General features: G+C 40.8%; 12 protein-coding genes across 22 annotated transcripts; 4 read left to right on the forward strand and 8 right to left on the reverse strand.

The window, feature by feature from the left end:
* The first annotated feature begins 1,562 nt into the window (after positions 1-1,562).
* On the forward strand, positions 1,563-5,174 carry dorip1 (dopamine receptor interacting protein 1). The gene is made up of 5 exons (XM_026151277.1): positions 1,563-1,922; positions 2,197-2,721; positions 2,974-3,063; positions 3,153-3,287; positions 3,684-5,174. Exons 1-5 carry the CDS (start codon positions 1,837-1,839, stop codon positions 3,865-3,867), a joined length of 1,020 nt encoding a protein of 339 aa, XP_026007062.1. The 5' UTR covers positions 1,563-1,836; the 3' UTR covers positions 3,868-5,174.
* A 69-nt stretch (positions 5,175-5,243) lies between these two features.
* On the reverse strand, positions 5,244-14,491 carry klhl28 (kelch like family member 28). 2 transcript variants are annotated; one of them, XM_026151276.1, is made up of 6 exons: positions 14,435-14,491; positions 11,484-11,744; positions 10,760-11,397; positions 10,201-10,644; positions 8,866-9,074; positions 5,244-8,753 (listed from the first exon to the last, which is right to left on the reverse strand). In XM_026151276.1, exons 2-6 carry the CDS (start codon positions 11,742-11,744, stop codon positions 8,590-8,592), a joined length of 1,716 nt encoding a protein of 571 aa, XP_026007061.1. In that variant the 5' UTR covers positions 14,435-14,491; the 3' UTR covers positions 5,244-8,589. The 2 variants fall into 2 exon arrangements, with proteins under 2 accessions (XP_026007061.1, XP_026007060.1); XM_026151275.1 differs by lacking the exon at positions 14,435-14,491 and adding an exon at positions 12,610-12,765.
* A 228-nt stretch (positions 14,492-14,719) lies between these two features.
* togaram1 (TOG array regulator of axonemal microtubules 1) lies at positions 14,720-31,926 on the forward strand. The gene is made up of 23 exons (XM_026151274.1): positions 14,720-14,783; positions 15,322-16,504; positions 19,713-19,773; positions 22,296-22,424; positions 22,591-22,854; positions 22,972-23,249; positions 23,390-23,610; positions 24,231-24,331; positions 24,433-24,597; positions 24,705-24,773; positions 25,692-25,855; positions 26,301-26,463; positions 27,998-28,225; positions 28,592-28,715; positions 28,813-28,918; positions 29,198-29,433; positions 29,544-29,702; positions 30,117-30,243; positions 30,340-30,456; positions 30,570-30,753; positions 30,873-31,092; positions 31,180-31,266; positions 31,358-31,926. Exons 2-20 carry the CDS (start codon positions 15,470-15,472, stop codon positions 30,594-30,596), a joined length of 3,774 nt encoding a protein of 1,257 aa, XP_026007059.1. The 5' UTR covers positions 14,720-14,783; positions 15,322-15,469; the 3' UTR covers positions 30,597-30,753; positions 30,873-31,092; positions 31,180-31,266; positions 31,358-31,926.
* Positions 31,927-32,805: 879 nt separating this feature from the next.
* Positions 32,806-38,690, reverse strand: ccdc28b (coiled-coil domain containing 28B). Of its 2 annotated transcripts, none has more exons than XM_026152723.1 (6): positions 38,413-38,690; positions 37,045-37,346; positions 36,568-36,737; positions 36,181-36,335; positions 34,493-34,515; positions 32,806-34,366 (listed from the first exon to the last, which is right to left on the reverse strand). In XM_026152723.1, the coding sequence occupies exons 2-6, from the start codon at positions 37,278-37,280 to the stop codon at positions 34,312-34,314; spliced, it is 639 nt and encodes a 212-aa protein (XP_026008508.1). In that variant the 5' UTR covers positions 37,281-37,346; positions 38,413-38,690; the 3' UTR covers positions 32,806-34,311. The 2 variants fall into 2 exon arrangements, with proteins under 2 accessions (XP_026008508.1, XP_026008507.1); XM_026152722.1 differs by having other exon boundaries at positions 38,397-38,690.
* Positions 38,691-40,057: 1,367 nt separating this feature from the next.
* On the reverse strand, positions 40,058-44,582 carry tmem39b (transmembrane protein 39B). 2 transcript variants are annotated; one of them, XM_026152826.1, is made up of 9 exons: positions 44,386-44,582; positions 43,609-43,806; positions 43,294-43,513; positions 43,069-43,152; positions 42,536-42,690; positions 40,987-41,320; positions 40,715-40,902; positions 40,498-40,618; positions 40,058-40,402 (listed from the first exon to the last, which is right to left on the reverse strand). In XM_026152826.1, the coding sequence occupies exons 2-9, from the start codon at positions 43,737-43,739 to the stop codon at positions 40,169-40,171; spliced, it is 1,467 nt and encodes a 488-aa protein (XP_026008611.1). In that variant the 5' UTR covers positions 43,740-43,806; positions 44,386-44,582; the 3' UTR covers positions 40,058-40,168. The 2 variants fall into 2 exon arrangements, with proteins under 2 accessions (XP_026008611.1, XP_026008610.1); XM_026152825.1 differs by having other exon boundaries at positions 43,294-43,516.
* Positions 44,583-46,828: 2,246 nt separating this feature from the next.
* LOC113011816 (KH domain-containing, RNA-binding, signal transduction-associated protein 1-like) lies at positions 46,829-51,820 on the reverse strand. Of its 3 annotated transcripts, XM_026151591.1 has the most exons (11): positions 51,446-51,820; positions 50,863-50,990; positions 50,571-50,687; positions 50,337-50,483; positions 50,099-50,223; positions 49,664-49,931; positions 49,500-49,576; positions 49,310-49,374; positions 49,024-49,200; positions 47,121-47,184; positions 46,829-47,041 (listed from the first exon to the last, which is right to left on the reverse strand). In XM_026151591.1, exons 1-9 carry the CDS (start codon positions 51,609-51,611, stop codon positions 49,091-49,093), a joined length of 1,203 nt encoding a protein of 400 aa, XP_026007376.1. In that variant the 5' UTR covers positions 51,612-51,820; the 3' UTR covers positions 46,829-47,041; positions 47,121-47,184; positions 49,024-49,090. The 3 variants fall into 3 exon arrangements, with proteins under 3 accessions (XP_026007376.1, XP_026007374.1, XP_026007375.1); XM_026151589.1 differs by having other exon boundaries at positions 47,121-49,200; XM_026151590.1 differs by having other exon boundaries at positions 46,829-47,044; positions 47,121-49,200.
* Positions 51,821-52,487: 667 nt separating this feature from the next.
* On the reverse strand, positions 52,488-61,112 carry zbtb8os (zinc finger and BTB domain containing 8 opposite strand). Of its 2 annotated transcripts, XM_026151592.1 has the most exons (7): positions 60,676-61,112; positions 56,456-56,480; positions 56,244-56,365; positions 56,040-56,122; positions 54,288-54,340; positions 54,054-54,090; positions 52,488-53,936 (listed from the first exon to the last, which is right to left on the reverse strand). In XM_026151592.1, exons 1-7 carry the CDS (start codon positions 60,755-60,757, stop codon positions 53,850-53,852), a joined length of 489 nt encoding a protein of 162 aa, XP_026007377.1. In that variant the 5' UTR covers positions 60,758-61,112; the 3' UTR covers positions 52,488-53,849. The 2 variants fall into 2 exon arrangements, with proteins under 2 accessions (XP_026007377.1, XP_026007378.1); XM_026151593.1 differs by lacking the exon at positions 56,456-56,480 and having other exon boundaries at positions 60,676-60,739.
* Positions 61,113-61,180: 68 nt separating this feature from the next.
* Positions 61,181-65,963, forward strand: LOC113011815 (histone-binding protein RBBP4). Its single transcript, XM_026151588.1, has 11 exons — positions 61,181-61,337; positions 61,754-61,901; positions 61,992-62,137; positions 62,871-63,044; positions 63,149-63,264; positions 63,394-63,554; positions 63,650-63,776; positions 63,856-63,933; positions 64,468-64,602; positions 65,146-65,256; positions 65,391-65,963. Exons 1-11 carry the CDS (start codon positions 61,322-61,324, stop codon positions 65,451-65,453), a joined length of 1,275 nt encoding a protein of 424 aa, XP_026007373.1. The 5' UTR covers positions 61,181-61,321; the 3' UTR covers positions 65,454-65,963.
* A 350-nt stretch (positions 65,964-66,313) lies between these two features.
* On the reverse strand, positions 66,314-69,343 carry LOC113011869 (syncoilin). 3 transcript variants are annotated; one of them, XM_026151672.1, is made up of 5 exons: positions 69,134-69,343; positions 67,505-67,968; positions 66,730-67,140; positions 66,536-66,660; positions 66,314-66,455 (listed from the first exon to the last, which is right to left on the reverse strand). In XM_026151672.1, exons 1-5 carry the CDS (start codon positions 69,321-69,323, stop codon positions 66,416-66,418), a joined length of 1,230 nt encoding a protein of 409 aa, XP_026007457.1. In that variant the 5' UTR covers positions 69,324-69,343; the 3' UTR covers positions 66,314-66,415. The 3 variants fall into 3 exon arrangements, with proteins under 3 accessions (XP_026007457.1, XP_026007460.1, XP_026007458.1); XM_026151675.1 differs by having other exon boundaries at positions 69,151-69,200; XM_026151673.1 differs by lacking the exon at positions 69,134-69,343 and adding an exon at positions 68,200-68,594.
* A 10-nt stretch (positions 69,344-69,353) lies between these two features.
* Positions 69,354-101,663, forward strand: LOC113011867 (uncharacterized protein KIAA1522 homolog). 3 transcript variants are annotated; one of them, XM_026151669.1, is made up of 8 exons: positions 69,354-69,583; positions 80,299-80,614; positions 94,962-95,105; positions 95,214-95,257; positions 95,361-95,496; positions 95,621-95,731; positions 96,477-100,289; positions 100,840-101,663. In XM_026151669.1, exons 2-8 carry the CDS (start codon positions 80,320-80,322, stop codon positions 100,893-100,895), a joined length of 4,599 nt encoding a protein of 1,532 aa, XP_026007454.1. In that variant the 5' UTR covers positions 69,354-69,583; positions 80,299-80,319; the 3' UTR covers positions 100,896-101,663. The 3 variants fall into 3 exon arrangements, with proteins under 3 accessions (XP_026007454.1, XP_026007455.1, XP_026007456.1); XM_026151670.1 differs by lacking the exon at positions 69,354-69,583 and adding an exon at positions 70,472-70,733; XM_026151671.1 differs by lacking the exons at positions 69,354-69,583; positions 80,299-80,614 and adding an exon at positions 93,291-93,870.
* A 1,260-nt stretch (positions 101,664-102,923) lies between these two features.
* On the reverse strand, positions 102,924-106,065 carry LOC113012776 (uncharacterized). The gene is made up of 8 exons (XM_026153100.1): positions 105,454-106,065; positions 105,262-105,374; positions 105,074-105,180; positions 104,804-104,978; positions 104,548-104,662; positions 104,394-104,473; positions 104,219-104,307; positions 102,924-103,633 (listed from the first exon to the last, which is right to left on the reverse strand). Exons 1-8 carry the CDS (start codon positions 105,967-105,969, stop codon positions 103,008-103,010), a joined length of 1,821 nt encoding a protein of 606 aa, XP_026008885.1. The 5' UTR covers positions 105,970-106,065; the 3' UTR covers positions 102,924-103,007.
* Positions 106,066-124,300: 18,235 nt separating this feature from the next.
* Positions 124,301-137,538, reverse strand: LOC113012301 (sodium-dependent lysophosphatidylcholine symporter 1-B-like). The gene is made up of 14 exons (XM_026152402.1): positions 137,135-137,538; positions 135,532-135,660; positions 134,609-134,733; positions 131,840-131,963; positions 131,657-131,735; positions 131,418-131,569; positions 131,224-131,314; positions 130,561-130,679; positions 130,353-130,436; positions 126,772-126,855; positions 126,486-126,598; positions 126,241-126,384; positions 125,899-126,075; positions 124,301-125,740 (listed from the first exon to the last, which is right to left on the reverse strand). Exons 1-14 carry the CDS (start codon positions 137,216-137,218, stop codon positions 125,686-125,688), a joined length of 1,560 nt encoding a protein of 519 aa, XP_026008187.1. The 5' UTR covers positions 137,219-137,538; the 3' UTR covers positions 124,301-125,685.
* Positions 137,539-138,772: the final 1,234 nt, after the last annotated feature.

The raw sequence follows: 138,772 nt of genomic DNA on the forward strand, positions 1-138,772 counted from the left end.
TTCCATCTTAGAGCATTTTGAATTCGCTCCAAGAGTAAGTCATATATGGGCAAATTGAAAAAGCTTTTCTTTTGAAAAGCAAAATCAGACTGACTTGAAATTGACATGGTAACATCGTGAGGTTGTATACTGTTGATCTAAAGTGGAATTACCCTGTGGAAACTGAAATCTTCCTTTTTAGAGCATTCTGAAATCACTGAAAGTTAGGTCAATTATGGACAATTTAAAAAGGCTTTTATTTTGGAAGGCATAATCAGAATGACTTGATATTGATATGGTATCACTGTGGGGCTGTATACTGTTGATCTAAGGTGGAATTACCCTGTGGAAACAAGAATTTTTCATTTTAGAGCATTTTGAATCGTTAGAAGATTAAGTCAATTATGGACAATTTCAAAGGGCCATTACTATGAAAGGCAAAATCAGACTGACTTGATATTGATATGGTATCACTGTAAAAAGACTGTGGTTGGAAAGTGTTGATATAAAGTTCAAATAGTATTTGGAAATACGACTTTTGCTTTTAAGAGCATTATTAAGTCATTGAAAGAGTAGTTCAAAAATGAAGATTCACAGGGCTTTTACTTTGAAATCCAAAATAAGATGGCCTTGATAGTGACAGGGCACAATTAGGGTACAAGGCTGTGTCATATAGATCTAACATTAGAGTTTGTAAAAAAAAAAAAAAAGCCTAAATTATATGTTATTATGTTCTTAACATATCTGTTAATTCACTCGAAGTTGGCTTTTATTTTGAAATCCGGTTTCCACATCCATTCCCGTAATACTTTGAATACACAGGGAACGTAAAACAAACTGGAGGCTGGCTTGACTGCAAGTCTCGAATTGGAGGCTGGCTTGACACCAGTTCGCAAGTGGTAATAACTACTTCCAAAAAGTTTCTTCAAAGTGAGTCGGGAAACGACGGTAACAGCGCAGACTCCGTCCACAAACCAACCCTACGGTGGAATATCAGCGTATTAACTTTCAGGAATAGAACAACGTAGTTTTTTTTTTTTAACTTTATTTATCACATTTTAGACATACAGTCAAGTAAAACAGGGATCACATAAAAGGTGACATTGTGGTAGTACAATGAAGAACAGAAAGAGTGATAAGGACAGTGAGACAAAAGTGAGTACAAAAAATAAAATAAATTAAGGGGAACATAAATAAACAAAAGTTTGCAAGAGCCAAAATCAAGTTAGCAGTTTCAATCGGTTACAGATGTTAACAGTCTTGAGAGCCTTAGTGTTTTTTGATGAGGAGATTGTCCTTATATATTGTGCAAGTTCCATTTTTAATACAAGAAGTTCAGGCTTTCTGCCGAGGACTTTGCTTTTGTGTATATGAAATTTTGCCAAAAATAAAACCAAATTTATAAAGAAGAAAGCATCATTGTCCTTGTCTTTAAAATTATAATAGCCAAAGATAACTAGAACAACGTAGTTCAACGTAGAATATTCGCTCGGCCTACCTAAATGGGCGGTGCTCGTGACAGCCAATCATATATCATCTTAAACGTGCTAGAATATATTGACCAATAGCACTTCTAGCTGTGCTCTAACGCTCACGGTGAAGTCGGGGGCGGGGGCTGTGCAAAACTGGGGTGTAATAACGTGGAGAATCAGGAGAGGGCAGCACTGTATGTACACAGAGCTTAGATTATCATTACAAAGCTAACAGCAACTGTTTATATAGGTCAGACTTGACGTCTACTACAATTTTCGATTCACAGTAAGGTGTCTTCGTTTACTAGAAGGTGCGAGACAAATACCACAACTTATATTTCTGGCTTTGAGGTCCGACGTGAGAAATGAGGAAATACGGAGAGGAATGGAGAGTAGATTCTGTGTTTTGAACGACACTGAGGACCTCAAAACACGAATTTCAAACACTGAGAACAATCAACACTTCGAAAGGTAAGCTTATATATTGTAGGTGATGGTTTGTTATCATTTGTTGGGCTCCGACTAGTCCCTGGAGGGTAACAGTGCTTTACTTGCCAATTGCGTGGTTTGTTTTTGCTATCGCAGGATTTTTGACCTACATTTGCACAGCGTCAGTTTTTCGAAATGAAACAGATCAAATCCACCGGGGCGATACATTTAACCTCGTCCTGTGTTAAAACGCATTTGTCTGAACTTTTGCTGGTTGGTTGGTGTGTGTATTTATTTATTTAATTATTTGTTTTAGGTCCAAGACGCTTTTTGAAGAAATACGTGCCTCCATAAACAACAACGACGAGGAGGACCGCTCCTTCTGGAGGCCTGTGCTCCCTTGGGGAGGCGTTTTTACCATCAAGGCAGGACGGAAAGCCATATCATGCACGCCTCTGTACGTGGAAATCCAGCTCAAAAACACCTGCACCATCGATGGCTTCCTCATGATTCTTTATGTGATTCTGCGGGACAACCAGGGCTTTCGCAGGGAGCTGGCTGTCTTCCTGGGCAAGCAGTTTGTGGAGCATTTCCTCTACCTGATGGACTCCTGTGACTACACCACGGTGAAGATGCTGTGGATCTGGGACAGAATGTCTAAAAGGCAATATCGCTCTGAGATCCACCAGGCAGCCCTGGAGATCGACCTGTTTGGCAACGAGCACCAAAACTTTACAGAGAACCTGGAAAACCTCATGTCCACCACGCAGGAGAGCCTGTGCACCAGCTGGAGCTGTCCAGCCCGCTTCCAGGATTGCCTCAAAAGTACCATCAACATCAGGTAAACTGTATTTACCTACTATTCAAGTGTTTTGTTAAGACACAGTTGCTGGCTTTTTACCCAAAATATGTTTTTTTCCCCCAGTATTTGATGTTTAAGTGCCCTTCAGCAGACCTCAGCTGTGCATTGTCTTATGCCAAAGTTGGCAGAAAGAATTGCAATCAAGTGTTGTGACGTGTTTGTGAGTGGATTGTTGTTACATTATATTTTTCACATTTCTAAGAATTTCACTCTGACCCTTTTCCCTCTCAGTCCTCCTCACGAGCTTCCTCACAGAGACCCAATTCAGTCAGCTGTGGATGAGTTCTTCTGCCCCAAGCTCCTGCTCTGCTGTGAAATTGGGTGAGACACGGCAGGATCTTCATCGTCGTCGTCTTTTTCAGCGCTGTGTTGTTGTACTTCCTTGACAATTTTTTATTTATTTTAAACAGATGTGATGGTCTAAGGGAATTCTCCCAGAGGATTTTCTGCCATGGCCCGCCACCCTTTGTTATCCTCAACATGCAGCAGTGGAAGTCAGAGGAGCTGTCGTATGTCCCTTACCATCTGGCTCTCTGTCAGCACAGGTATGAATCAGAGGTGGATATATCTACAGTAGGTTCTGCATTGCTTGTTCATTCAAACGATGTGCCAGTGTAGCCTTCATGTTGCTCAGGTGGAGCCTGGCCTCCTAATGCTTTTACATCTGCTGAGCCAGAGGCCTGTGCACAGTCATCATAGCTGAATTAATGGAACTTTATTTATGATGCAGGATGGTCATTAAAATTAAAAATGTCCGATAACTATCCTGTCTGATCAGTGATTAAATTTTAAATGTCATTTGGATCTTCTCCACTGCACTGTTGTGCTGCCTGTCTTTATTTGTTGGGATTTCTTTCATTGGAAATCAAAAGAGCAGCAAAAATATCTGGAAAAATCTACTTTCCAGTATTGAGAACAATAAATGTTTTTCTTACCTGCAGGTACACACTTGAGGGTGCCACACTGTTCAACAAGGAGGAGCATCACTACTCTGCAGCCTTCCAGATAGACGGTTGCTGGATGCACTATGACGGTCTGAGGAACGATAATCTGATCTTGTTACACAAGCCCCCAGAGCTCCTGCTGCTGTCCTCTCTGGTCTATGTCCGCACCTCTGACAAGTGAACTCATAGTTTCTCAGGTGGACATAGAGTACAGATGAGCCAAAGTCTCAGCACATGCCAGAGTGATTGCATTCATCCAGTTTTTTGTTGTTACATTACCACAATGTTGTTCTTTTCTTACTGCATTGCTATAAGTTTTAATTCCTGTCCTGGGTTAGCTTCCTCAATTCAGCTGAATGCTTGGTTAAAGCTGACAGTGCAAAATGGAAATGACATCTTTTTGGGCACGCTTGGAATCCAAGAATATAATGGACTATAATAGTCCAGGGTTGAGATTTATAAACAATCATACGAGTCAGTACTGAATTTCATATACACGTGCAGTGACCATCGGCATAAGAGATTAGTAGGTAAAACTGCTCTGTAGAAATTTCTGTTTGGAGTTGATACTGACACAAGTTTTCAGTACAAGTATAAAAAGTATTGGTTTTTGTTTTTTTTACCTCCATGGTTGATTTACAAAACTCTCCTGCCAGCCGTGCATGCAGCGATGCAGACCTCTCAGCTGTTGTGCATCTGTTTGGCAGTGCTTTTCCATAATAACCACTGGTTAGTACTTAGCACAAGCATAATGACACAGAGGGTGCAATTGAATCAAACTTGGTCATTATGCCAAAGAAAATATACAATCTGCTAATGTACACACAGTTTTTCCTGTCTTCATAGTTCCAAAGGTCTGTGTACAATTCCCAAGTCCTCTCTGGTTCCTGCACTGATCAGATCCATTTCATTCCCAACGCAGACACACCAGCGCACAAACATAAATGTAAGCCCCCTTGCTACAGGGATTCAACGCAGTACTGTAATTTAAGCTTATGTTTATGCATTTCAGTCCTTTCCTAAAATTAAACTGGTGCTTCCCCCCCCCCCACACACACTTACACTGTGGGGTGAGGAAAAACTACTAAGTCCCCGCCTACCAGGTGAACAAGTTAAGGTTTAAATTTGAGGTAAGCATTTGCCAAAACAGGTGAAAATATAAAATTATGCCAATTTAGAAGTAATCTGAAATTACACTACAAGCTGGCCTAGAAATTCATTCAGGCCACATGCATAAACCGATGAATAAAAGTCAGACAGTTCACAGCTTGTTCAGCACACAGCAGTCTCAAAATGTTACGTTAGTGTTTTGTTTGGTTCAAGTCAAAGCATTACTGTTGTCACACAGTGCCTCTCTCAAGGAAAGTTTAACATGAATCCAGTTGAGAGTTAATTCTTGGATCAAGATTTTAAGTTGTTTTTTTTCCCTGTTTGTTTATATGCTGACACTGTCTTTACAATACAAATACAGATATTTTTGAAACCTTGCCTATGGCTCCAGTTTATCATCCTTTTTCACGTGCATGCCAGGAAGAGATGCAGAAAAAGCAGGCAGTACCTTTTTAAGGCAGGCATTTATTTTAAACTGGGTACAGCTGCACCACATAAACAGACTTAAATGTATGTAAAATGTCTTCAGTCAAACATGAGAAAATGTGAAAAGCTACTGTTTTTAAACACCTAATGTTATCTTGTACTTCCAGTATTAATCCACAGGATATAAAATTCAAGATCATCACCTTACTCCAGACACACAAGGAAATGTAAAAAGAAGCAGAGTGGTCATTTTGGCTAACATTGACATCAGTTTCATAGGATTTCACCCCCCCCCCCCCCCCCCCCCCCCTCCCAGACATAAACAGAGTGGTAGGCCACTGCAGAACATGTGTTAGTCATCCATCTGCTTTCTTTGTACAAGCACTTTGGTGAGAGTGGTGGCAAAACATGACATTAATTTAGGCCATAATTTAAAGAAAAAAAAAAAAAAAAAGCATACATCTGTTCTTTTTTTTGCAGATTCACGTTTCCAGATTTTCATCAGCCTCTCTCCAACCTTAAAATAGTTAGTATACACATCAGAAATGGCAACATATGTACATAACAGTGACAAGATGAATCGTGGCAGCGGCGACGGCGCACAATTACGCCTGCGTGATTCTGTGCCGTGGCTGCAGTGCTAAAGTGACAAACACTACTACAACAGACCAAAAAAAAACAAGAATTTAGAGAACACAAACAAAACAAATTAAATACAAAATTAATAGTTGTGCCGTTTTGAAATAAAGTGTACAGACATACAAAATAAGTTGTGTGTTACTTTTCAAATAAATCAGAAATTCAAAGTACTTGACTTTGATGGGGAAAAAAAGAAACAAATCAATGTCAAACCGCGATTCTCACATGTGACACTGACCAGTTTGCACGGCAAATGTCATTTAACTTCTCATCTTACAGATTTAGTTTAGAGTAAACAAGGGCAAGGTGAAAGAACACACCTATGTAGTGTTTACGAGACTTATAAGTGCTGAACTGCAGGAAAAAAATTCATCTAAATTGAACCAAATAAACACATGCTTTGTGCAAAATGAACCAGCATGCACAACAAAAATGACAACATAGGATGACTGGTTGGTTTAGACAATGTCAAGCTACAGTCTGATGTTTCATTTGGACATCACCAGCCAACAGTGTGATCTGACAGACATGTTATGTGGGGGTTCTCTTACACCAACATTAGATGCCTTGGCCTTATTCTATTTTTTTTCTCTTCTTTTTAAAGAGACAAACAACAAAACATAATTTAACCCACGAAAGGAAACAAGTCTTATTGCAGTATCTAAATGCCATTAGCTTAAATCAAAACATATATAGAAATTACAATATGTATCAAATAGTTTGGTAAGTGCAATGCAGAGCTTGGTTAAAGTTCCCACTTATGTGCAAACATTAGTCCACAAAGCAACGCAAAAAACCCACAACCAACAACCCATGCCTTGAACATAAAACAAGTGACTTAAGACGCATCACTACCTGGCCGTCTGCTAATCGAGTGTCCCCTCTATTGCTGTGCAGTCACTCGAGCCCAGTCGCACGCTTTGAACTCTCTCCCAGGCCTGGTGACAGCAACAACATGGCCAGAGCTGGCAAGCACAGCCCTTGGTGCCTTATCATCCACCTCCATATATAACCACATGGAAGAATGCAGGGAAAATATTTAAAAATGTGGCACAAGGGAAGATGTTGCGTAGGACCGTTTCCTTTTCAAACTTTTTGCCGTTTCACACCAATCTGTGAAAATATTACTTAAAACCTAAGCTTGCAAGCAAGACCTGGCCACGTGTAGACATGTTTTTAGAGGAGGATTAACTAGCACAGAAATGTCTGACCCAATCACAAATAAAATCGTGTTCAAAGCCAAGAGAGGATACCAGCTACAGATAGTTGACAAAGCATGCTCACATCCTGCAACTGGACCAATAATGGAGAAAGTGTAACATTTAAAAAAAAAAAAAGTTTGAAGTATTTGAGAGAAAGAAAAAAAAAAGAAAAGAAATGAAATCATGCCAATCTTCTCGCCTTTGGGGACTATGCAGGTAGAAGTTTGCAGTTGTTGGCCCACAGGCTTCCCTTTTAGTAGCTTTAGGGGCCACTTGCATTTTCTCCAATTAAATTCATACGATAGCAAATAACTATCACCAGTTACACAGCAGAGGCCTAACAGAGTTTGACATTAACTGGATGAAGCAACGCAGACAAACAGCTAAATCCTGAATCCTAAATATAGCACCAGTTAGTATTGTATACAGACCAAAAAAGGTGAAAAGGCGGCCAAGGTCAGTTTCAACTATTGTGAACAGTAGCAAGTGCATGATCTGACCTTAGACCGATGCAACAGAGGAGAGAATATGAGACCCTTTTTTTTTTTTTTTTTACTTTTTTGTTTTGCGTTTTTAAATGGCTCAGAGGATGAAGCAGAGACTAGTGGTGAACACTTTAAGGAAAATTCACCTCTACAGTGGCTGTGGGAATCAAACTGTACACACATTAGTGAGCCAGTGCAGAAAAACATTTACAGGCAATGCACTAGAGGATATATTTATATCTATATATTTCATTTAGACCATTTACAAGAGAAAGGCAGCCCTTTTTTGAGAAAATATAAATATTCCAACTTTTCTATTTTTTGTCAAGCACTGATGTGGATGCAGAATTATCCTGCGTTGCTGAGCCCAAGCATCAGTTCTGCACGCAGACATGTGACAAAACAAAACAGTTCTATCTGACATGCACATACCCCCTGGACCATACACACAGACATACACACTATATGGCCAATAACCACATAGTCATCAAATGCACAAGCAAACTGCAGTGTTCTAGGAAATTTGAACACACAGCTCTGGTTGCAGCAGAAAAATTCCTAAACAAAACAAAACAAAATTTAGCACAATTAAGGACGTGAAGCACAACATAAAACTGTCTGCAAACTTGACGAAGAATTTTGTAACGTAAATAAGCAGATTCCACAATCCTCTGAGACATAGCTCGAAGTCCTCATTGTGGTCCAGCAGCAATAGAGCGTTCATCTCAGTTTTCCAGTGACAGTCATCCAAACACCATCCACCTTCCTCCGTTATCTCCAGAACCTTCCAGCTCTTCCTCATCCCTGCAGCACGGACTGCAGTCCCCCTTCTAGCCAGCCAGCTAGCCCGGTACACCCATCCACTCAGAAATGCTCTGATGTTAACGAAAATGTGCAGGCAAGCTCATCTGCACCTGGAGGATGAATGTGGGGAAGGAGGAGGAGAGCCAAAAAAATAAAATAATAAAATAATAAAAAGAGAGAGAAAGTCTTCTTTGTGTCTAAGGTAATTTATTGGGTCCTAGCTGGCTGGGCCATGGGTCAAAGGGCAGTCAGACCAAAGTTACAACGGCAGTACATCATGCCACTGGAGTCCAACCAGCTGTCTGAGATGGGATCATAACGCTGAACGGTGTTCAGGTAGGATGACCCAGAGTGACCTCCTACCACATAGAGGTAGTTGTCCACAATGGCAGAGCCCACACCTGGAAGACAACAATACCACAAACATCTCTCATTATAGGCTTTTCGTGTTATTTTCTGGATCCAACCATCACAATAGAGTCACTCATTTTGAATTTAAAACTCAAAACTCACCAGTTCTGGGTTCGTTCATTGGTCGGCACGCCGTCCACTGGTTTTGATGTGGATCGTACCGCTCGATGCTGGACAGGTGCGACACTCCGTTGTGTCCACCCACCACAAATATAAATCCAAGCATCACACCTACTCCGAAGTTGATCCTCTTATCTGCCATGGGGGCTACCATTTCCCAGGCATCCTTGCTAGGGTCATACCGCTCCACGCTGTGTACAGTAGACGCAGCACAGTTATCAAAACACAAAGGTTAAAACGCTCCAACTCACCCGCTACTTGCAATACCTAGCTTTGCTTCCAGCTGTGCCTTCACTTTGAGATATTTATGGCAATATCCACAATGACCAGTCTTTGCAGACCTAAAGGTGAGCTCACATTACACATCTGGTGTAAGAATGCCTCCTCCATCTCCTGTTCCCCTTCTACTAAAGCCTAAATGACAGTTCAGAGAACCTTTGTTCAGCTTTGAATGGGAGCTATTGCTCAGTCAAACAGAGGCACTGCTGCATTGTATTTATTTTTTCCACCACCACTGTTATAGCTGTGTGCTGAGAAATTTTGTTAAGTAATGTAAACACAATGGGGCTCTTTCTATGAATGCGAGCTTCACAATGCATAATGACTGAGCAATTTTCTTTTAATCGTACAGGGAAAAAAAGAAAACAAGTTAGATGGTCATATCAAACACGCCAATTTGAACTTGTAATGAGGGAGCGATGAATTCCTGAGAGCCACTGGAACATTGGCAAACTAAGCCATATAAGCCACGGGGGAAAGCGGGGGGGGGGGGGGGGGGGGAAAGAAGAAGAAAAATGTCCCCACAGATTCTGTCCAAACACATTTTCCTGAGGGGTTTTGGGAGTCAAGGAAACAAGCAACAAGAGCGCTGCTCTCTAGTGACCTCAGCAATACAGCAACACATTTAACAACCAATTCTGTTATGGCTATCCAGCACTTGTTAACAAGCTCCTGGTCTTTTTCTCAGCTAGACTCGATATCCTTCACTTCATTGCCACTTCTAATAAATAATTAACATAACCCTGAGAGGAAAGAACCCCCCCCAAAAACAAAAAACAAACACACAACAACAACAACATTTTAGGAATTCTTAAAGTCCTAACCTGTTTCGTTAAAGACCGTTTTAAACTAAAGATAGTAGTGGGGGGGGGGGGGGGGGGGGTACAATTTTATGTCACACGCATCTATACAAAGCATTATTTGACCGCTAAATAAATTGGAAAGTCATTTAAAATTGCCTGGTCCAAGTATTTAATGGTCACTTGGAGACAACATGCACTTAGAGCATATATACACAACTACTCTAAGTAAGATTACCTGTTCATATGTGTTGGGCCATAGCCTCCAATAGCATACACCATCCCATCTAGGACAGCGGTAGCAAAGCAGCTGCGAGACTTCGTCATGGGTGCCACAGGCTGCCACTCCTTCAGCTTCGAGACATACTTCTCCACAGACTGGAGGTAATACTGGCCGTCATAGCCTCCCAGGGCATACAGCTCTCCGGCCAGGACCACTACACCGAGAGTGCTGCGACACTCTGCCATACGCTCCACTGAAGACCACGTGTTGGTTTCGGGGTCCCAGCTTTCGACTGTGCTCTCGTGCCTCCGATAGCTAATGCCCTGCCTCATATGTGTGGCGATGCCTCCCACAACATAAACTTTGTGGTCCAGCACCGCCACTCCAAATTCATATCTGGGTACACTGAGAGGGGCCAGTCCTATCCATGAATCCGTCTGAGGGAAATACATTTCCGTGCTGAAAGACAAGGAAAAAACAAAACACTAAGACACTTTAAAAAAAAAAATTTAAGTTTAGAAAGTTGCTTTTATACAAATGCATCCAATTGTAATCTACAAGTCACTAGCATTACCTTTCCAATGTGGCAAACAGTCCAGCCTTGCCTCCTACTGCAAGCAGCACCTTTGGGACACACCTGGGTCGTGCAGACAACACAGTCTGATAGGACAGCCGGTGTTCAGGCATAAAGTGATATTTGAGGGCCTCATTGAGCAGATGCTTGCAGGCGTGGTCATCTCGTATAAGATGGTTGGCTTCATATAGGCGAGTGAGGAATTTGACGCTGAGCAGCGGAAGGCGAACACAGTGCAGCAGTTGAGCCAGATGCTGCTGTCTCTCAGTTACATCATATTTGATCCATGATTCGAGGGCATAAAATACAGTCTCCTCTGTGACTACCTTAAGGCAATCATTGGACACAATTTCATCCAACTCGGCTCTCGTCAGTTCAAAAAACTCCTCCGTTTGACAGACTTCCTCAAAGTTCTCACAGATGAACTTCGTTGCGGCCAAGCACAGGTCATGACAGCCGTAAGTCTCTGCAAAGCGGGAAATGCCTATACAGTTTCCAGCGTCCAGCTGGCTCTCTAAGAAGGAACAACACTCCTTAAGTACAAGCTTAACCTGGAGTAAGTTGGCAGCGGGTAGCAAAGATTCCACTGTCTCCTGGGAGATAAACACCGTCCCGGTATAAGCATACTCCACTATAGCCTAGAAGCAAAGACAGCACAAGTGTTACAATAAACATGCTACAGCAGTTAATCACTGTGGCTAGCAAGTGTTGGATAGAAGCATACCTGCAAGGCAGCTTCATCAATGCACTGGAACTCCACCTCAGAGGTCTCCTTTTCTGACAGGTTACACGTAAACATGGCCTTGAAATAAGGACTGATGCTGGCCAGCACTACTTTGTGGGCATGGATCTTGGCATCACCCACACGCAGCACAATGTCACATAGTTCGTGATCCTGCCGCAAGAGCTGGAGGCCTTGCAGCAGCTCCTCTGAGTGAGAACGTGTCAGACTTGCAAACATATAGGACTGGTCCTGCTGGTCCATCTGAGAGCAGCAAATCACAGATCAGTGTAATGTTTTGAGAAGAGTCATAAAGTCAGTGATGTTTTCCAAAGATGGGCCGGTCAGCTAATAGAAGTCCTGGACGTTATCCAAGTGCCATACGGCTCTGACACTACAAGCCTGAAAAGTCACACTTTCTGGCTTGGGTAACGTGACGTAATAACAGCACGCGTTAAGTAAACAGGCCTGGGCAGTATGATGCAGTCAGACATTATTTCCCCCGAACCAAGTATTGCATTAGTTGTTCTAACCAGTTTTGTTAGCAGATTACTGCGAGTTAAGCTAAATATGCATGGTCTTTATTAAGAAACAACGCAGCGTAAAGTCATCTACACGTATTAGCTAAAAACAACACACATTCTAGATTGCCCTAAAACCAGGAGGCTAAATGTGAGCACTCTGTATCCAAGCTTTGGCACAACGAGTCACAACAACACATCAGTTTGTTAACTGGGGCCTTGATTTCTGAACGCAGGACTTGGCCAGATTAAAAATCGCTAGCTACCTCTTAGCTTAAAATAAGCACACAGCTAATACGGTAGCCAGTACTGTAAAGCTCACCAGCAGCTTAGCAGTTTGCATAAACACATTTGCACGAACATCACACGCACAACGCTCATGTGTGCACTGTACTGTCAGTATATTATTTTTCCACGCCAACAAATACAGAGAGCTGATATTGCCGTTTCCCTGCGCTGCAGTCACCGCAGGTTAGCTGCTAAAAATAAACACGGTTCCTGTGGCTAGCTGTATCATTGATTGATATACAGTAACATGGCTGACAGATACAAAACGTGACGTTATAGCCAGGATTTAGATAACATTTAGCATCGTCAGAAAAGCAAACCTGTAGTTTACAGCCCGTCTGGCGTGCCGCTGTAATGACCGATTTTGCAGTGGCGACGACAGCGAAGCCCGGGCGGCTATCAAGAAAACAACCTGCAACCTAGCCACAAAGCTACAGACGAGCTCTTATTATAACCAGCTACCAGGGCAGCACACCCACTTCCGGTGATTTTCAAAATAAAACGATATTTGCCGTTATTTAATTCACTGAATGGTTAAGAACCAAATCAATGACAATGCTCGTTATTGAGTTTAACCGTATTCTACTTGGTGTTCTTTATTTTACTTATTTCCTCCTTTATTTTACTCATTACTTTTATTTTCAAAAAATTCCTCTCTGCAATTGTGCTCTCCGCTTATCCGAGAAACGTAAATTGCATTGTACTGATCGATTGCTTTATAGTTTGAAAAAGAAAATGTGTTTCACAATTCAAAAAAGAACTATTTACAAGAAATGAACACATTTTTAGTCCAATACAAACCTACCGTGTTATGTGGCAGCATTGCAGGCATATATTTTACTTGAATGTGGGAGGGGAGAGGAAAGGAAAGTGCAAAATGTAGGCACCAGGTATCATCGTGACACTACCACTCACATGATATATTGCTGCTAAGTAAGCACACATAATTTACCCTTTTGTTCTCTTGTGTTGGGAAGACAATGTATGTTTTTTTAAAGGAATCATGTGCCCTTTAGCTCAACGTTGTTACTAAAGATGACTACCAAGAAGAAGCTTACTTGGTTTTTACGAGTTTTTGAGAAATAAAATATCCTTGTATCAGACCTCTTCATGAATTGTATTGTAACTTCTGTGTGTGTGTGCAAGGGGCCAGAGAAGAGGAGGAAAGGGTGTTGGCTGCTGACTAAGTTCACAACATGATGTGTTTTTCTATGTGGAATGTTTATCTTTGCCAAAAGACAAAAAACAAACAAAAAAAGTGCCAGGACCAGTGATTGTATACACTCTCAATTCATATTTCTATTTTGGGATTTAATTAAAAAAATATTTGGAAGAATGCTGTTTTATTGCAAAGACTTGTGAGCTTAACAGCAAGTTTTTTTCTTATTAAAATGAAATATACATAAAGTCACAATTTAAAAACACTAGAAATACAGCCCAGAGCCCTGACAATTTTCCACTGATTAGTTTTTTTAAGGTACAAGATAATATCAGAAAAACTTAAAGCTACCTTATATAATAATCTATTTGTTATTATGTTATTAATAATCTGTGTAGTCTAGTTTATACCAGTGCCTCGCAATTTATCAGTTCATGATAGATTTGCATAACAATAACGTCGACTCACCAGCAGTTATAACTGACATGTTATGGGGCATAAAATAGTCCATATTTAGAATAAAGAAACTTCTATACATTTTCATTTTAGTTTAGTTTAAATTTTTGTGAATACAAAAAAAATGAAATAGTAAACATTCTTTTACACAGTGATAAATAAATACCAAGAAAAGAAAGTATACCTGTAATATGTGTGAATGTGTGTGTGCGTGTGTGTTTTAGTGTTCAACAAAGAGACCAAAAAATAACTGGATAAATAACTTAAAATGTTATTTTAGAGTTACATTTTATGCCAACATGGGTGTGTGCTATATGTAACACAATGCAGCACTTTATATTCATGCCATAACGTATTGTTTAATTTTTAAATTTTATTTACATAAATATGGACATTAAACTTTTGTCAGGAAGTTACATAACTCCAAAACGTGCTGAATATATACAGTGAAGAAAACTAGATGTAAAATACTTTGATTTTCCCGCATCACATAATCACATTTATAATCACCGTCTATTTTGAGTCTTAACCTCAGATTCCTTGTAACGTCTCAGTCTGGGCTGCAGCTCCGTGACGACGATGCCGCCTGGAGGAGCCTGGTGCTCGCGTCTCCATGGAAGCACTCAGTTAGTTTGCGACATGTATTCGCCATTTTGCAGCTTCGGTGTGTGAAGTAACGGGGTGGGAGGGGGGCTCTTCTCGAGGTGAATACCTCTGTAGCTTCCAAACATTCAACACTCCAGACGTCAGCTAAAACAGCCAGGGAAATGTCTGCACTTAGAGAACTGTAGCGTCCGCAGTATGTCATGGAAATTTGGACGACGAAATATCACATAGGGTCGCTCAGCGTTGCCGAAGAGGACCGGGAGAAAATGCAAGGTCTGTTTTCTTGCTGTTTTTCTAACTTTGCTAGCCCAGCCACACAGAGCATACAACGGCGGAAAAAAATAGCGGAGCAGCGAGTTAGCTTAGCACCATTTCAGTGGTGTTGTAGTAAGCTAAGATTCTCTGTAGCTTCGCTAATTAGGCTGCTTAGCGGTAACGTGTGATCAACGTTTAATTGTAAGTCAATTGAAGGCATTACTTTGTAGCAAATAACAGGCTAAAGCTCCAATCGACACACTTCCAAAGCCTAACTAGTTATTTAAAAAAGCAGAAATAATGTAACATACAAACGTAAAGGTTGTCGTAACCATTTTTGTGGTAACTACGTTTCCAAGAGCCACAAGTGGTTGTGTTCCTTCGCCCTTATCTACCGTATCATGGTGATCGATCTGGAGCACTAGGAGACTCTCGCTAAAAACATACACCGTTATGTTGCTCTGCCTTGCTAAATATTTTAATGCGGTGTTACAGGAACCGCTAAGCCCTTTCTTGACTGTTAATTCTCTATATTCTCTATATTTTGCATTCACAGCTTGACAAACGGGACTGTAGTTTTTCCATCATCAACCACTCAGGATGAAAGCACCAAGTAAAGAGGAGGAGCATTACTGTCCTTGCAGGATTGTGTTTGCTTCCTTGGATTCTAAAATTTGACCAAATCCACCAAAAGAGTACCAATAATGATACCTGGATTGATCACCCAGGAGCTACAGGAGCAGCTTCTGGATGTGAAGAATTACCAGAATCGCACAAATGGGGTGGAGGAGCTCAAACACATCCTCTCAGAAGTGGACATTAAGTCAGTCCCTTCTGCTGGCATTGAGGCGTTTATAAATTTTCTCCCGCGACTTCTCGACGATAGTAATTTTAAGGTGTTTTCTGGCACCTTGCAAGTTTTAAACTTGTTAATTCGGAAGCTAGATACAGCTGTAGACAAATATTTCAAACATATAGTCTTAGTCGCCCTAAAGGCTTTAGGGGATACTCGCACTGTCACCAGGAATGAATACCTGAATGTGTTTCGACAGCTGATGAAAACTATTCCACCCCAGCAAGTATTGGATCTTGTAATTGGCCACTTGAAACACAAGAATTCCAGGGTTCGGGAAGATGTCCTTAACATCATTATGGCAGCTATGCTCACTCATCCTAGGAAAGATTTCAGCATCCCCAAGCTTTGCTTTGAGGTTGCGCCATACCTGGCAGACAGCAAAAGGAGGGTCCGACATGCCGCCCTCGAGCTGTTTGCTGTTTTTGACCATTGCCTTGATGCACGGAGAAAGCCGTCTCTCATGGAAGCTGTTGACATGGTTGAACTGAATGAGGATGCAGAAGGTCTGATGGCAGCTGTACAGGCAAGACGAGCAAGGCACATACTTCCAAAACTCTCCTCGGAAGGTATAGTGGAGTACGGCTTGGTGGTGCCCAAATCGGGCCAGCGGTGCTCACCACAGTATGGTTCTGGAGCTGATTTAGACTGGGTGTTGAATGGAGGGCGGATAAGTAGTGCCAGGAGCCACAGAACAGAACCAGACTGTGACAGATTATATGGCTATGGCAGCTTAGGCTCCCTCACCGATGACCTTCCACTTCAAAGGAGGATTGTCAGCGCGGGCAAAGGAAAGAACAAACTACCCTGGGAGATGTCGAGCTTCTCGTCCACTGAGAATGACCAACAGCAATGCAGTACACCCAACGGAAAGTGCACTGAACAGGTGGAGCTCATCAACACTGGGGATAATCTCAATAATCTTTTATGATAATTATGCCATTTGGATAACTTGCAATGATTTAGCATCTGTTTTTAAATACCTGTTTGCTTTTTCTCTCTCACCATGTCAAAATAAGACATAGTTTAGAGGAATTATCTGGTTTATCGCCAGTTAATTTTCCCCAATAACAGATGATTTTGACTCATATTAATGAAGCAAATTTCAGTTTTGCACATTAGGGCATGATTGCTCATCTGTTGACTGCCTAAACAAAGGAATATTTTTAATATTTTCCATTAAACTACTGAGTATCAAAGCAGTTCATGTTGATTTCTCCCCCAATGAGCCAGTAACTGCAGTCACTACATGAAAGGAGTGGTTATTTTTGTCCTTGTTGTCTGTCTTATTTTACTCATGCTTAGCTTGCAGATAACATAAATGTTTGCATTATCAGAAACCAGTATTTTTTTAGTGAGATGAGTGATAACTAGAGGCAGCCTTCCAAAGATTTATAAGACATTTTAGAGGTGGCTTTTTCTTCAGAGACAGTTTTGAGGACAAAGCCTAAATATAGATATAGCTCTCATGATGCAGTATGTGATAAAGAGCAGCAGCAGAAAGGGTTTTGCTTCTGTGTGTCATTTTGTAAGTTTTTTTTAATACATCCTTGCACACGTCTTCTTTTAGAACTGCCTTAACACCCCCCCCCCCCCTTTTTTTTGTTTTTTTGCTCTTTGAAGAAAATAATGTTTTCCAAGACTTGGAGTATGAAAATAGACTAAGATCGGTGAATTAATTTGGCTCTTAGTTAGGGGTGGGTTTTTATAATCGATTCATCGATTAAAATCGATTCTGGCTTGGATAACGTAAAATCGATTCATTAAAATCCTGAATCGATTTTTTAATATAAATTTATTTTGTCCGAAATGCCAGAATCTCTGGTGACATCTCACAAAATTTCAAGAACCACCAAACAGTAAATGAGAGCAGGTACAGGGATTCTGCACATAGACTTAAACACACAGCGCGACCCGCGGATCAGAATCAGTTAGATGTCGCCTTTCTCACAGTCGGGGCTGAAAGCCGACAGCTCGCTGATCCGGGTCGGCGCTTTGTGTTCACGCCCTTTATGCGCTGATTCTAAAGCTGTTAGTTTGATCTCTCTCCAAACAATATTGACCGAACCAGCAGCAAAAGAAGATCCAAACGCTTCACATAAACATCGTCATGAATTCACTCTTTTACTGTTTTGCTTCCATTGCGATGCGCAGCTCTCTCCCTCCCCCCCCCCCCCCCCCCCGCCCCTCTCTCGAACAGTTTCGCTTTCTTCATTATTCGCTTGCTTGTTACGCACAAGTCTACTGTTGTTTACAGCGCTGTCGGCCGCTGTTTTTTTCCCTTTTACATTCTTCCGAAAATAAAACCTCATTTCTGCTGTTCAATACTGAACAAATTTAAACTTTTTAATATTATTCAAAATGCAAAATGCTTAGCCGTGTGTCTAATAAAACCGCTGTAACGTCAGAGGTAATGTTCATTAATTAATGGTTTTCTTTCGTTTTTGATGTACTGCAGAATATTTTTATAAAATCCCAGGCCAGGAAAACCTTCATGTTTTTCTGTGTTTTATCCTCAGCTACTTTGACACAAAGGCCTCTGCTGTGATGCTCACACCTTGGATAAAGTCTTGCGAGTGTCAGCTTCCTTTTTATAGATACAAAAATATGTAAATGTTCTGATCTGAATTATACTTCTGACTGTCAAAATTTCCCAGATTTAAATCGAATCGAATCGAATTAAATCGAATCGTGGATCGAATCGATTTGGGACCTTGTGAATCGGAATTGAATCGATTCTAGAAATCAGTGACGATACCCAGCCCTACTCTTAGTTCTTTATAACCACGGATAAATGGATAGACTCTCACTGGTACTATTCCTGTAGGAAATACAGTAGATGACTCATTTTTCCTGTATAGTGACACCATTGCTGCAAGGATGAGCGCCCAGTTTCAAGTACAAGTCTTGCAACAGTAGCTCTCAACCTGTTTGAAGGAAGGAAAGGAGAACATGTCATTTGTAACCTAACAAACTACAAGAACTTATTAAGCCATTACCAGCTTTATTTTAATAATCCCCTGGCTTTTTCTAAAATTAGTTATCAATTGACTGTGTTTTGTTCTGGGAACTAATATCCAGCTCAGAGCCTGTATTCGAGAAACCTTGCGTTTACAGCAGTGTCTGTTTCCCAGCAACCCCATTACCAGATAGCGCAGTTACTGAAGTGATCGTGAAACATAATTGGTAATAACACAGAGTTATGCTTGCAAAACATGGCCTATTGCCTGCTCCACTGTTGATTGCAATCATGCCAAGTGCTCTGCTATGAGTGCTGATCAGATTATAGGCAGCGGAACTAATTTCAGCCTCACTGTTTTATCTGAGTGGTTGAAATACAAAAAAAACACACAAAAAACAAAGCAGTCTTTATTCATCTTTCTAAGGTTGCGTTGTGACCTTAAAACTTAAATGTGAACAGTGGACATCATACACCAAATTAAACTTTAGAGTAGCAGAAAGACCGTAAGCAGGATGTTTCCAGCTGACTAAATATCTCCTGCGTCCCTTTGTTGAGTGAATGACATTACATTGAGGTCCCCGTTATAGTTAGCCTTTGGACAAGGTTCATCATTTTTGTAATTTTTTTCCCTCTCCAACCCACCACAGTGTATTTGAAATGAAGCAATCAAGTTGGCAGTGTAGACTTCATCCTTTAGGAATTACAAACATTTTTTTCCACAGTCATTTTAGCAGGATCAGAAATAACTGGACAGACTATAGTTATAAAAGGTTTAGCATGTCAGTGTCTGCTCAAAGCTTGGAACCTATGGACATCACTAAATGCTCTTCTCTGCAGGAGGAAAGCATTTAGTGATCTAGTGTGTGTCTGTGTTTTTGATGGAGTTATTTTTCAATTTCACACAAGGAAAAGCACAATGTGAAGTGGCAGAGTATGTGCGAGTCTCATAATTGGCCTAGAATTGCTAGAACTGTCAACTGTGGCTGAAAAAAGATGTGCTGAACTGTGAATGCTTCCCTGTTGAAACCCCAGAGATGATTATCAGACAGCAGCACTTGTTTTTATGACACTTGTTTTACCTTTTATACTTAATGTTTACCATTTAAAGAAATAATTGTACATTCTTTCACAGGGGTCAAATGGGGACACTCTTTCTTTGTCCAGGAAGCCAGAAACCTACATACCCAGTTTTAGTAAGTACCAAAACTTTCTTCTCTTTATATAATCTGACTGCATACCAGTCAGATTATACAGGGAGTGCAGAATTATTAGGCAAGTTGTATTTTTGAGGAATAATGTTATTATTGAACAACAACCATGTTCTCAATGAACCCAAAAAACTCATTAATATCAAAGCTGAATGTTTTTGGAAGTAGTTTTTAGTTTGTTTTTAGTTTTAGCTATTTTAGGGGGATATCTGTGTGTGCAGGTGACTATTACTGTGCATAATTATTAGGCAACTTAACAAAAAACAAATATATACCCATTTCAATTATTTATTTTTACCAGTGAAACCAATATAACATCTCCACATTCACAAATATACGTTTCTGACATTCAAAAACAAAACAAAAACAAATCAGCGACCAATATAGCCACCTTTCTTTGCAAGGACACTCAAAAGCCTGCCATCCATGGATTCTGTCAGTGTTTTGATCTGTTCACCATCAACATTGCGTGCAGCAGCAACCACAGCCTCCCAGACACTGTTCAGAGAGGTGTACTGTTTTCCCTCCTTGTAAATCTCACATTTGATGATGGACCACAGGTTCTCAATGGGGTTCAGATCAGGTGAACAAGGAGGCCATGTCATTAGTTTTTCTTCTTTTATACCCTTTCTTGCCAGCCACGCTGTGGAGTACTTGGACGCGTGTGATGGAGCATTGTCCTGCATGAAAATCGTGTTTTTCTTGAAGGATGCAGACTTCTTCCTGTACCACTGCTTGAAGAAGGTGTCTTCCAGAAACTGGCAGTAGGACTGGGAGTTGAGCTTGACTCCATCCTCAACCCGAAAAGGCCCCACAAGCTCATCTTTGATGATACCAGCCCAAACCAGTACTCCACCTCCACCTTGCTGGCGTCTGAGTGGGACTGGAGCTCTCTGCCCTTTACCAATCCAGCCACGGGCCCATCCATCTGGCCCATCAAGACTCACTCTCATTTCATCAGTCCATAAAACCTTAGAAAAACCAGTCTTGAGATATTTCTTGGCCCAGTCTTGACGTTTCAGCTTGTGTGTCTTGTTCAGTGGTGGTCGTCTTTCAGCCTTTCTTACCTTGGCCATGTCTCTGAGTATTGCACACCTTGTGCTTTTGGGCACTCCAGTGATGTTGCAGCTCTGAAATATGGCCAAACTGGTGGCAAGTGGCATCTTGGCAGCTGCACGCTTGACTTTTCTCAGTTCATGGGCAGTTATTTGGCGCCTTGGTTTTTCCACACGCTTCTTGCGACCCTGTTGACTATTTTGAATGAAACGCTCGATTGTTCGATGATCACGCTTCAGAAGCTTTGCAATGTTGAGACTGCTGCATCCCTCTGAAAGATATCTCACTATTTTTGACTTTTCTGAGCCTGTCAAGTCCTTCTTTTGACCCATTTTGCCAAAGGAAAGGACGTTGCCTAATAATTATGCACACCTGATATAGGGTGTTGATGTCATTAGACCACACCCCTTCTCATTACAGAGATGCACATCACCGAATATGCTTAATTGGTAGTAGGCTTTCCAGCCTATACAGCTTGGAGTAAGACAACATGCATGAAGAGGATGATGTGGACAAAATACTCATTTGCCTAATAATTCTGCACTCCCTGTATAAAATGAAAGCGTGTCGACATGACCAACACTTCTGCCAGATCCCAACAGAGACTGGAACAAAATGTCATGCTAATTCACTGTTGGTTAGTACGGCTATTGGTTGGTACAGCAGTCCCACAGAAAGGGGCATCGACAGCAGCTGTTCATTTAGTTTAAAAGCAGTTACTGACACTGAAAGAGAATGAAGGACCTGTGCTGTATTTTGAGCTGAAGCTTGGTTGGAACGTATCAAACTTACTTCAGCGGGTTAAAGGTAGCATGATAATTTTCAGGATGGACGCGGGCAGTAAAAATAGCAGCATCAAAGTTATTGTGGCTTGCTTTATTGTTGATTAAAGAGATTAGACTCATTTCCAATACTGCTGCACCATGTTTTTGTAAGGTAGGGACATGCTAGTGGTAATCCTAAAAAAAGGTAACAAGTTTGGACATGTGCCTGAAATATTGAAATGTAGTGACCTCTTTAACACCCAATACAAGTCAATAGTGTGTTTAGCTAAAACTTCCCACTCTTGCGTAACGTCACTGTGTAAATGTGCAGTTTCTATGGCAGCTGGTGCGGCTTACCTTTGCTCACAGGTGAGAGTGGAATCAAGCCGCAACTCTCCAGTCCAGAGTTTACCAGCTGAATGGAAAACACATTTATCAGTGATTTTTTTTTTCCATTCCCTTTTTTTAACTTGCTTTTCATGTTTGTTTGTTTTCTGAGCTGTTCAGAAACTAAAACATCTTAGCTAAAGGATCGAATTCTCAAATTTTAAAAAAAACTTTATAGGACTTTGTTGATAAACCTTTTCATAATAGGCATTATTAGGGTTTTTTATTGCTGTCATTTTAGTAACTACTTTTTAGCGTTTCTGTTTTTAGTGAAAATGTGGAAATATACTTTGTGTCTAGGTTCAACGGAGCCCCGAAAACCCCAGGCCTCCCGAAGGAGGGAGTCTCCTGCGCATCTCAGGAGAAGTGGAAGCCTCAACTTAGAACCTGATATCTTTAAAACCACAAACTTCTCTGACCCAGATGTTGGTATGGAGTTATTTCAAAAATATTTTTACATTTAAAGTTCTTTTTATTGATTTATTTTGAATAAAATTTGAGTAAAATCTTGAAAGTACACTTAAAGTGGCATTAACCATTTAGTTTCCTTATACAGTTTTTCATGGGTCTGATGAGTGAATGTAATGTCTGACAGTGGCACCCAAAGGACGTCTGCTCTCAAGGAACCCCAGCGTTGAGCGAACATTTTCCCTCCCCTCAAACCCTACTACATCCAGCTCCTTTCTTCTTCCCTCATACCCACTGGCTACGCTCCCAGGGGGCATGCTTACCCCAACCCCATCCCGCCGTCATGCAGACTCCTCCCTCTCTATGTCCAACACCTGGCCTAACAAGAAGGACAACAGCCCCCAACAGCGAGAAACCAGCCCCTGGAGAGAGACAGCGAGTGCTGCAAAAGGTAATCTAGTTGGAAAAAAGAGACTTCATTTCATATGTGTTTGTTTGTGATGCTGAAAATTTTTTTATTTATTTTTTACCTTTGTGGGGGGGTTTTCGGGTTACTATCCTGTCCCAGATGACTTCTCTAGCAGACGCTCTCCCAGACCTCTTTGTGCCTCCCTCATGAATTCTTCCACGTCATCATTCAGACGGGCACTGAGCAGTCCCAGAGGTACCTTCTCCGTCTCACCAGTAATCCCTCCAACAGAGCACATCCATTCCATTAATGGCCAGAGATCCAATGCCTCAGGAAGCCCTCTGAATCAGCAGTTAGAAAAGACCCTTAATGTGGACCCTGGTGGCCTCAGTGGTGTGGATGATCTTCAAGAAGATGATCCTCTGGACATGCAGGAGGTCAGCACAATTCTCTATTTTATATACTGGATGTTGTTTATAATCAGCCATCAAGAAGGGCCCTGCATGAACAGGCAGTTGAAGTAAAATGAAAAATCAAGCCTCTATGAGTTCCTATTAGCTTTGTAACTTGTCCACAGATGCTCAACTCCCTGCGCTCACTACGCAACAGCGCTGCCAAGAAGCGGGCCAAAGCGAGCCTTAGTAGTCCAGATCCAGACAGTCCTGACTCAGCTGTGAAGGTGGACTTGGGTCTAGACTCGCTGTCAAACACTTCTCCAGTGCTTACCAGCTCGACTAGTGAAAGTGGACTTTCTAGTCTGAGCTCAGTTGCAAACTCCAGCTTTAATGGCATGAAAAGGTAAAATATCCAGATTTTCTGCATTTGGCATGTATTGCTTATGATGTTGCCTCACATTTTCATGTAGTTTGACTGTGTTGGTCTGAAATTATGTTAATACACAAGATAAAAGTCACCTCCATATACTGCAAATACATACATAATTTAAAAAAAAAAGACAGTGGGACAGGGGTATAAAGTGGGAAGTATATTTGAAGCATCGGTTTTAACTGTTAGCCACATACTTATTCTTGGTGAACCCTTCTACTATAATCAAAATACCAACAAGGGAGCAGAATTAATTTAAAAAATGTATTTTACTTCATTTTTAAAATTTACAACGGAAAATAGAGCAAATACAACAAAAAAGCCATTAGTTATAGAGTGAAATCCAGAGACAAAAAAGTAACCGGTAAGATGTGCTTATTAAGTGATCTTTTATATTAAATGTAACAGGAAGGTGTTTGTTTATTAATAAAGATGACCTTATGTTGGGATATGGGATATGTTGCCTGTTGTGTTTAATCATGTTGACAGTTTTAAGAAGCTCTGACTTTGTAGTCTTTAGGTGTTCTCTGATGATGTGTTGAATGGTAGGCAGTTTCTCATGATCACTTCTCACTTGTCACAACTGTCACCAGCCCTGGAAACTCTGCCTCTGCAGGAATGAAACCTCACATTGCAAGAGTGCCTTCTGCAAAACCGAGGTCTTCTGTGTCCTCGGACTTCAGCAGCCTTCAAGGTAGAAAAGGAGAGAAAGGTTTTTCCCAGTTGTTGCATTGCCGTGTGTCTTTTTTATTTTATTTTATTTATTTACATTTTTGTTTTCTGTTTTTTCCCAAGTGTTGTCCCAGGGAGATGAATTCTCATCTGAGGTGGGTGTGGTTGGGCAGAGAGTTACGTACTCCAATGGCATAATCAAAACTGACGAAGAGAAAACGGTACCATCCCCTCCATTGGTCGGACCAGCTTTTCATGAATCTTTAAAAGCTCAGAAGCATCCCAAAGGTCAGCTAGCATCGATGAGAACAGAGTGCTATATTGGATATACCTTCTAATAGCATTTTGTGTGCTTAAATAATTAAATCTCATTATTTATCTCTTTTGATGTTCAGGATCCCATAGTCACAGCAGCAGTAGGAAATCACCAGGCACGGACATGTCTGAAGGAGTAGTTGGCAGAGGTAAGTATGTCTGTGAAGGTTCTCAGTCATCCAGGTCATCGTAGTCAAAGGAGCTTGCAAAAAAAGGCGTCTGGACTTCTTTAAGTTGCTTGAAGACGTTTCACCTCTCATCCGAGAAGCTTCTTCAGTTCTAAGGTCAAATGGTGGAGAGTCCCAGATATAAACCTAGTGGGAGTTTCCCCCCACAGAGGGACAAAAGGACCCCTGATGATCCTCTAATCGCCTGAGCCAAGGTGTAAAACTGGGTGTGGGCCCCAATCAGCCAGAGTATCGGGTGAGTTTAACGCCCACTCACATCCTGGGCCATCTGATCTCAGGAATTCGCATGATAAGGTGGGGCCAGGTTTCACAATGAACTCACCCGAAACTCTGGCTGATTGGGACCCACACCCAGTTTTACACCTTGGCTCAGGCGATTAGAGGATCATCAGGGGGTCCTTTTGTCCCTCTGTGGGGGGAAACTCCCACTAGGTTATATCTGGGACTCTCCACCATTTGACATTAGAACTGAAGAAGCTTCTCGGATGAGAGGTGAAACGTCTTCAAGCAACTTAAAGAAGTCCAGACGCTTTTCTTTGCAAGCTCCTTTGACTTGGCAGAGGTAAGTTTCAGATCTGTAAAGGATACAAGTTATCATTTGATTGTCCAGGCTTTTGCTGTGTTACTAAGCTGATGTAGCTCAGTGCTGCTCTTGTTTTTTTGTTTTTTTTTTGTTTTTTAAATAAAGGACTCAACAACATATCTTTTATTTCTCCCATCCGTTTTTTTTTAAACTACACATTTTCAACTAGCTATAAATTACAGCTGCTTTCTGGATGTATTTTTAAATAAAGCTTATAAATATAAATTTGCTTGTTCCTGCATGATCACAGTTAAACCGCTAAAAGATTAGTCATCTTATTCCCTCATGCTTATTAGGCATGCTTGGCACTGCAGTGTCCTCCAGCCATCCAGGAGTTCTCCTGCCACTTGAGCACTTATCGTTCAAACCCCCCACTGATCCCTCAGTGGGCATCCACAGCAACGCTGTGTCTGGCAGTCACCAAGACAGTGATATCATCCCACGTCCAGAAGAGGTTAAGGTTAGTCACACTCTGTTCAGCGGTGGATGAAGAGTGTTGCTATATATTACTGTGATGTTTAAATAGTAAATACTGATGCCATGTTTATGTTGAATATACGATATAACATATGGCATCATTTACTTTGGGATTAATAAAGTATTCTTATTCTGATAATGTCAATGTTTTTTGTGCGTGTGTGTTTTGACTCTCTGCTTAATACACCCCTAATTAATTGTCAGAAGAGAGACAAAACACATTTTAAGTTAAAATGTTAATTTCAAATTAAACAAAAACTATATATCTATATTGTGTATATAAAAAAAAAAAAAAAATGATAATATCAGAATCAACCATATGTAGTGAAAACTTGGTATTGACACAGCTCCGTAGTTCATAATCTCAAGCTTCCGGTTAGCAGAATCTGACCCTGTGTGTGCTTTTGTTTTGTTTTCTGGTTGCGCAGGAGAGGATAAAAAATGCAAGATTTGGCCGGGATAAGAACAGGCTGGATCAACAAGATGGCCCGATAAGTCAAGGGCAGTATTCAACAGATCAGATTCGCTACCGTGTCAGGAAGATGCTGTCTGATTCACCAACAGAGGAAAATGGAGCATTAGTCATTAAAGGCAAGAGAAAGTTTTTGAAACTTATAAATCTCTGCTTTTTTATTTAAAAAAAATAAAAAGCACATTTCTCACAATAAGACCTTTTTTTTATTTTTTATTTTTTTTGGCTTAACATTTATCCCTCATCATAAATGCCTTTTATTTTGTATTTAACAAATGTGATGCATTTTTGTGACAGAAGATAGATTTAATTTTAACCTTTAATTTCTTTAAAATAAATAAATGTTATGGTTAAAAAAATCCATCTTTGCAGATAGCTTTAAGTATTTTATAACTATCTCATATAGCACTTTTCTTTATTAATCTATACACGTCAGCTTTGTGTCCGCTGCACCCTTGGGCATACTGAACTCACAAAACAACATAACTGTTTTGCACAATGGCCTAAGGAGTAAACAGCATGTGTTAATGTTGATTTGCTCCACAGTCCGATCATCCCATCACATCCCCCTGTGGGATTTCAGATGACTGATGGCGCATCCCCAACAGGGCAAGGGGAGCAGAGAAGGTTAATGTGCAGCTGTTAGGGTGGAGGTATCCACCCAATGTAATGCAAAATGTGTGGCTCAACCACACAAAGCTCAGTGGAGCATGCCGGGAATTTCTTATTACCAACATAAAGAGATCTTTAAACATTGACATAAAACAACATAATTAAAGTGGACGGATGTCAGTTAAAGAGCTAAAACATCGTTGACTCATAAAGTTTGCCAGCTGTACTGTTTTACCTTAGACCTGCAGTACAGACTCGTGCAGTCTGTTTTTACAAGTGCAAAATGTCTCACTTGCCTCTCTTCCACTCTTCATTGTTTCCTGCCCACACACAGCAGAGTTTCTCCATCAAAAACTCCTGGTGGGGAAAAATTATGATGATGATAAATGAGTGTCTTCAAGTGCCCACTCACAGTTAGCTCTAATTTAAACCAGCATCTTCTGTTTTCTCACATTGGATGATGACGGATCATTGTGGAGGCCACACACGCTTGCGCGCGCACACACACAAATTTCATAGCATGTAGAAGCCCAGGCATGTGCACAACAAAGTGTTTTGTTGAAAGTGTGAGTTATCTATAGACCTGTCACAGTATGAATCACAATAATGATATTATTACTTTAATGCACAAATTGGGAAAAGAACTAAAAACAATAACATGCATGTAGCACTTTTAACTCACTAGTGCTGTTGTTGTTGTTGTTGTTGTTTTTTAAATGACATTAAGAAGTTTTCCCAGGATTCATTTTATTCTCAGTCCAGAAGAGAGCGCTCTCTCAAAGCTAGTGTACGAGGGGTACTACTTGTTCTCTCACACGAGGGACACGCTTAACTAGTTTAGATGTTTTTAATAATAAAGAAGAAAAAAAGCCTTTTGCTCAGCAGTGCTGCTTTCAACCACTAATGTAGGTGGTAAGTTTCCTGTGTGCCTGAATTACAGAAGCCTGTCACTTTAACAGATTTGTTATGTTATATTTTGCATGTGTAAAAAGTTCAAATTTTTGTGTCTGGTGATTCAAACGTTATTCTTCTCTGTTGCAGATCTGCATATGAACGGCAGCACAGTGACATCTAAAGCAGACCCTGTCTCTGATGAGTCTCTTGTCACCAGTCCTGACACTCCCCAAGGACCCCAAAGCCCAATTAAGTGCTTCACTCCACCCCACCAGCCCAGCCCCCCTACAGTTCCACCCAACCCTAAAAATGTGTCCCGTCTTAGGAGGGCACCTAGCCTGAGCAGAACCCGTCCTTCACTGTCCCACAGTTCAGGTGAGTTGATCTTAAAAACCTTTTACTACATGCTGCATAATCTTTGTTGCACACAGAAAGTTATTGTCCCTGTTTAACGACACTCAGTAACATTATAATGATACAAACCATTGCTATAACAGGCCTTTGTTTATAGAAAATGTTGGAACATTAATTAATTAAACCTCTGGGACCATCAGAGAATGGGTGAATAAGATGTTTGCTCTGGGTAATGTGCTTCAATACTTTGTTTTGACAACCTGCTGTTAATGCACCGACACACACACACACACACACACACACACACAGAGCGCTTGTTTTCAGCCTGATTGAGATGTAACATGAGACTGAATCTGTGTGTTGTGTGGTGTTTAATGGGCCATTTAGATGAGCTGTCCCCTGGCAGTTTGGGGCACAGGAAAAATCTCTCAGATCCTGCAGAGCTGTGTCCGTTTTCCAAACCCGAGCTGGCGCTGGTGCAAAGCTTCAATCTGCTGAACTCTGAAGACTGGTGAGAAATAATCAATCCATCATCCTTAAGCATCTCTTTCAATGTGGACCACAGAGTAAAATTATTACCCTTTGTGCGTTGTTATTTTCGAATGTAGGGAGAAGAAGATTGAAGGACTGACATTCCTGCGCTCTCTTGCACACTATCACTCAGATACACTTCAGGCTCGGCTTCATGATGTTTGCCTATCTCTCATTCAAGAGGTAATATCATTTTTTAATAACAATCCCACTTAATTTTCGGAATCTATGCATGGCGGTGTTTGACTCTGCTGTTCCAGTTTTGCAATTCTATTTAATTTCTCTGTGTCTTAATAGTTTTGCTTCATAATTATATATAGTCTCAGCTATAATTGCTTGGCATTTTGCTAAATTCCCATTGTAGATTTTTTTTTTTTTGGTCAAATAGATATCTTGAATATGTAATCAGTGCTCATTTACTCTTCTTATACCTTAAGCACTAATATTGTTAATCTTATTTAGGTGAAGAACCTGCGGTCGGGTGTGTCCAGGGTTGCCGTGTGTACCCTGGGTGACCTCTACACACACCTTCAGCGAGCGATGGACCAGGAGCTAGAGGGGACAGTTAAAGCTTTACTACAGAAGGCTGGGGAGAGTAATGCCTTCATTAGGCAGGATGTAGATGCAGCACTGGATTGCATGGTGCAGCACTGCACCCCTACTCGAAGCATCAATGCTTTACTTACTGGAGGACTCAGGTTAGATTACACACAGGACAGCTCTTTGTTGTTTGTTTGCTTCTTCTCTGTTTGGATCACTACATAATTTAAGCTTTGATTGCTGAATTGATTTCCTCCTCTGCTGATAGTCACCTTAATGCAGTGGTGAGGAAATGTATGGCTCAACATCTGGCTAATTTGGTTGAGAAGGTTGGTGCTGCACGTCTCCTTTCTTGGGCTAAAGATCTCACTGACAGAATTTTACCTGCCGTGGTCAAACTCGCACAAGACTCCTCACAAGAAGTTAGGTATGTAAAAACAAACAAACAAAAAAAAAACTTTCATATTAATTCATTTAATTTTTGTGTTTTAACTTCTTTACAACTTATTCATATTTGCTTGAATGGTGAGATTATATTTTTATGCATTGCCAATAAAAAGCATTCAGCAATAACAGATAACAGTGGGAGGAAAATGTCAAATTTGAGACATTTTAAAAGTCTTTAGACCATCAAAAGGATATAGTACAATCCAAATCTACTTTTGGTTTTGCTGGAATTGATTTTGTTATTGTTGACACTATTTGTTTTGGTGTCACTGTACTGTAATTACCTTGCATTTCATTAAAATATGTTTAGAAATGCTTTTCCGTTGCTTTTGGACTGCAAACCCAAAGTGCCACTTTAACAAATGAGATAATATTACACCTTCTCCCCTCAAAGGTACTTTGGCCGTCGAATGCTGCTGTCCCTGTCTTCCCACCCAGAATTTGAAAAGATCCTGGAGAAATACATCCCTACGAAAGACCTGCAGACTGTCAGAGACACCGTCTTCACTCTAAAAACAAAGGTACTGTTTCTTTCTGTTTATGTTTACAGGAAAATTGGTATTTTGGCTGGAAGTTAAATATAGGCATCTAACTCTGAGATTGTTGGGGGGGGTTAGGGTCTTGGCAAGATGCCTCAAGATACTCAGTCAGCCCGAGGCAGACATTCCCTCCCGGGCAAGCGGTACAGTCAGAGCCTCATCGCTCAACAGAGAGCCACTCAACCAGACCAACAGGTGGGTGTGGATATCAACCAATGCTCCAGAGTGGCCCATTAAGGCAAATTTATTTTTCACAAATGTGTAATACATATGGAAAACACGTGAATTGTGATGCATTTTATATACAGGGAGTCTCACAGCCATTACAGCTGTAGATCTCAGACACAGAGTTTTGCAGACAAGACTGAGTACATCAAGCAGATCTCGGATCTGCTGGCTTCAAAGGACTTCAGAGAGAGGATCAAAGGCATCGACCAGCTAGTGGCTGACTGCCAAAACAACCCAAACATGGTTATCAACAGTATATTCCCGGTTAGTAATGTATTTATTTTTTTCTCCAAATCCATTTAGTATGTCTTTATGTACATTGTGGTCTTTTCATTATAATGACAAAGTGTTTATCCTTCACTTTCTGATCTCCCTAATTCTAGGTGTTTGATGCCTTCAGAGCCAGGCTGCAGGAGTCCAACAGCAAGGTCAACTTGTATGCCCTGGAGTCTTTACAGAAAATCATCCACTTGTTAAAGGACAAGCTGTCCTAAGTGGTCAACATCCTGGTCCCAGCAATCGTGGACAATCACCTCAACTCAAAGAACAATGCTATCTGCTCTGCTGCTATTGGAGCTATTAATGCACTCATCTTAAATATAGGTACTTACTTTGAGCATTAAAATAGAGGAGAAAGTTTTGGTTAAAAAAATTGCTTTAATTTGACTTTCATTTTTTTGCCTGCTACAGACAACATACTTCTCCTTCAGCCTTTTTGCGCCAAGGCTCAGTTTTTAAGCGGGAAGGCAAAGGTGAACCTTATCGAAAAGGTTGCAGGTATGTCTGGTGTCCTAGTTTCGGCACTGTAATCAGCTTCTGCTTTGATGTATCTAAATGCAGTGTATTGCTTCTCATCTTCTATATTTAGATCTTGTGACAGAGCTCTACCCTCGTAAGCCCCAGATGGTAAAGCAGAAAGTGCTGCCCTTGCTCTGGCACCTCTTGGGCACCTCTACCCACAGCGGCACCATTCATGGCCGGGGCGGCAGCGTAAGGGGTGCTACCGCCAACCTGTGCCAAGCCCTTTATGCCCAGATGGGGCCAAGCCTGAGCAAGTGTGCCGCCTCCCAGCCTGCCAATGTCCATAAAAGTCTAAATGATATCCTGAGGACCTTGTCGTAAGGTAAAGCAGGCTCCAAACAGAACCAAATGTCGAAAGAGGGACAGCATTAAAACTGATCTTACTTGAAGATGTTTCATTATCATTTCTTATAGTGCCTGCACTTTTATATAAACACAGAGAAAGTCCTTAAGAAGTTGGAGCTCTTATTCTTATCTCAGTGAGATTCCGTCTGGTACAGAAGCATGGATGTCTGTAACATAATGGCATCAGGTCTTTCACATGTCCAACCTGTTCTCTTTGCACTTTGAAAGTAGCTCATTGTCGTTGCTTTGTTTTTGTTTTTCCATAAACTCTACATGTACTGTAGACCAGCGGTCTCCAACCTGTTTTGCACCACGGACCGGTTTATGCCTGACAATATTTTCACGGACCGGCCTTTAAGGTGTCGCGGATAAATACAACAAAATAAAACTAGTACCGGTACCGAAAAAAAGAGAATTTATTCATAACACACGTGAAAAGACCCAGGAAAACCGAGTTAACGATAAAAACGATAACAAAATAACGCTGAAAACCGATAAAAACCCTGAAAACCAAACATTTCACACCTGAGCCTCAACTCTCGCGGCCCGGTACCAAACGACTCACGGACCGGTACCGGTCCGAGGCCCGGGGGTTGGGGACCGCTGCTGTAGACAAATCAGAGACACTATTGCAGAATGTAAAATTAAAATGCACAAAAAGAAGAGGAAGAACACAGGGACCTGAAAGTTGTATATTTTTGCTGTTTCATCAGATGTGATGTGATATTTTTAAAATATCTTTATGTAGTTGGAGATTTTTGAACTGAGATTAACAAGCATAGTACAAAAATACTTTTGTACAGCTCAAATGTGTATTTGCACAGTATTAGCTTATTCTATATGTTTGCTGTATGACGGTACAGTTATAATTTATCTCTTGTGTAATGGTTTAAAAGTCATATATAATGTGCTGAGTTGGTACTATGTCTCTTTTTGCATGACCAAAATTTACTGGCAGATCAAAACTGTTGATTTATGTGTACGTGGACTTGTAGAGGAAGGTTGGTCTCGAACTCTGAGAAGGGAAAAATTTTACCTCTTCATTTGCCTGAGAAATAGTCACAGCCCAGGTCTGATATTGTCTCAGTATAGTGCCAGTCTTCAAGTAGCCTTTTAACTCATCTATTGTTAAATTATAACTGAACTTGTTTGTGAACAAGAGCAAGAAGATATATGAATAAACTGTTTTATTTCTGTAAAACCAACTTCAGCGTGCGTCATTCAAAGACTGAAAATGGGGTGGAAGGATTAACTCGCTAATCACAAACATGGATCATTTTAAAAATTGAAAGATGACTTCTGTCCATTAAACACACATTATTAATCTTAGGTAATCTAATATAGCTTTATTAATAGGCGGAGTTACTGGAAACACAAGCTTCAGGTGTTCTTTTTTAATTCCTTATGCTTCATTCATGACATTCTTAGTAAAAGCTAACCATAACTAGCCTTCTGATGACTACACTTCATTTGTAAAAAACAAAACAAATGTCTGGCTGTGAAGAATCCTTGAAAGAGGACTGATCAAAGGCTTGAAAAGAGGTAGGCTTAGCACACGATTTTGGGGGGAAAAAAACAAAAAAGGGGGGAGCGTTGCTTCAAAAATGCTCTCATGTTTAACAGTGAACACTAATATCTCTGTAATTCTATGGTCATGATTAAACATGACATCCAAAGTACACTCTTGGGTTTGTAATTTAATAAAACACAAATCATAATCACCGAACCTTTATATCAAAGTAGCTGCCATTTTGAAATAGCACTGTTTAGAAATGTATGCTAGCTGCAAAACACTACGCATGTGCGGTCCTTGTAAGACTGAACAAGCTACTGTTTGACCTTCATTTAATGGTACGTGATTTTCTAGCATTTCAGCAGCAGGGTGAACTAGCTTGTGCTTGGAGGGATGCTGCTACTGTTGTTTTAATTTTATTTTTTTTAAAGAAAAAAAGAAAACCTAAAGGTAATCCTGTCCAATACAGCAACTAAACTGCACATAATTCAAACTTGATATCAGCAATATACACAGAAAATAAACATTTAGTTTTCCACGTCCAGTGTTTTCCAATAGCAAACCTTTAGCAAAGATATAAAAATGAGGGAGTGCTTTCAGAATAAGAGCAAAACTCCCTTTAAACTTCAGAGCTAGCCACAGTGGTGCTGTCAAAAGGGCCGAATGCGTTTGCTACTTGAATGTGCAGATTCCTTACCTTTGCTTATGGATGCATACAGTTAGATGGAATATGTCACAGATTAGGCATATACATACAACAAAAGAAACAGTATAAATATTTCGAAGTCTCGTTAAATGTGCTTTTTGGCATGAAAAAAAAACAGAGCCAATGAGTTCACTCACCTGGATTGACTTCTTTCTTAAAATTATGTAACTAAAAACTAAAGCCAAGGGAAAGTTAACATACAGGATATTCTCACAGATTCCTGATCAGTTAACCATCAAGTTCCTTTTGTGTTATGAATGAGAGCGGTTCATGATTTTGACAGTGTTCAGTTAATGCTCTGCTGCTCTCGAGTCCTTGCTTTGTTCCCTCAGCTTCACTGACCAAATGGAAAAAACGAGCCCCTCCTCCCGTTGATCTTTCCATCCTGTTACTAAGGCAGCTGGATCGATTCCACGTTAGACGAGTGTGTGGTTGCCATCCCGAACACCTCATTCTGTCAGGGACCAGATGTCTTGGGCAGGTCCTGATTCTCAGCCAAGTGGAGCTTTTGTCTGAACGTGCACACATTAAGGATTCACCACAGAAGGACTGAAAACACATTCAAATCCAGCATCCGCTCCTGGACTGTCGGGGCAATTCCCATAAACAAATATGCATTTGAGCTAAGAAAAGGATACATTGAGGTGCTGAGCTCTTCAAGCTGCAGAAACAAAGGAGCAAACAGGAGAGAGGGTTATTGAAAACAAAGCCAAAAATAGAAAGTGAAGCGCTAGTACCTGGCAGTAATCTCACTGTGGGATCATGTTACATAACAGCCTGTGCATTTCAGATCAATATTTGAGTTACGCTCTCATCATCGACTGCAGTGTTTCCAGAAGCAAACGTTAAGCTTCGATACAAAGTAAAGTTGCTTCATAGCCCATCTGCTCTGAGGCCCAATTATCCACTCTGGAGAGTATTCCTGGCAGTAGTGTCTGTAAATGAGTTGAAGGGTTTTTCTCACCTCAGTCACAGAGCACTGCAGCTTCCCGCAGTGAGCATAGCGTGGGTAACTACAGTAGGAGCCACACAACAAACTAACAATAGAAACTGTCAAGACATCCTTAGATGGCACATCACTGTACGAGAGCTTTTTTTTTTCCCTTTTTAAACGAGCCAACAGTTCAGCAAAACTGAATTTCATGTGGAAAATTATAGTAACAGGATTTAAATTCATTGGTTTGTCCAAATAAAAAAAATTCACATTTTCCTTCAGTCTATAGTACCGTTTATCAAAAGGTTTTTGTTTGTTTGAGATGCCCAATTGTGGAGATATTAGCTCTACAAACCTTCCCTTTCGTCACAGCCTTCTCATGTGGGGGAAAAAAACAAACAAACAAAAAGCATCTGAATGTCTCCCTCCAGAAATCATATCGCTCAAAAAAAAAAGAAAAACACACTATAAAATGTACAGCCACCTAACATTACAGCTCAACTAAGGAGTACCCTAACCCCTTGACACCATTTTATGGAGCTTTATGGTGAGATTTGAAACCCAGTTATTATCATCAGGTTAAGTCTTTCTGTTCCCAAGCACAGCCAAACAGTTATCAACATACACATAACTAAGTTTCTTACCAAAGCACAATTGGAAATCCTAACATCCATCAGCATGTCCACAGGAAAAATAGATACTAACCAATGAAAACAGGAGCCTCTGAGGAAATATGTAAATGAAGGAGTAAGAAAGTATCTTCCCAGGTGTGCCTGGGAAAAGACAAACTTAACTCTGTGAATACTGGGAGTTAAATCACACTTCAGGATAACATAAAATAGTGCCATTCACATCCTGTGGGCGTCGGGCTCTGCCAGCTGATTGGTCTGTACACCTGACCCGATGAGGAAAAATCAAACGGGACAATGTTAGACTAGTTAGGTAACACAGATTAATGCAAGTCTATTAGCAGGAACCACAGCTGTTGCGTGGAAGACTTGTGTAATCTCCATTCACTCCAGTGGACCTTGTTTTGGGTTTTTTTTAAAGGGTAAGAAGGTAAAAAAGTAGTCTGTATGTTATCAGCACACAATGAAACTGCTTGAAGGGTTTTATGATCCAGTGAATTCTGAAACCTGGCATGACCCCGAATTAACGGCTCTGGCCAACTAGCCAACCCAGTGAGATCACATTCTGTACAGGCACAAGATGGTGCTACATGTGCTCTAAAACCTTTAAACACTTATTTCTTAAATCCAGCTCTACAGATGGTGTTAAATCTATAGCGGTTTTTCAGAGTAGAGCTCCGTGATGTAAACTAGCCTTAATACCTGTACATGTGGTGTTTCATGTCCACTTTAAAAAGCTGCTGCCACTGGGATTCATGCTTACGTTGCAGAGCAGGTGTTCCAGGTTGTGGTCGGAGGCACATTTCCTCTGGTCCTCGGAAAGCTCCTCCACATGGCTGTCAAGGCTGAAGTGCAGTCGTGCCAGCTTTTCCTGCATCTCCCGCACGTGTTCGAGCTGCTCAAAGGAGCATACTTTACCTGGAAATCAGACAGGTTAAACCAGACCTGAATCTGATGGCGCAGTGTGTCTTGTCTTGTGATTACATCAAAGTCAAAAGTATTTCCATGGCAGCAGAGGCGTAAAAAAATAGCACAGCGTGTATTTGATTTCAGCCTGATTCATGTAACACAGCCACTTTTCACTCGCCTTTATTTTCAGCCAGTAACAGAATACTCTCCTGGGGGGGGGCATCTTATCAGGTTACCTTACCAAAAGCTTGCAGTTTGCCTGAGTGGAAGTCATTGAGGAGGTTGAGTAGGCCTCCCTCCATCTCTCTCACATCTGAGACATCTGTGAGGAAGGAGTGCTGCAGGGGGGACGACTGGATTACTTTACTGGGCCCTGCTGGCTGGGGGGCCCTGGGCTTCTCCCTGTGGGGTCTGACAGGAAAAACAACAAGATAACATTGCAACTATTTATTTTTGTTAACATATGACAACATTTAAAAAACAAGCAAAACAAAAACAACACCCGGACGAACCAAATCTGTATCCTGCTGTATCATCAAATGCAGGTGAAACACAGCGTTGTCTTAGTGAGTTATTTTATTGCTGGTCTTGGAGGAAAACCTGATGCATTAAACCATTTCTTTCTTATTTTGACTGTGAAACACCATTATCCCTGAACATACACATGCTGTCTGCCCCACAAAGCGGTGCAGTCCTGGTAGGTCATTAAGACACAAACCTGGTGATCTTTGGTGGAGCAACGACCGCTGCGAACACGTCTTTGGGCTGTCCCGGTGCGCCTATGGACCTTTTATACTTGCCCCTGTTCTTGGGGGAGGGAGGCTGCGGCAGGCCGAGGGAGAAGGTGGCACTTTTGCTGGCAGGCAGGACGGAGAGCTTGCGGGGGTTGATGGGCGGTGGAGGCGGTTGGGGGAGGGACACTTTTGGGCTTCGCTTCTTGCGCTTGTCTTCCATTGTTATTTACTTAGTTCTATTAGGAGAAGCTCCCTGAGGTGCAGCCTGGCTGGTGTGCAGGAAGTCCTGAAACGACAACGGTAGGAAGTTTGAAAAGCAGCAGCCTGTGGAGGATTGTCATTGTGCCAAAATTAGTGCTGCAGCCCAGAATGCTCCCCTCTGCATGTTTAGGGAAGCTTTAACAGCATCCCCAGGTGATTACAGTAAAATCCAAAACAAACAGTTCCTCCACTATTTATAATTTGATAAGAAATATATAGGCACATATTTCCTGTATAGGATTTATTCGATAGATAATTAATGGTTTTGCTTCCTTGGTGTTTAAAAAAAAAAAAAAAGGTGAAACTGGAGACTTTGAAGATATTGAAAGTGGAATAAGGTTAGGAAAATATGTGTGAACTAAACTGGATGGCGTACATTTTTTAACTAAACCTAACTAACTAAACTAAGCCTGCGTGAGTGATGAAGAAATCAAGGAACGCACTTTAACAAGGAAATGTACTCTATTGCACCAAGAGCCTATAAAACAATACGCTATCATCCGAAATAAACATAACTTTTATACAAAAGGCTCAATGAAAGTCTGTGTTCTCCATTCTTGTGGCGCGTTATGGACTAACACTGTGCGATAAAGACATTAAAGGCCATTAGAATTTAATGCGTCAGTCAATACATGCATTCAGTCTAAATATTTTATGAATTATGATTTTTACAGAGGCGCATTAGCATTAAAAGACACGAGCTCGTGTCGGTTTTCAGCGTCGTGAAACTGTTACAGCAGTGTCCGTGTTTGTCGTTGCTTAGTTACATTTTATGGTGGTCTTGCCTTGGATTTATCGCGCTCTCTCATTACAATGAATACAATCTCTGTTGTGACAGCAGTTATCTGGTGAACACTGCGCCAGCCTCTGTTCAAAGTAGGAGCCAAAGATGGCCACTACGGTAATACACAATGGCAACTTTCTGCGCTGAAATTCTGCTTTTAGCGGGAGAATTATTCTCCCGAGTAAAGAACAATTAAGCGGACTGCGGGTCGCTGCGCCACCGGGTTCAGTTCCGTGAAAGGATACGCGTAAAGGGAACGCATCATCTGCTGATGACACAAATAAGACTTACCGAATCAATTACGCACCAGAGAGCAACGCCGACAGGGCGCCGGCTCGCATTTCTCCTCCTAGGATTTAAAAGTCCACTTCATATGAATCCTGATGTTAAAAAGAAATGTAATACAGTGGAACGATCCGTACAGCCCCGGTGTTTTTACCGATGAAAGGTAAAGAGCGTCGATGCCGCGCTTGGCTCGTGCGGAGCTCAGCTGTCGTTTTTATTCCTTCTTAAAGGGCCAGTCCACCCGGCCGTGCGCCACGGGGGGAGGAGCGACTGTTCACGCAGGTTACTGACTGGCAGGATGCTGCTGTGCACCGCCTGAGGATGGCTCTTTGTAAACATCCTACTTACTGCTCCATTAAGGCTCCGAGGGTGCTACAGAACAAGGCCACACGGGGACGCCAGTGTTCATCTTTTGCTAACACCACTGACGTGTTGCAGTGTCAGTATATGCAGGATGTAAGCAAGGAATTTCCACGCTTTTTTGACTTTCCCTGTGGCCATGGGCGTGGGGTTTTGATGGATGGGATGGGAGTTTGATCCGTTGGGGGAGGGGGGATTTTGTGCTTTTTTTTTCTCCTCAGTTTACAGATGAGAATTTTTAGCCTTTGTATGAAAAGTATTATTATTTCTTTCCCAACGGATGTTAAACACAACAAGAATTTGTGAAGATAGCTTGTCCACACACCTCACTTTCATTTTAGATGCAAACTAGCAACATGACTGAGAAAAAAAAAAGCTTATAAGTTGACCTGAAATTCAGGCAGAAGTAATGTCCTTATGCTGGACCTTTTTTCTTGTTGTCACTCCAAGCTGCCTGTGTGTGCAGAACCAGAGGAAAGGATGCAGGATGTGGTATGCGTCTGTTTGTTAACAAAAAGATTCGGTTGTTGTATGAATGCAATGCAATGTTTCTCTTACTGCTCAGTAAATTAAACTGACAATGCCACAAAATAGGGAAATGTGGGATCTTGCAACAGAAGAAGCACGATGGCATTGGGACATCTCAGCCTGAGCTCAACCAGCTGGAACATACAGGCCAAACAGTACTATGCAAAAAGCTCAAGCCACCATCATTTCTTTTTATTTTGCTCCCAAGGATTCACACTTTCCCCCAAAAAAAATTTAAAAGTGGTATTGAGCAATAATTCTCCAGTTTTTTTGGAAGTCTTTAAAAGCTTTTCTTTGGACATTAGCTGCTTCTTCACTCATTTTCAATCCAGTTCTTGTGTCTTACTATTTTCAAAGGAATGGTGTTTTGGTTTCTAAGCTACTTAGAAAAGGCCATTGTTAAGGAAGGAAAACTGCAAAATTAAACAAGAACTGGACTGAAAATCAGTGGAAACAGGTCTTATGGACCTGTGAATCAGTGTTTCTATTTTCTAAAAAGAGAAGAAACTGTAGTTTTTAAATTCTAAAATTAATGCTTGGAGTCTGGCGAACACCAAGGCATCAAACGGCAAATGAATCCTTCATTTTTAAATCAATCCCAAAAGAAAAAGCATGTAGGATGATTCCACTCCTGCATGGAGTTCCCATTATGAAGGAATCCACAGGGACGGCTATTCATCATTATTACTTGTAAAGAAATTTTGTAAGCAGCGTGGACTGAGAATAAAACAGAATCCAACAAGGTTTAAAGTAATACAAAAATATTTATTTTTATTATGGCAGGTCAGAACAAAAATGTGACACAAAAATGCCGTTTGTAGAAAAAATACAGAGATCTTAGGCTTGTTTATCTTGTTCCAAACGTGAGTGAGACGAACAATAACTTAAGTCTAACTAACTTTGTGGTCTGATGAGTTGTTTGAGTACGAGTATGCCTTTCCAAGAACTATTCTGTCTCTGAGGAGCTTGAAGAAGGCGTAGTAGTTGCTGAAGAGAATCAGGGCCAGCGATATCGTCTGATGCCACTTTTCTGAGCATATCAACGAGTAGAGCTGGTAGAATATCATGGCACCTTCGAGGATGATGAGTATGTTCAATATTCGTAAAGGCTTGTTGAAGAAGAACTAGAGTAAGAAAGAGGATCAGTATGAGCACAGCTCTGTAAAGGATCTGATACCAGTTCTGGTTCTACAAGACCTCTTCATTTAAGTATACTCACATAGAAGCGATAATGGGAAACATCTGATGGGACTGCAACATTATAGTGGCCCATGGCCTTATATACATTCTTATTATGTTTTACCAGGACTCCCTGTGGCCACATGTACTCTTCGGTCCATCTGTGTACAAAAAAAACCAGGTAAAAGTTAGCTTTAAATCTGACTAAAATTAGTCTGACTGAACATAAAATGCAATAAACTAAAAGCAGTGCATACATGTGTTGGAGGACGTTGGAGCAGAGTGAGGGATCTACTTTTTGCCAGCACCCGAGGTGGGCTGCAGCTTTGTGAAGCAGGTCACAATATCGAGGGGGCAGCAAATGCCTCATGAGGATGACTGAGGTACTGACTGACACCAAGATGAAGAGCTCACAAGACCATCGCTTATCCACATACTGGGTACTCTGAAGGCAAATATGCAGAAACTTTGAGAAAAGCTCATAAATCATATTGAATTAAAGTTGCAGTGAAGTCCAACAGTTTCCTACCTTGACAAACCACACGGGTACAAATGCCACATAGTAAGCACTGAGCATTGAGCTGACCAACACCTCCTTCATCCTCCAGTTAAAATCCATCTTCAGGTACTCCACCTCCTTGCGGATTAGGTCAGGGGATAGACAGCAGGCGTGAGTGGGCATGGCCTGGACACCATACAGCTGGCTGGTGTGCTGCTTCCATGTCTCCTTGAGCACAGTCAGATAATCCCTGCCCCGGCCAACGCCGCCAACCTCTTTGGAGCCAATGCTGGTGATGGGTGAGAGCGGAACTGCTCGTCGGAAGTCACAGCTCAGTCGGAACAAGGGAATATACATCCCAAATCTGTGGGGGTGGGAGGGGCTACAGTTAATTTCTACAGATCATAGCAAGACTACAGCTGGGGTTGTAGTAGAAGAGTAAAGAGCATAAACTGAGAGTCACAGATCTTTGTCATATTAGTTCAGAGTCCAATGATACCACATATGGTTTAATATTGCATATGACACACCATCTGCACATATTCTTGCTAGCTCATTTTCCTAGAGCCACCAATGGAAAAATATTTCCACAGGACATGTCAACATATTTAAACGCAGGACCTGCATAGTATGCTCATAATGATTCCTTAGATCAGGGGTGTCAAACTCCAGGCATTGAGGGCCGGTGTCCTGCAGGTTTTAGATCTCACCCTGAGTCAACACACCTGAATCAACTGATTAGTTCATTACCAGGCCTCTGGAGAACTTCAAGACATGTTGAGGAGGTCATTTAGCCATTTAAATCAGCTGTGGTGGATCAAGGACACATCTAAAACCTGCAGGACACCGGCCCTCGAGGCCTGAAGTTCGACACCTGCGATTTAGATGATTCCTTTCAAAAAAAATAAATAAATAAAAATAAAAACCCACAGTCATGAATCAAGATTTGACCCATAGTATACCAAAGGCTCTGTAATCAAGCACTCTGAGGTTCACCAAACAGAACTTGATCTGCCTCTTGAAATGACATGCAAACAAGCCACGCTATCAAATATGAAAGAGAATAGGAGCTACTTCACTGTAACTGGATTTCTTTATTTAAATATTAATGTGCAGCAAACCAAAGCTGTGTTTTAAGTAGGGCACCAAACAGAGCATGGAAACAAGATGTGAATGTTCACTGGCATAATGTGGTTCACACAACTTTTAAGAGAGGGCAAAAGTTGTGTATACTACAAAAGCTAGTTTTAGTCCAAATGCTTCATATCTATAAGTTAACGACATGTGAAACGTTAGAAGGAGCAAACATAGCTCAAAACAAGTTATTTGCACTGAAAATTCCTTCTGGCGTTTGTGGCCTGTTAATCAGGGGTTAATGTGGGCGGGAACAGTGGTTAAAAAGCAGATGGCTGAATCTACTAAGAGCAGTAACCTTCAGAGCCAACAGCCATGTAGGTCAGCTGATCACAGCACAAAGAAAACAAATGAAGCCACATTAAAACATAACAACTGTTCAATCAGTGTGAGAAAGACAACAAGGATTCAGTAAAATAAGGAAGCCTTGATATACTATACTTACGGGTAGCAGAGGAAGAGCAGGCTGAGGACAGAATAGGTTCTGAAGAGGTAAATGAGAGAGCGGCACAGGCTCCAACCTGTCAGCGTTAGCACTGCGAACCGCGCCATCACTAAAAAGATCGAGTGAGGGAAAGAGAGTTTCCCACTCTGTGACGCCTGAGGCAGAGGAGAAGAGAACAGTCAAATCTTTCACAGCAGGACATGATCAAAGATGTCTGAGAAACCAAGCACAGAAAAATTGAATCCATTAAAATTCTTAAATTTTTAAAAGTGTGCTTCAGGCATGTATCTGAAGATACTGTTTTACTACAAGAAGAATCTTTAAAAGGGAAAATCATTAAACTGAAGTGGAGCTGCGTGCAGACTGATTTCTTTCTTACGTCTCTGTTTCATCTGGCCTTTTCAGCTGGAAATTTCCTTATAAGTATGAAAAAAAAAAAAGAACGGGGTACAGTCTTTCTGCATGAGGTGTTTTTGAGAGCCTTGGATTAATAAAAAGTAAAGTGACACAAAAGCCAATAACTGAATTCTTACCTCTTTAACAATGGCTGCGATTAACCTCCTTGCTAGTATGATGATGGTGAACACCAGCATGTTATAATCAATAAGATGGAAGTTCTGTAAAAACATAGATTTTTGCTCCCATGAGATTTTCCACATATTCTGTATAAACTGTGCCTACTGGCCTACACAGAGGTTGATCAACAAAGCAATTGCTGAAACATTCTTTGTCAAAACACTGAACACCCAAGTGCTCACCAGTGATGTGTGTGAGGGAGGGTGAGATGCAGGGTACCACCACACAGTCTTGTAGATGTTGACATAGTGCACAAAGAGCGCAATGAGGTGGCAGAAGAAAAGATGGAGCTCGAACAGCACATTTTGATCCATGGACAACTCTGGGATCTTGCAGTGTTTCAGAGGAACCACAGTCTGGGCCGCGAGAGGAGGACTGGACATGCACGTCCCTGGGCTGTTCCTGCTGACAGATCAGATGGCACAGAAGTTCCTGAAGAGGCCACGGAGGAGGCACACACAGACAGATCGGGCGCAGTGTGTCAGAGTTTGACCTACCTAGTGCGAGATCTCACCCCTGTGACCGGGGAGCTGGTTGTGTGATTTCCATTGCCAACTGAGCCTGAATCGCTGCTTAACGGAGGTCTGCAGTACGTGGTACGATTCGCTCCTCTCCTTCCACCAGCCATTGTGGACACACCCACGGCACACCTCTTTCAATTGTTTTGGTGATATGTCCTCTCCGTGTTTTTGTACCTGTTCGTACAAATGCAGCAGGCGAGAGGATTCATATAGAATATCTGGCCAATACTAAATATTTATTGTGACTTAAACCAGTCTGTAGTATCTATCTATCATGAAAGACACACTGTACTGCCTTAAAACGAGTTAAGTTGACATTGTGAATGGCTTAAATAATAAAACGAGGCGTGCACAGAGCCCAAACAAACAGCAAGGAGACCCCTCTGCAACATGAAGATCTGACATCCAGTGAATCATAAATATGCATGACAAAGGAGTTTTCACCAGCTGCAAAAGCATCCCTCGCTCTAAAGTGCAAGTTTTTGCGGAAGCTGATATTAAAAGCTAAGCTAAATAGCTACACCATTTGCTTCACTCGCGGGTGAAATTTGTTTAGAAAACCGTGTGTGTTAGAGATACAGGGCTGCAAGGCGAACACAACGTGAAGCTACACAATGAGGCACGGACCTCAGTCTGTCCGCCAAGAGCATGCATGCCTAAATATCAAGACTGAGGCCTAGGCTAGCAGTAGCTTTGACTAGCTAGGTAGCTTCTAACCCACCAAACAGGCTAGACAAGGAAATGTACGCTTACCAGTGTCTGATGTCTGAGTCAGATGCTGCTCTGTAGCAGAGATAATGAACTAAACACAATAAATTTTTAGAATATTTATTGAAATAATGGCGTGTATGTCACTGACAGCAGCAGAAACACTCATTGTTGATGTGAAACTAGCCGTAGACAGACGGCGGAGCGGATATGTTAGCGAGCTGTGGGAGGAGAGTCATTTAAAGGGATATTCCACTCATATTTAACCAAGAAAGAAAAGAAAGGCGTTTTTATCGATTAAAATGACGATTTAACACAGGGGTATAAGACTCATTTCAGTTCATGTTTCAGATACACGGAGTCTAAAATGTTCTAATAGTCTACTCTGAAAAACATCCTCCATATATAATTGTTGCTCCTTTACTGTAAAGACATTTTCTTTTAATGTACGATAAATCTTTTTTTGTTTGTTTGTTTTTTTTTTCTTTTACATATTTCAGTAATTCTATCTTGATTTTTCCACTGAACATTTTCTGAGCTGTTTTGCACCTTTTGAAAAGCCTCTCTAATGTTTCCTTATACTTGGTAGTGTACGATCACAGGTTTCTCTATATAATTTTTACGTATTAACTATGTAAATATTATCTAACATTTCCCTACGTATTATTATATATAAATAAATTATAAAATTAATTAATAAATAATACAATTCTTATACAATATATATAGTACGCACAAACTATAATATAGATATGTATATAGAGTATAACAACTTTAGATAAATTGTATTAAAAATACAATTATTACTGTAATTAATACTCTAACCTTTAATCATAAAAAAATGTTAAGGCACAGAATATTTCCTATTTTCTACTGTCACCTACCTTAAAAACATTTTTAAGTGAATTTGTATATTACACAATTAAGAAATGGCAAGTTTTTCGTGTTTTGATGTAGTACAAAACTACTTATTTACTTTGGTGTAGGATGCCATGCTGTAGACAATGACTCTGTCAGTAAGAAGGCTGTAAAACCAATGAAAATACATCAGATTTTATGCCTTGATGTTACAGTTTTCACATTTCTCTGTGTCATTCAGTTGGCTGGACTGGAGTCTTTGGTGCTCTGGTTCTGATCCGTAATCAAGGAGGTGTTGTATGAGATGCAGTGTGGTTTATCACTGTATATTTGCACAATTTGCTGTATGTTTTTTATTTATTCAATTATTTATTAACATTTTACAGTTTTGAAATTTCTTAGTAGCTGGCCACAAGATGAATACTTTCCAGTGAACAGTTTCTCTTCTTTGTATGTTTTTCTTGACTAATAATTTACATCACAGTCCATTGTGAAAAAAATTAAATGTTAATTTTACCTTTATTGATGTACTTGTACCATTTATGGTTTAGTGTACTTTTCTTACTTTTCTTAATTTTAAAGAGCCCTCTAATTATATTAATAACCTGAACACGTCATAGACACCTCAGCTTCACTACTGGAACTTCAACATTATGCACTCCGTACTGTACAGTAATGCCACTGCTTTGCACATGTCTCAACTCTGTATATTTTTATATATTTTATTTATTGTTTACTCTATTTAATTTGTAAAATATGTGTACACACACACACGTAGAAAAATATTTAGTATACACATCCAGAAATGCATATACTATTATATATTGTACATATATTTATTAGTTTCAGATGTAGCCATTCTTGTATTTTGCTTGTTTACATTATTGTATTTTGCACAACTCTGTTGCTTGTGAAGCTCGCACACAAGAATTTCACTCACATGTGCTGTACCAATGTACCTGCACATGTGATGTGACAATAAAAGTGATTTGATTTGAACCTTTCTATAAAAGAAAAGAAACCCAGCGTTGCCGTAAAACTCACACTCACAGTGTGCGGTTCCTTCTTCAGTAGTTGTAGGGCAAAGGTTGCTGATGCAAAGTATGGGAAAACACCAGAAATGTACTCCCGTCTGCGCAGTTTTTTGCAGAGCTATGCTAAGCCATCCAGCGGGCTACACTGGACCACTTAGTTGGCCATTTCTAGCCTGCGAGCCATATCTTTAACTTCCCTGTTTCTGCACAGGATAATAAAAGTAACCTTTGTACAGATCAGTCTGCAATAACTGTAATGCATCTCTGTATAATTTTATAGCTTGCTTGGCCAAAAATCTAAATTAACAGACTACTTTTCCACAGTTACTGGTGCCCTGCCAAACAAAAACCTCATTACAACTCATGTGTAGATGGATGTTAAATTAGATCTTGCAAGAAAAATCTCAGTCTTGCACATACATGTTTAGAAAAGTGTGTCCAATATCCAAAGATTAAATTCTCATAATTAAAAAAGGGACAAAAATGAATGGCTTTCACTTTAAAAATAGTTTTATTGATTTACTTCATGAGATAATGACAAACATCCTGTCAGCTCATTAACATCAAAGAATAATAAGGCACCATCAATAGAAATCTGTCATTTTTTGTTCTTTTATTGTTAAATAAAAATGCAGTTAAAAAGAGTAAAATCTGTACAGATTCAAGAACGAGCATTCATTTAATGCCCGTACACCCATCAATGCTAAAGCAATCTTACACAAAAGTCAAGCTCTCTCTCACTCCCTGAGAGACGCCTCAGTCTCAGAGACACTGCAAGGCCTCTGCCCTTTCCAGGAACGTCAATGGACCTGCTAACGACAGAAAGGAGAACTTAATCAGACGTAACAACAAAGCCAACACTTATGTGGCAATTTCCATTCAACTGACCTTAAAAGGTCTGCCAACGCCGGAGTTCAATATATCAACTGCACCTACGCAGTTCTCAGACAACCTAAGAGGAGAAAACTAAATGAGATCTGGAACTCAGAAGTGCCAACACTCAAACACAGCAGGTAAAAACCATGCAAACTAATTTTATATTAAAAGTATCATGCAACTCAAGCATTTTTTTTCCCTTTCGTCTCCACCAATGAGTTTTACGGCTTTGAGAGTGCTACTAGTAATTTTCATTTAATCTACAATCTATAGAATTATCAAGATGGTAATAAGTATTAGGTGAAATGAATGGGCAATTCTCGTTTTGTTTCTTTTTAACATTTGAGCAAGAGTTGCATCAACACCATATTGTTTTATGCGGCTTATTTGGCCTGGAATGGACTACTAATAGCATAATTTTGTAATTAAAAATATGTTTTGGATGTTTTGGATGACTTGCATTACTTGGATGTTTTGCACAGAAAAAAAAAAAATTCTAAAATGAGTGTTGGGGTTAGTTTTACCTTCTTGTGGCGATCTTTAGGCTTTTAGAATCCTCTCCCTCTGCGATTTTTTTCTTTTATAAAAACCAGCCAGCATGACTTTGCATCAAAGTCAAGTAAGATCCCTGCAAGCTTGATTTGAAATACTGTTGAAATTCGGTTATTTCAAGCGGCTGAAGATGCACGGCTCTCTTGAGAGCTTGAAGAGATGCACTAACTAAAGGTTAAATGACAATACATGTTCAAGCACTAATATCACTTTCAAGTCAAACATGTATTTGGCAGCACATTACCTCAAGGAACGATGAGCTTTATTTAATTTCAGTTCCCCCCCCTTTTTTTAAGGTGTCATTACAAGTGGCATTTAGATAAAATTTTGAAGACAGGCGAAGAGGATAGACTTCTTGTAGAAAAAACCAAACCCAAAACAAAAAACCAAACACTGCTTTGGAATTTTAAAAATCAAAGTTGACGTGTATACATACAGCTTATTCAGCATTGTTGAAAACCACTGAGGACCATTTTCACAAACTGGAGATAATCCTTTGGTACAACAAAGGCAAAAATACCATGTTTAGGTTGATTAAAAAGAAACTAGAAACTTTATTGAAACACGCACTGCAGAAAGACATTGTTTTTTTGGGGATGTGTTTAGTTACCTATTTAGTCAAAAGGTACACAAGCATTAAGCATTTTGGAGACGGCACGACTTAAGCATACACAGTTTTCCTAAGGTTATATACAAAAAGACCGAGTTGGCTGTAGTCTTACGTACACAGTAAGTTATTAATCCTTCAAGCTTTACAAGAATTAGTCGATCAGCGATGATTTTGCAAGTAATAGAGCGACTTTTCATAAAATACCAATTGTAAAAGGGTGGCAGAAAATAAAGGCCTTTATTCTTTGTCAAATGGATTTCTACAGTTATATTTTGTTTATTTGCTCTTTGGGAGTAAAGTCACATAACTAGATTTGTAATCCAATATAAACAAATAAGACCGTTTTAATCAAAATGGTTCTATTTGAGTTTGCAACTAAATCTGTTTAAGTTATTATAAATTTACAAATGGAGTCATTATGAATAATTTCTGTCCAGTCATGAAGGACTTTTTTTTACAAAACAAATGCAGCCTATGTGAGAAAATTTTAATCGCCACAATCACAGTTTGTGCAGGAACAAAAATATTTACCATCAAATATCTAACAAAAAAACGAAACTAAAAAAGTCATTTTGTTAGTTCTGTTTATGTCACTAAGACCTTAACTACGCAACTGAAACAAACAATAGGGAGAAAAATGTTGCTCCTCTGGCACTAGGATACATCCAACAAAATGTCCTAGGTTTTAAAAATAAAAAGAGAAAAGAATGTTTTAAATAAAACCATTAACAAGGGAAACGAGAGGGAAATTACTTTTGTAAAGTCAAGTGTGAGTTACAATCGGAGACAGTTGCCACTGCAACTCTCTACCAGTAGTTGTTCAGTATCTTGGGTAAGGATGCTCTCTGTACGATCCCTTCGCCTGCCTAGATGGAGGGGCCTTGCCTCCAGCCCCGGCACCGGACCACGAGTTGTCCCAATCATCTTGAGCTACAAGAAGTCACAGAAAAGCAGAGGAAACCAAAAAAAGGATGCAAATATCAGCTAAGTCTGAAAGCAATAAAGCAAAAATAAAGATGCGTGTGATTTAAAGACTTACCATAACCGGCCTCATATGATGGATCCTGGGCTTCACCGTGTCCATAATCATAATACTCTGTATCCCTGGGGGCACATCACCAACAAGGGTTAAGAAGGTATACTTAAATTATACCTAAATTAAAAATTTTATTTAAAACAACAAAAACACACATTAAAGAGACATGTTACATAAATTAAACTTGACTTACGCAGGGGCAGAAGGCTGGCTATAATAATTATCATATCCCTCATATGCCGGCTCTGCATAAGAGTCATCATATGCAGGCTAGACAGAAAAAAAAGAGGCAACATCATGAATCTGCGCCACTCCCATTCATGCCAAAAATGCTGTCAAATAGGATTCAGCACTTACATAATCCTCATAAGCATCAGGCTTTGACCCTGTTGCTGAAGGTGGAACCTGGTGTTGCTGGTGAGACAAGGCTGCCGAGGGGAGCATCCTGGGAGCCCCTGCTGCAGGCGGTCTGGAGCGAGGAGCAGAGCCTCCTCTAGTAGGAGCAGAAGGAGGTCCACCCCGACCAGACGGAGCACCTCTTGGTGCACCACCTCGCCCCGGTGCTCCGCGTGGAGCCCCACCGCGCATCGCTCCCCGAGGAGCCCCACGTGGCATTCCTCGGCCCCTGTTAAATCAGAACCATTAACCTACTTAGCCAAACCAGATGCAAAAAACGGACTCCACGTTAGTGTTCTGCAGATACATTTTAGTTTACTGAGAAACATTTGTAATTTTAAGTTTGTGTGAATCTTAGATCTGCAACAAGCACATGTCACAGATTCCAGCGCATACCTTGGTCCTCCAGCACCAGGTGGTCCACCTCTGCCCCTTCCTAGAGGACCACCTCGCCCCCTCGAACCATCCTGGGATCCATTCAGGAACAGTGGATCCATGTATGGATCGTGCTCACCAGGTTCCTGTTCATGTGGCAACAGACAAACATGCATACCATTACTGCAGAGCAGTGAGGAATCAGTGGATCTGTTAGAAAGTTTGATTCTTGCATCAAGATGTCTCTCCGCACACATACCGGGATAAGGAACTTCTTCACCTCCTCCATGGCGTGAGCCATGCGCAGGTACGCTTCTGGTATGGGTGCCGTCACCTCGATGAACACATGCAGTTCCATGGCGAGGTGAGCATATTTAGCCTCACCCCCCTTTCTAAATTCTTCCTCCTAAAAACAATGAGCGCACAAAACTAATATAGCCAGAGGAGTGATGCAGGGCAATAAGACAGAAGCAAAGGAAACCGTTAGACAAACCTTGTTCTTGTCCCTCATGGAACCTTTACCCAGAACTGAAATCTTTGCTCCGGTGTCCTCTTGCAGCCTCTTGATTGTGCTACCCTGAGGTCCCAAAAGCTTTCCCACAAAGTTGACCTGCAACAAATTCATAATTCACGTCAGCACCTCAGAGACACCCCTCTTCCCCAAAAGGGGAAAAAAAAAACTAATTAAGTAGAGTGTGAGAAATCAGTACAATTAATAATCTGTTAGATCAGCTGATTGAATCGCCTAGGTGGTTAGGGCGCTATGTAAATGGGAAAAGACCTACCCTAGGGTACTGCTTGGTGGGAATGAGGACACGCTCCTTGAGCTTCAGATTCTTGGTCGCAAACAGGTCCAGGTATGTTTCCTTCTCAGGCTCTTTCTTGGTTTCACCTTTCTGGATCCTCTCAATCTCTGCAGGAATTAAACACGATTAAAAAGCTGACATTCATGAACAAATGCATTTCAAATAATAGACGAAAGCTATTTTTTTCAGATGATATGGGTTACGATTCCCTGCGTCATCCGAAGATGAAACGGCAGGTAAAGCTTTGCATGCATTTGGGTTATAGTTGGCAAATAGTCGCCTCGAAATCGCAGCTGTTCGTCGTTAAGTATCGGTGTTAGCTGATGAGTAAACACGATTAAAATCCCATCAGAACCGTTGAGAGCAAGTGATTTAATTACACAGCTTCAAATACACACTGGACAACGACCTGACCCACATCGCTAACAACCACGTGCTTAATGCGCCATTGTTCAGGCCTCTCGACTCGGCTAAGAAGGGACAAAAAAAACAAAAAAACAGGCCCCGACTCGAGCTAACTAGCCCGGGTTAGCCTTTATGTTAAAGCAAATAGCGACATTACCTGCAGATATGAGTTTCATTGCATGCGTGAACGATGAATCCAGGCTATCCTTTTCCGCCAGGAGCTCCGGGAGGTACTTAGTGTCTTCCATTTTGATCTTATTCTCTGCTGGGCTTGACTCTACGGCGGGCTCTATGTTGCTCTTATTAGCATTCGCTTGACTCATAACGCACGAACGAAGCTCGGCTCAGTTCGTCAAGCTTCTCCCCTTTAAAACGAAAATGCAACAAGGAAAACGGTGTAGTTAGTAAAGGGCCCACCGGCGTCTTCTCCGCTGCAAGTCGTCGCACTCTTCCTCAGCAGACAAAGGAGGGTGGATGGCGCAGCTGCATTTCAGTGAGGGGGAGGAGGGAACCCGGAAGGCGACCGTGACGTCACTGCAAGAAGCTCCAGAGCCCTGATTACCTGCTGTTACAGCACTGTGCCAAAGTCAGAGCAAACCTTGTTTTATTGTCTGTTTTTTCATTTATTTGAGGGGATTTCTTTTAAGGTACTTTACCCAAACGTTGTGCCTATTTCTTTATTTGATTTTATGGAAAATTCCAAAGAAACCACGGTTGACAGGGATAAAACAAGGAGCTTTTATCGCAAACTTGATACTTCCCAGCACGGTGTGGAGTGTGCTCTGAAAAAACTTTGAGGAAAATCGAGGACAAAAAAAAGGGTAGTATTTAAGGCTAAACAGCCATCTACAGCAGATGAATGGTATATGAAAGCAATGTCCTTAAGAAACAGCGAGGGGAATCCAGCATAGACCTGACACAGGACCTGAGAGATGCATTTTAGTTCGCAGAAGCCTCAAAGCCTGGTCTCAGTGGTAGAGTGGCCATAAGAAACCATTCTCAAGGAAGGGAAACATGGAGAAAAGGGCTGAGGCATGCCAAATTACATGAGACCTGCACAGTGGTAGCATGTTTTACTGATGATCTGATCAGAGAACAGAACAAAAAAAAAAGCATCCATCAACCAAAGAAGAGCTTTGAATGTCCTTCAAGAAGCAGGAAATTGTAGTCTGACAAAATCAACCAGCACAAAACACAAATGATCTTTGGGTTCTTTAATCTGAGTTTTAAAATTAGTATTCAGATGACAAAAATAAAGAAACTTGAAAATAAATTAGTTCAGACAGTTCTCACAAGCATACAGCAAACACCACTACACACCATTTACCCACATCTACAATAGTCTGGATTATGATATAAATTATTGTAAAATGTCAAACCAAAGTTTTGAAATTCAATACATACAAACTGTCCAGTGCATCAGTCCAGAACATCATCAAAACAGACCACACGGGTTTTCAAAGGCCAGCTCCATTTACAAACAAATAATAATATAATTTGTAATGATTTAAGCTCTCAACTATCAGCTCACACATCACACATGAATGAGTCAGTTCAGGTTGAATTTTCGGAGGTGCTTGGTGGGCACTGCAGCAAGAAGAAGCTATAATATCAATGCAGATAATGTTCTCAGTTATCTGAAGCACTACAGGATATACAACATCCCGTTTTAACACTCTATTCTGTTTTGCCTGGTATTTGTATTTAGTCAATGACCAAAACAGTTCTCTTATACATAGAATACTGCTGCCTGTACTTTCCGTTATTCATACAGGCAGATTCCTGGTATTATACCGCTTTGTCTGAGATATCTATTGAAAACAAGCTTTGGACGTGTCTTAGAAAAGCTTTGTTCAGTTACTCTCTGGAAACAAGACAAGCCCAGGCATGAATATCCTGATGTCTAATGCAGGGAAGTGTTTTGTAGAATACGCTCATCTTACATTTGATGTATGAACAGGTTTAAACAGTTCAAAAAGTAGACGCAGTGTACATTTGGAATATTTTGCTGTGTTGAACTCAGTAAGTTGTGCATATTTTTTCCAATTTGATATTCTTTGCTAAAATATGGTGATAAATGATGACCTTTTTGCACTTCTGTCCTATTTAATCGCAACACTTCTATAAAATACTTAAAACTGAGATTTTAAGTTGAAAAACAGGTGACTCAATTGTATGTCAAAGGTAAACATTTGCTTATTTATTTATTTACAATGAGATATAATGCATCAACACACCTTCAAAACCATCACACATAAGAGTAATAATCTCCTAAAATGAAAATTTGAGCTTAAATTTGGTAATTGTGACTTCAGGTGCACAGTTCAAATTCAGTGTATTCCCTCCAAATAATTGATATCCCTCACAAGTCTCATTTAAATGTAAGGCTAATTTTACAATTCTTTTTTAATAAATTTAAATAAAGAGTTGAGCTTACATGCCCCAAAAAAGACAGTACTAATCAAAAATCAGTGCGCTGAATTAAAAGGCCACTTAAACTGGTCATGTAGACTTCCCACTTTTACTGAACCATTGAGTGTGAGCTTCTTCTCGCAGTTGTATCAGATATCAATGATGGCAAATATTTCTGGTTTTTCTTTATCGTGGATTTGCATTGCTGAATATGTGATGGCTTTCACCTCAGTTCCCTAGAAGGACAACAAATGACATAAGTTACTGTAGTTGCATTGTAGTTTTGTAGCATTAGTTATTCATTTTATGTATTTCTTCTAATGAGTGTCATTTTACTTCTTTGTCTGGCTTACCTGTGGGTGCTTTTCCAGAGAAAATTCTTCGCCCCACCTTTCATAAACCAAAGAAAAATAAAGCAAAGAAAGTAAATTAAAACTTTTTTGCATGTCCTGATCAAGTTTGACCTTTGCCTTAAAAACAAATTACAAAGTTGTTCCACATTAGCTCGGGTTTGAATTGTACGTAATACTTTTTTAAAATAAATATCAAGATAACTTCAGTGTTATTGAGGAGGACCCCAAACTTACCCAATGGAGCGAATCTTGAAACGCATTCTGTCAATATGTAAAACTTTGACCTCCTGATGAACAGATATGACAAAATTGTTAGCACTTCATAAATGTAGCAACTTCATAACTGTAATGTAAATAAGGAACAGTAGCAAAATTACTTGCAGCCTATTATATTTAGAGATGGTGATTATATTAAAAAAAGAAGGGAAAAAAAGATAATATTACCAGTTGTTTTGGGTAAGTTCATCACCACATTTAAAACTAAACAATCATGATCTGATTTAAGTGCAGAGTTTCAGCTTTAATATTAAGGAGTTTAACCAAAGTACAACATTAGGAATTACAGACATTTTTATCCACAGTCTTCCATTATCAGAGGCTCAAATGTAATTGGATAAACTAAAATAAAATAAAATTGCTGCTTGTTTGTGGGTCTCTCTGCCTTCAATTTTATATTCAGTAACTGAAAAGCATGCTCAGCTGGTTACTGACGTGGCCATTGAAGAATATCCCATTTCTGTTTCCTTAAGAAACTCAATTTGCACTGTGAAACGCAGAGTCTGAGCAAGGTGTACGGCCCTGTACACTAAAAATTCATCCAGCTGTTTCTATCAGCAGCCACACCACCAGTACTAACTAGAGGCCCAGTTGAACTGGCAGTCCTACATGCTCATGCCATAACATCGCCTCAACTATGTTTGACAGATGATGTGGCATCTGTGTGATCATGAGCTGTTTCAGTCTGTCTCCTTACTTTTGTGAGCAGGCTCTTTGTTTTCTTTTATGTTCTGATCTGATGTCCTTGTTGCTGAGTGTAACCAGTGGTTTCCACCTTGCTGTAAATCCTCTGTTTCCATTCATGAAGTTGTCTTTTGATTGCAGACCTTGACAATGGCACGCCTACCTCCTCGACAGTGTTCTTCTCTATGTGTTGTGAAGTGGTTTTACTTAATCCAAGAAAGATTTCTTCAATCATCAACTTTAGTTGTCTTCTGTGGTCTTTCAAGGCTTTTGATGTTGCTGAGCTGGCCAGATGATTCATTCATTATTTTACAGAATGACCACATTGTTGATTTGACCACTTAAAGTTTTTTTCCATTTCCTTTTTAGGTTGTTTTTTTTTTTTTTTCCAGACTAAGATGGCTTCCTTCACATGCGTCGACCACTCTTTGGACCTCACATTGAGAGCTCCAGTAAAAAGCTATAAAATGCAAAAATAAACTTATATAATCAAATCCAGACCATTGTAGTCATTTTGTCTTGAAGTAATCAGGAAGAAGGCCTCAACAGACCACGAAACAGCTTGGAAGTCAATTGTCCAATTACTTTGGAGAATCTGAAAATAAGCGACTGTGTATATAATTCTTGAATAGTGATGCCGTATTTCTGCTAAACCCTTGAATTAAAACTAAAGTTGCTTTGGGGAGTGTATGGAGGCAAAATGACAAAAACAGGGTCAAAATGCTTATGGATCTGTTTCATTGGGCCTATAAAAATGTGGCTTGACATAGAATTTGGAGATGGTTAAGATAGCAATACATGTTGCTTTCTGTCCTGCTTTCATAGAAATGTATGAAGTCTATATTATTTTTCCGTGTCAAGGAAAGATTTTATACTTACCCATTTAAGTCATAATTTATATCAAAACCGATCTATTTTATAAAGGCTCAGGTCTCAAATGCTTTTGCAAACAAAAACAGATATGCAATCAATGTAAATAAGTTTAAAGTACATGTTAAGTAATACACAAGTGACCAAGATACTCACCCTGGGAATAAAGAAAAGATCTGCACTAAACTTGTATAACCAATCATCTAGGAAGTGGAAGAGAAGCGACTCCATGTCTTCACCTTTTAGGAACAAAAACATACACACAGACTTTAGCTGATCTGCTCTGCAAACAGCCAGACTGAGACAGGTAGAAAGTAGGTACAACTGGAGTCGGTTGAAATCTTGGTGACAGACTCTCACCCTCCGACTCCACTTCAACTGTATCTATCGGTTCCACCGTCTCTGTGTCCGTCATGTAGCCGAACATGCCCATGGCACACTGCTCAAAGGCTTCCTCCAAAGAGTCTCCCCAAGAGTGAATTCTTGGAAAAGAAAAAAGAAGGGGTTTTTTTTGTTAAAAACTAAGAAAAAAACAGAGGAACATGGTTTTACTATACCAAAAAGGTACTCACTGTACATCTGCTGTGTGATCCAGGTCTGAAACGATTTAAAAAAAAAAAAAAAAAAAAGAGGCGATATCATGAGTTGACTGAATTAAAGTCCTAAGAAAGTCTTGCCAGTGGCAGCAATCCTGAAATGTCTCTATTTGAGCATTTATTTTGAAGAACTTAATTAACTTTTTTTTTTAGGTAGCTCTTTAAAACTACAGAATTAGACCCATGATGGAGCCTTGAGGTACACCGCAAGTTTGTATTTGTATGTACCTTTATTTTGAACATGTTAAAATAGTATAACAACAACAGTTGTAAAAAGAGACAACAAAAGAAAAACAAGAGATTGGTGTAAAACTTGATGGGTTTGTAGCCTCAAGATTAGTTTTCTTGACATGACATGAAGAACGCATAATTGCATCTTTAAAGTAGACTGGCAACCTCCATACAACTCTGACATAGAAGAACTGGGTGGCTCACTATTGTGCACATTAGTTCTCAGGGCCCTATTTCAGGAAGCCGGTTTAGAAAACTCAGAGTGAAAAACGATACGCAGGGTTGAGTAACCCCGAACTGTCCAACTCAGAATATTCGGTTTCAGAAAGGCTGATAACAATTAGTTCAGTCAACGCGGAGTTGCTTTAACCCCAAGTTAAGCGCGCGCACGAGGATACATAAAGCCCTGATTAGTGGAGCACAGATTAAGCGAGTCACCATGGAGACGGAGGGAAAGAAGGCGCGGTCAATGTATTTTACAGCGCTTGAGGCCGAAATTCTGATGGCAGCATATGCCAATAACATGCAAATTCCGCGGAAAAAAAGTAACACAGCCTCAGCTGCAAAAGAAAGGGAGCATGTATGGCAAAACATAGCCGACAGAGTCAATGCGTGAGTGTTAATTTAAACATTGATCGAGGGATTTCCACCCATTTAACACGTTATTTTATTATATTTTATTTTATTTTTTATTTTATACATTTGATTTTGTGATGTGATGTGAGCGCAGGTGCAACCCAACAGGCCCCCAACGTTCCTGGCAGCAAGTAAAAATGAAATATAAAAATATAGTCCAAACAGGTAAGGTGTAATTGTATTATGAGCCATAGTGCTTGGTCTGTTTGTCCGATGTAAATCAATTGCAGTTAGAGGCTACATTAATTTTCTTTCTGTAAGCACTTATTGAAATTATCTGAGCACATTACAAGTACATATTTGCTTACTCTGTATGCTCAAATGTGACCCGTTATAGCCAACAGAAAAAAAGCGGAGGCCCGAAAAACAGGTGGGGGTCCTCCACCACCACCACTCACAGAGGCTGAGCAGTTGGCTTCCACATTTGTGATAATGTTGGCAGCATCACATATGATCTTCACAGTGCAGAGAACACAAATTAGCATCCATTACTATAATGAAATAATTTGTTAGTTTGAAATGCTACAGGGAACTATGTACCTGTACATTAATGCTGTGGAAAGACTTCCTGTTCACATAGTCTCCTTCATTTACTGAAGGAGCAATGATTGGAATGTGAGTGCCATCTATACAGCCAATCACGCCTGGGAACCGTGAGAATAAATGTAAAATTTAAGTAGTAGTTCAAGTATCACCACATCATGAATTAAGTTTCGTTCATCCTGATACCTGCAATTTTGTGGCATCCCTCTTTGATGAATCTTGTGGGTCTATGACCGGGGAACACCACAGACGAGTGCAGGAGACGTTTCAGTGCAACTGTAACATTCCTGACTGATGTAAGTATCGAGGCCGAAATTCTGATGTGCTGCCATCAGAATTTCGGCCTCAAGCGCTGTAAAATACATTGACCGCGCCTTCTTTCCCTCCGTCTCCATGGTGACTCGCTTAATCTGTGCTCCACACAGCAAATTCAAAAGTGTTAAATGTTTCGGTGTTAATAGTCTTCTTGCAAAAGTAGAGTTAATTTTACTCTAAGCAGAGTCACATTCTTTTAATGTAACTCTGAGGTGTAAAATGATAGTAGTTAAAATCGAGTGTTAAAAATGAGTCAAATCTGGAGGTGTTACAATGGAAACATTAACTCTTGACCTCTTAACTCTGAACTCCTACAGGGGCTATGACACCAACAGAGTAAATTCACAGACTTCTCCCCCAGCACGGCTCCAATCGAAGCTGAAGCGAAGCCGTTTCAGAACATTTTGCTCTACATATTTGAGTTGTTTGCCCTGCTTGGTAAGTCATTTTTTCAAAGATTGTTTCAATTATTATTATTAGCTTTTACTTCTGTGGCTCTTTGGAGTTGAGACAAAGCTGTGTGAAAGGCATTAGCCATGTTGCTCGCTGATAGCATAACATTCTGTTTTAGCTAGCTGAAAGGTATTGTTTGCGGGCAAATACCACAGCCTTGAAAAAAAGCTTGCATGTGAATTTTCAGTCAAACTTTTGGTCAAATACGCCTAAAACAATGTGTAGAATGTGAAATGTTGGTATAATGGTGCTGCTTGAAGCCTGAAAACGATCGCCCATTAAAAAAAAAACAAAAAAAAAAACGAGCAAACAGCAGTAGCTGACGTCCTGACTGGATTCTACGTTAGCATTTAGATCCCTCCAGAGTTTTGTGCACACGGTTTAGGTAAAAATGAAAAAGGTTGCGGTTTTACATTTAGTTCAGTATTACCTGTTGCCTGTGTCCTTGTCTTTTGGGAAAATACTTTACACAAGTAATGGCTCAAAAAGGATTCCTTTTTTTTTTTTTTTTTTTTTTTTTTTTTTTTTTTTTACTGTGCTGCAATTGTTTACTGGATTATTTGTGCCATTAATTAGTGTCAACTAATTTTTATTCAATCTCCGCACAGGATATGCTTGTGAAGATGGAATATGGGGGAGAGCAGAAGTGCGTTGAAGTTCCACAGAGGGATGAATGAAGGACATGCATATTGTATTGAAGAAATAAATGATGAGAATGCTGTTATTTGCATTTACCATGTCAGACCTTTTGATAAACAAAATTCTAATGAAAGTGAGAACATGTATACTGTTACATCTTTCAGAAAATGTTTTGAAATTGTGGTGCACAGTTCAGAATAAATGTTTTTCAAAAACCATTGCATCTTTTTAGTAAATGTTTATTTCCAAAATAAACTTCTAGAAGTTCAGAACAGTAAAATTCCCGCTTTTTAGAATGAATTAGAAGATAACTCTTACGTAGTTAAACTAAAATACTCTTTGAGAGTTAATATATAAACTCTTAACACCAAGTGTTAAATTATCAACTCCAGACAGATTTGGTGTTAAACACCAAATCAGAGTTAACGTACCAACTCTCCAAAAAGAGTTAAATTAACACTCTCTGGTGTGGACCCATATAGACACTTTAATAGTGTTGAAATCAAATCCGACAGTGTTAATTTGGACATGCTGGATTTGCTGTAATCAGGGCTTTATGTATCCTCGTGCGCGCGCTTAACTTGGGGTTAAAGCAACTCCGCGTTGACTGAACTAATTGTTATCAGCCTTTCTGAAACCGAATATTCCGAGTTGGACAGTTCGGGGTTACTCAACCCTGAGTATCATTTTTAACTCTGAGTTTTCTAAACCGGCTTCCTGAAATAGGGCCCAGGAGACATAAATAGGAAGTTGGCAAACCTGCTTTTTTGTTTATAATTGGCCACATTTGTTGGTGATCAGTTAATCAGGTGCATTTGATTAACAGCACCTACCTCCTGCTTACCTGAAAGAGTAAGGTTGTACTACATTTTTCACAGGACTGTATAGTTTCGTGAAAAATAAAATCTCTTTCACACAAATGTAAAAAAACTGGACATATTAAAGATCTTTTTTGAATTTGAATTTTGAGACAAAATTTAACACGAACAATCCTTTTAGCTCACTGAAATCAAAATTAAACTAGACTTTCTGTGACGTTGTTTTGATAAATCAAGTAATGGTAAAGGAACTATTGGCATTGGAAGTCGGAGTTTTCATTTCCCACGTGGAATTTTCAACTGGAACTCAAAGTACGATCGGGAAGAAAAATCAGGATTTGTTTTTCGCCTTGAGAACACAGTTTGTTTGTTTATTTTTCGTTCAAAAGCACCGCTCCCACACGTTTATGAACAGAGCCCAGTTATAGTCGGGGTGATTGTTGGTGGTGACATGAGGGGGCGGTCCAGCTTAAAATATTGACAACTCGGAAATTTAGACTTCCATTGAAACCAGCATCGTGGTTGGTGCTCCGAATTTAAGTATCATAACTTCGCACTTACATTCATATTTCTTGTTGATCGGCGGGTATTTGGATTTGACAGCTTCCTGTGCTTCTGTCAAGTCTAACACACGATCGTCCATTGTAGATCGAAGCTTGTTGAAAAAGGCAGACGTTTATCTAGACCATGTCCGTGTGTTCTTCTTGAATTTCCGGGCAGGCTTGACTCACCGTACTACTTCCGTGAAAGACGAAGAACACTTATTTTTTTCTTCGCTCTCTTTTTTCATTGTTACACAATGGATATATTAACAGAAATAATTAAACAAATAATAAATTGTAAAAATTACTAGCAATAGGAACCTCTAGAGAGTTTATAGAGCATATACGCGTATGTATATGTTATAGAGCTAGTCCTTGCAAAACAGGGCATTCAGCTGTCATGAAAAATGGCCAACTTATTCAAAACGGCCTAAATACTACCTATTATTAGTAGTATCGTTATCGTTTGCAAATACCGGAAGTTACTTTTTTTGGCACAGCACCGGATGTGTCGTGTAACGACTTCCTGTCGGTTTTGTCGTCGACTATGATTGGCTAGGCGCGTTCTATGGAGTTGGCGCCATTGCGAGTCGTCGTGCTGTCTTCTGAGCGCTCTCCCTAAAAATTACTTATTTTGTCATTAGTAACGGTATTATAACCACGCAATGGCTGATAAAGACGGTAAGGACGTCTACGTTTTTTAACGAGAACGTTATTTATGTGTGTGTGCTGTCGAGAGTGACAGAAAATGCGAATCAGGATGTAGCGGTGGTGGTTGGCGCGCCAGCCAGCATCACCTTTCATTGTTAGAAAGCACTCAGCTAGCTGTTAGCTGATGTTAGCATTAGCTGCTAACGCGCCGGTGAAAAGGGTTTTAAACCAGTGCAGTCAGATATACTGCCCCACTATAATAATCTTCAGAAAGACTGTATTATTTATTTATATGGGCGACAGCTGCTCTAGCATTGTGTGCTACTGTTACTTTATTGATAAAATCAGCTAAAACGCTAGGAAGGAAAAGATTTCCTCAAGTAGCTGCTGCATATGTTTGTAAATTTGACTATAACGTAGCTTTGTGTTAAATGTTACTGTTGCAGCGGCTTTTGATGACGCTGTGGAGGAAAGGGTGATCAACGAGGAGTATAAGATTTGGAAGAAGAACACCCCTTTCCTCTATGATCTGGTCATGACCCATGCTCTGGAGTGGCCAAGCCTCACTGCTCAATGGCTCCCAGATGTCACCAGGTAAATGGGAGTTGTGCAACACCTTTTCAGGCTCCAAGTCACAACAAGATACTGTAGCAGATATGTAAATATCATGCGATATGTCCACAGACCAGAGGGAAAGGACTACAGTGTGCACAGGCTGGTTCTGGGGACCCATACTTCTGATGAGCAGAATCACCTCGTAATTGCCAGCGTTCAACTGCCGAATGATGATGCGCAGTTTGATGCTTCACACTATGACAGCGAGAAAGGAGGTGAGAGCATAAAAAGTCCACTGAGAACCTATGTTACAAGAGCACCACCAGTAAGAGGTCATAGAATAACTTATAGTTTCCTAGTGTTCTCAAGGGATCTTTACATGCAAAACATGGAAATAACACTTATAAATAGACTAATTCACATGCCTAAGCTGGTTTTGGATGATATTGATTTAATCGATCTAATCCAACTTTAGCACAGTAATACTAGTACACTTCCACCAGAAAATGTTGTTAGACCTGGTGAATGCAGAGGGTTTGGAGGACATTTCAGTAGTCTTTTAATTCTGCACATTGTTAATGTAGCGCTATCCAACTCCTATATAGCTTATTGATAATTGTGTGATGATGCAGAAAGAACAACATTGTTGGCTATGGGCAACTCTGCTCACAAGAGGAAGGAAAAGGAAATAACGTATGTAACAGCATGAATCAAATTTAACCTCATTCAACGAAGCAAGGGCAATAGTGAATGTCAGCTGAACAAGTAGAATAGTAGGTTACGTACTTTTTAAATCGCTTTTTTAAAGTTCTGTAATATGTTTATTAAACATTTTATTAAGAGCAAAACTGGTTAACAGGAACATTGGGCATAAATGACACACTACGTAACTTAAGGGTTGCATTTTTTGTCTAAAAAAATACATAAAAATCCCTGGTGCATAGGTCACCCTAAAACCTGCTTCATGGAATGGAAGAGCTTCATGTATCTGTTGTCTTTTTATTTCAGAGTTTGGAGGTTTTGGATCTGTTAGTGGGAAAATAGAGATTGAGATCAAGATCAACCATGAAGGAGAAGTGAACAGAGCCCGATACATGCCTCAGAATCCTTGCATCATTGCCACCAAGACCCCCACCAGTGATGTGCTAGTCTTTGATTACACAAAGCACCCCTCCAAGCCGGGTAGGTTTGCAGAAAGAACACTTTTTCTTGCATAACTGCATATCATGTGTCGCTACATTTGAAGCTCTACAGGCTTTTTAACACTGACATTATTTCTGTTAAAGACCCTTCTGGAGAATGCACCCCAGATCTCCGTCTGAGGGGCCACCAGAAGGAGGGCTATGGCCTCTCATGGAACCCAAACCTTAGTGGCTGTCTCCTTAGTGCTTCTGATGACCACGTAAGAAACCTGTCTTGACATGCCTGCCTTATTCTTGTTAAAATGATTTTTTGTCTTCTATCACATTACAAATCATTTGTTACTTCTTTTTTTTCTTTCTTTTTTAACATTCGTCTGTGCTCTCTGCAGACTATATGCCTGTGGGATATCAGCACAGTTCCCAAAGAGGGGAAGATTGTGGATGCCAAGACTATCTTCACAGGCCACACTGCTGTGGTGGAGGACGTCTCATGGCACCTTCTCCACGAATCGCTCTTTGGATCTGTGGCAGATGACCAGAAACTCATGATGTAAGCAGCCTCAGCGATGACTCATTAAAAACAAAGTTGTTGTTCAGTTTCACATTTCTTCCTGACACTGGTGCTTTTGTCTGTTTTTGGAACAGTTGGGACACGCGGTCCAACAACACCTCCAAGCCCAGCCATGCAGTGGACGCCCACACTGCTGAGGTCAACTGCCTGTCTTTCAATCCTTACAGCGAGTTCATTCTTGCCACTGGCTCTGCAGATAAGGTGAGGTGTCTTTCTTTCAGACAGTTACAGTGAAATAGCATCTTGATGCTGTACTGAATTGGCCTCCTTTTACTTGCAGACTGTGGCTCTTTGGGACTTGAGGAACCTGAAGCTGAAGCTTCACTCGTTTGAATCCCACAAGGACGAGATCTTCCAGGTAAGAAGTGAACTTCCTCGCAATAAATCTGTAGTTGTTGTTGTGCAAACTTCGGCTTGAATGTTTCAGCTCACTAACTGCATTGTGGAGTGAGGCTATTTAGGCTGAAATAGGTCTCTGGTGAATAACTAGCTTTTGGCTACAAAAGATGAAATGCAATTGCTATTTATGGTATAATTAAGTTAACAAAAAGATAAACTGTCAGGAAGTTGTTTGCTGTTACAGTTGCATACAAAGTCAATACAATGAGGTGAACTGGTGGAAAACAGTGTTGTCTGATGCAGGAGTTAAAATTTTTCAACTTTGGGAAAAACATTTTTGAGAAAAAGGATTGTAGGACTTTGTAGTAACTTGTGAAAATATGTGATGGTGAATTGTTTAAAGCTTTTGGTTGTACACTTGCTTGTACCCTTGGAATTTAGGGTTGAATATTTAATTCTTTGTATAGATATAATATTTACAATTATATTCACCAAAGTACTGCAAGGGGGGACTTAATTGCAGAGGTTTCATATCCACATCTTTTTCCAACAGGTTCAGTGGTCTCCTCATAACGAAACCATCCTGGCCTCCAGCGGCACTGACAGGCGGCTCAACGTCTGGGACCTCAGTAAGATTGGAGAGGAGCAGTCACCAGAGGATGCTGAGGATGGCCCTCCTGAGCTGCTGGTGAGTTGTGACAATGAGCGGTGGTGATGATGCAGTTTTTCTCAACAAAATGAGCATATTTGTGGTGACGTCAGAGGCTCTATGCACCCACACTCTCCAGTAAGAGTCTTGTCCAGCAGATGGATTATAGCTCCACCAATGCATGGACTGCAGCTGGTGATGATAATCATTGTTCTGCTCAGCAGCCTGAGAAATGTCTACTGGCACACGAACTTCTCCACCTGCTGCAGTTTGTAGTTAGTGTAGTGACCCTGCAGCTTGCAGCGGCTCTGTAGAGCAGTACAAGGACTACTGTCACCAAATGCAATCCATGACAATAGAGTTGGAGTCCAGCAAGCTACATGATTTTTCTAGAGAGGCAGTGGTCACTGCCTTAACAGTGACTTGGTTGGTCTGTTAGTAAGGTACCACCACACTGGAAGAGCATGCCTAAGTCTTTGTGTAGGAAATACTGTAATCTTGCTTTCAAACATTGGCTTTGTTTTATTTTTTAAGCTAAATCTCGATCATTGTGCTAAATCTTTCTGCTTCATTTCGTTTCAGTTCATCCACGGAGGACACACAGCTAAGATCTCAGACTTCTCTTGGAACCCCAACGAGCCGTGGGTCATCTGTTCAGTATCAGAGGACAACATCATGCAAGTGTGGCAGATGGTAAAGGCTTTGTAAAGAAAACTCGATCAGTTACAACACAGCGAGGATTTGAATAGTAAAGTGCATTTATTATTATAACATAGAAGAGCAGTTACATTAAAAATCTTTTATTTTTTTGGCAATTATATCTGCAGGCTGAAAATATCTACAATGACGAGGACCCAGAAGGTGCCGCAGATTCAGAAGTCCAGGCATGAGTCCGGTCTCCACGTGTCTTCTTCTTTTGACCTGCTCATTAAAAATGGATCCGTTTACCAGCACTGGGTGAAAAAGCAGTCTTTTTAAAATACATTTTGAGCAGCAGTGTTTTGTAGAAAATAAAAGAATAAAATGCTGCCATGTCATCACGTGACATGTTTAAGAAAAGGTCTCTAATGATCAGGTTTTTAGATCTTTTTAGTTTTTCGAACTGAAATCTGACTCGTGATGAAACCACAGACATGTTTATGATCACCTAAGTGTGCATTTTGTTGGTTTTATTTCTTCCATCTTGGTTAGTTGAGCAGAAACATTTCTGTGGAAGATCCATTTTTAAATGTTATTGTACATACTGTAGGTTGATCCTTTTAATTTGCCTGGTATTTGTAGTATGAAATTCCCCCAAATTGTGTTGTCACTTGTATGTGTTTTGTTTTTCTCTCTGCATTTTCTCTGCATCTGATCTTTTGTGTACTTAAGTATATTCATATAAAATTATTTACAGTAAAGCTGTTTGCTTTGTTTTCTTGGCACAACATTTTAGATGTTAAGTTGGATGTGAGCGAGTAACAAGACGCTTGCATTAAGTAGACCGCATTTTCAAACATGTAATGGGGTGGCTGTAGCTCACCCATTACATGAGCAGGTCATCCACTGATCGGAAGGTTGGTGGTTCGATTCCTGGCTTCCCCTAGCCTACATGCCAAATATCCTTGGGCAAGATACTAACCCCAAATTGCTCTCCGATCCATCGGAGTATGAATGTGTGTGAATGTTAGCTATATGAAGCACTTAGAAAGATGTGCTTGTGCAAATGGGTGTGAATGGGTGAATGCACAAGTTGGGTAAAGTGCTTTGAGTGCTCAGATGAGTAGAAAAGCGCTATAAAAGAACCAGTCCATTTACCATAATGTCAGCGTTGTGATTTGGTCTCATGTCTTATGTCTCGGGAAATTGAAACTTATGACTCTTCCTCTGTAATGTCACTGAGTTCACAGCCCCTATAAGAAAATAAGTTTATTATTCATTTATTATCTTGACTTTTACTAAGTTAAAGCAGAAATGATTGGGATAAACCCACCTCAGAAATGTCAGCTCTGCTAAAAGGCCATCTTTAAGATCTTCCAAGCCTTTCTTCGATTTTCTCTGAACCTCAAACTCCACTTCTAGTTCTCTCAGAGTCTTTCTTAGTTTCTCCACAGTCTTCTGCATAAAATAAAAACATACTGTCATCTAGTTTTACTGAACATCTGTTCTATCCAACCTCTCTTGTACCTTATGTTGTGCAGTGCTCTCCTGCCGCTCTGTCTCCAAAAGAGTGATCCTCTGTTCCAGACATGATCTCTGCACCTCCAGCCTCTGTATCTCCTCTCTCAGAGGCTTCAGCCCGGCTCTCAGGTCCACTGCCTGCTCCCTGGTTTTTCTCAAAGCTTCCTCCCCAACCTGCCTTCTCTTCAGCAGAACCATGAGGCGAGGCTCGTACCAGCCTTCCAACATCTTCACACTGCCACTGAGCCTTCGCTGCAGTCTGATGGAGGCCTGGCGACACTGGCTGATGTCACTCATGGCCCTGGGCCTGCAAGGCTTAGTGGCCTGATCACGGAGGGAATTGAGCTGGTTCTGGTGGGCGTTTTCCAGCTGCACCAACTCCTGGGTCAGACTTTGAATTTGAGCCTTGAGTTCTTCCTATGAAGAGATGTAAAATAAGAATGAAAAGTATTACATTTGATAATGGAGGCTATTTTTATCTGTGGGTAAAAACATTCAACAAATAAAAGGATCCCATATAGCAAGAGAGTGGAAATGGAAACTACCCAGTAGCTTAGTTGGGTACATGAATTTATCTGATTGCTAATTTCTCTATAGGGTGCAAACAGTAGCTAGAACTAAAACAACAAGAACTCATACTCATGATACTCAAATAACTGAAAATCAAACCATAAACAAGCTGCAGCCATGATGACCCCAAGTTTTATATGATGTTGCTATACTAAGCAAACCTACACTACAGAAGTAAATCATCATTAAATGTAAAGCCTGTGGTTTCTACCTGAGTAACAGCAGACTGAGCCACCTCGTACTCCTGCTCGGCTAGCTTCACCTGGCTCTGGATGCAGTCTCTGGTTGTGGTGAACAGTTTCCTCTTTACCTGTTGCACATCCTCACAAACCGTAACATAATCCAGCTGAGCCAGAGCGAGAAGCTTGCGTGTTCCCTCCAGCTTCGCTCTCAGGTGCCCCACAACTTGCAGCATAGGTTCCTGCAGAACCAGAAGCTCCTGTATCAGCACATCTCTTTGCCTCTCTAGATGGGATACTCGCTGTATGCAGTACTCAAAGAGTTCACCCAAGCTCTCCATGTCCACCTGTTCTTGAGCAAATCTACCTAGTGTTTCAGAGTCTGTGCGGTTGCTCGGTGAGATATCTTCAGAAAATCTCAGTTGCACATGTGAGTCATCAGTAGATAACATGAAGTTCCCATCCTGTACTGAGCTTTGATCATCCATGAGAGAATCTAAGAAAACAAGGCGAGAGCCATTAAAAACAACACCTGGTAAGACTGTGGTTTTCAAAACACTTATTCCTTTACAGATTGTTAAGAGGAATGAACTGTAAAGGCAAACACATCAATCATTCTGATAGCTGTTAAAGTTGAGAGGCCTGTCCTAAAGCTTCACACTACAGAACCTTTCAACCTGTCAAATAATTAAAGAAACAGCTTTTATTAACATAGATGTGTACTTACGTTAACTGGCAGTCCGACTAAATGTTCAGGCAGTTACTGTATTAGCACGGTTTTCTGTTAGAAAGAGGTCTGCAGTGTCTGTCTCCAGGAAAACGGAGGCACACTTTGTGTTTATTAATAACACTGAAGGCCTGGGAGAAACTCTATCTAAGACTCCCTCATGGGCTCACAAACTGTGTCAGTGCTGGAAGCAGACTCAGTGTGCTCTGGATGTGGCAGTTAGCGCATGTCCGGACCAGCCCGGGTGCCACAGAGAGCTATATTTACCCTTCTTCACAACCTGTTTCAATGTGTGTTTAAGAAGGTAGTGACATCATGGTGGAAAGCTGAGCTGAGCAATAACTTTCCACAAGTGTACCCCAGACTACCTTACAGGCAAAGGTGTCGACATTAGCAGGACCATGCATGCTTTTCAATTAATATCTTCCTCCAGGACTCAGCTCAGCTGACCAAGTTTGCATGGTTTATGTAACAGTATTTGTTTGAGGTGTTTTGCATACTGCCTATCACACTCCTCGCAGACAAGTGGAAACAAACACACACTCAGACATGTGAATATGGATTTAATGAAGGAGGTGATCGGAAAGATGTGAACATCTTTAAGTAATAAGGTATATTTTTTATTATATAATATTATTAAAATACAAAATTTCATGCTAGTAACTTTGGATATTTTCAAGGCTATCCAAAAGGTTAAAGAAGGACAAAGAACATTTTCTTTTTGTATTATTACAGTATTACAGTGCAAAAGTCTTGAGACACCCGTCGTTTCTTTATGTTTTGCTGGGAACGTGTGCAAACATACATGCGTGTGTACAGCTCTAACGAGCTTGAAAGTCAACATTTGGTGTGACCACCTCTATTCACCACGCAAGCTTTTATCTACAGTTTCTTTAAGTAGTCTTCATGAATAAAAAAATGCAGACGTAAATACCTGAAACGTAAACTAACCGTGGGAAAATTAAGTTCCAGTTTCTCCCCAGTCTGCTCGTTATTCCTCGTTCCACCGCTAGATGTCGCCAAATCAACGGCCGCAGACCCGCGCGCTCACCTGAGTGTGCCCAGCCTCCGTCAGGTGGGACCTCGGGTCGACTGCGGCGCGACTTTTCTCGGTAGTCCCACATTTTGCTTCAGTGAAGCGTCCGCAGACAAACGACGCTGACAGCAGAGGACACGCTCTCCTGGCACCTTAAACGCGAGGGCTGAAGCCGGGCGTGCAAACACATCCAGGCTGCAGTTGTTTCCTGAAGTTGAACTTTTCACGGAAATGCTTCACCTGGAGTTTTCCTTCGGGCGCTGAAAGTTTGGAGTTGGAGAACGAGGGCGAAGCAGGGCGACGCTTCAAATGGAGAGCGGCTAAATCAGTCTTTAAAGTTTCGTTACGGTACGTCTGACACTTCTTTTTTATCTGTCCAACTTAAGCGTCAGATTAATGGCTACCTTATTGTGTTGGCATTATTTTTATTTATTTATTTATTTTTTGTTGGAATTCCTGCTGGGAAAGTCCCTCGAAACTGAGCTGTGGCGTGAATTTTAGGAGAAAGGGTTTAATATTCCTGCGTAGGGAAAAAACAAACAGATAAGGATCAATATGATTGACTGGCTTTTGAAGGCGTGAAGAAAGTAGGTTTAGAAGTGAAGCTGTTATATCAGCACGATTTTTCTTCTTCTTCCTAATGCAGGTTTTTAATTATGGGCAACATAAGTACGGTAATTTTAGCCCAGAAGTAAAGAAAAATAGTCCATACATGTCAGAACCAGGGATCTCAAGTCTGTTAAAATAAAGTTTGGTTCAAATTGCAACTCCATGGCTAGATGTTGAGTATAGACATGTATGGAAAAACAAGGTGTGGGAGAGTTGCTTCTCAGCTAAGGGATCCTATACAGAGGTAATCTAAGACCTGTAGTGCTTCTCTTAGCTATGGAGCTCGTGACAATGAAGGGTATTGTGTTGGGTCCAGTCACTGATCCAGTAGCACACTTTTTACGGCATAGTCCCCTGACACTTCTTTTAATAAATGGCAGTTAACACGCACTTGATAACCCACTGCTTGCTGATTAACCCGAGGGAGATAACACGACCACCTTAGGACTCCCTCTCCCTTTCCCCCTTTTGGCTGTCTGCTGCAGCAGCATCTGCTGGACTTTGGTCTGGAATGAGCTTCCAATAATCAAAACTTCTCTGAAAAACCAATCAGCACTTTCAGTTGTTTGGGTTGTTTTTTTTTAGCTGCAGGTTTAGCTGTTATACCTTTCTAATAGGTGAGGCTGAGACTGAGCCATTTGTTTAAAAAGGGTGTGTCACATACTGGTGCTCCTTCTTGGCCAGCCTGCCATGCTTGGGCTTGTACCCATTACAGGTGCGTTGTGTAAGCACTTTTGGATGCATGGCGGAACCCGGTAGAAACCCGTGATTTGGGGAGGGGAGCAGATGTTAAGGCAGAGATGAGATGACAAAAGGCAAGGATGTGAGGAGATGGCCGGGATGAAGATTACACTGGGAGCTAAGGGGTGTAAGTGCACTCGGATCTTGGGTAAGCAGACAGGTAGGTGCAGCTGTTCAGCTGTGTGCTGTGTGCTGACTGAGATCAGTGGAGGAAAGGGGAGAGCTGGCGGTCAAGAACGGCAACAAGAGGAGCAATCGAATGTTGCAAGAGACAAAATGCGCACGAGTGTGTGTGATCACCGAGTGACTGATTTCTGTGTGTCATGCAGGCCTGCAGAGAACGGAAACGCCTGACTGATGAGTGGAAGAAAGCAGGCCATTAATCAGAGAGATTAACTGATGATTAAGTTAATCAATGAGCTCTTATCAAGAGATGAAAAATCCAATCAGTGGCTGTTAGCCGGCCATCCAAGTCATCATGATTTACTCAATTTGGGACTGAGGCTGTTTACTTTAGTGTCTTTCTGAGGCTTCACATAAATTGTGCTCTAAGCTCTTTCAAGTGTTTTTATTCCCACACTTGCCAGTGCCAAGCAACTGTCAGACGGAGTGAGCTTTAAACTGAAAGGATATTGTTTTGACTTGGGCTGAGCGGAGACACAAAGATGCCAGGATGTATTTTTAAACCTCGCTCTCCAGCTGTGTTTGCCTTTTCTGTGAGCTGGTCACTGCTGCTGCACAGCAGTTTCTTTTTATCTGCGTCTGACCTGTCAGTCCAGAGGTCTTTAAACTCTGCAGAGACTGCAGTCCAGACTTAGACCCCCAGCAACCCCTGGAGGCAAAGCAAACGAGACTTTGTCGCAACTCGCCAACTTTCCAGACTTTTTGTTTTCTCTTTAAATCCAGCTTTTGCATTGAAAAAGGTAAGCACTGGCATTCACACCTTACCTCTAGTTAAGATTATCATTTAATAGATATCACTTTGCTGTTGCCCACCTACAGTACCTCCATTTGCAATCTGCCCTGTTTCCATAGAAGTTAAAATATTGCATAAACACAGGGAACAACAATCTGGGCCAGCGCACACAACCACACATTATAATGTTATCTCAAAATGACTTCCATGCGCCAGCCATTATCCATTTGTCTTTCATGGCGCTGTCTCCTAGAAGGCCACTGCATGGGGTGAAAAAAAGGGGAATAGATGGAGGGGGTGAGGAGGTGTGTGTGTTTGATGCTGGGGGGGGGGTGAAAGCAGGATTGGAAAGAAGAGTTCCTCTGTCGGTAATTATAAATCTCTCAGGAATGCAGCTGCTGTTCTTACCAGACAAGCTGCTGCATGGCTACAGCGCCCTTGCAGCATGCCAAGTTGCATTTCCTTCCACAGATCTGTCTCTCTTTCTCGCACACACATGCACGCATACGTGCACGGACCATCTGTAACCGCCTTTAACCTCATAGCATTTTGGTTCATTTGTGTCATTATTGCCTTGCGGCGTTATTGTGTTTATTTGTATGACAGTTTCCTGAAACCGTCCCCTTTTTGGAGCAAACAGAAGAACCACAAAGATGTCACCTTTCAGCTCAAAAGATTGCATCTATGACATGTGTCTTCATGCTCCAGGTCCTGGATTGAAAGTTCTGCTAGACATTTGGAGCCATTATGTATTCAAAAATGTTTCTATTGAGTCTAAACCGAAAGAGGAGGTCGCTTCCTTTATGGTGGGTGTATGGTGAATGGTTTCCTCGAGATTCCCTCGGCCCATAAAACGTGTCTCATTTCACCGGCTGTCCCTGGTTTCAGTTGTGAAAACCACCTTGAGATGTAGGAATTAAGTATTTCCAGTTTGTCTCTTATAGTGGCCACATCATCCATCACAGCAGCAGCGTTACTTGCACATCAAGTGTTTGCATGAATATGCTGAGTTCTAGTTCAGGCAAGGCAGCTTAAGTCTTAGCAGCACTCTTCTTTGTTTGATAATGCCCAAAGAAGACAGCCAACGCCCTGACAGATGCCTGCAGGTGCTGAACAGTAACACCAGTTTTCTCACTGCTAAACACTTGCTATTTAGCTACAGAATGGCTCTAAGTGTGAAAACTGATATTTTCTAAACTGGCTGTTACTGTAAACAACTTTCTGGTCTTTGAAAGAAGACTGGAACAGATCCAAAGCGCTCCTCCTCTCTCTAAAGGAGAATGAGCTTGTTGGTCTATTATGTTTCCTCTTCCTATGGTGACTAAACCATTTGCAGCCCGATCTTAACCTTGCTTGCTGCCAGCAAGGTTAAGATCGTGCCATGTGAAACCAACAGGTCAGGCATTAGATGTGAATGGCCTTCTGGTTAAACTGAGCCAGTCCTAGTTCAAACAAAGGTGGCTGTCTGTATCATTGCCACACCCTCTTGGCTTTGCCTTATCCCTGTGAGGCAGCAGAGTCTGCTCCATCAGCTTCCCTGTATGACTCACTGGAGTCAAAAGTTACACTTCCCCTAGCCCCCTCCTCCCCTCATCCCCCTTGCAACTACTTGTGAAATTCCTATTGCTCATATTTACGTGATAAGACTCCAGTTTAAAGGGAGTGTTGTGCGAAGTCGCTGTAATGCACAGATGGCTGTTGAAGTCAAAAAAGACAACAGTGATAGTTGTATTTGTGATACTCCACTTTGGCTCTGATCTGCTGAGGGTGTGTGCGCTTAACTTTAGTGTTTTGTTTTTTATTCCTGCCACAGCTAGCTTTCCGTCTTTTTTCTCTCCACGCTGGTTTGTCAAGGGAAGATGTTTGAAAGCTCTGTGGGGTATTATCCTTAATTTGTAACCACAGTTGCCTCAGGCAAGGCTGGTGTCATTGCTTTATGTTGCTGTAACTTAGCTGACCTGCCTGTTTAAATGTGGACACGAGACCTGGATTTGTTCTGGAATTCAATTTCCTGAGCTGGCTTTGACTGTTTAACCACAACATTGAAACCCACCTTCCTGATATCATTTAGGTCTCCCTCATGCCCACACTACAGCTCTTTATTCTAGGGGACATGGACAACTTTGGTCCTTGTGGGGTGGGGCCTTTGTGGATCAGGCTTGTTGCAGCATATCCCAAACAGACACAGAGAAGGAAGAGCATGGAAGTCGGGGTCAGTACCTTGTACTGTGTTGTTAGGCAGGTTTTTCTTTAGCTAGGACAGTGAGGGGTACAGATTTCAGAGGTGGCTGTTTATATCAATGATACACCCTCTTGTCTTTTCCTTGTCGTGATGAGGCAGTAGACAGTAAGGAGACAGTGAGGAGGACTGGACAGGCTGCAGCAAGATTTTCTTTTCAAATCAACCAGATGAGCTATTACAGTGGGAAACATTGCCATGCTGGGAGTTCTGCTGACACTGGGGAGTGCCATTGCCATGGAGTTGTGTACTTGATCTGCAGTAATGTTTGGATGGGTGGGACTGTGTAGCACCAAAGTGGTCAAAAACTACAAAATAAACAAAGAAATTCCATAAAATGCAGCAAAAACAATATACTGTTAGGAATAAAAGTAGTCTTTAATTAGTTTGATCTGTAAAATGACTGCGTATTTATTTACCTTTGAACATATGTAGACACTTGTGTATCTACTTTTTCTATTTAATTGTCTATTTATAAATTTAACTTTGTATGTACTTGGACATGAATAATGTTTTTTTTTTCTTTTATATTTCTGCTTCATTATGCAAATGAAGAATGATATTCAAAGTTTGTCATGAGGTCAGCTTTAACAACAACATTACAAAATAGTTAAAAAAAAATCAACAAATTACATGGGAAAGTAAATTTTAACCAAAGATAAACAAAAGCTAATTTAAACAAACTTATGTCCTTTTGAATAATTTCTCATATACTATTTGGTGTGTTAAATTGCATATTAGTTATGTATGTACTTCAGCCGCCACTGGTTTTAACATTGCGGCCAAATGGCGTATACTGTAGCGGTCGGTAGTCCATAATCAATAAATCGTCTTTCCAGATATGCTCAGTCTATTTGTCAAGAGTGTGTAAACTATTATCAGCTCCTGTTTACTTCATGCTGGTGTGTACACACTGCTGTCAATGTCAGTCGCTCTGTAGGTATTGACACACCACGTTGAGGTTTGCTGCGTTAGAGAAGTATCTCCTGTCCAACGCAAAGCTTGACGTCTTTTGTAAAGGATAAGTAAACAGCGTGTTGGAACACATGCCTGCTCTGGCAGGCTGGGGTTGGGTTTAAAAACCACAGCAGGTTTTGCGTGCGCACGCGCTCGTTTATGTGTGTGTGTCAGAGAGAGAGCGAGACGTGTAGAAAGGGCACACAGCTGTTTTTGTTTGTAAATCAGCTTATGTCTTGATTGTGATCTTTTCTGAATATATTATACACACACATGTGCTGTGTCACTACAAATCCTCCCAAATGCTCCGATTTTAGATTCTTTTGAGCCCTGAGTTTGTGTGTCAACTGTAACAAAGGTTTGGTGTTTAGTAATTGCTGGGGCAATAAAGCAGCTCTGTAATTAGCATTTTGATGCTTTATTTTGAAAAGTAATGGTGTGTTTAAAACTTATTTGCTAGAGAAAGAATTGTGATAGGAATTTTTAAAGTCTAAATAACCATTTAGTAAATTTCCTGATGAAAGAAAGAAAGAAACGGTTACTTTTTTTTTTTTTTTAAAGGAAACTCCACTGTGTACGTCACCAAATTAGATTTGTTTGTAAAATGAAAAATTGCAGGTTGCAATTGTGGCATGAGTCAACTCTTTGTGACCAGACTGCACAGACAGTGATCAGCTGGGTGGTCTCGTCTACATCCTAGACTTCTTAGTATTGCTCTGCTCCCTCTGAGGTGGAAGTAACACGAGAAGTTGTTGCACTCACTTCTTCTCCCATGAGAGGCGTCTTGATTATTGGCGGCTGAAGCCAATGCAGATGCATGGATGTTAGTCATGCCCTAATGACTGTAATTTGGAGCAGGAGAAACACAGGGCTTAGTGCGGGGAGAGGCCTTGTACTTTTCTCTGAAAAGGATGGATACCCTTTCTTTTTTACTAGCCTTTCACTGCAGCTCACTCCTCATGGGGCACCGGCTACACACACACACACACACACTGGCACTTTGTCATTTCAGATGTGCGGCAGTGGATAACAAGTTCAGCTTGTCCAGATTAAGATAAACTCCTTCAAAAACACCCACATTATGTATAATGTTTAGAAAAGCTTTGAAGCTCTTCAAGTATTCATCTTAAGCCTCTCAGACTGAACTGCATACTTCAGGCATGAGTTCGGGTGCAAACTTCTTTCTGGTGAGGCCAGAAACTAAATTAATTCTGTTCTTTCTTCCATATAAGCGGCATTGTTTGGACTCAAATATCTCTGCAAGGACTGGCTTCATCAAGGATGAGTGCTGCCATCCAGATACTGCAAGTTGGAAGTGACGTCACTCTTGAGTTAGCACGTTCCAGAAAAAGCTAGGAAAAACAGGATTTGTTTGGGTTCTTAGCGAGGTAAAGTCATTCAGGTAGTACTAGAAATACAGCATAATATTTTCATGGACAGAACCTGATCAGTGATCTGCATAAAAAGACACATCATCTTTTAATTCAAGATTTAAAAAACAAGCAAAGAAACAAACTAAAAAAAATCAAAAATACTGTTTACATTCAGTGCTTCCATCTTCGATTGCCAGCTTGGGGTTGGTTGGTCTGCTCCAACTTTCTGAGTGTTTGAGTTCAGTGGGCGTTCTACAAAACATTTCCGGATGGGAACTCGGAATTTCTGAGCTCCAGTGACATTTTTGTGTCCTTCAGGATAAATCAGTGGACTTGAAAAATATCACCAGGTCAGAATTTAAACTGTTCATGGAAATACTTACAAAACACCCTGAGGGGTGTTCAAACATGGCCAGGCTTTCTTTCCATTAGCTGGTTTGACAAAACCTAAAGTCCTAATCGGAGGCAACAGATATCATGACAGCGGTTATCAACCTTTTCTGTTTAGACTGGCTTTCCGCTTCTCAGGCTCCGTGCACGGTCACATAGAAAGGTGTGTTACACACGTCACATGACTCTTCTTCCACATTAAATAATCCCTATGAGTGTCACATACTCACAGTTAAAGTTAGATAAGGATAAAGTGGTGATATAAATGGGTGAAAAAACATAGATAGAAAACCACAACCGCAAAATTCCACACTGTTGCAATGAATGCATGACGTCAATGCTACAGGAAAACACTAATTTTGGGTTATAATGTACCGAGGCACAGACTGCCAAAATAAGTTATATTTTTAACCATCCATATTGTTCTGTTTATCCAGTCTGGGGTTGTGTGAGGCAGGTATCTGTCCAAGCTGTCATAGAGTGAGAGGCAGGGTACGCCCTGGACAGGTCGCTAATCTATCACAGGGCACACACACATAGAGAGAAAACTATTCACGCAGCCAATTTGGAATCGCCAATTAACCTAACCACATGCATGTCTTTGGAGTGTGGGAGGAAGCCGGAATTCCTGGAGAGGACTCAGGCAGACACGGAGAGAACATCCAAACTGCACACAGAAAGGCCCCAGACTACATCTAAACCTAGGGCTGGTATGCTAACCACTGCACCACTATGATGGCCGGTATATTTGCTATTTATAATGTTGTTTATTTCTAATGTGACAGCTGCACATTAGAACTACGAAACGGAAAACCTAATATATTTGAACATTAAAGGTTACTGTCCCACAGCCTCATAAAAGAGACATGCATATCGCTTTAGTTTGTGGCAGATCCAAGGGAAATAATTTTTTTTCTAAGTGGGAAATGCCACGATTGGGTTCTAATCTGTGCTCTAGAAGCTGCAATTCCAGCAGTGCATCTTCTACTTAGATTCAAAAGCAGCCACAGTTGATGCAAGTCTGAAGTCACATTGGAGCTAATTTCAGTCTTAGTGCAACTACAGCAGGAGCAGCATGACGCCCCCCCCCCCCCCCCTTTTTTTTTTTTTTTTTTTGTAATATAAAAGTAATGACCATGGGATGGTCAAAAGGGATTGGGATGCAGACCTTAAGACCTTGATCCACATGTTAGATGTTTTTTTTAACTTCTGGGATTACTTCCCAGTTGGTGTTTAACACTCCAAACTGGCACCAACCTTAAGATTATATTAGTTTGAGTCAGGTGTAAAATGATGTTATATATTCCTTGTGTCATTTTCTTTACTCATGAGAATCCTACTTTGTCAAGATTTGACCCAAGACTAAAGAAAATGTTACTTAATAAACAGAATGTCAAACATCTGGTTTTAAAAGTGCACATCTGCTTAAATATCTTCCACATGATGCACCCAGACCAGAGTCGTCTCACTTCCCTGTTGCAGTTTTGATAATGAGAGGCTGTTTTGGAAAAAGTCCCATTTGTAAATCCTCAGAGAACACGACTTTGGGTTTGTGTGGTTTAGTTTCATGTCTCACCAACTTAAGGTTCAAAGTCTTTCTAGAAACATGTTTGGCTGTGTTACTCACACGTTACTTAAATCTTTTTGGAAAAAGCAGCACAGCAGCCAAAGAAACAACTTATGCCTGAACTTTGTCGACTGCACCGGGGGATTCATAATTTACTCGCTCAGACTCAACTCCCACCTTCCCTAATTCTTTGTCTGCTTACAAGCTCCTGTCATCTTAAGAGTTTGTCCCTATTTTCAGACTATGATTTGGACATAAGCATCTAATAAAACCGCAGCTGGAAAAAGTCCAGTGTAAGCTTACAGATCCCCAGGAGCAGGGCTGGGAAATCTGCCTCAGAGTAGCGAAGTTTAACAAGGTGACGGGCGGAGGAAGGAAGCAAAGCGATGAGCTCATTCAGCGGGTGATGAATAAAACAATAGTAAAGGAAAACAATGAGGGATGACAATAAAGTGCGTGAATGGACACACTCACTGGTTGCTGTTAATTTTGTGTCTTTTTGCTCTTCTTAGCGTGCTGCTGTGCCTGTATGTATGCAGTGCGTGAGCTTACGGGTGTGGCTTTGTGAATTATGACTCCACGTTATGGAATGAAGGGAGCGGTGCCAGTTCTTTCTTTGTAGAGCTGAAGTTTGGTTTAGAGGCTGGAGGGGGTCTGTGTAGGATAGAGTGTGCTGGCCGAATGAGCAGTGACCACGGAGACACACAAACACAAACACAGGAGGAGTGGTCTGAGTAAAATAGACTTTGCTACCAGGGATACATGTTGGATATATTTGTAGTCGTTTTTAGGTTTTGCTGCCCAGAGTTGTGCCTCTGTGCTTATGAAGAGTTTAAAATTTTCTGTTGTCTGTGTGGTTGTTTGTTGCTTTGGATCTACGTTAGCCACCAACAACGTAGCAATTGTTCTCCCTGGTAATCATTACATCATAAAATCAAGCTATTGTAAATACATAATTAAGCAGCTGAACCAATGATGCAAATAAATGCAAGGCTAAAAGTCCATCCATCCTATTATCATGAATGTCATATTTTTACAAGTGCACCGAGGGACCCTATTTAACTTTGACCACTGACCACTAAGTAGAAATTTGTGGCAAAGGTCAAGGACACTAAAGGCCTCACATAACATCATTTTCATTCCAACGTTTGCCACAAACATGATTTTAACTTGATGAATTGATGACATTATTTATCTCTGAGGTCAAAGGTGAAAGGTCAGCTACGTTATGAAATGATAGCTCATCATTAGCTAGTGCCATAACAGAGGGGCCAGTGCTCATCTTGAAGCTGTGGTTACAGTATAAATGTTCTGATGTCATGGTTGCAACTTTGTGCTGACCAAGTTTAGATGCACCTAATTCCTTCCTTCAAAGTCTTGCCTGCTTGTGTTGCATGAACCTGGATAGAAATGGATTCAAACTGTAGCTTGTCTGGTCGGTGCAGGCAAAGGCGTTAATTCTAGATTTGTAGTGTCAAGCTTTTCCGAAAGCATTACCGCAAGCTTTAACTTGAAATTTAAACAACACACATGTGGAAGTATATGACAATAAGGGATATTTATCTTTTGATTTTTCAGGAAATCAAACTAAGAAAGTACACTTATTGTAAGAACACTGAATTTTGGAATTTCTTGAGTTAAAGGGTTTCTATGCTGAACCCAACTTTCTGTTATGCAGTAAGTTGAGTTTTCTTAATGACAGGGCAGCTCTGACAAGTAGTAAAGGTAACATTTTGTCAACTTTTCATTCAAAACTCACTGTGACTGATTTATCACCTTAAGTAGGCCTCTACTTAAGGTGAGGCCTACTTAAGGTGTAGGGGCGACCGTGGCTCAGGGGGTTGGGAAGCGTATCTGTAACCGGAAGGTCGCCGGTTCGATCCCCGGGCTCTCTGCCCTGGTCATTGTGTCCTTGGGCAAGACACTTTACCCTGCCGCCTACTGGTGTGGGCCAGAGGGGCGCGATATGGCAGCCTCGCTTCTGTCAGTCTGCCCCAGGGCAGCTGTAGCTACAACCGTAGCTGCCTCCACCAGTGTGTGAATGTGAGAGTGAATGAATAGTGGAATTGTAAAGCACTTTGGGTGCCTTGAAAAGTGCTATATAAATCCAATCCATTATTATTATTACTCTCTGCAAGCTGATTGTTACTGTGATTGGGGAAAAACAGTGGGAGAGAGTTTTCAGGTCTTTCATTTATTCTCTCTTCTTGAGTGCTGGTGCATGTGTTGCTTGGATGAGAACTAAAATGTAATATCTTTCCTGTTTCTCAGGGTGCTCCAGTGTGAGGTGGGATGTCAAACCGTGACTCACTGGGGTTTGGGGACCTGCTTCCCCAGGACGTGGTCAACATTTTTGCTCACGAGAAGCACAGCAAAAAGGGGCGGAAGAAGCGCACTCGTTCCCTGGGTCGCGCTTTGGGCTGGCTGAAGGGTAAGAGGAGGAAGAATCTCAGCCTGAATGAGAAGAACCCCGGGCTGGGTCCTGCTCTGGACCTGGCTTTGGATGGGCACTCTGCTGGGAATCAGGGTGGACACAAGGGAGGACAGAAGTCTGGAAGGCAGGCTCATCTGCAGGGCAACAGCCATGGTAAAATCCCACATGGTCTCATTTTATGAACTATTTTAATTATCAGTCTAAACATTGTTTAATTTTAAGTTTCCCATTGTGTTTTATACTTTTTATTTCATATTATTTCACCTTAGAACTCAGAGTTTTTTCTTGTCCATAAACATATAAATTACGTATAGCTCAGTTTTCAGTAAGACAGTCTGTAGTTTCTCTTCTACTGCATCTTAATTTAAGCTGGTTAGTCACAATTTTGGACATCTAACCATCCTTCATAAAGTCTATTCTTGCACTGCAAATTATAACATAAGGTACCTTTGACAGACATGCAAATCCAAAACATAAATCATGCTTATTGTTGTGCTGATAAATTCCCCGTCTCCATTGAGGCCGTGCCAGTTGATCTACATTTTGTACTGACATGAATTAGCCAAACATGTACCTGTCAGGAAGGAATGACTCTTAAAATGTAAAGTCACCCAGACTAAGTACATTACGACAAGGTGAAGTGATTTGTTGTTGCACCAGTTTAGAGCATTATGTTCTTTTAATGTGTCATCTGTGATGGATAAAGACAAAGTCCTGGGAACCAGCTTGATATCCTGCGTATCGGTTCCCAGGTATGTTTGCTTGCTTTCTGAAGGGATGTTTAAACAGACTGACTTACTCCTCGCCTTCTGACCTTCAGCACACTTTGTTTGCTGTGAAGAAATCTGTCCATCCTGTTCTGTGACTCCATTGCTTGCTTACCTTGTCTTCAGGTTACATGGGAGCACTGTGGCACACTTTCAAACAGGACAGACTCTAAGCGGATAGTGGGGTTTAATCTCACAGTCACCAGCTTCAGTAAAGGCAGTACATAAGATCTCTTAAAGGGGACCTTTTTTGCTTTTCTTTAATTTTCTATCATCTTTGTAGTATGCACTGTTAAAATGGTGAATGCGCATATTAAACAGAGCCCAAGCCTGAAATAATGAGGACATGTGCAAGTGATCCTAGTAAACAAAAGCTAAACAACAACCCCGCCTATCTGCTGTCAAGGCATTCAGTTTGTGAGAGGCAGCCAGTCAGAAGATAGCCTCCCCCTTGGATGACTGCTAGGGGTAACACTTGTTTCTCTTTTTTGAACTGAGTGGCTTCTTTCATATTTTAGGCCTTCCCAAACAAAATGCCTGGGTGTGTGTCAGAAATTAGTGAGGTTGGTCTCTGCCTTACTAAAGCTACCCTTGGAGAAATCATGTCATCAAACCAGGTGTCAAAACTCGTCATTAAAGCTACAAAGGAGATCGTCAGACGTCGTCTTTATGGGGGGAAAGTGCTGAAATGGCTTCATTCTCGTGCCATTTGTTCTAGTAGAATCCATGACTAAAAGTATGGAGCTGGGAATGAGCACACTAGGTCTCCTTTAAGCTGAGCTGTACTCTGCAGATCTTGTTGCAGCTTGCAGAGGTGCAGCAATATACCAGTCCTGTTTTTTTCTCTGTGAACACTATTGTCTTCAGCATAGTCTGGTGGGAACAGTGGGTGCTAACGTTAGTTTTATACCCTGATTAATCACACCTATATGCAGTCAGACCTGAAACGCGAAAACATTCCACAAACAAGCGGAACCTTGTTTTAGTGAGACTGCTTATGCTAAAACCATGAAAGTACAAATGGTGTTTCATTTGCTCAGGGCTGTTTAACGTGTCTTTGTCTGGCAGTGCTTATGCAGTCTTGCCTAATTAGTTTACGACAGAGGAGGTTCCTCTTGTTTCTTGTAGTTGGACCTGTAATCTCGGTGCAATGGTGAGAGGGATCGGGGATTTCCATAAGATCCAGACCCCTTCAGTCTGACATCGTCTAACTATACCCAAAACATTAGACGAATATGTATAGACTTGTTTTCAGTCACATCTGTGGATTCGGGAGATCATAAATGAATGCATGCATAAAGACGTCAGTACATTTTGTTACTGCGTCACACAATCTTTGCACTTTGTTGAGCCACTCGTGTTAGGTCCCAGCAGTTTTTGTTTAAAAAGTAAATTCTAAAGTGAGATAAGGCATTTCTGCTCTGCCAAGGTTGGCATAGAGGCTGACTCCCACACTGGGCATGGGTCAAGAATGTCTCCACTACACTTCTGAATACACACACTCGACTAGAGATGCATAAAACCACTACTTTTTGGATTTTTTTTTTAAAAAAGAAGAAAGTTGGACGGACATTATTGTGAAAGCAATCTCAGAAAATGTTTTTAATGGTATAAATTTAGCCTAAAGGTTGCATAAATTTATCTTTGGAAAGCCAGGGTTCTTAACTGTTAACTGTGATTCATGTGCCAGGTATAGATGTATGCTGCTATTGAGCCCTTAGCAATGAACATGGCGTGTGTATGCCGTGCCGATTGTTGGTGCTGGCAACAACCGCTGCAAGCTTCTCAGCAGACGCTTCCTCAGATTAGAGAAGGAGCTCAGCGTTCCCAAAACGCATCCAGAGGAGGTTTATTACGGAAGCAAGATGTGGTGCAATGTAACACATTTGCCCAGAAAATTTAATACCACCAGCTGAGCCCCTGATGATGATCTGTGTTGATGCCAGAGGGGCCTCCTGCCCAATAAATGCCTGGTATGGCAGGCATTGTGCCAGTTAATTAAAAGCCATGCCAGGACTGTTACAGTGAGGGAGGAACAAGGTGTTCTGCTTTTTCTGATCTCTCCATGAATACTGTTTCTTTCTGCACTGAAACACTGTACACATACAGGTCAGAGGATATGAGACAAGAGTGTAGGGATGCCTATCAGAGCACAATACCTTCTGTTAATAAAAGAGAATGTGACAATTTTTGGCGTTGGCGACAGGCACAATGTAGCTTGAGTGCCAGTGCATTTTTTTTAATTAGATATTGTCACCTTAAAGGTACAGTCAGTAATGTTTTGAGGTTATTTAATAGAAAAGAAGGATACCTGTATTCATAAATATAAACAGAATAGGGTGTAATTACATCTCGCAACAAACTAAGGCATTCTAATAAACTTATAATTTGTCTTTTAAAAATAAATAGGAGTTGGTTTGTGGTGTAAGGAAGTCACGATGTTCCTTCTTCATATTTGAATACAGTGTTTGAGAAGGACCTCTCCTTTTAGACTAGAGGTGTTTTACGTATGTGGCTAGAGACCAGCCACATACATGCTGTAGTTGTAAGTGTTTGTGTGCCGTCATGGGAAGTTTAAAAATGTGCCTGCACCTTCTGACTCAGGGCATCAAGGGCTATACCTATGTTTTATTGCCAGAGCATAGGTTACCTTAACCAAAGAAGTGAAAATGCAAGAAGGCAAAAGACAACACCACTGGCATCCTAAAAATCCTCTTTCTCCTCAACTCAAGCCTTGTCTTCTGAACTGGAGTTAGGCCTCTAACGCACAAACGTGCACAAACATGCTTATTTTACCCAATATTGTTGCAGTTATTTAATGTCAGCAGATCAGAAAAGAGCTGGCTAAAAAACAACAGCTGGTTATAATCTAACATTATACCAGCTAATATTAGTCTCGAGTGTCCCACTTCCCCAATGATAAACAGTTTAATTACATTCTCAAGACTTTATGCTGTGTCCCAGATACTGCAACTTGGATGTTGGAGCATTTTTCAGAAAAAGTGAGGAAAAGCAGGATTTGTTTTGTGATTCATGTATCACTAGCAAATTTTTTTTTTTGCATTTAAAACAATTGCATCATGTTCATGTATAGAATATGATCAGTGCTCTGTGTATAGCTTATTTGGTGATTCATAAATACACAACAGTGGCCGTATAGATAAAAAGTACTGTTTGTGTTCAGTGCTGTAATCTTTGATTGCTAATTCAGGTTTGGTGGGGCTGCTCCGACCTTCCAAGTGGGAAATCTGAGTTGAGAAGGCTTCCGAGACTTACATTTTGACTGGGAACTTGGAAATTTCAACTTCCAGCTTATTCGGCCATGCAGCAAATGGTAACTAATAGATGCTAATAGTAGCGAACAGTGGCAAACAAAGTAGTGCTACTGACAATTCAGTAAATCCTCAACAGTCATCTTAGTATGTTTCATGTGTGGTGAAACATTTTACATACTGTAACTTTAAGTTTTAGAAAGAAGTTGATGGTCTTTTCCTGCAACATTTAGACATTTTATGTGCCAAACCATTATCAGTGTGGGAAGTACCTGTTGACCGTCAACCTCACAGCTTAAAGACCTTAAAAGCTCTTCTGCTCATCTCTAGTGACTGATACCACAGGATACCTTCAGAGGTCTGGAACAATGGTCAGATGTAGTAGTAGCCATGATAATGCATTAGTTAGCGCTATCACCTTAAAAGAAGGCGGTTCCGTGTTTGAATGTCCTGCTTGGGTCTTTCTGTATGGAGTCTGCATGAATGGATGGTAAAAATGTAACTTGTAGTCCAAAGCATTTTGAGTGTTGTGTAACAAAAAGGTGCTGTGTGAAAATGTGAGGACATTTACTTCTAGTGATGTGATGAATGCCAGTTCATTCTCCCAGTCCTGACAACAGCTGTGTTGGGGTACACAATATTGTTGAGTTGTCTGTCCATATGTGTAAACTGTATGCCCGTCCCATTCTCAAATCAAATCAAATCACTTTTATTGTCACATCACATGTGCAGGTACATTGGTACAGCACATGTGAGTGAAATTCTTGTGAATTTTGAAGCAGGCTGGGACTACAGACAGAGAGAGGGAAAGGTTGAAGATGTGCGTGAACACTCCAGCCAGCTGAGCCGCGCATGACTTGAGGACGCGGCCGGGAATCCCGTCCGGACCAGTAGCTTTGCGTGCGTTCACCTTCCTGAAGCACTTCCGCACATCCTCCTCAGACACAGTGTGCGCACTGACGTCATCCGCGGTGCGCACACTGTCCGGTCTCATGGTGTTCGCTTCTATTCTCATTAACATATCTTTTGAACTACTGGTAGACTTGGACTCAAGAACGACCTGATTAGAATTTAGTGGTTGAAAGGTAAAGGTAACATAAACTTTATATCAAGTATAGTCAAATCTAGATTGGTTATCAGACGCAAACAACCACAAGGCTATTTTAAGCCCAGACACACTATAGGGACTGTTCAAATGATAAAATGCCTTTATTCCAGCATGTGTTTGAAATGATCAATGTAGGGCGTCGTTAGGGCCATTTTAGCAGTAGCTTACACGCTGTTTTGCGGTACACTAATGATTTGAAATGGACGGGAAATTCTTTATCAATGTGCCTGTTGGTTATAAAATGAGGAAATAATAAATCCTCAAATTAATGTGAGGGGAAAAATAGGAGGTGGGGAAAAGGAAGGGAATGGAACAAATGGAGAGAGGAGTTGAAAACAGGATAGACATAAATGATCGAAAGGACAAGCTACAGTGTTATCGCCAAGTTGAGGTCAGCCAAGTTCTTTCTGTATAAACATAGGATCTACTCCACATACTCACAAATTACCCCACCCATAACTAAGCCAATGGATTTGGTACAATATCTATATCTTATTCCTGATAATAATCACAGAAAACTAGGAATCTTCAAGACTGGGGTATTTAGTTGTTGCTCCGATGTAGAGGAGCTCTTTCAGCGTAGTAGTTGTTTATCAGCCACATAAACTGTATTAATCACCTCACATGGTTTTATAATTTTGATATTTTGAAAACTGTCAAAACTAGTCAAAAGAGTTCTTTTGACTAGTTGACTTTAAGCTATTGTTATTAAAATTCAAGCACAAAATTCTGTTCAGGGTAACTCATAATTGTATACTGATTGCATAATACGAAAAACATTGAGCAATACCAAGCCTTATTAATATGTTTTTGTATTGAAGTGATACTGCATGTCTTAAGCTTGCTAAGAATCCAAACCAACTAACCTGCTGGTTGGATAATCAGTTTACTTTTCAGTTTCACTTGATCACAGGTTGATCTAGATTCCTGGTCCAAAGTTTGCATTGGTTTACTTTCTGATTTGCTGAGTTGATAAAGTCTAGTCTCTGAGGCCTTACACTCTTATAAACTCATCAATTGTTCATTGTCTTTTCTGATAACTTCTGCCTGATTCATCTCGAGACCAGTGGGCAGAGGATATCTGTCTTTGAAAGTTGATTCACCTCGATTAGTTGAATGACTTAAATGGCAATTTGGGTCTTTGTTTACATGTCTGTGAGTGATTTATGTCTCTGTCATGCTCTCAGTTTACCCAGTCCTGTGTCAAAACCAGACAGGCGTCTCTTACGCAACTATATCAAGCTCTGTCTTCTCTTAAAAATGGCCTTTTAAAGGAATCCCTGTGTTTTTTAAATGGAAACAAGGTTGTTTAAGGATAATTAGGTCACACAGCCCTAATAAGGTACGCTCACCTGTTTGCTCTGAACACTCCCGCAGAGATTCCTCACATTCCTGAGCTTTAAGATATCTCTCTAAGGAAGCTAGAAATAGGGAGCCCTTTGTGTGTGAGCTTGTGTTTAGTTTTCATGCAAGGTTCAGATCCTATGAGCCATTTAATGAGACTTCCTTTGTTGAATATTTAGTTCTAGAGGCTGCTTGGGAGAAGCAGAACTAAATCGTTGTGACACAAGTGCTGATATTTGCTCTTAAAATGCTCTATAACAAAGAACAGAGACTTTGGCACTGCGGCACGACACAATAACAGTGAAGGGCAGGAGAACAGGTTTGAAAAAACTGACTTATGATAGAGTTTCACTTTCTTCCTCTCATGGTGGGAAGTCAGTAACTGCTTTTTGCACATCGTTGCCTCAGGGAAATATAAATCTCTAAAAGATGCTTTCGTTCTCTAGCGCCTTTGTGAAAAGGTGCCTTTTGATTGGAGCAGGGATGATGTCATTTTCTGTGATACTTTCAGGAAATTGCCTAAAAATCGTCTTTGGGCTGAAAACGACTTGATAAATGAACTGTCCAAATCTGTTGTGAATGTGGGTGAAAACCAAGTTGACGCTGACGCTGTGGGAACGTCAGCGTTGGTGGACTTGACGACGTGTAAACAGTTGCGCACGCCATTATCTATAATGACAGGGCTTTAGTAGGATTTGATTTCAGCAGATGAAGTGTCACCACACCCAGGTAGCCCATGTGATCATATTTAGTTCGCTCAAGTGTTGAGAACGTTTTAATAAGTGCCAGTTTGCCCTCTAGTTCCAGTCTGAATAACGTGCTTGGGTTTCATTTCATCAAGTTTATTCTCTGCACTCTTCTAATGTTTGGTGTCATTGTTACCAAACTAAAGCAAGGCGACCAACAGTAACATTATTTCTGATATCTTTGCATTGTTTCATTGTCAAGATATGCAGACATGTCAGTGTGGCATGGCACCAGCTATTGCTATTGTCACGAAAGGAAAATGTTTGCCAGCACACTGCGGCTGGTCTACAGAGAGACTGATAACTGTGTGCTTGGAAAGGTCCGTGAGTCACCACTCGTGACTTTTGTAGTTAAATCGAGACATTTTGGAGCGACGTTAGGTAGCAGACACTTGTGACATCCTTAATAAAGATAACTGTGTTGGGGCAGCAAATTTTGCCAAACATGCGCACTATTAATAATGTGGTTTTTCCATGAGAGTGTGCTGTTCTTTCTGGATGAATTCAGAATTCAGGGACTGCACCTCTCATAAGTGTATAACGCAGGTACCTGCCCAGTTTATGTCAACAGAAACTGTTGTTTCAGTTCCCAGAGGTGTCAATTTGTTTATCCTGAAGATATGTTATTAATGTTAAACATGAGGTTGGGATAGCAGCTCTGTGCAGCTGATCTTTGGTACCTTTTAGATACAAAGCAGGCTCAAATACTAGCTAATCAGACCAGACCAGGTTGTCACATAAGGGGAACACAAATACTAACAAGCCATTCGAGGGACTGCAGTATTTGGTGCGAGGCTGATTACATTTTTAATCCCTGATGTTTATGAGAATTCCAAAGTTCAGGCAGTGTTCATACGGAATTTGCTGTCTTAGTACTGGACATAGCACATTTAAACCTTTACCTTCTGGTCTACTAGAGAAAGACTGTGGACTTTATCCTGTGGGGAACAACAAGCTATTACCACCAGATTATTGATGATTCATGGCGTAATTGCTGGAAATTTCTGTTTTGTCCAGAGTGGTGGATTCACCACCAGCACCAGACTACAATTGGAACCCATAAAATCCTAAAATCCTGTGCCCATTTTTGAAAAAAGTGGGGGGGGAAAAAAATAGAAAAAGCGAAAATCACAAACGTGCCAAGTTTGCCTGTAATACATCCAAAATATTCTGCCTATTTCTAGCATCTACTTGTTGTACTAATACTATTAAGGCTTTTTATTTTCTCAACACTTTTAATTGATTTGTATTCACATATGAATCTCAGTTAAGCTTGTGCTTTCATCAAACAGGCTCTAGCAGGCCTGAATACTTTCCATTTTATTCTACGTTTTAATGAGATTTTAATTTGTTGCTTATGGCTAAATCTATTCATAAAGACCTTTTGTTTTCTTTTGTTATGTGGCTGACAGTGAGTTTTCTGTGCTGTGGGGGAGGTTCAGGATGTAAACGGATGTGGTGACATTGACTGTGGCGTTAAAAAGTAACTGACCTGCCAACTCCCCCCTCCAAAAACCCCCAAAAGACAATCTACTGTTGTGAAACCATTAATGGATTTTCTGAGTTATTTGATACATCTGGTCTTTGTCTTGCATACCGATTGTGGTGCAGCACTCAGTGCCACATGATGCAGGTATATCTGTTACCTACATTGCGGTCCTTGTCACAGCACCTTTTGTGCTTCCTTTTCTTTCACCTCCGACGTTTATGTTTAATTCACAAAAAACCACCTGCGTGAAAAGAGAGTATGCAGGCAGACCGGGATGCTTTGAGATGTGCTTCCAGCGGATCGAGGCTACATGTATCGTCCTTGAGTTAAAGGGTGAACTTTCAGCTCTTTCCCACTGTCAGTCGGGTTTGTGTTGATTAGAGAAGCTTAAGCACCTGGCAGACAGCACCCTCAGAGCTGGCGGTTCAAAACAAGAGAGAGGGGCAAGTTAGGGCAGGGAGGAGAGGTGTGTGTGTGTGTGTGTGTGTGTGTGTGTGTGTGTGTGTGTGTGTGTGTGTGTGTGTGTGTGTGTGTGTGTGTGTGTGTGTGTGTGGGGTAGGTATTTGCATCTGTCTGATTCCCATGAAACGGTTCTAGGAAGAGTTGCATCAGCGCTGGATTGTGTCAGTATGTGTGTGGCGCTCTATGTCTGCTATGCAGCCAATCTAGGCTAAAAAGGACAGTAGTTTGGATAACATGACCTAAAACTGAGTATCTAAATAAGGTTTGTTGAAAATATAAAACCAAAATCAAAATATTTCCTGCTCCCTGTTTTCATTCTTGGACTCAAACTTAACTTCACTTTCAACCATAAGATAAGCATGAAATCCTCATCTTATTGATTTCAGTCAATCCTCTCATTCATCTACTGTCCAAAGCTCAACTCCAACCTCAGCAACCTTGGTACCTAGGAGCAATTTAAGAGGAAGGAAAACCATACTGGAGAGGACATACTTCAAAGCATATGAGGAGTGAAGCTGCTGGTTACAAAGGGGCACAGGACAAAGCATCTGCCAAGACATTATCTTTGCCCTCAATGTGCTGGATATCCAAATTGTAAGGCTGCAAAAAGAGAGCCCACCGCATGAGCCTCTGATTTGGGTTCTGCAATGTGTTCAAGGAAGTGAGAGGGTTATGGTCAGAAAATACCTCAATTGGCCGAGCAGAATCTAAATATACCCTAAAATGCTGCAAGGCCAAGACTAATGCCAAAGCTTCCTTTTCAATGACCGAATAATTCAGCTGATGGGAGTTGAACTTCTTGGAATAGAAACTAACTGGATGTTCAGTACCTTGCTTGTCAGCTTGGACTAGAACGGCACCTGCACCAATGTGGCTTGCGTCCACGTACAGCTTGAAGGGCTGATCCAGACGAGGGGCTAAAAGCACAGGTTCAGAGCACAGTAAAGCTTTTACATCCCAAAAAGCTTGCTGGCATGCTGCAGACCAAATAAACTTTACTTTGGCCTTCAACAAATCAGTCAGAGGAGCAACCACTGTTGAGAAGTTACCACGGTGTAAGGCCCAGCAAACCGTGCCTGGAACGGTGACCCTGCAATCGGCAGTAAAGCCAAAACCCGGTCACCCGCACTAAACTGCTGCTCTTCAGAACGCCGGCCATAAAAATATTTCATCTTGACCTGAGCCTTTTCAAGGTTCTGTTTGGCCAACTGACCTGCCACATACAGTCTGTGCCGAAAACCATTAACATAATCTATCAAGTTCACTGGTGGTTCACCTGACAACCACTTATCGCACAGCACTGTCAACGGTCCCCGAACTTTGTGGCCAAAGACCAAGTCATTTGGGCTAAACCCAGTACTCTCCTGGCACACTTCTCGCGCTGCCAGCAGAAGCCACGGTAAACCTTCCTCCCAGTCACTCCTCATTTCGGTGCAATAGGCACGTAACAAGGACTTCAGTGTTTGATGGAAGCGCTCTAAAGCACCTTGGCTCTGTGGATGATAAGGAGAGGCTTTATTATGTACAATATTCAACAGCTTAAGAACTTGTGCAAATAGATGTGACGAAAAGTTTGATCCCTGGTCACTCTGAATAATCTTCGGTATGCCAAATATAGAAATAAACTGTGTCAAAGCCTTCACCACAGACTTGGCTGTGATGGTACGCAGCGGATATGCAGCAGGATAACGCGTAACCTGGCACATTACAGTCAACAGATACTCCGAACCAGATTTTGATCTAGGAAGAGGGCCCTCACAGTCAATGATCAAATGTTCAAATGGGTTACTCACAGCAGGGATGGGAAAAAGTGGAGCAGGTTTAATAGACTGATTTGGCTTACCTACAATTTGGCAAGTATGGCAGGTCTTAATGTAAGCTGAAACATCACGCTTAAGACGTGGCCAAAAGAAGTAGCGCAAGATGTAATTATAAGTCTTCGTCACTCCCAAATGCCCAGATTTGTCATGAGAACAATTCAACACCTCGTCACGGTATTTAGTTGGAACCACAATCTGGACAACTGGACTTCCAACACAGTCCAACCCTTGCGGAATCCACCTACGGACTAGTACATCCTTCTGCAGAAAATAACCAGAGGCCGCACTTCTAGCGTCATCACTAGGTTGCACTTTGTGAAACAGCTCAGTCAGTGAAGCATCAGCACGCTGTGCGTGAATTAACTCTTGCTGGGAAACTGACAAATGTTCAGGAACAATCAAATCTGGTTCAACCTGACACTCTTCTGCTTGAGTTACAGGCTCTGCATCCCTTTTAGCTGCAGCCCTCGTAACAGCACAAGCTGCAAAGTCAGAAAAACCCAGCCCACTGGCCGTCACAGGTGTCATTTGACAAAAGAGCCACAAGGACCTTCCAATCTTCCTATAATTTCAATCTTCTAAGGAGGAATTGGACTCCATAATAAGACTCTTCGGACTGGATCAGAGGAAGAGTAGCAAGCAGAGTGAAGAGTAAAAATATCCATGAACGTTCAGTGACACTGCAAGTGAAGCTGAAGACTTTCACCTGTATTCTAGTGAAAAGTCAGCATCGATTCACTGACATGGTTCTAGACCATAGAAAACCAAATCTAAGACGTAAAAATCAGTTTAGGGTGGGGGATGTATGTAACGCCAACACTACCAGTCCATTAGTACACAATCCTGCTCAATCCAGCTGTGACAGATGGTATCTTTAATATGCCAGTGATTAATATGGACTCTGTTAAAATGTGACTGCCAAACTGGTGATACTATAAGTCATTATTACCGTGCAGTTATTCTCAACCGTAACTCCTGGTTTTTCCGTGTAAGTCTGTACTCTAACGGTAAAAAGATAAAGCATTATACTAAGTTGACTTTACTACTTTACACACAAGCGTATCAGCTTTTCGTTGTATTGAGCAGCCAGTTCTGGTAAGTCAGCGGTATGTTTTTACTCGTTTGTATATGCTGGTTCCACATGTGATTCGTTTCTTTTCTTGTAACACTCACTCTGTAGGATTCAGACCATGGGAGCGTTTTCCATTTGTTCAGCTGTCATGTGCTCTATGTCATGTGTGTGCAGCGCACCAGGGAAGTGATAAATAAAAAAAAGTAAATTTAGAAAAATAAAATGAAGGGAAGGAATGAAGAAAGAACAGTCTTGTCGACAAAAATGGGACGCTGTAACAGCTTGCTTGAAAAGTATTTGGTGGCCCTCTGGATAGCAGCACTTAAAGTTAACTAGGGAGGCCTTGTGCCATTCTCTGTATTCAGGCTGCATAGTAACAAATTATTGTAGTGTTTTCTGGAAACAATGGGGAGTATTTTTCACATGGGTAACCATGTGCTCTGGAGCTGCAGGCCTGTACTAAACATGTTTTTAATCTTGTTTCAGGAATAGTCATTTCAATTCACTTACACCCCCTTGTGGCAAAATAATAATTTTTTTATATAAACAATTTAGTGTAGTAGATTAAGCATTCACCTAACAAGCAGAATATCCACGGTTTGATCCCAGAGGCCAGACGGATCCTTTTGGAGTTGTGCTGGGAAGGACGTATATTTAAAAAAAAAAAAAAAAAAAAGAATATATAAATTTTTAAAATGCCAATTTAATAAAAAAGTAATTTATAAGGCAGCTTTATAGTGTCTATTCTAATGAAGTCTGAGGAAGTATAGAAATGTTGACCATGTTATTAGAGTTCTGTAATGAAATTGTATATTTTAACAAAGACGTGGTGTGTTGTTTACTGAAGACATGCCTGTTTGACCTCAAATCCCTGACAACAGCACTCTTTGCATTAATGTTTACATGTTTGATTTCTGCATCTTGACTGACCAATCCTGGGCGAGCTAGTCTGCAGACGGGGCACGATAGTGGGATGGTATCTTACTGAGCACTGACAGGGGGGTGACATAGAGGAAGAGGGATGGCAGGAATTAGGCTGCTGAGGATTAGTGTCTGAGCTCTGATTGTCCATTGGTTGAAGAGACATTCTCTGCTCGGCGAGGACCTGAACTGACAATAACAAGCACCATATTCATGCTGTCGTGATCTTTCCGGGATTTATATATTTTTTGACTGGATCGTCTTTTTGGGTGTTTTTATGTGGTTTAACTTTATAACTTGGACATACTTTTAGTCAACTTTTTGAAGACATAAGAAAGATCATGGTGGTGCTTCTGACTAATAACGCCAATAATTTTTACTGCTTTCCTACAGTTTCCAAGAGAAGAGGTGAGTGAGAGCAGCATAGGTTTGATCTTATTGGTTGAAGATCCAAACTAATTGGTCCTACCCAGGTTGTGTTTACTATAAATGACCACACAGGCTCGATCAGCTGCCTTGCTTATGGCAGTCAATAAAGAAATTAAAGTCTGGTCATTATAAACCATAAAAACCACTGTTGAGCTATAATATTTACTTTGCAGATATATAAAATGCTGTGATTTTTTTTTCTCCTACAGTAGTTACAAATACTTCTCATAATAAGAAAAATATTAAAAAAAGAACAGCTAGAATTTCAATTTTGCACATTAGGATTTCCTTAACAGTGTATATATACTGCTGTTACAGAAGAGGAAGGTAAGAATTAGCTTTAACTGTTAAGCACGTGGTTAATTCCAGCATGGTCTTACAGTGAGAGTGCTAGGAGGACAGGTAGCTAAAAGTAGGGCAGCTACTGCTGTTACATAAAACTTTCGTAGAAGGCTGCTAGTCCAACAATCCCAGACTGTGCCATGGAGGCATGAGAGCACTGCAGGTATTACATGACATGTCAAATGGGTGTTATGTTTAATTATGTTTAGTTCTTATTGGATTCACGAAGAAAATATGTTGCTCTTTTAAATGTAAAGACTCATTAACTTTAATTTTATATAACGGTCTTATGAATAGGTTACTCGGGTTTTTGTTATTCTTGAGTTTCACACATGACTGAAAGTAATGCTTAACTTTGGATTGGATCCATCGTTTGAGATGCCATAGCAGTTTAATTAGTGTCCTTCGTACTGTCTCTTTAAATGATGCTTAAGCTGGGAAAAAACACCAGGCATATGTTGCTGCAGGCAGATTTTTGATCTGATAATCCCATGTTGAGGATCACTGTGTCTAATCCTGCATGAGAAGAACTGGAGTTCGGTCTATTCATTTCACACTCATGTGTTAACCCTCAAACATCTTTACTGTTCCTGTGCTTAAATATCCCTGACAGTCACCTAAATGCTAACCCCCTGTCCATATGGCCCCATCATTTACAGTTACAGTAACACAGAGCTTTGAGTTGATCTGGCCTGATCTCCTCTCCCTATCTTTTTTTTTTTTTAAAGCTGCCCTAAAGCTAGATGACGATGAAAAGACCCCGGCACCCCCGTTGTTCCAGGAGAATGTGTTCATTGAGTCCAGCAGGCCTAAGTACCTGGAGGACCTTCACACTGAGGCTCTGCAAGGACTGAAAATGATGCAGGAGGAAGGTATAAAACCAACTACTGATATACCCAGTACATGTTTGTTCTTCCCTAGATTTTGACACTTAATTAAAAAGTCTCATTATCAATCGAAAAATGTTCTTGTCTTTTCAGAAACCAATAATGGAGTGGAATACCAGGACAGCGTAAGCACAATTGTAAGTTACACATTATATACAGATTCTTGTGCTTTCTAATATCACAAATGATTTGTTAAAACTTTTATTAATGTAATATAAGTAATCTTTCTGTTTTTGCTAGTCGACAATGACGGCTCAAACAGATGGAGAAAGTGCTGGGTTTATGACGGACAGCACGATTCCTGATACGTCTTCTGTCGCCTCTGTGCAATCGTCAGTGTCCACTAGATCCTCCCGCTCTGGACTCACCAGACAAGGTAAATTAACCACAAGCCAAAACACTATTTATATCCACTCTTTGTCATTATGCAATGCGCTTTGACATGCTTGCATAAAACATTTAATTGACGACATGTGGATAAACATTTATTCGCTCTACAGGTTCAACATTCAGACCTTTGAACTCTGGGAAAAAGTCAGAAAAGACCAGGACCAGAAGACGCCACAGGAAGACTGTTGTGGGTATCCCACATCATGTTCAGAGAGAGCTGGGTATGCAGTGACTTTTTTGAACTGTATGAACTGTTGGGTCTGTCTAGCACAGGCCCACCGCTGGAACGAGACAATTAAAAAACACAGCAAAAGCATTGAACACCAAGTAGGCAAAGTTCTTCTTGTTACTCATGCATGAGGGAGACCTGCCTGGAGCCAAGTGTCGTTCCACCACTTGACCTCCGTCAGACTCTCAGCCAGGTTCCCCATAGCACTCCTTTTATTGTGGTTACATGAATATGCATAGGGTCATTAACATATAACATCTTACATAGGTATACATGTGAACAAAGAATACTGTGTGTGGGTGGGTGGGGGTGGGTGGGTGGGGAGAGTGGTCAGAGTGTGACCCCATAAATGACTTCTCTAAACCTGCTGGTCTGGAAGTCCAGCAGTTCATCTAAACAAAAGGCACTTGGACTAAAACAGATATAGCCACGTTTATCCTACCATAAAACAAGGTACGACCTCTTCCCATGCTCCCAGGATGTAGGTGTGCGAATGCACACCAAGCCTTTGTAGCCTGCTAAAGATCACACATCCTGTCACTACACAATTGATTATACACCTCTAAGCATATATGGTTAAATATTTCTAAGCATAAATGACAATCAACAATACAAAACCTAACATGAACTATTCAAGACTGCTACAGTATCTAAGATGTTTATGTTGCAGATTCAAAGAAAGACAATTAGTGCATAACTAGCTATGTTAATTCTGAAAGGTTGTGCTGTTGTTTTAGGTCTGGACAGAGTTGACTGGACACTGAATCCAAAGTTAGATGAGGAACAGCTTTTTAATGGCGAGACTAATCTCAGTCCAACTACAGATGGGCAACAGATGGGATCACAGTCTGAAAAAGGAGCCAGTATTAATGTTCCAGGCATAAGCATCCAGCCTCTCAACAAGAAAAATGTCAAGCAGCTCGGTGCTACCCATGCTGCTCATAGAGATGATCTCGCCCTGCTGCACCGCCTGCGTCCCGCCTTGGAAGACGATCAGAGGCCTCGATCTTTAGCTGTACCCTGGTTGACCACTTCCTCCAGCCTTCAACAGGAGCTCCCCAGCCCCGTCATGTCCATGTCACCCCAGGCTGCTTACATGTCCAAAATCATTCCCAATGCCATTTTGCCACCCGCAATCGATGTGGTGGAGATCAGCCGTGGGCGTAGTCGGAACAGTGTCCGCACTGTCAGCAAAAGCAGCCTGATGCTCTCCAGCCCAGCTCCGTCCCGTGCTTCTTCTAGAGCATCTTCAGTGAGAACCTATTCCTCCAAATCGTCCACCATCACCTCGGCCTCTCGCAACAATCCTCCAAATCTGTCTGACACGTCGTGCTGGAGTAATTCTGACTCGTCCGAGACATTGGTATCTGACTCTTCAACCATCTCCAACAGCAGCACCCCAAAGCAAAAGAGAAATGGCAATGCTTCTGCTAAAGAGGACAAAGTTGATGCTCACTCCTCTATAAGCAAGGCCTCCAGCTCCAATGGCAGGGTGATCGTCAGGGGAGATGAGGTTAAGAAAGACGGACAGTTTGTGCGTAGCCTCTCTGTTACTAAGCCAAAAAGGGCCCCTCCTCCTCCAAGCCGCTCCTATTCCCTCCACAGTAAAATGAAGCGCCAGCCCCGTTATCCAGCAGAGATTAGGGTCCTGCCAGGAGAAAATTCTCTCCACAGCAATTCAGCCCCAAGTGAGGAAAGTGACCAAAACCAATCTGACTCTCATCCCTCCAAGACTCTGGACAGCCCTGGCTACAATGCTGACACCAGTTCTCTGGATGATTCAATGGGCTCTTCGTCAGTCGGTCCCTTTAGAACTCAGCTGCAGGCAATCAAAAGATCGAAAGATGCTTCACAAGAGAAGCGGGAACTGCTTGAGGAGAATAAGCTAAACAATGTCAGTGGCAACTCCAGCCAAGATGGCACATCCCCACAGCTCACTAAACAAGCTAACGGTTCATCTCCAAAGCATAAGAACAGCATTTTAGCAAAGCTTCAAAAAGTATTTGCTGGATCCTCTTCAATTAAGTCAGAGTCATCTAAATATAATAAGTGCACTGAGGAACATAAAGCTGATTCAAAAGACACTGTCAGTCCCTCTGTACAGGCCTTGATAGAACTTTTCAATATCCCTCCACCACCTAAAATCCATGCACCTCCACCTCCTCCACCTGAGGTATGGTCCCATAGTTTGCGTTCATGTGAGCTGATCCTGGGACCCCCAGCCCCTGGCAAGACTTATGCTATTGCAAAGAAGAACCCGAAGGACCGGAGACAACAGAGGCAGTCTCCGGCAGCTGCTGAGGAGTTGGCTAAGAGCTTGGCAGTAGAAAGAAAGCACAAAAATCCATCAGTGACGACAGAGTCTGTTAATGGATCCCTACATGTGCTAGAATTGAAGAAAGTTCAAGAAAGTGGGATTTTGAATGCAGAGATTTGCAAAGATAGCAATGAAAGACTGGCTCAGAATGTAGATTTGAATGGACGTGGTAAAGATGAGAAAGGGAGAGTAAGTGATATGTTGAATGGAATGTTAATGAAGGCTGTAGAGAGACGAGAAGAAAGACTTGCAGCAATAAAAGAAGAAGCAGCTAATAAAACAACCGGCCAAGCTACAGAGGTAAAGACTAACACTGATAGAGCACCTGCCATTTCATTAATTCACATTTCCCCAGCGCTATCTCCTCCTCTGGTGCAACGTGTTTCCCAGCCCCTCCCCAGACAGACCACAGAAATCAATTCCATTACATCAGTAAAAGTTGTATCCCCCGAATCTTCCTGGCCCCCTCCACCACCACCAACATCAGGTAGCCCCAGTGGGCCAGATGAAATAGATTTTCCTCTTCCTCCACCTCCACTGTTTGGTGATGATTCACCCATTATACCTGTTCAGGTTCCACCAAAGTCCTCCCTCAGGAGTGACTCCTCTTGCACGACTGCATCGGTTATATCAGTAGTGAAAAAGGACATCATTAAGGTGATCATGGAGCCTGAACTTCACAAGTCCAGTACATCTCAGGGGGTAGCGCCTTCTCCCTTAAATATCCCTCCTCCCCCACCATATACAGCACCCCCTCCACCACTTACAGAGGTTCTGCCTACTGCAACTGATAAGGCATCTCTGACACTTTCTCCACCACCACCTGTAGAGTTTGGTCCTGTAATACCAAAAAAGCTACCTTCACCCGTGGTTCAAGATGTGCCCCCACCTGTTAAAGACATCTCCTCTACCTTATTAACATTAGTATCTCCTTCACCAGCTAAAGTCGTCTCACCTCCTGTAGTTGTTGAGGTCTCACATCTGCCACTCAAAGAGGTGTCTGCTCCGTCCTCTGAAGAGGTTACGTCTCCTCCTTCTCAAGAAAATATGTCTAATATCTCTGAAGAGGCTGAATCTATCAGCAAGCTCACTCCACCACAAAGTATTCCACCTGCACCACCCCTGCCAACACAGCCAGAATCATCAGAGCAGAAGATTGAGCTTCTACAAGAGGTCTCCTTTGAACCTGAAGCTAACACAGTTTCATCTAACAGTGTTCTTATCCCCCCTCAGAATATTCCCCCTCCACCTCCCACAGAGCTTCTCCCACAATCTCAGGTAGTAGCCCCAAAAACTGATGTTCTGACAACAAAGGAGGCCTCACCTTCACCTCCATCTGAAGTATCAATACCACCACCATCACCACCTGAAACATCTTCACCAGAAAAGACTCAAGTATTTGCTCCTTCTGAACCTGTAAACATTCCTGTACCTCCACCTTTACCAGTTCAGGGGCATGCCAGCATTAAGGAGCAGCCTATTCCTTTAAGCACAGAGAATAAAACCCAAGAGCAGACTTCTACCCCAGTTGTGCAAGAAGAACCTATGCCCATTGTCACCCCTTCCCTCCTGCAGATGGTCAAATTGCGGTCAGTCAGCAGCAGCCCTGAGCCCCCCAAAGCTGAAGAGCAGCAACCACAGGCTGAGGTCACAAGCAGCAATCAGTTCCCATCCTCATCTGCTAATGGTGAGGCTCCTCAGAAGCCCATCAGAAAATCTCTAATCATGACCTCTTCTACACCCATTCCTCCACCGGAAACAGACCCTTCGCAACCAACTGTGCCCAAGTCCCAAGCTGACGTGGTTCCTCCTTCATCTTTGTCCATAGCCACCTCCCCTACGAAAAAGGCTTATTCTGCCATGAACACTACCCGTTCCATGAACCTACAGGAAGCCATCCGCATGAGGACAGCAGCCAGATCTCAACAAAGTCCAGCGTCTCGCCTCAGCTTGCAGCCTCCAACGTCACCACTGGACCTCCACAAGTCCCCCAGCAGCACTGCAAGCTTTATCTTCTCCAAGAGCAACAGGAATGTTGTGACTGAGACCAAGCCAATGCTGGTGGCCAAGGAAGATGTACAGAAGGTGATCAGTGAAGCAGAGTCTATGAATAAGGGAGCCAAGGTGCCACCACCTGTTGCAAAGAAACCCAAAACAAGGGGCAGCGAGGTTGAGACGAGTGGAGATGTGGACCAAACTGCAAGACAGGAAGCGCAGCAGGAAAGTATCAAAGGTAATGTATATCAGCCCCGATTTTTTAAAAAGGCATGCAACACATGACAAATAGAAAGAGAGTGACCAGATGTGGCGCATGTCGTGCACATAAAGATCATGAGTGGGTGTGAAAAGCCCCCAAAACAAAAAAAAGACAGTACAGATAAAGAAACGGGTCAAACGCAATGCAAATTTTAAGCCTTTTTACTCAGTTTAGTGATCAGCGCTTCACATGCTGTTTCCCAGCAGTTTCTCATATTAACTTTATGCTATAGCTTAGCCACATGCTATGCTAACATTTGCTAAGCAGTGGGCAATAAACATACTACAGCAGATCCGTTGATGGTAATGTGGGTAAAGTATTTAACAGACCAACAAATAATAGTTTTTCAGGGGGAAATGTATGTTTTGAGATTATAATGCCCAGCCATTGAGTACTTGAGATGTTTTCCCAGTTTGCACCAAACAGCTAACACTGCCATCTACTTGCCTAAATAGCTAAAATATTTTTTTCTGTACAATTCTTTTGGATGTAGACAAACCAACTCTGTGTACATTTCCAACTTTAGATGCTGCAGAGAAAACAAATGGAACAGCTGGTACTGTTGAAGGAGGGTCGTCATAAACATGATTATAAAGACTGAAGGAGACCTCTGCAACTGGATATGGATGGATGAGATGCTTCACTCAGAAACTGCCTTTTTTTAAGGTTTTGGAGTTGTTTGAATTTAATGGTGTGGGTCCTAATTTTCTTGAGAGCTCATTTTGCATTTTATAAAGAGATGTATATTTTCTTTACCAGAGGGTCTTTGTCGTCCTCTAGTCTCAAATAGTGATTGTACCACTTATGTCCTGCTGAATCAATCCTTTAGTCAGTACTTGGAACAATGGGACTTTTGGGCACTCATCTGTAAATATAGCAGCATTATGTTTATTTAACATATCCAGTAATGGTGGATTTCTTCTACAGAGTTATGTTCTGTATCTTTTCCAAAAGTTTCCACACTAATTGTATTTGTTCCAAATACTATTAATTATCTTAAGTTATTTTTTCTGTCACATTTAGAGGATGACCTCTACAGACAGAAAGTCTTCTTTGCCATGTTTGCTAAAGAATGACATAATAAAACAGTCTGTTGCGTAGCTCTACAAGCATGCAAATTTATATTTTAGATCCCACACACAGACACATCACACACTAGAATGATTATAGTGCACATTTTCTGCTGCTTTTTAGTTACAGATAATGGAGGCAATGCCTTTCTTCCCAGTTATGGCTTAAACTGTGGGATATTTCTGTATTGAACTATAATATATTTCAAACTGGTTTTTCAGACAACTGTAAGAATCACCATTTATAAAGAAAAATTAAAGATTCATCGATAAACTAAAATACTGTGTTGCCCATCTTTTTTTTTTTTCCCTTGCATTGTTTTACTTCAGGGTCAACTGTTTAGACATTCTACCCTTAGGGCGATCGTGGCTCAAGAGTTGGGAGTTCGCCTTGTAATCGGAAGGTTGCCGGTTCGAGCCCCGGCTTGGACAGTCTCGGTCGTTGTGTCCTTGGGCAAGACACTTCACCCGTTGCCTACTGGTGGTGGTCAGAGGGCCCGGTGGCGCCAGTGTCCGGCAGCCTCGCCTCTGTCAGTGCGCCCCAGGGTGGCTGTGGCTACAACGTAGCTTGCCATCACCAGTGTGTAAATGGGTGGATGACTGGATATGTAAAGCGCTTTGAGGTCCTTAGGGACTAGTAAAGCGCTATATAAATACAGGCCATTTACCATTTCACAAAAATGTAAAGGAACACTTTGAAAACACATCAAATCTTACTGAGGGAAAAATGCTGCTGGATATCTACATTGATATGTACTGGGCAATAAGAACAAAAGGATACCGCCTCATTTAAAAGAATTGAAAATTTAACTACAGTAGGTTGAATTTAAAGAAATGCTTAAAATCAGAGTGAAAATTATGCAGCAGGCTGGTCCATTTTGCCAAAATTTCATTGCAGCAACTCATAATGGACACTTAGTAGTTTGTATGCACGTCATCACAGATGGACCCACTGTTTCAGCGTAGGTTCTGGCAGTGGGTCCAAGGACTTCATCGTGATACCTAATGGCAGTCAGGGTGCTGTTGCCTAGCCTGTAGAGGTGCAGCTAATGGTCCTGCTGGTAGGTTAAGGACCGATGGAATGTCAGTGCTCTTGAGACTGTGCTGGGACACAGCAAACCTGGCAATAGCACATATTGATGTGCTCTCCTGGAGGAGTTGTACATCCTGTGCAGCCTCTGTAGGGCCCTGGTATTTCCTCGTGGTACCTCTAGTGACACAGAGCCTAGTGAAACAAGACAAAGATGAGGGGGAAAAAAAAAAATTTTTTCAGTGGCCTCCACCTGTAAAACTATCCACATTTTGGAGGTTGTCCTATTGTTGCCCCTCTAGTGCACCTGCTATTAATTTCAAAGCAGCTGAGCCTCTCTGCTACTCAGTTAAACTTCAGTACCCCAGAACTTTAACCGACCTGATGCTGTTCTCTGATTAAGAAGTGCTCCTTTCATTTTTCTGTGCAGTGTACGTTCCTAAAATGGAAACAGTTTTTAAATGAAACAATGTTTGTTGTGTGAAGTCATGAATGACAAGAGTCAGTTGATTTCATTTTCACATTTTATTGAAATGAGTCAGACTACGCAGAGCTCCAGTCTTAAGGCAGTATACTTGATTAATTGATCAAACACTACCTCCAAAAAAAATACCATGTCATCTCCCCGCCATCTTCTGCATCTGCTGTCCTGCTGTCATTCTTCAACTGCACCTCGTATGACGTCAACCCCTTCTCCTCAACCTCCACCTCCTTCCCTCCATGTGTCCCGTTTCCTCCCTCATCTCTAGAATCAGGTGGCTGTACATCAATCTTCGACAGTGGCAACTGCTCCAAGTGACTAATCCTTTCACTTTCCTTCTGATTCAGATCGTTCGCTTGCTCTACATTATAAACTTCATTTTCACTTCTCTCATCTGAATCCTTTTTTTCATACGGTGACTCCTCCTCCCTCAACTTATCTAAACGCTTCACCTCAGATTCATTCCACTTGCCCTTTAAGGCCCTCTCCCCAAAACCAAAATCATCTAAATTAAGTCCCGTCATCGCTTCAAATGCAATTCCACTTTCTTCTTCACCATCATCATTATACTTTACTGCTTTTCCCAAGAACCTGTCCCGGCTGTGCGTCTCATTACTGTAACGATTTGTGGTCCTCTGTTGTTTTCTTATGCTGTCCAGAGGGAGGCTGACTGGTAGAAACTGGTCCTTTGCTGTGTACGACTGATCCGACACCAGTAATGACCCACTGCTGGCAGAACCTTACAAACAACAACAAAAAGTAATTTTAATTTTTTAACTGACTAACAGATTTAATGTTCGTATACAATTGGATGTTTTACAGTTTTCCATGACTGTATATTCGATTTTTGAATACACAGTTAAGTCCATATATTTATTTGGACAATGACACATTTGTAATTTTACCTTGCTACACCATCATAGTGGGGTTTTAAACACATGTATATATAAAAAACTATTTAAATTGTACACTTTCAGCTGTAATTTTAATCATTTAACAAAAGTATTGTATCAGCTAGTTAGGATTTAAAGCTTGAAGTTATATTTGGTAGCTGTTCACTGGAACTCAAAAAATGAAATCCAGAGGTGTCAGCGGCAGAACATTAAGTGAATCCCCTGCCAGGCCTTCTCAATCACCAACTGCAAACGATTTGTATCCAATTAATTAAGAAAAACATCTTTATATTTCAAATTATATTCGTTTGTCATCTTTGAGCCTCTGAAAATTGACAGCTATGTGTAAAAATGTCTGCAATTCCCAAACAGTCGATGCAAAATGCTGAATATCTTAAATTAAAAGGTATAATAATGAGATTGTTACAGACCTTCCATCATAGCCCTCCGGGGCTTAGGAGTCACACACCGGGACTCACAACATTCACATATGGAGTCATCACCAGTAAGCGCCCTCCACCTGTTATAGCATATGTATTAACAGTCCCCCTGGAAACAGCTGGGAAATCTACAGTTCTGTTGGTATATCATCCTATTATTCCTCACCTGTTGCCCCTGTACGTGCAGGATTTGTGCACAGGACTTGGATCCTCTGACGTGACAAACAACCTGCAGTAGATACTGACCTAAAACAGAAACGGGATTATGCCACAGTGCTTAGCTGTGTAAACTGAGAGAATCATAGATGGTCTACTCTCACCTCAGTGTTTGGATCAGCAGTAAACTGGAAAGCCAACACGGAAAGTCTCACAGTCCTATCTGTCTGGGAAACAAACTCAGAGGTCCCCAGGTCTCCCTTGCTGTCCAGCATACAGCTGCAAACATCAATGACAACAATATGGAGTAAAAACCCAAAAATTTAAATATGTAGCTTTTTCTAAATCTCACATTCGTCACAGATTCACTCTTTTTCTCCACATTTAGTTTAATCAGGTCACTCTATCCACACTACATACCCAAAGTTGTCTATGATGGAGTACTTCAGGGACGATCTAGAGCCACTAGATGGAGCTGCATAGCAGCTACGTATGTAGAGTTTTCCTCCAGCAGGCAGATGAGGAGCAGAAACCTGGATATGAACCTTTTGCCCAAGCTGGTAGACCCGAGTGGTGACCGGTCTACTCCATGAATCTACAAATGTGAAACACGTTGAATGTGAAACACAAGTACCCAGCTGTTTAGGATCTGCCAAAGTCTGTTCTGCTGCATAATGCAGACACCCATACCATCCATCAGGGTAATCTGGTAGTCCGTGTGACGACTTTTCAGCCTTTTACGGAAAACAACTGTTTCCCAGGTTGGTTGGACAGCCAGTTGGTGCACATGATGGTTCCTGTGGAGGGCAGACGATTTGGAAGCTTTCAACACTAAGTGTTCGCACACCTTCTGTATAAAGCAAACCAACATGCCTAACCTTGGGTAGCGGCATTCAATATCTACATCCACCCGGTGCGCTCTGCTTGGAAATCGTTTTGGCGACGGCTCATAATGGAGCACGAATTTATAAACCAGATAACCGGGGGGCATCTGTCAGGAAAGGTCAGAAAGTGTCAATACAAGATGACAGATGCAGCGAGAGAGGGATTGAGCACCACCCATAGCTTACCTCACGTACGCCATCACAGGCGGTCAGTGGATACGAGAAAAGAAGGTCGCCGTATGGTCTAAGAAGCCCGTTGCTTTTACAACTGCTGCCTAACAACAGTTCCTCTGCTTCTGCGCCCAGACCGTAGAAAGCTGGTTTGATCCTGACGACAAAGTCAGATGTGGAGCAGGTTACAGAGACGTCCGGGAGGTAAGCAAAGTCTGACTGGATCTTTGCCTCGGGTTTCCCTGGTCGCATGGGTCCAAGTGTCACAGGTGCTGAAGCGGAATAGGACCTTCGGTAACCCAGCTGAGGCTCTGGAGGTGTGTCGGCAGGTAGCCTCTGGTTGGATTCTCTGTCTTCAGCTAATGGAAGTTTGATTTTCGGAGCGCCCAGTTTGAAAACCACTTTCCTTCTCGTAAGCGGAGAGTCATACGTGTCCGCCGCAGAGCTTAGAAGGCCAAGTGATAAAACGCTCCACAAAATAAAGGGATACCACTTTGTTTTCATCGCAACAGACGGACAGCGGTCCATCATTCCTTCTCTTTAATGCACGCGTAGAAACGTCGCCGTCACGGCTGAAAGCAATTAGATGCGATGAACCAGAACTATTTGGTCGATTTAAGCCCCTAAAATAAACCAATTCAATTCAATTCAATTTTATTTATATAGCGCCAAATCACAACGTAAGTCGCCTCAAGGCGCTTCATAGATACAGAGAAAAACCCAACAATCATATGACCCCCTATGAGCAAGTGTCACTGTCACTAGGTACCCTGGGGATCATCCAGAAACTGTGACACATCTTTTTTGGTACTGTTCTTTTACACAGAGATTCTGGAAGGAATTTAGCAGGTTTGTTATTGTCTATATTTTAAGGGAGTTTTCTTTACGATGGGAAAATGTTTTATTCTGTTTCTTTAAGTTCCCCAAGAAGTATGAGAAATGTTTTTTTATGATAAATTTGTTAATACTTTTAGCTAAATTTTTTATCCATAAATGTAAGTTTACTAACAAAACACCATATTTCTGTCATTATTTTAAGGATGTGGAAATGTACATACAATCAATATCAGACTCCACCAACAAAAAGGCTCTCAAAACAATTTATGTATGTGAATTTTTGCGTGTATTCTTATAATTGTTACCTTTTTCTTTTACCCCTGGCTTTGTGTGTTCATGTTCTGTTGTTTTGTATACTTCATCTGTTCGTATGTTGTATACTCATTGTTTGTTAAATAAAGTTTATATATAAAAAAAAAAAAAAACCTGTCACTACTGTCACTGTCACTACCCGATCCGTAGTTATGGGTCAGAGTATCTGTTAAGATGTTAAGAATAACAAGTATATCTTAAAATGTTTGCAATAATGAAGCATTTCAGTACAATGTAGACAAAAACGAAAAATAAAAGAAAGTTACGGATCAGGACTCTCCGATCCTTACTGCGCATGTGTAAAGTCTGACCGTACAAATCGGGTCTGTCACTGTTGTCACTTTTTTTTTTTTTTTTAATTAAACTTTATTTACAAACAACAGTTTAACATACAAGGCACCATCATTAATCCGATTATGTTACATCCTCGGTTGAGTATTATAGCAAAACAAACAAAACGAACAAAACCCCCCCCCAAAAACAACAATAATAAGCACAAAGTTAAAAGAGTTAGCACAAAAATAAAGAACAGTCATTGAAGGATTCGAACCAAAGGCAAAAACTAACGTGCAAAAAAAGGGCAGTCGTGATTATAAAATAGGGAGTTTTTTGTTGTTTTTTAACATAGGTTAAACTCTTTAAATAAAACAACAAGTTTATGGGCTTTCTTGTTATTCACAAGTTTCAGCGATTTAGCCCAGAGTCTAAAGTCATTCAGCCATCTGTTTATACATGGTTTAGCTTTAAAGTATCTGCATTTGTGAATAAAAAATTTTCCCATTAACAAAATCGTCCTAATCAACAGGTCAAAATCTGCATTCTCAGCAAGTATTCCAAATTTTATTACTGTCACCGTCAAATGTGGTAACTGAATTCTCCTGGACTGTAGCCAGCTCCACATGTCAGTCCAGAAGGAGTGCACTGATTCACAGTTGAAAAACAAGTGATCCAGACTTTCAATATCATTTTCACAAAATGTGCAGGCGTTCACATCTAAATTAAATTTCCGTCTTAAGAATTCATTGGTTGGATAAACCTCATTAATGATTTTAAAGTGAACCTCTTTTGCTTTAGGGGAAAGAGGAAGTGAAATATACTTTTTTCTTATCGCCTTAACCTCCATGGTCTCAAATTCTTTAAGGATATAATTTCTTTTAACCGGATTAGGGAAAATTTCGTTTATCAAAATATTCCTGATCACTTTGTTTGTAAACCTGCTGTCACCAAATTCAACTCCAGCTATGCAGAGCTGCCTCAGTCCAGGAGAAATTTTAGAGTGCACAATATCTTCTTTTATCATTGATCTCAAAGGGACTGGAATGGCTTTCACTAGGGATTTATATCTCTTAACAGTACATCTTACATCAAATTTCTCACAAAACGTCTCATGCTTTAATAAGACCCCATTATCATCCATAAAATGAGCTACAGCCCAAATCCCTTTAGATCTCCATTCATCCACGTACACAGATTTCCTACACAAACGGATATACCTGTTGTTCCATATAGGGGTATTGTGAGGAGTAAAGTTATGTTTGTAGATTAATTTCCAGTAGAGAAGGACCTGCTGATGGAAAGCTGAGAGTTTAACAGGTAACGAACTGCAATCAAAGTCACAACGTAACAAAAAGTCTATTCCACCCATTTTGCCAAAAATCACACTGGGAATAATGTTCCAAAAGGAATTTTTGTTCCTAATGAAAGATCTTAACCATTTCAATTTTAGTACACCATTCATAACATCAAAGTCAATGGCATTAGCCCCACCCTCTTCATAATTCTTAATCATATCATTTTTCTTTATATAATGACATTTGTTCCTCCATATGAACCTAAAATTAAGATTATTTATAGATTTAATTAGTTTTGGAGATATGGGCAGAGAAAAGGCTGGATAGATTAGTCTGGATAGACTGTCCATTTTGGTTAGCAAAATTCTCCCAAACAGAGTTATGTCCCTTTGCAGCCACCTGTTTAAAATAGACTTACACTTTTCTATATTGGTACAGATATTCTTATTTTCAGTTGATGTCTTATCCTTGCAAATTACAATGCCCAGATACTTAACCTCTTTTTTAATCTGTATATTATCTATTGCTTGCAGGGTACACTCATGCAGAGCTAGAATTTCGCATTTATTAATATTCAGCTGTAGGCCAGAAGCTTTGGAGAAATGGTTGATCGCCTGTAAGGCTAAAGGAATCTGGTCTTCATTTTTTAGAAACAGGGTGGTATCATCTGCGAGCTGACTGATTATTATCTGTTCACCCATCACAGTTAACCCCTCAATGTGACTGTTTTTAATCAAAATAGACAACAGCTCAGCAACCATGATGAACAGAAGTGGTGAGCTGCTACATCCCTGCCTTATCCCTCTATTAACCTCAAACCTTGAACATGTACCATGTTCTAGCAAAACAGAGCTGTTAATGTCATTATATAGCATCTCTATAACATTGACAAATTCCTCTCCAAAACCAAAAGACTGCAGAGTTTTTAATATGAACGTATGTTCAACTGAGTCAAAAGCTTTGTAAAAATCCAAGAACAGGATGTATCCTCTCTCTTGGATTAATTCACTGTATTCAAGGAGATCCAAGACCAGCCTAATATTGTTATGAATTAGTCTTCCTTTCAAAAAACCTGATTGTGTTTCACTGATGATGTTTGAGATGCCTTTCTTTAGCCTCTCAGCTACAGCTCCAGACAGGATCTTATAGTCAGTGTTTAGTAAGGTGATGGGTCTTAAATTGTCTAAAATTATTTTATCCTTGCCCGATTTAGGAATCAGGGTTATCAACCCTTGTTTCATGCTCGGCATCAGTTCTCTTTTCTCTATCGATTCCTTTAATGCATCAAACAATAAAGTTCTTAGGTCCTTCCAGAAGAATTGATAAAAATTAGTAGTGAGTCCATCTGTCCCTGGGGACTTGTTTAATGCCATTTTCATGACCACCAAATCCAGTTCCTCAATTTTAAACTCTGAATCACACAGATCTTTGAAAGGCTTGTCAATACATGGGATGAGATTATGAATCTTATCAAAGAAACTATCAGAATCAGCTGCTGAATATTCTGAGGAGTACAATTTGGAATAAAAAGTGAAGACTTCCTTTTCAATCTTTCTGAAATCTTTACATTCAGTCCCATTTATCAACAAGCTTGAGATTAGATTTCTCTGCTGTCTACACTTTTCCAGCTTACTAAAATATGAAGAGTTCTTTTCACCTGCCTCAATCCACTTGGCTCTCGATCTTATAAAGGCACCGTGGGCTTTCTCTAGGTAAAGATCGTCCAATTTAGATTGTAACTCCATCAATTTATTCTTCTCTTGCACGTTTAGTTTTTCTTTACTACAGCACTGAGTTATTTCACGAAGTAAATTACTTTCATATTCCCGTTTTTCCCTGTTCAGTTCTTTGCAGAATTTTATAGTGAATTCTCTGATTTTGAATTTAACAAATTCCCATTTCTGTATATTACCCACTACTGAGTCATCATTTTTTATATCTATAATTATATGTCTAATTTTATCACAAAACTTGTCCTTATTTAAAAGGCTGGCATTAAATTTCCAATATCCTCTGCTACTACGTTTCATCCTTGTTGGTTCTAAGACAAGATCAATGAAACAGTGATCAGATAGGGGAGCTTTGGAGATTTTAGATTGTGAAGTACACCTCAAAATGTCATCGCTCACTAACCAATAATCAAGTCTTGACCTGCTTTCTCCATTAGGTTTAAACCAAGAATAATTCTTAACTCCAGGATTCAAACTTCTCCAAATGTCTGTAAAATTATTATCACTAGAAAAGTTCTCAATAATGTTATTCTGTTGCCTCCTTCCTAAGCGAGGAGGCCATCTGTCCATCCATTCATCTGGTGTCATGTTCCAGTCTCCTCCTACTAGGATGTAATCTGTGGGGTACATAACTTTAAACTCTGAAATAACATTTGTTAGATTTTCCAATAGACTTTTATTTTGACCCTCATTATTATGTCCATAAAGATTTGTAACAATTAGAAATATACCTTCGCTCTTCAAGACTGCAGTTAACCAATGACCCTCACTATCAGCTTTATATGTTATAATCTCCCCTGGGAACTTATTAAAACAAATCGCCACACCTCCAGATCTGTTAGATCCATGACTGAAAAGAATCTTGTCTCCCCACTGATTAGCCCAAAAGGTAGCATCAGCATTCACAGAGTGAGTTTCTTGTAAAAACAGACAATGACATTTTTGCCCCTTGCAAAATAAAAAAAAGTGCCTTTCTCTTAACAATTTTCTTCAAACCCCGAACGTTTGTCACTGTTGTCACTGTCACTACCCGATCCGTACCGGAAACCCGATCGGTACCCCGCATGCGCAAATCTTACGTCACTTCCTCTCTTTGCCAACATTGCGACATTCAATATATTTGAATGATACGGTTAGCGCCCAGTTAGCTCCTAGCATTTCTCAACAGCTCTGCCTCCTTTTCGACTGCCCGGGACATTTAAACAATGGATAATCCGTATACAAAGAAATTCATGCTTTTCTCCTCAACAGAGAGCGTCCCCCGATTGAGCAACAGTGCCGTAAAATAAGAAGAATGGCGCCTAATTACAGAGTTAATAATGCAGACTTTGTAATATCTCACGTGTAGATTCATCAGCCAGATGAAGTGTTTACTGACAATTGACAGTGATAGTGCACATCATCATCACTATTCCAACAATCCTCTCCTCACAGACAAGCATAAACACACTCGACTATCACTAAATCAGATTTAACACACGTTTGTAATGACGCTAATTCAGTTTACAATAGGGTTTATTCGCTCGGTCAGCAGGTGGCGGTATCCTCGTACACTGGGGAGTAAACTGCCATTAAACGAACAGAAGAAGAAAAAAAACCATCTGCACATGCGCGGTACGGATCGGGTAGACCCGATTTGTACGGTCAGACTTTACACATGCGCAGTAAGGATCGGAGAGTCCTGATCCGTAACTTTCTTTTTATTTTTCGTTTTTGTCTACATTGTACTGAAATGCTTCATTATTGCAAACATTTTAAGATATACTTGTTATTCTTAACATCTTAACAGATACTCTGACCCATAACTGGGGAGGCACCAAGATGGCGGCTTGAACAGTCGTGTTTTTTCAGGAGCTCCGAAAGACCGCAAAATTTACTAAGTAACTTTATTCTCTTTCCACTTGAACTATAATTATGGATGCCCAAAAGGTTATTAAGAATGCAAAGCTGCAATTTGTGCCGTCAAACCCCAATGTTAAGACGTCGTCGCATGCTAAAGTCAGTGACCATGGCTATGCTAGCACTGAAGCTGCCAACGTGGGCTTAAACAAGCGAGAACGGGGAACAGACTCGGCGTCGCCAACTCCTTCAAAACAACCGCCAGAGGAGAAAAGAACAAAATCTTCAGAGAAGGAAGATGATATCTCCAATAAAACTATTTTTGAAGCCATTATGGGACTTGACAAAAAATTTGAAGCACAACTGGAGGATATCAAGGAACAAAACAGACAAAGTGCAGCTATGGTTGCCAGCTTGGCTAAGGCTGTAGAGTTTAATGCTGCAGAGATAGTTGATTGCAAACTGAAAGTTGTTAAACTGGCAAATGCGAATGAACAGCTGCTTAAAGAAAATGAAGACTTGAAAAGAAGAGTGAGAGAACAGGAGCGCTACTGAATGAGGTGGTGCCTAAAACTGAAAGGGGTGAAGGAAGACAAAGATGAAAACATTAGAGTGAAGGTTTTGCAAACGCTTCAGAAGATTGCCCCTGACTTGAACTTAGAAGAGGCCGTTGATATTGTCCACCGCTTAGGGAAACGAGTTGATGGCAGAAACAGAAACATCATTATTCTATTCACACAGAGGCGAATTAAAGAAGAATTGTGGAGGCGCACCAAAGACTCTTCAACCTGCAAGCAAGAAGGCATCAGCTTCGCGGAGATGTTGCCGCAGGAGGACATACAAGATCGACAGCGCCTATGGCCTCTGGTGGAGGAAGCAAGACGTGCGGGTAAACGAGCCTACTTTCGTGGTCCACATGCCTTCATTGATGGACGCAAAGTTGAGGAAAGACAGGAGAACTAAAAATGACAAAAACTGAGATAGTAGAAACTTGTTCGCGGTCTGAGGAGCTCAGCATTTAGTACTTTTTTTTTTTCTTTTTCTCACGTGGTGAGTGATATTCTGTCTATAGTTCATGTTGAATGTTAACATTTGTTTTGGTTCTTTAAATGTTAGGGGTTTAAGAGAATCTGTTAAAAGAAAAGCCTTATTTTTGTACTGCAAAGGTAAAAACTCAAACTGTATTTTTCTACAAGAGACTCATTCATCTGATAGTGATGTATCTTTTTGGTCAAACCAATGGGGTAGCAAAATCCTGTTTAGCCATGGCTCAACGAGGTCGGGGGGTGTAGCAATTTTATTCAATAACTTTCCCGGGGATCTTGTAATACAACGGACTGACTTGAATGGTCATTGGTTGATTGCTGTAATGAGAGTTGAAAGTTTGTTTTTCATTTTAGTCAACGTTTATGGATATAACAATGAAAGTCAGAATAAAATTATGTTAGAAGATATAACTTCAAATATTTTTGAACTTAAAGATCGATACCCTACAGAATACATTTTAATGGGTGGTGATTGGAATATGACTCCTGATGAATGGACTGATAGATGGCCCTCAAGGACAGGTAGACCACAAAAAAATAACCTAATTATAGATTTTTTGATAAATAACAACTTGACAGATATTTGGAGAGGAAAGAAATCCAGAAATTAAGAGCTTTTCCTGGTTTAAACCAAATGGAGCTTGTAAATCTAGAATAGACTATTGGCTAGGAAGTGACATCATTCTTAGCTACACCGTAAAAGTTGTAATGTCAAATGCACCTCTATCTGATCATTGCTTTATTGAACTGTGCTTAGAATCGGAAATTAGACAATCAAATAAAAGAACTTATTGGAAGTTCAATGCCAAACTTTTACAAAATGAAGACTACTGCAACATAGTCAAAAAAATTATAAAAGATATTATGGCTGATCATCTACACTCAACAAAAATATAAACGCAACACCTTTGTTACTGCTCCCATTCCCCATGGGATGGACGTAGAGACCTAAAATTCATTCCAGATACACAATATAACCATCCCTCCCAAACAGTGGTCACAAATCAGTCCAAATGTGTGGTAGTAGAGCTGGGCGATATGAGATTTTTTCATATCACGATATGTTTTTTTCATTTCAGGCGATAACGATATCTATCACGATATAAGCCAAATAACTATATTTGTAAGATTTAAATGTGCCGTTGCTCACAAGTAAAATGTGAAATAATCAGCAGCTTGTTTTTAAATATTTATTTCCCATAATAAGTTCAACAGGGTAGATGTACTTAAGGAACATGAGACTTTTTCAGATAAATAAAGGCAAATATTGCAAACTACACAAAAGACAGCCGCTAAAGCGTTTAAGTTTCAAAATAGAACAAATGAAACAGACTAAATTGTCAATTCCACTTAGAAACAAAATATTAATTCTAAAAATAAATCTTAGTTTGTTTTACAGAAGAACAGACAAAACTGACTAACTTTTGTCAATATCAAATAAACTGAGAACTAAAAGGAAATTCTCAATCTCTCCTTGTTGTATAGCTTAGCTTTTCAAACAGTTTTAACAGTTACTTTAGTCTGACAAAAGCCGAATGACGAATTAGCGCTTCCAGTCAGAGACTGAGGCTACGTCCACACGTACACGGGTATTTTTGAAAACTGAGATTTTCCGTTTTCGTTTTAAAAAATAATCCCGTCCACACATAAAGGCAGAAATGAAGGAAAACGCTGCTATGAACACGCCAAAGCAGCAGGTGGCGCTAGATTCCTAACCGTGCAGAAATGTTGGCCAATCAGAAGTCTAGAAGCCTCGGTGGGAAAAAGTAAACAAAGCTGGGGCATAGAAGCAGAACAGAGTTGTATGTGTGGAGGGACAGTAACTGTGTGTATATGTAAGCATTTAAACACTGCAGAGAGTAGAATTAACAGTATTGTAGAAATTCATTTCACCGAAACAATAACGTGGCGCACAGTGTGACGCATGCACCAGTTTATTGTATTTCCAGACTTGCTTTCGGCACAATTTACAGTGCACGCTACTCTGTTTTTTGTCAGACTTGAAATAGCTGAAATACCTTCAAACTACGGAACTTCTATGGCTCTTCCGTTCGACAATCTCTCCGGCATTGGAAACATCATCTGTTTTCTCTTCGGTCACGCTCGGTTGATTTTTCTAGTCGGCACACTCATTTCCTCCATTATGCGCTGGCTCCATTACCCGCTGGCTGCTTCCCAAACAAACACACGTGCGGCTTGGCACTTGTGCTGTACGTAACAAGTCACGCGACGTGACGCTGCGGCTGTGATTGGTTCGGCTCTGCGCTACTATCGAGTAAAAGTTATATCGCGATACATATCGTTATCGTTCTATCGCCCAGCTCTATGTGGTAGTGGGCACATCTGCTATATTGAGATAATCCATCCCACCTCACAGGTGTGCCACATCAGGATGCTGATCTGACATCATGAGTAGTGCACAGGTGTACCTCAGACTGCCCACAACAAAAGGCCACCCTGGAATGTGCAGTTTTGTCTCACAGCAAAATGCCACAGATGCCACAAGCAATGAGGGAGCGTGCAATTGGCATGCTGACAGCAGGAATGTCAACCAGATCTGTCGCCCGTGCATTGAATGTTCATTTCTCAACCATAAGCCGTCTCCACAGGCGTTTCAGAGAATATGGCAGCACATCCAACCGGCCTCACAACCGCAGACCTCGTGTAACCACACCAGCCCAGGACCTCCACATCCAGCAGGTTCACCTCCAAGATCGTCTGAGACCAGCCACCCAGACAGCTGCTGGAACAATTGGTTTGCACAACCAAACAATTTCTGCACAAACTGTCAGAAACCGTCTCAGGGACGCTCAACTGCATGCCCGTCGTCCTCATCAGGGTCTTGACCTGACTCCAGCTCGTCGCTGTAACAGACTTGTGTGGGCAAATGCTCACGTTCGATGGCGTCTGGCACGTTGGAGAGGTGTGCGCTTCACGGATGAATCATGGTTCACATTGTTCAGGGCAGATGGCAGCTGAGAATGTCCCAGTTCTTGCATGGCCAGCATACTCACCGGACATGTCACCCATTGAGCATGTTCGGGATGTGCTTGACCGGCGTATACGACAGCGTGTACCAGTTCCCACGAATATCCAACAACCTCGCACAGCCATTGAAGTGGAGTGGACCAACATTCCACAGGCCACAATTGACAATCTGATAGACTCCATGCGACGATGTGTTGCACTGCATGAGGCAAATGGTGGTCACACCAGATACTGACCGGTTCTGGGTCCCCAGACCCCCAATAGCGCAAAAAACTGCACATTCCAGGGTGGCCTTTTGTTGTGGGCAGTCTGAGGTACACCTGTGCACTACTCATGATGTCAGATCAGCATCCTGATGTGGCACACCTGTGAGGTGGGATGGATTATCTCAATATAGCAGATGTGCCCACTACCACACATTTGGAATGATTTGTGACCACTGTTTGGGAGGGATGGTTATATTGTGTATCTGGAATGAATTTTAGGTCTCTACGTCCATCCCATGGGGAATGGGAGCAGTAACAAAGGTGTTGCGTTTATATTTTTGTTGAGTGTAATTGTAGGATATATCAATAAATGGGAATTCATTAAATTCAAAATTAGAGAATTTAGTATTCAATTCAGTAAAAACACAAGTCAAAAGCAAAGAGAATATGAATGTAAATTATTCCAAGAAATTACTTATTGCTGTAGTAAAGATGATCTAAATACCCAAGAAAGGAGTAAACTTATGGAGTTTCAAACTAAATTAGATCAGCTCTACCTAAATAAAGCAGAAGGAGCTTTTGTGCGTTCACGGGCCAAGTGGATTGAGGAGGGGGAAAGAAATTCTTCATATTTTTTTAATTTAGAAAAGAGCAGACAGAAAAGAAATTCTATATCTTCTCTGTTAATTGATGGCATTGAATGTGACGACCCTAAAATTTTGGAGAATGAAACTTATACATTCTATTCCAATTTATACTCCTCACAGTTCTCCCAAGCAGATTGTGATGTCTTTTTTGATCAAATAGATAATCTGATCCCTAAAATTGATGAATCATTTAAGGAATTATGTGAATCTGACTTCAGAATTGAAGAGTTAGATGCATCTGTTAAGAAAATGGCACTTAATAAATCCCCTGGTCCAGATGGGTTTACAGTTAATTTCTTCCAATTTTTTTGGGAAGACTTACGGGAAATTTTATTCAAAGCTATACTGGCCAGTATTGAAAAGGGAGAATTGATGTCTAGCATGAAACAAGGATCAATTACATTAATTCCTAAACCAAACAAAGATAAACGACAATTGGATAACTTAAGGCCCATAACTTTATTAAATACAGATTATAAAATTTTCTCTAGCTCAGTTGCAACAAGGCTCAAACAAGGGGTTTCAAGTATAATTAGTGAGACACAATCAGGGTTTCTGAAAGACAGGAACATTCATAATAATATCAGATTGGTTTTAGACTTACTGGACTACAATGATCTAATTAGTGATGACAGTTTTATTCTTTTCTTGGACTTTTATAAAGCTTTCGATTCAGTAGAACATCCTTTTATTTTAGAAACACTAACTCGATTTGGATTTGGGGATAAATTTAGGAAGATAATAGATATACTGTATAATGATATAAATAGCTCTGTGTCATTGGGCTATGGCACTGGTAAAAGATTTGGCGTCAAAAGAGGAATTAGGCAAGGGTGTGGAAGCTCTCCGTTGTTGTTCATAATGGTTGTGGAGATGCTCGCAATTCTAATTAAAAACAGCAGTGTTGCCGGAATTGAGATTATGGATAATTCTTTAATAATTAGTCAACTTGCGGATGACACTACTCTTTTCTTAAAAAATGAACATCAGATTCCCCTGGTAAAACAAATAATCACTACATTCTCAAAAGCTTCAGGCTTAAAGTTAAATTTAAATAAATGTGAATTATTGGCATTAAAGGAGTGTAATTCACAATTACTGTACGATATAAAGGTGAAGAAGGAGGTAAAATATTTGGGCATCACAATTTCAAAATGTCTGTGAAGGTTCTCAGTCATCCAGGTCATCGTAGTCAAAGGAGCTTGCAAAGAAAAGCGTCTGGACTTCTTTAAGTTGCTTGAAGACGTTTCACCTCTCATCCGAGAAGCTTCTTCAGTTCTGAAGAACTGAAGAAGCTTCTTCAGTCACTGTCAATTGTCAGTAAACACTTAATCTGGCTGATGAATCTTCATGTGACATATTAAGTCAGTTTTATTAAGTCTGTAATCAAGTGCCATTCTTCTTATTTTACGGCACTGTTGCTCAATCGGGGGACGCTCTCTGTTGAGGAGAAAAGCATGAATTTCTTTGTATACGGGTTATCCATTGTTTAAATGTCCCGGGCAGTCGAAAAGGAGGCAGAGCTGTTGAGAAATGCTAGGAGCTAACTGGGCGCTAACCGTATCATTCAAATATATTGAATGTCGCAATGTTGGCAAAGAGAGGAAGTGACGTAAGATTTGCGCATGCGGGGTACGGATCGGGTTTCCGGTACGGATCGGGTAGTGACAGTATGGTCCGACTTTGCACATGCGCAGTGAGGATCGGGAGTCCCGATCTGTCACTATCTTTTTATTTTTTTGTTTTTGTCTACATTATATTAAATGTTTCATTATCGGAAACATTTTAAGAGATACTTGTTATTCTTAACATCTTAACAGATACTCTGACCTGTAACTATCGTAAAATGCTTCGACCGGAAGTAGACACCTTTCGCGCATGCGGGGTACCGATCGGGTTTCCGGTACGGATCGGGTAGTGACAAGCACTTTGGCAACAGTGGGAAGGAAAAACTCCCTTTTAACAGGAAGAAAGCTCCGCCAGATCCAGAGGGGCGGCCATCTGCTGCGACCGGTTGGTTTGTGCTCACCTTTTTATGTGGGCCCACAGTAGTCAAGAAATCACCCGAGACGTCTGCCCGTCTGACCACTAAATCCGGTCTCAACCTCCGCCGACAACAAACACCTGAACCTCGTTCTACTGATCCTCAGTTGCCCGCATCCTCCACCAAATGCTGCGAGATCGATCAACTTTAGACCAGACAACAAACGACGGAGGCTCCGGAAAAGTGCAATCAAACGATGAGTTTTATTATCACAGGAGAACAACCAATCGTCAGCATACGGATTGTTTTGCTCTGACAAGAATACATTGGGTTCTGGTTTTATAGGACAAAATATCACACCTACGTCAATACAGTTCAAAAATACATGGTGACAGACGGGCAAAAGTTCAACCCGTGCAGACAAGGGTACATCACGTACACTTCTAATAACCATAAACCGACATATAACTTCCCTTTTCTACATTACTTGCCTTTTAGGGTAATAACTTCAGGTCTTAGCATCTCTGAGAGCTAATAATGGACCCTCGTCATTGATCACTAAGTAGAGTACTTTGCAGCCAGTCTCTTAGGCCTTCGCTCAGACCTGCTACTAGACTAATATGTGTATCGTAAGCGTGCATGCAATTAACCTGCTATGTTCTCATCTCCCCTCAGCATGTATCATCTGGACACTCTCACCAGTGAAGCTTAAAACCTTCTAGAATGGAACATCAACTCTAACCAAGCACATTTATGCATTGTGTATAGAATGAACTCAACCTGTAAAAATAGAAAGGTCAATGTGATGACAGACATATTCAATGCAATTTTATAAACCCTGCAGGAAATATTACTGATAAATGATACTGTGAAACATGTTATTAATACATTCTTCATAAGGCAAATTATATGATAGCAATAAAAGAATCTCTGAATCCCAACAGGTGAGAGAAGGAAGACAGGATAAAAGACATGCTGTGGAAGAGAGACAGAGGTTAATAACAGATATGATTCAATGCAGAGAGGTCTGTTAATACATAGTGAGCGAGAAAGGTGACTGGAAAGGAAAAACTCAATGCATCATGGGAATCCCCCGGCAGCCTATGTCTATTGCAGCATAACTAAGGGAGGATTCAGGGTCACCTGGTCCAGCCCTAACTATATGCTTTAGCAAAAAGGAAAGTTTTAAGCCTAATCTTGAAAGTAGAGATAGTGTCTGTCTCCCGAATCCAAACTTGAAGCTGGTTCCACAGAAGAGGGGCCTGAAAACTGAAGGCTCTGCCTCCCATTCTACTTTTAAATACTCTAGGAACAACAAGTAGGCCTTCAGAGCGAGAGCGAAGTGCTCTAATAGGGTGATATGGTACTACAAGGTCATTAAGATAAGATGGGGCCTGATTATTTAAGACCTTGTATGTGAGGAGCAGGATTTTGAATTCAATTCTGGACTTAACAGGAAGCCAATGAAGGGAAGCCAAAACAGGAGAAATCTGCTCTCTCTTTCTAGTCCCTGTCAGGACTCTTGCTGCAGCATTTTGGATTAGCTGAAGGCTTTTCAGTGAGTTTTTTGGACATCCTGATAATAATGAATTACAGTAGTCCAGCCTGGAAGTAATAAATGCATGAACTAGTTTTTCAGTGTCACTCTGAGACAGGATATTTCTAATTTTAGAGATGTTGCGCAAATGGAAGAACGCAGTCTTACATATTTGTTTAATATGTGCATTGAAGGACATGTCCTGGTCAAAAATGACTCCAAGGTTCCTCACAGCGTTACTGGAGGCCAAGGTAATACCATCCAGGGTAAGAATCTGGTTAGATACCATATTTCTAAGCTTTTCAGGGCAGAGTACAATAACCTCAGTTTTATCTGAATTAAGAAGCAGAAAGTTAGCGGTCATCCAGGTCTTTATGTCTTTAAGACATTCCTGCAGTTTAACTAATTGGTATGTGTTATCTGGCTTCATGGACAGATAGAGCTGGGTGTCATCTGCATAGCAGTGTAAATGTATGCTATGTCTTCTAATGATACTACCTAAGGGAAGCATGTATAATGTAAACAGAATTGGTCCTAGCACTGAACCCTGTGGAACTCCATAATTAACCTCAGTGTGTGAAGAGGACTCTCCATTTACATGCACAAATTGGAGTCTATTAGACAGATATGATACAAACCACTGCAGCACAGTACCTGTAATACCTACAGCATGTTCTAACGCTCTAATAGGATATTATGGTCGACAGTATCGAACGCTGCACTGAGGTCTAGCAGGACGCACGATCTGATATCCTCGTGTTGGTGTTGTTCCCAGATCATCATACTAAATGTTGTTCCAGGATCAACATTGCAAGTGACCAATCAGAATGTTGTGACGTCATACTTTTGCGACTTCGGGAAAAACCGGCGTAAAACAAAAAACTGTACTTAAGCTGCGAGAAACTGCCTCTGTTCGCCGCTCATCGGACCCTAACCCTAACCGTAACCCTTTAATAAATAGTAAGCAGAATTGATATTGTCCTTGCAACATTGGAATTTCGTGAATGCACGAATGGCTTGGCGCGCAAAAGAATAACGTCACAACAATGTGATTGGTCACTTGCAATGTTGAACCTGGAACAACATTTTCATGATGGTCTGGGAACAACACCAACACGAGGATATCAGATCATCCCTAGCAGGACAAGCACAGAGATGAGTCCACTGTCAGAGGCCATAAGAAGATCATTTGTAACCTTCACTAAAGCTGTTTCTGTGCTGTGATGAGCTCTGAAACCTGACTGAAACTCTTCAAATAAACCATTCCTCTGCAGATGATCTGTTAGCTGTTTGACAACTACTCTTTCAAGGATTTTTGATATGAAAGGAAGGTTGGAGATTGGCCTATAATTAGCTAAGACTGCTGGGTCTAGAGATGGCTTTTTGAGTAAAGGTTTAACTACAGCCAGCTTGAAGGCCTGTGGTACATAGCCGATCATTAGAGATATGTTGATCATATTTAAGATTGAAGAATTAATTAATGGCAGGACTTCTTTGAGCAGTTTTGTAGGAATGGGGTCTTGGAGGAAGTAATTATTGAAGTTAACTCAGAAAGATCAATTAGAGAAAAAGAGTCTAACTTAACATCAGTGGTACTAAGAGTAGCTGTAGATAATATTACATCTGTGGGATGATTACTGGTAATTTTTTCTCTAATGATAAAAATTTTATTTGTGAAGAAGTTCATGAAGTCATTACTAGTTAACGTTAAAGGGATGGTTGGCTCAACAGAGCTCTGACTGTTTGTCAGCCTGGCTACAGAGCTGAAGAGAAACCTGGGGTTGTTCTTGTTTACTTCAATCAGTGATGAATAGTAAGATGTTCTGGCTTTGCGGAGGGCTTTCTTATAAAGCAGCAAACTATTTCTCCAGGCTAAATGATGATCCTCTAAATTTGTGACACGCCATTTCCTCTCCAGATTACGAGTCATCTGCTTTAGGGTACGTGTTTGAGAATTATACCACGGAGTCAGGTACTTCTGATTAGAGACCTTCGTTTTCACAGGAGCTACAGTATCCAGAGTCGTACGTAGTGAGGAGGTGAAATTATTAACAAGATAATCGACCTCTGTTGGGGTAGGGTTCAGATAGCTGCTCTGCTCTGTGTTGGTACAGGGCATTGAAGATGATAACAGTGGGTGGATTATATTCTTAAACTTAGTTACAGCGCTTTCAGAAAGACATCTACTTTGATAAAGTCTACTCTCCACCGCTGTGTAATCAATTATTGTAAATGTAAATGTTATCAGGAAATGATCAGACAGCAGAGGGTTTTCAGGAAACACTGTTAAATGTTCAGTTTCTATGCCATATGTTAAAACAAGGTCTAGAGTGTGATTAAAGTGGTGGGTGGGTTCTTTTACATTTTGAGAGAAACCAATCGAGTCTAATAACAGAGTAAATGCCATGTTGAGGCTGTCATTTTTAGCATCTACATGGATGTTAAAATCACCCACAATAATTATTTTATCTGAGCTCAGAACTAAATTAGATATAAAGTCTGAGAAATCAGACAGAAACTCTGTGTAAGGCCCAGGTGGACGATAGATGATAACAAGTAAGACTGGTTTCTGAGTTTTACAGCTGGGGTGGACGAGGCTAAGCATCAGGCTTTCAAATGAATTAAAAGTCTGTCTGGGTCTTTCATTAATTAATAGGCTGGTGTGAAAAATTGCTGCCACACCGCCCCCTCGGCCTGTGCTTCGAGATTTCTGGTAGTTAGAATGACTCGGGGGTGTTGATTCATTTAAACTAACATAATCATCCTGCTGCAACCAGGTTTCTGTAAGGCAGAGTAAATCAATTTGTTGATCAATTATTAAGTCATGTACTAACAGAGACTTGGAGGAGAGAGACCTAATATTTAATAATCCACATTTCACTGTTTTACTCTTTGGTTCAAATGTGGATACTGCATTGTTTTTTCTTTGTAATTGTTTATGTTTAAGTTGTTTGTTGATGGTTTTTAGTTTGTTTTTTGTCTGTTTGGGAGCTGACACAGTCTCTATGGAGATGGGTTTTTGGGGGGGTAGCAGGAGGAGAGAAGCTGCAGAGAGGCATGTAAGACTGCAACTCTGCTTCCTGGTCCCAACTCTGGATAGTCATATTTTGGGGGGTTTAATAAATTTGTCCATATTTCTAGAAATGAGAGCTGCTCCATCCAAGGTGGGATGGATGCAGTCTCTCCTAACAAGACCAGGTTTCCTCCAGAAGGTTTGCCAATTATCTATGAAGCCCACATCGTTTCTGGGACACCACTCAGACAGCCAGCAATTTAAGCAGAACATGCGGCTAAACATGTCACTCCTGGTCTGATTGGGGAGGGGACCAGAGAAAACTACAGAGTCCGACATTGTTTTGGCAAAGTTACACACTGATTCAATATTGATTTTAGTGACCTCCGATTGGTGTAACCGGGTGTCATTACTGCCGACGTGAATTATGATCTTACTGAATTTACGTTTATCCTTAGCCAGCAGTTTTAAATTTACTTCAGTGTTGCCTGCTCTGGCCCCTGGAAGACAATTGACTATGGTTAGTGATAGTTTTACTTATTTTTACTCATATTTCTTATGTAAAAATGTTAATCATTAAAAAAAAAAAAAAAAAAAGACTCAAACTAAACTCAAGGTTAAAAAAAAAAAAAAAAAGTCTGAAATTTATGGCATTTATTTTTTTTTAGAAAATCAACCCCCCCCCCCCCAAAAAAAACCAAATTAATAAATAAATGTCTCTCTCACTGAAGGAAGTTGTTTTATACCAACTTGCACTACCTTAATGTTAATGCATGGCTTACATCTAACTGGTTTAATGTTCCGCATAAAAAACAAAGTGTTATAAGGATGCTTCAAAGAAACCAAACAGTTTTTTTCTCTGCTTTGACAAAGTTTATTCACAGGTTTAAAATCAAAAATATGAACACGATTTGACTCCTCAGTGGTTTATATACATTGCTCTTCATAAACATAGTTGGAAAAAGTATTTACACATATACACATACAGCAGCATATATTAATATAGAGGGCAGATGTAATCTACTCTATTCTGCTGATTCAGTGCAGTTTGAAGGCCCCAAATGAAAACGGTTCCTTTTTCATAGCATCATTTGAGGTAAAATCAAGTCATCTGCATATTAGTTAATGAAAGCATCTGCTATAGGGCTGCTGTTTTTTTTTTTTTTTTTTTTTTTTTTTTTTTTTAATTGTATTCTTTTAAATCAGTCACATTTCACCATGACTGCAACTTTTACTTTTCTAAGACAAAAGGAAAAGACAAACAAAGCCAACATTTACATTTTTTTTCTTCCACAAGACTCAAATCATTCAGTCATTGGTAATAAGTTATTCTTAAACACATGCCTGCATAAGAAAATTATAGTCCCTTAGATAGTTTCCATAAATAGTTAAATAACACATTTTTGAATTTGGGATGTCACATGGTAAATAAAAAAGAACTCCCAGTACAGCTGACTTTGCTTTATAAGCACTTCAAAAAAGTCTATTAAACCCGACGGAGATTTACATAAAAAATTAATTTGAGTTCAGAAAATCAGAGATATCTGAAACCAGTTGTAAGACGTATTTGTAAGGCAATGATTCACATAACCTATATACAAGTACATCATGTTGTACTGCCGTTTCTCCTTTAGAAAATTCAAGTACACTTTTTGAAATGTGCTATATGAAAACAAACAAACAACAAAAAGGAGAGAGTGTAGCAAATCTCCATACGACTCCATTTACTGGAATAGTGCTGGCACACCCTTCATAATAAGGGCTGATACTGTACATTTCTTTCAGAGCACACTGAGTGGAAAACAGCTAAGACGCGTCATCGAAACATCAAAATGTAACAGTGTGTTCGAGTGATGGTCTCATAGTGTAAACCAGCACGTTAATACCTTGCAAACGGTACTGCAAAGCACACTTTCTCCCAAAGCTTTCATGATGTAGTGCAATCACACGGGAGGAGTGACAAAACGGAAGGCTATAAATAGGAACGTCTCAGTAAACAATAAAGTCAAACATCTTTGGAAACCAAGACTAGAGCTCCCAAGAGGCTTTGTCGTTCATTTATAAAAGCTGCCAAATGCTAACCAAAATGTGTGTGAGCTTTGTTTTAACAAAGAAGTGGTTTGAATTTTTTTCAGCTATTGCTGTAGATTATAATAAAGAGAGATCTCTGTGCGGCATTTAAGCTAAATGATGAAAGAAAATCTCAACAAAACAAACAAAAAAATATATAAGTAACAGAATCTAACCTGGGAGGTCGGCATAACATAACAATCCTACACAGTGTAGATTTGGATCTTGTGTATTCTCTGGAGTTTTCATTAACCTGTTCACTGGGACACAGCTGGATGGAAAAATAAATACTCAGTGTGGACACTAGAGGGTGATGTAAACCTGTGCAATTCACTGCGGAGGAACCCGCACATGATGACGATCACTAGTCAGCAGTGGGTGGTTTGTGGTCCCTCCCCTGTTAGTCCAGGCGGTCTCTTCACAGCCTGTGCAAACATGTAAAGCAGCAGAGGCGGCTGGCTTGGCCTCTAGACGCTGCTCCCACGATCTGAGGTTTCAGATTCAGAATCCGTTTCAGAATCGCTGTTTAAAAAGAAAAGGAGAACAACCAGAGTCACAAACACACAAGAGTGGGCTAAAACTGGTTAACAGTTCAAGTTTTCATACAATGCACAGATCCTGGTGGGACACAGAAGAAGGATCAATGGTAAATTGTGTGTGTGTTTTCACTCCTCACTTACAACATTGCCTGCAGTAGTTTTCGGTTGCCTTGTCTCCTTTCCTCATCGATGGGGTAGGTCTTCAGTATCAACAGTCCCACAGCAATAAGAACCACGGGCACGGGAGAGACCAGCACCTTCAGGGTTACACTGACCGCCTCGGGTTGTGAGCAGCCCCCGGTCACGTAGCCAGCAAATCTGTGAAAAAGTGTACACAGGGGGAGAAAAATTAAGCAATATGGTCAGCTGAAGAATTAAGTATTGTTGTCCCCAGGACTACTGGACTGATAAGCTCCTTAGTTTTAAGGATGAAAACATTAATATGATTGAAACACTGATTAAAAATCAGGTCAGTAAACTTACTTCAAACTGAGGGTAGAGATACCCAGGGAGACTCCAGAGGCAAACTTGATAAAGAACACATAGAAGGAGTAGAAGAGGGCTTCATGACCGCGGATGTCTGGATTTTGAACTTTGAAGTCATCCACTACATCAGGAAGCATCGACCTGAAAGATCAAACATCCAGACAGAAGCTCAACAACACAAAAGAAAACCCACATCCGCAAAAGGATCCAAGGACGACTTCTGTGGATAAACTTGTGCTTACCAGGGCAGGAGGAAGGCTGCTGCTACACTCACACCTGCTGCCACTGAGACCAGGTAAGAAACGATCAGGTTGCTTTTGACAGAGACGATCAGGATCATGAAGGGCACTGCCCACTGTAGCGAGAGGGAGAAAGACGTCAGAGGTCTCATAAATGAAACAAACAAAGCTTACGATCAGGATTTATTGAAGACTTTTTTTTTTAATCTTGCAGACTGAATGAGTCAAAATAGAGCATAGAGTGAGCTATAGCTTCACTCATCTACACTCCATAACATCTGCTACTCACCGAGATGCCAAAGTAAGCTGCTTTCTTCTTCCCGAACCGGGTTAGAAACCACTGCCACCAAGGGATGGTTAGAGCCCCAGAGAGCTGAAGAAATAATGATAAAGAATTTAGTTATACAAGCTCGGAAGAGAGCACGAAAAGAACATATACTCTGAGTTAAATGATGACTAAGCGATGACTATAGAATTTTTTTTTCATGTATTTCATATAGCTGAAGCGTGCTTATCAACCAAGGGGCAATTAAAAAAAATTTAAAAAATAATTTAACATATGGCCTTTTTTCCTGCTGTGCTTGCAAATATGTTTCATTCACTTTGTCCCCAAAAAAACAAAACACAGAACACAAAGTAGACTACACATAGCAGACTTGTAGCATCGGCATTGTTGGACAACATACTAAACTGTTAACCACATTGTTTCTTTTTAATCAGAATTTAATCTGCGCACACACAGACCTTGTTGCAAACAAATTGCCAAACCAACTGGACTTTTCCAGTGTGTGAGGAAACCTTGAGACTTATTGTTGCGGAAATTATAGCTGGTTGGCGTCAGTCATATCTTCTTCTCTGCATTTTTTATACATGTGAATATTTTTGCAACTTGCTACTATGTGAAATACGCAGGTCTGATGCAAATGGAGAAAAAAAACGTCTGCTTGGATAATCATCGGGGACACAGTGGGAATGTCTGGGAGTAAAAAAATGAAGCCAGAAATGAAATGCCAAAAACTGCAATTCCTTTAGTAGCCACATGAGGCTGATTCCAAAAGCCACTTAAAAGCCCAACTTTACAGCAGAAATAAACATGTTTACAGAATGGTACAAATTAAACACCTAGTTTCCCCCTTCATGGTGGGTGGACATATTTTATTTTTTAATACATCAATGAGTAGTGGCAAAAGTGATACCCTTATATAAATCTGGAGATAAGCATAGTTTTAACAACTATAGGCCAGTGTCTCGTTTGTCACAGTTTTCAAAAGTGCTTGAAAAACTTTTTGCGGAAAGACTTGATTTTTTTTCAATAAAACTATCAACTAATAAATGGAAATCAATTTGGATTTCGTAAAAATAGATCAACGGCATTAGCATTGTTGACTTTCATTGATGATATTTCATCTGCAACCCATAATAATAAATACACAGTTGGGGTATTTGTTGATTTAAAAAAAAAAAGAAGAAGCTTTTGACACGTTACAACATCCTATTTTGATTTCTAAATTGTATAATTATGGTGTGAGAGGAGTAGCATTGAATTGGTTAAGGAGTTATTTAGAAAATAGGTTGCAATATGTACATTATCTTGGCAATACCTCTGAACGATTGAAGATTGTATGTGGCGTTCCTCAAGGTTCTATTTTGGGACCTAAACTTTTTAATTTATATATTAATGACGTATCAAAAAGGTTAAATTTTATTTTATTTGCAGATGACACAAATTTGTATTGCTCTGGAGAGAATTTGAAAGATTTGGTTGAAATTATGATTTCTGAGATGTTAAGATTAAAAAAAAATGGTTTGATGTAAATAAATTATCTTTGAATCTGACAAAAACGAAATTCATGATATTTGGCAATCGTGTAAAGGAGGAAGAAGTCATTATGTCCATTAATGGAGAATTGATTGAGAGAGTTACTGAATTTTAATAGTAGATGAAAATTTGACGTGGAAATCACATATTGAGTATATTAGAAAGAAGATGTTTAAAAACATTTATGTTTTGGGAAATGTAAGAGATTTATTAGACCACAAAACAATGCGCATTTTATATTTCTCATTGTTTTTCTCATACTTTAGTTACTGTGTCGAAGTTTGGGGGAATACATATGAGAATACTATAAAATCTATAAACTTATTACAGAAGAAAGTGATACGGATGATTCATAACGTTAAATATAGAGAACATACAAATAAATTATTTATAAAATCAAAATGATTAAAATTAGGAGATTTAGTGAAACTACGGACACTATTAATTATGTTTAAGGCTAAAAGTAATATTTTGCCTTCTAAGTTACAAAGAGTATTTTTAACGTGTTTGGGGGGAGAAGACAGCAGAAGGAAATTTTATTTTAAGCATCAGCTAGCTAGGACAACACAAAGATTAATGAGTCCAACGGTTAGGGGTACGACTGTGGAACTCTTCATTATAATTTAAAGAGTTGTATAAATTTACATTGTTTTAAAAAGTGTTACATGCTTAAAACGATAACTCAATATGAAGAATGTGAATGAAATTGGAGTTCATTGAATAAGGATCCATTATTTTTTGTTTCATTTACTTACTTTTCTCCTTGTTACTATGTGGAGTGGTATATTCTGATTGTAAATTGTTGTTTGGTTTGAGTTAGGACTGGAAATAAGTGTTAATGTTAGTTTGTTCCTTGACTTTTGGTGCCCACTTGCAATATAAGTTGGATTGTAGATAGGGGGCAGGGTTTAATAAGAATATATTCTTCTGCCTGCTCCTTTTCACACGTGGTTGCAGTGCTTTACTGACAGAAAGTGTAGTTGGTTTGTTTGAAAGAACTAACTGTGGAAACTGTTGACCAAGTGTGAAATAAATAAATAAATGAAATGAAATATGTATCTGTTAGATTCATAAATACAATCTATACAGTTTATGTAACTTGCTAGTCAAGCTTGTTAGTGTTAACTTCTAATCTCCCATATTTAGGCACCATCTAGTGCTCCAAGTTTTCCTATACTGTGTTTTATACATTAAAATGAGTGGAATCCAAACACTAGTTGGAAAGTTAGTCTGCATTTCTCTAAATTCCTAGCTCTAACTCTGTATGATGGACTTTCTTGGATGATCAATTATATAATTTTAAATAAATCAAATGAAATTTATAAACAAAAAATTACAAAATATTTTCTACAGAAACTATTCAGACTACTAACTGGGCTTCACTGAGGACTGTGGGAAATGTGGAAAGTGGAAAAATTAAAATGACCACCGGAGGAGGTCAGGGGATAAGGTCACGATAAGCTTTCATTGGCTTTTAACCCAACCCTGCAGGGGCGCAGAAAACCTTTGACCTCCAGGCCAAAACTGGTCAACCAGTGTTAAATTAGCAAACAAAAACAAGCAGTAGATGAAAGGCCAGAAGCCCACGAATTCTCAGACTTTGACACTCTGCTCTAAACTCTCCAAATGTGATACAGTGTCCAAGTATTTCCCACTCCTAATCATAGAAAAAGGCAGCAGAGCAGAAAGCAGTGAGAGGAGGGCATTAGCAATGGTGGCTGTTCCCATGGTGTCAGTGAAGGGTTGCCAGGGCAACAAAAGCTCCATTCTGTGCCCTTGATCTAGCATAACTCAGAGAGTGAGCGAGTGGGAGACCGATTCCCAACAGTACGACACCTCCTCTCATCCTGAAATATGCCCTCTCAGGCCTTCGTGGCATGCTTCTACATCATGCGAGGAAGCGCCTAAGACTAGAAACTGAAATATCCCCTAAACAGTTTACAGCAAGCAGCAAGCTTTACGTCTGCAGACATGGTGTTGATGTACACTAAATCTACCCTGATGAGGGTTTTTACGAGAAGAGCACTCATAGTAAAAATACAAACACTCACCATGATGACAAGAAGGATATTCTGAAAGTCCTTCCTGTGGCCGAGAGCGTAGGTGATAAAAAGTGCAAAGTTTCCCTCCAGCAGCTGTAAAAGACAGAAGCAACTATAAACCAAATTACTGTAATAAATAAAATAAAAAAATCCTTTCAACGCAACCTCTGAAAATTCACGAAAAAAAAAAAAATGCACAAATCAAATGTAGCGTTACCATGAAAGCAAGAGAGGTGAAGAGGAAGCCGATGACCAGTTTGACATACGGCCCGTGACACATGACCAACCGCAGGCCCTGAGCAAAGGTGAGCGGCTCCGACTTGTCCCGCCCGGTTTCTAGAGTCCAACATAAAGGAGAACACAACAAATGAGACCTCTGCAAATCTGCATCTAAGAATACAACACACACAAGCTTTTGTGGTGAGACAATGTGGTATTTGTCTAGTGAGTATTTTGCAGCACTTGCTACAATCTGGCCACCACATCTTTATCTTTTTGAACACAGAGTGAGAAGGCCAAGAGGAACTAACCAGAGGCGCTAAGAAAAGTTTAACAGTTAAAGAATTATTCCTGTCACTGTTACTAATATACAGTTTTGCATGCGCATGATTAAACTGGACAAAAACTGAGTCAGAATTTTCTTTTCCTTTTTTTTTTACATCAATTCACGTGTCAAGTTGTCAGATTCATGATTCAAGTCTGTCTTGAAGCCAAATTGAGTCATTATCTTACTTTAAATGTTGTTTGCATTTATCAGGGCTCGCAAAATCGCCCGATGTCCCGGGGATAGCGATATCTGCAGTCGGGCGACCAAAATCTATCCAAGCCCCGCCCGTCGGGCGATTTTGCGAGCCCTGATTAGATAAGAAAGGATTCATACCTTTTTGCTCCTTCACACCTAAAAACAAGATTGCAGCACACAGGACGTAGATGATGCATATGACCCCTGAAGCAACCAAGTAAGCTTGTTTCTGAGGACAAAAAAAAATAAAAATACACGACCCTTAGCTTGGACCAACAATAATCATCTTTTATTTGACACAGTACAAAAAAAACCCCTTTCAATAGACTCACCGTCTGATCCAGTGAGGCTATAGTGGTGTTGACACTGGATGAGTTTGTGCTGTAAGGCGCATCAGACTCAGTGGGACAATTGGAATTACCACCTACTATCTGCCCCTGGATTGCAGTGCCCAGCACTGTGCCCAGCACCTCCACCATCATCCCTGAGAGCAAACACAAGAACTGACGGTCAGCACACGAATAACAAAACACCAGTGAAATCAGTTTATTTGCACAGGGTGATGTCGTACTGTAGGCTGTAGCAGAGTCCCGCTCTTTCTGGTCCCTGCTGATGAACATGGTGAGGGCTGAATATGGCACATGGAAGCACTGCAAATGTACGAGACCACAACATTAGACAAGTTCACGTCAGTGGACAAAAAGCAAATAAAAAAAATAAAATAAAAAACATGGGCTCAAAATGCGGTACTAACCGTCTGCATTGACTGGAAAAGGCAGTAAAAGACCAGATACCAAATGACCTTCCCCTCTTCAAACGGAGGCACGTACCAGATCAGGAGGTAAGTAAGCACTGCAAACGGGGTGGAGAAAATGATCCTGAGAAGAGATGAGTGGACACAGGTTGATAAAAGACTGAGCATTTCTTTCTTACCTTTGTTTTATTTTCTTTTGTATTTAAGGCAAACACATAGAACCCACTGTTTCCTTCCTTTAAGGGTGTGTCTAATGCATTTTCCCCACTGTTACTGTAGCTCAACCCCTCCTTTTTATATCCCTCCCTGGCAGTAAATTCTTTTCAACTCTTTCTTTTATGCTTTGTGAATAATCCTTCTAATCCTGGCTTGTTAGATCTTGTGTGTGGAGAAAGGGCTCAGCCAGCGCTGCACAAGGAGGCGATAGCTGCTTGGACCCACATCATTCTCACCCCACTCGGCCTCAGCATCCTTCTCTTCAGCCGTGCCCTCTACCTGACCTCAGTCACAGAAACCGGCGATACTACAGACTGCAGTTAAAGCCTCAGTTTTTAAATAAGGAAATCAAACAGTTTTACTTGTTAAGAGAACCATTACAAGGCAGTTTTTGGGGGCCAAAATGAAACTACATTTTTCTCGCTGAAAGTAATCACATAATTTGAGGAAAACTGCAGTTTTTATTAGCATCATGTGAATAAAATGTGACCTTTTAGAGGCCAAACAGGGAGGTGAAGGCTTACAGGGTTGCACCTGACTGCATAATCATGAAACATTTTGTCAAATGGCAGCATATATTTAAACAGCTATTTCTTCCTCAGGCTTGTTTCTGAGCCGTCGCACATGCGAGTTAAAACCTGACTCTCCCCAAGCTCCATAACACTAACGGGGAGAGGGTGAGCGTGACATTCACACATGGTCATATGAAATCCCCTTGTTCCCCTTTCACCCATGTGACTCACATGGAAAATAAGAAAACTCCTGATACCTTTTAACGTCCAAACAAATTTAGGTTAATGAGTACTAATAATTTCCATTTTTGCTCACTGAGCACAGGTTGCTGGTTCACTGGCACAGCAGTGAAAGTCACAGACACATGATCACACTCTTCCCCCCCCCCCCCCCCCCCTCTTTCTAAAAGAAACAAAATCTACTTCTAAAATAAAAAAAAACCTCATTGAGCTAAGATAATAAGTAAAATGAGAAATGTAGACTCCTGCCAGTCTGGCTGCCTGCCTGTCTTTATGTACATTTCCAGTACAGACAGAAAAAAGAAATAAGAACCTAACAAATCTCTGTATTTTTATCTGGAGGATGTCCCTTTTATGTACATTTTGCTATTTTTCTTTAAACTAGCCTCATTATTTTAACCCAGCATGCTTTTTGACCTGAAGTAACCTCTCTACACTTGTACACGCCGAGAAATCATACACACAAAGGAGAACACACCCATATTGGTTTGAAGCTGATGGTGTGTTGTGGGTTGGACCAATCACAGCTTAAGCCAGTAACTTCCCCCTCCCCCTCACTTCCTCCCAGCTACAACATTACAGCTCATGCACAGCTGGTTTTTTCAGTCACTCCACTCCAGATATGGCTGGGGTATCATGTGAGGGGGGGAAAAAAGCTTGTAAAAATATTTAGCTCTGCTCCTCTGCAGATTATATCATGGCCTTGAGAGATTTTTGTAACCAGATACGGTTCTGATATTGTCAAGAAAGCTGCACCATGTTTGACTGTGAGAAGAAAGTCAAGGTCGCCCTTCTTCAGGCAGGGATACCCATGACAAGCTGCCAGCTATGTCACAGTGAACCAAACACACAGCAGATTGCAAACACATATCTAGACTGAAACATAAGTAACAACTAAAACATGGGAGACGATGCTGGTAACTAAACTGGTTTGTTAGGAATGCAAAAATGGTTTCAGGCATTTTCATCTATTTGAGTTTTGCAAATGTTTTACAGGGAAGGAAAAGTACAGCGTGCGTTCAGCTACAAGGACCTTTTGTACTTGCAAAGTTGCAAGAAGAGAAACTCTCCCAGCTGCTGCAACAAATTTCTTACCGAGCCAAGTGTCACTTTCCTACAGGCTCGTCAAACTTAGTTTAGTCCGGGGAGACATGCGCTCAGACTTGATGTCAAGTAAGCTGGACTTTTTAAAACCCTGGTTAAAGTCTTTGTCAGCAAGAAGACTTACACTAATAATAATTCTCACAACCACTGTTATGACCCGATCCATCCCTGTGATTCACACAAGTCACTTAAGTATATCTTGCAGCTCATTTTAGTTTTTTTTCCTGTCTGACTCCCTCACTTTTAAAGCTCAGTTGATGTTAACCAGCTAGCCCAGGCCCATCTTTTATTTTCCCTATTGGCTGACTAGCTGTCCTGCTTGCTACTCTATCAGTCCTCAATATAATTCAACTGCTTCCCTAAAAGGATTTCGTCTCAAGGCTCGATCCAAACTAGGACCGCAGCAGACGATGGTAGCCCTGCTCCTACTCTTCAGCTGGCTGGTTTCAGTGGGTGCTTCAGCCTGCATTTGGTAGGAATGTCTGATGCTGGCACTGTATATGATTCATATTTAGACTGCATTATTGCACTCTTACCATTTATTCCTCCTTAGTTGCTACTTCAAACTTGTTGCCATGGCTACTGATCCTGAGCTGTTTTTTTCTTCTTGTTGTTGCCAGAGCATTTGCCTCATGTATCTCTGTCCTTACTCAAAACGCAGCATTATCTTATTATCATTCAACATACAGATACCTACCAGGGCATCATGCGGCCAAAGCGGGTGGATCTACTCCGGCTCACCAGGAAACCCACTGTAGGGTCGGTGATAGCATCCCAGGCCCTTCCCACAAACAGGATGATAGAGGCATAGAAGGGGTCCAGCTAGAAGGGAAGGGTGGAAAAAAGTGTGTTAGCTTTGAGACCAAAACAGTGAGGATGCCAAGGACTACCTCATATGGAGAGTGGCTCAAAAGAGCTGTGACAGCAGACTCAGTACAGCTGAGAGCACAACAGAATTAAAATACACAACACTGTCACTTCTTTTATAACAAAGCAGCATTCAAAGCCCCTCTAATGATCTCATCCTCTGAGCTGAATGGCCTTTTTCCAGTTCCTACTGTGTACAGCAGGAAAAAGTCTAATTTGCTAACAAAGCAAACAGGGGGAGTCCGGGTTAACACGCTTGACCGGAGACAGTTTAGCTGATATGAGGCTGAGAAGAACACACACACACACACACACACACACACACACACACACACACACACACACACACACACACACACACACACACACACACACACACACACACACACACACACACACACACACACACACACACACACACACACACACACACACACACACACACACACACACACACCTACCTTGACCCCTGCGTTTGTAACCTGTGTGTGTTCTGCAAACAATTGAATTTTATCGATGTCATTTAGCTGCTGTGTGGCATTGATTTTTAATATTAAAAAACGTTGTGATGAAGAGCTTTTTTTTTTTAAATAATGAAGATCATTTAGTTTTCCTCACACAAATGTTAAATTTTTTTTTATTTTAAATACTGGCATCAGCCCAGAATCTTCACAGTTGGTGCAGCTTTATAAAGGAGGCAGAAGTGTGTGATTTTAACCTTTTGGGTTTTTTTGCCCAGCGCTTGGCAATTACCTGTGCCACATCGAGCAAGTAGATTTGGAGGAAGAAGCCAAGAACAGTGCCTGTGATCTGGTAGGGAGCCCCGCCAAAGGCATAGCACACTTTACTGAACACAGACAGACGATTTCTCTGGGTCTTCAGCTGGAAGAGAAGAAGAGGTGAGAACAGAGGGGAAATGCAGTGATGTTAGTGCATTTAGACATTAAATATGGGTAAACTCGAATTCCACTGGGAAGCTATAAATTAAGGTGTAATTATGTAGACAGTGGGTTAACACATTATCATTGGCTCCATTTCTGCCTTCAGTCTTTAATTCATCCCTCTGATTCAAATCCCTACACCCATCCCTCTGTCAAACTTTGCGTTGCAACGCGGAACTATGAGGTTACTGTAGTTCATGCTGAGTGAAACCACATCACTACATCACCTCAGCACAGCCAATCGCTCCAGCAATGGTATGTTAGAGGTAGTGTGACATTTTATGCTGAATAGCCAACAGCCTCCAGACAGACTAGAGCCTATCAGCGGTAGCCAATACCCTTTCTCAAGCGTGATGTCAGCAAAGGGGGGATTACACACCCTGATTTACAACCATCACGGACACAGAAGCAGAATCACCTCTTGAAGGACGCAAATTGCAACCTTATCAACAGGCACACACAATATTCTCTCTGTGGTCACGTTCCACAGAGTGCATGTCTGGAATTACAGTGATGCAAGACTAAAAATAATACTGATGCTAAATAAAGAACAGAAGCCTGCATAACCTTTAATGTGCTTTAAAGAAAGATCTCCACAGTCTTTCCCAGAGTACAAGAGGACTGCACTGAAAAGTGCCTTTGGATTCAAAGAAAACCACCAGTATAATTTACAGTTTGAACCATGGTGCCATATACATCGCTACTTTTTCATCCAGCAGTCTAAAAACCCAAAGACAATGAATTTAAATGCACATCAAGGTTACTAAAGATTAGCAGCTTTGGGGCTAATGTTTCACAGGAGTTTTGTTACACTTTAAATCTACATCACATTAATGTAAATGATCACAGAGAAGACACTGATGTTTGAAATGCAACCTGCCGTGTATTTTCTCGTGCAAAGATACCGCCACTGTTGAACGATATGGAAGCTATTAAACCATTTTGGGGGTAAATTTAAGGCGTTAATCGTTAAATATAGGGACTTAATTTCAGCCACTTAAACCAAATATGGCTCACAAGTCGTGGCTCTAAAAACAGGATCACGCCACGTTTCTCCACATCTGCCAGCAGCTATATTTGAATGTGACAGAGAGAAAACGCCGGCTTTCGTTAAGGTGTTTGGTCCCTTTAAAACCGGTATGCCAGCATCACGAGAGCTGGAGGACAGATAAACGTGGACCGGGCGAAATTCAAACCTCGAGGGCAGGAAAGGGCACAGAACAAGGCAGGGTGTGAGGTTTTTGGTAAGAAAGGAAGTAAAGACCGCATTTTATCAAACGTTACTTTGAATTTAGGCGCCCTTTAACGCACCTGATTATTATTATTTTTTTAAGTGGGCGCGGCGGGCACATAAATCCTGTTCATTTTAACACCCCTCTTAAAAATCAAACGTGCCGGTTAAACGTCGCTCTTACCTTCACCGTCTTGATCTCTGCATTGAGCGGTTTGACTGACAATAAAGTCGCCGCGTACTGCTCGGCGCCCTCTCCTCGTGCCATTATCTTGTTCTAGTTGATGTTATTTTTCGATATTGTGAAATGTAAATATATTCCTTAGTGTCAGAAGAATGAACCGAGTTCACAGCATCGCCATGTTAGCCAGAGCTCTGGGAGCTTCTGAGTCAGAGCGCTCGTGCTGCTTTCGTCCACCTCATTCATTCTACTATGTGGGCTACGTCAGGTTACACGTCACAATCGGATGTTCCACCATTTTTTCCTTTTTTTTTTCCCTGTTCGTGACCTTCAGTAACTATTAAAAGTTTAGTACGCTGGGTCTTTTAAGAAGTTTTCTTTGTGTTAGAAAATCAGTAAAAATTCCAGCTTCAGTGGAGATTGAAGAACCCTTACTCTACCTAATAACGAAGCAGCTAACAGGAAGGTATCAGCAATATCACCAACTTTTTAACCTTTTCTTTGCGCTAATTAATTTAATTTAATTTCATAAAATAATAACTATACACTAGTGATGGCCAAATGAAGCTTTCCGAAGCACTGAAGCTTGTATTGAAAAATGGTTCATTACTCGAAGCTTTTCAACACAGTCCTCTCCGGTGACATCTGGTGGCGAATATTTTGAAGAGCAGCTTGAATCTGCAAAATAAAACGGACTGCTCAATCATCACTGCTCACTCAAGAGTGGAGTTCTCTCCGATATTGGGCCACCGTTCCGTTGCTTTGAACATGTAATTGGTTTTGTCTTCTCGATTGGGGGGCTGAAAAAAATGTAATGCGTATTTGCGTAATACATTTTGATCAATAAACTTTCCCTATTTAAACATTTATTTATTTAATACATTTATTTAAACATGCACTATGGTGTGGCCTTTCTTTGCTCATAACTCCTTGATGTTGGTAAATACAATAAGTGAGCAATATATACATTATACATATGATAACGCACAGCACATTATGGAGTATGCCCCTGCTGTGAAGTCCTGCCTCCATCTACTTGTCATTTAATCACTGGACAGCTGGACAGGTTCATATAAAATATTAGATTAGGCCAATTGTCCTATACATATTTTTGACCTAGGGGTGGGATTGATTGTGAACTGGAAAGGGAAAATGCTTAGGGAGCTGAGTACGGCTGCATCGTTACTGATTTGTAGAATCATTTTGATTCGATACAGGATCCGATTCAATTTGATTGGAATCTGGAAAGTTTTGCCTCAGTCAGAAATATTACAAGTCTGATCATTTAACAGTATATATCCATAATTTCGTATCTATTAAAAGAAAGCTGACACATGTGAGACTTAATTAGAGATGTAAACAGAGAGTTATGAAACCTGCAGCTGCAGAAGCCAGCGGGAAAAAAAGAGGCAAACACAGCGCGGACCCGCCGACACATCAAAATCTGACTCTGACGCGTCGGGTCCGCGCTCTGTGTTCACGTTTGTATGCAGAATCCGTAAACCTGCTCCCAGTTACTGTTTTAGCTGCATGGTGTTTGACGACATGTTGTGAGGTTTAACCTGAGATGCTGGCGTTTCAGGCATAATAACGTTAATTTACAAATCGACACGGGATTTTAATGAATCAATATCACTTTAT

Source organism: Astatotilapia calliptera, chromosome 19, assembly GCF_900246225.1.
Source record: "Astatotilapia calliptera chromosome 19, fAstCal1.2, whole genome shotgun sequence".
In the NCBI taxonomy this organism is placed as follows: Eukaryota; Metazoa; Chordata; class Actinopteri; order Cichliformes; family Cichlidae; genus Astatotilapia; species Astatotilapia calliptera.

What these genes read in the sequence shown, in the direction of transcription:
- dorip1 (XM_026151277.1), top strand. Translation starts at nt 1,837, where the DNA reads ATGGAGAGTAGATTCTGTGTTTTGAACGACACTGAGGACCTCAAAACA. An exon ending in AAAAGTACCATCAACATCAG is followed by an intron (nt 2,722 to 2,973) that starts GTAAACTGTATT and finishes TTTCCCTCTCAG; the next exon opens with TCCTCCTCACGAGCTTCCTC. An exon ending in CTGCTCTGCTGTGAAATTGG is followed by an intron (nt 3,064 to 3,152) that starts GTGAGACACGGC and finishes TATTTTAAACAG; the next exon opens with ATGTGATGGTCTAAGGGAAT.
- klhl28 (XM_026151276.1), bottom strand. Translation starts at nt 11,744, where the DNA reads ATGGACCAGCAGGACCAGTCCTATATGTTTGCAAGTCTGACACGTTCT. An exon ending in CTGTTTGCCACATTGGAAAG is followed by an intron (nt 10,645 to 10,759) that starts GTAATGCTAGTG and finishes CTTGTCTTTCAG; the next exon opens with CACGGAAATGTATTTCCCTC. An exon ending in GGCCCAACACATATGAACAG is followed by an intron (nt 9,075 to 10,200) that starts GTAATCTTACTT and finishes TACTGTACACAG; the next exon opens with CGTGGAGCGGTATGACCCTA.
- togaram1 (XM_026151274.1), top strand. Translation starts at nt 15,470, where the DNA reads ATGATACCTGGATTGATCACCCAGGAGCTACAGGAGCAGCTTCTGGAT. An exon ending in TTACTTACTGGAGGACTCAG is followed by an intron (nt 29,434 to 29,543) that starts GTTAGATTACAC and finishes CTCTGCTGATAG; the next exon opens with TCACCTTAATGCAGTGGTGA. An exon ending in TCTTCACTCTAAAAACAAAG is followed by an intron (nt 30,244 to 30,339) that starts GTACTGTTTCTT and finishes GGGGGGGGTTAG; the next exon opens with GGTCTTGGCAAGATGCCTCA.
- ccdc28b (XM_026152723.1), bottom strand. Translation starts at nt 37,280, where the DNA reads ATGGAAGACAAGCGCAAGAAGCGAAGCCCAAAAGTGTCCCTCCCCCAA. An exon ending in GCTCCACCAAAGATCACCAG is followed by an intron (nt 36,738 to 37,044) that starts GTTTGTGTCTTA and finishes TTTTCCTGTCAG; the next exon opens with ACCCCACAGGGAGAAGCCCA. An exon ending in TGGAACACCTGCTCTGCAAC is followed by an intron (nt 34,516 to 36,180) that starts GTAAGCATGAAT and finishes TTGTTTCTGCAG; the next exon opens with CTTGAAGAGCTCAGCACCTC.
- tmem39b (XM_026152825.1), bottom strand. Translation starts at nt 43,739, where the DNA reads ATGGCTGGTGGAAGGAGAGGAGCGAATCGTACCACGTACTGCAGACCT. An exon ending in TACCCGTGTGGTTTGTCAAG is followed by an intron (nt 40,903 to 40,986) that starts GTAGGAAACTGT and finishes ATTTGCCTTCAG; the next exon opens with AGTACCCAGTATGTGGATAA. An exon ending in TTTCCCATTATCGCTTCTAT is followed by an intron (nt 40,403 to 40,497) that starts GTGAGTATACTT and finishes TTCTTACTCTAG; the next exon opens with TTCTTCTTCAACAAGCCTTT.
- LOC113011816 (XM_026151591.1), bottom strand. Translation starts at nt 51,611, where the DNA reads ATGAGTCAAGCGAATGCTAATAAGAGCAACATAGAGCCCGCCGTAGAG. An exon ending in CCTGGTGCTGGAGGACCAAG is followed by an intron (nt 49,932 to 50,098) that starts GTATGCGCTGGA and finishes CTGATTTAACAG; the next exon opens with GGGCCGAGGAATGCCACGTG. An exon ending in CTGATGCTTATGAGGATTAT is followed by an intron (nt 49,577 to 49,663) that starts GTAAGTGCTGAA and finishes TTTTCTGTCTAG; the next exon opens with CCTGCATATGATGACTCTTA.
- zbtb8os (XM_026151592.1), bottom strand. Translation starts at nt 60,757, where the DNA reads ATGGACGATCGTGTGTTAGACTTGACAGAAGCACAGGAAGCTGTCAAA. An exon ending in GATCACACAGCAGATGTACA is followed by an intron (nt 56,366 to 56,455) that starts GTGAGTACCTTT and finishes TTCTTTTCCAAG; the next exon opens with AATTCACTCTTGGGGAGACT. An exon ending in AGTTGAAGTGGAGTCGGAGG is followed by an intron (nt 56,123 to 56,243) that starts GTGAGAGTCTGT and finishes TGTTCCTAAAAG; the next exon opens with GTGAAGACATGGAGTCGCTT.
- LOC113011815 (XM_026151588.1), top strand. An exon ending in CCACTGGCTCTGCAGATAAG is followed by an intron (nt 63,777 to 63,855) that starts GTGAGGTGTCTT and finishes TTTTACTTGCAG; the next exon opens with ACTGTGGCTCTTTGGGACTT. An exon ending in ATGGCCCTCCTGAGCTGCTG is followed by an intron (nt 64,603 to 65,145) that starts GTGAGTTGTGAC and finishes ATTTCGTTTCAG; the next exon opens with TTCATCCACGGAGGACACAC.
- LOC113011869 (XM_026151672.1), bottom strand. Translation starts at nt 69,323, where the DNA reads ATGTGGGACTACCGAGAAAAGTCGCGCCGCAGTCGACCCGAGGTCCCA. An exon ending in CTCAGTCTGCTGTTACTCAG is followed by an intron (nt 67,141 to 67,504) that starts GTAGAAACCACA and finishes ATCTCTTCATAG; the next exon opens with GAAGAACTCAAGGCTCAAAT. An exon ending in AGAGCACTGCACAACATAAG is followed by an intron (nt 66,661 to 66,729) that starts GTACAAGAGAGG and finishes TATTTTATGCAG; the next exon opens with AAGACTGTGGAGAAACTAAG.
- LOC113011867 (XM_026151669.1), top strand. Translation starts at nt 80,320, where the DNA reads ATGTCAAACCGTGACTCACTGGGGTTTGGGGACCTGCTTCCCCAGGAC. An exon ending in TCTGCAGGGCAACAGCCATG is followed by an intron (nt 80,615 to 94,961) that starts GTAAAATCCCAC and finishes TTTTTTTTAAAG; the next exon opens with CTGCCCTAAAGCTAGATGAC. An exon ending in GCAGCAGGAAAGTATCAAAG is followed by an intron (nt 100,290 to 100,839) that starts GTAATGTATATC and finishes TTCCAACTTTAG; the next exon opens with ATGCTGCAGAGAAAACAAAT.
- LOC113012776 (XM_026153100.1), bottom strand. Translation starts at nt 105,969, where the DNA reads ATGATGGACCGCTGTCCGTCTGTTGCGATGAAAACAAAGTGGTATCCC. An exon ending in CCTGTGATGGCGTACGTGAG is followed by an intron (nt 105,375 to 105,453) that starts GTAAGCTATGGG and finishes CTTTCCTGACAG; the next exon opens with ATGCCCCCCGGTTATCTGGT. An exon ending in ATTGAATGCCGCTACCCAAG is followed by an intron (nt 105,181 to 105,261) that starts GTTAGGCATGTT and finishes TGCCCTCCACAG; the next exon opens with GAACCATCATGTGCACCAAC.
- LOC113012301 (XM_026152402.1), bottom strand. Translation starts at nt 137,218, where the DNA reads ATGGCACGAGGAGAGGGCGCCGAGCAGTACGCGGCGACTTTATTGTCA. An exon ending in TTTGGCCGCATGATGCCCTG is followed by an intron (nt 131,964 to 134,608) that starts GTAGGTATCTGT and finishes ATCTCTTCTCAG; the next exon opens with GATCATTTTCTCCACCCCGT. An exon ending in AAACTACTGCAGGCAATGTT is followed by an intron (nt 125,741 to 125,898) that starts GTAAGTGAGGAG and finishes CTTTTTAAACAG; the next exon opens with CGATTCTGAAACGGATTCTG.